This window comes from Eleutherodactylus coqui, chromosome 2 (assembly GCF_035609145.1).
Source record: "Eleutherodactylus coqui strain aEleCoq1 chromosome 2, aEleCoq1.hap1, whole genome shotgun sequence".
Taxonomy (NCBI): domain Eukaryota; kingdom Metazoa; phylum Chordata; class Amphibia; order Anura; family Eleutherodactylidae; genus Eleutherodactylus; species Eleutherodactylus coqui.
Window position 1 is genome coordinate 337,436,359 of NC_089838.1, and position 144,179 is coordinate 337,580,537.

Sequence of the window (144,179 nt, forward strand, 5' to 3'; positions counted from 1 at the left end):
AGCAGCGTAGAGCTATAGTGGAATACCAACTCCAACATGGGAGTCAGCCTCCTCAATTCTTTTCAGAAGAGTGGGCCTGGTTGGCAGACATCTGCCAGGTCCTTCGAAACTTTGAGCAGTCTACCCAGGTGGTGAGCGGCGATGCTGCAATCATTAGCGTCACCATTCCTCTGCTATGCATCTTGAGAAGTTCCCTGCAAACCAAAAAGGCAGCCGCTTTGCACTTGGAAACAGAGCCGGGGGAAGACAGTATGTCGCTGGATAGTCAGAGCACCCTCCTGTCTATATCTCAGCGCGTTCAGGAGGAGGAGCATGAGGAGGATGAGGAGGAGGGGGAAGAGACAGCTTGGCCCACTGCTGACGGTACCCATGCTGCTTGCCTGTCATCATTTCAGCGTGTATGGCCTGAGGAGGAGGAGGAGGAGGATCATCCTGAAAGTGATCTTCCTAGTGCGGACAGCCATGTGTTGCGTACAGGTACCCTGGCACACATGGCTGACTTCATGTTAGGATGCCTTTCTCGTGACCCTCGCGTTACACGCATTCTGGCCACTACGGATTACTGGGTGTACACACTGCTCGACCCACGCTATAAGGAGAACCTTCCCACTCTCATTCCCGAAGAGGAAAGGGGTTCGAGAGTGTTGCTATACCACAGGACCCTGGCGGACAAGCTGATGGTAAAATTCCCATCCGACAGCGCTAGTGGCAGAAGGCGCAGTTCCGAGCGCCAGGTACCAGGGGAGGTGCGTAGATCGAGCAGCATGTACAGCCCAGGCAGTGCAACAGTCTTTAAGGGCCTGGACAGCTTTATGGCTCCCCAGCAAGACTGTGTCACCACTCCCCAGTCAAGGCTGAGTCGGCGGGAGCACTGTAAAAGGATGGTGAGGGAGTACGTAGCCGATCGCACGACCGTCCTCCGTGACGCCTCTGCCACCTACAACTACTGGGTGTCGAAGCTGGACACGTGGCCTGAACTAGCGCTGTATGCCCTGGAGGTGCTTGCTTGTCCTGCGGCTAGCGTCTTGTCGGAAAGGGTGTTTAGTGCGGCTGGGGGAATCATCACAGATAAGCGTACCCGCCTGTCAGCCGACAGGCTAACACTCATCAAGTTGAACAAAGCCTGGATTTCCCCAGACTTCTCTTCTCCACCAGCGGACAGCAGCGATACGTAAGCAATACGTAGGCTGCACCCGCGGATGGAAGCTACGTTCTCTCTCACCATCCAAAACGGGGACATTTCTGCTTCATCAATCTGTGTCTAATATTCCTCCTCCTCCTCCTGCTCCTCCTCCTGAAACCTCACGTAATCACGCTGAACGGGCAATTTTTCTTAGGGCCACAAGGCTCACTCATCTAATTTTTCTAAACAATTTTTATATGTTTCAATGCTCTTAAAAGCGTTGAAACTTTAACTTGAACCAATTTTTCGTTAAACTGGGCTGCCTTCAGGCCTAGTTACCACTTAAGCCACATTAACCAAAGCGATTAATGGGTTTCACCTGCCATCTTGGTTGGGCATGGCCAATTTTTACTGAGGTACATTAGTACTGTTGGTACACCAATGTTTTGGGGCCCTCACCTACAGTGTAATCATAGCAATTTGTATGTTCTTCGCCTGCACTCATGGTACAGAAGTGTGTGTGGGGTTGGCCTACACTTTAGCTACATAAATGTAACTTGGGCCTTGGCTATACTGCAGCTACTGAAATGGAACTAAGACTGCGCTCTCACTATACTGCTGCTTCGGAATTGTTCCTGGGGCCTGTGTAGGCTGCTACTATTACTGAAATGGAACGAAGACTGCGCTCCCACTATACTGCTGCTTCGGAATTGTTACTGGGGCCTGTGTAGGCTGCTACTATTACTGAAATGGAACTAAGACTGTGCTCCCCCTATAATGCTGCTAGTGATATGTTAGTGGGGCCTGTCGCTAATGCTACGGCTGAAATGTTACTAATTCTGGGCTCTGCCTATACCGCTGCTAATGGTATGTCTCTGGGGTGTGGAAACAGAGGCTTCCCAAAGACATGATGGCGGCGAGGCCATTTCCCACCAACGCTGTTACTGTTAAGGTGCATATAACCACGGACACGTGGAGAGGACACGTAGTGCCTCCAAAACATCCCCCGCCACGGCCCACTTAATCCTGGCCAGTGGCCACATTCCGAAAACCAACTACATTAAACCGCGCTACCAGGTCCGCAGTCACCACCACATTACCACCAACGAGGTTACTGTTAAGGTACATATTACCAGTCAGACTGGGGCATGCAGTGTGGGCCGAAGCCCACCTGTATTAAGCACGACATTACTACCTCAGCTGTGTTGGGCAATGCAAAGGGATATTTGTATGTACCGCCGGTGGCTTCCTGGCACCCACCCATGCTGTGGGTCCACAGGGAATTATAAATGCATCTGTTTCCACTTGTAAAGAACCCCAGTCAGACTGGGGCATGCAGTGTGGGCCGAAGCCCACCTGCATTAAGCACGACATTACTACCTCAGCTGTGTTGGGCAATGCAATGGGATATTTTTATGTACCGCCGGTGGGTTCCAGGGAGCCACCCATGCTGTGGGTCCACAGGGAATTATAAATGCATCTGTTTCCACTTGTAAAGAACCCCAGTCAGACTGGGGCATGCAGTGTGGGCCGAAGCCCACCTGCATTAAGCACGACATTACTACCTCAGCTGTGTTGGGCAATGCAATGGGATATTTTTGTGTATCGCCGGTGGGTTCCAGGGAGCCACCAATGCTGTAGGTGCACACGGAGTTTAACCTACATGTGTCCACTTGTAAAGAACCCCAGTCTGACTGGGGCATGCAGTGTGGGCCGAAGCCCACCTGCATTAAGCACGACATTACTACCTCAGCTGTGTTGGGCAATGCAATGGGATATTTCTATGTACCACCGGTGGCTTCCTGGCACCCACCCATGCTGTGGGTCCACAGGGAATTATAAATGCATCTGTTTCCACTTGTAAAGAACCCCAGTCAGACTGGGGCATGCAGTGTGGGCCGAAGCCCACCTGCATTAAGCACGACATTACTACCTCAGCTGTGTTGGGCAATGCAATGGGATATTTTTATGTACCGCCGGTGGGTTCCAGGGAGCCACCCATGCTGTCGGTCGACAGGGACTTCACAATAGGGAGTTGTACCTGCCTGTGTCCATGAATTAAAAAGCCCGGTCTGACTGGGGCATGCAGAGACACCTTGACAGAATGAATAGTTTGTGGCACATAGGTTCCCCATTGCTATGCCCACGTGTGCAGCTCCTGATGGCGGTGGCACAGGATTCTATTTCTCATTGCTTCTGTACAGCATTGTGGGCTATCGCCCCGCCCCTTTTAAAGAGGTTCGCTGCCTAGCCGTGCCAACCTCTGCAGTGTGTGCCTGCGGTTCCTCCTCATGGCAGACGCACTTCTAAATAGACATGAGGGTGGTGTGGCATGAGGGCAGCTGAAGGCTGCGCAGGGACACTTTGGTGTGCGCTGTGGGGGGGAGGGGGGGCGGTTGGGCAGCATGTAAGCCAGGAGAAGTGGCAGTGGAGTGTCATGCAGGCAGTGATTGTGCTTTGTTGGAGGTAGTGTGGTGCTTAGCTAAGGTATGCATTGCTAATGAGGGCTTTTCAGAAGTAAAAGTTTTTGGCAGGGGGGGCCCCACTCTTGCTGCTATTGTGGCTTAATAGTGGGACCTGTGAACTTGAGATGCAGCCCAACATGTAGCCCCTCGCCTGCCCTATCCGTTGCTGTGTCGTTCCCATCACTTTCTTGAATTGCCCAGATTTTCACACAAGGAAACCTTAGCGAGCATTGGCGAAATACAAAAATGCTCGGGTCGCCCATTGACTTCAATGGGGTTCGTTACTCGAAACGAACCCTCGAGCATCGCGAAAAGTTTGTCCCGAGTAACGAGCACCCGAGCATTTTGGTGCTCGCTCATCTCTATTTGGTATATAAAATACTCCAGTGTTTCCAGGGGTACAATTGTCAAGGGTTTGGTTTGTTTTTGTTTGCGTTCTTTACTAGGTATGTCCAGGCGCCTATCGATGCCTCCATCGGTGGAGAGAGTTTTAGGGCATTTATATGATTTTTAGCCGTGGGAATGAGGCCCCGATAATTGTTGCCAGCAACAGATTTTTTTAAAGGTTTTTGTCTGTTGAGTAGAGATGAGCGAACGTACTCGTCCGAGCTTGATATTCGTGCGAATATTGGGGTGTTCGGAATGCTCGTTACTCGTAACGAGTACCACGCGGTGTTCCGGTTACTTTCAGTTTCCTCTCTGAGACGTTAGCGCGCTTTTCTGGCCAATTGAAAGACAGGGAAGGCATTACAACTTCCCCCTGTGACGTTCAAGCCCTATACCACCCCCCTGCTGTGAGTGGCTGGGGCGATCAGATGTCACCCGAGTATAAAAGTCGGCCCCTCCCGCGGCTCGCCACACATGCCTTGTGAGTTAGCTGAGGGACAGTGCTGTTCTATTGGAGTTGCTATAGGGAGAGTGTTTGTAGTGAGTGTAGGCTTCAAGAACCCCAACGGTCTTTCTTAGGGCCACATCTACGTGTGTGCAGGCTGCTGTTAGCAGTGGAGAAATTTTTTTTCTTCTCAAAATCGGCAGTGCAGAGCATTTCACCCGGCATTAGGGACAGAAGTGGTGCTTAGGCAGGGAGAGTGTTAGGAGTGTAGCCTTCAAGAACCTCAACGGTCCTTTCTAGGGCCACATTTAACTGTGTGGAGTACTGTGCAGGCTGCTGTTAGCTAGGTTGCTTTTTTTTTTTCTTCTCAAAATCAGCGGTGCAGAGCATTGCACCCTGCATTGATACTACAGGCACAGAATTGTGTAGGCAGGGCCACAACACAGTTATTAGTCATTGAATAGGCACAGTGGGCCTTTCCTTTTAAACAAAAGGGAAAAAAGTATATTTGCCCTGCCTCTGTCAGTCCTAAGGGCTCTGTGTACGTGTGTGCTGCGTGGAGAACGTAAAAAAATCAGACGCAACCAGCTATGGTTGAGTGCAGCCTTGCGCCAATTTCTTTCCTGCCTGGGAAATACCTGCTCTGCCACAGTTAATAACTCTGCAACAGTAAAGTTCTGTGACACTTTTGCAGGGCCGCAACACAGTTATATTAGTCATTGAATAGGCACAGTGGGCCTTTCCTTTAAAACAAAAGGGAAAAAATTATATTTGCCCTGCCTCTGACAGCCGTCAGGGCTCTGGGTACGTGTGTGCTGCGTGGAGAACGTAAAAAAATCACACGCAACCAGCTACGGTTGAGTGCAGCCTTGCGCCAATTTCTTTCCTGCCTGGGAAATACCTGCTCTGCCACAGTTAATAACTCTACAACAGTAAAGTTCTGTGACACTTTTGCAGGGCCGCAACACAGTTATATTAGTCATTGAATAGGCACAGTGGGCCTTTCCTTTAAAACAAAAGGGAAAAAATTATATTTGCCCTGCCTCTGACAGCCGTCAGGGCTCTGGGTACGTGTGTGCTGCGTGGAGAACGTAAAAAAATCAGACGCAACCAGCTACGGTTGAGTGCAGCCTTGCGCCAATTTCTTTCCTGCCTGGGAAATACCTGCTCTGCCACAGTTAATAACTCTGCAACAGTAAAGTTCTGTGACACTTTTGCAGGGCCGCAACACAGTTATATTAGTCATTGAATAGGCACAGTGGGCCTTTCCTTTAAAACAAAAGGGAAAAAAGTATATTTGCCCTGCCTCTGACAGCTGTCAGGGCTCTGGGAACGTGTGTGCTGCGTGGAGAACGTAAAAAAATCAGACGCAACCAGCTACGGTTGAGTGCAGCCTTGCGCCAATTTCTTTCCTGCCTGGGAAATACCTGCTCTGCCACAGTTAATAACTCTGCAACAGTAAAGTTCTGTGACACTTTTGCAGGGCCGCAACACAGTTATTAAACTTATTATTTATTCACTAGAGGCAGTGGGCCTTTCCTTTTAAACAAAAGGGAAAAAAGTATATTTGCCCTGCCTCTGACAGCTGTCAGGGCTCTGGGTACGTGTGTGCTGCGTGGAGAACGTAAAAAAATCAGACGCAACCAGCTACGGTTGAGTGCAGCCTTGCGCCAATTTCTTTCCTGCCTGGGAAATACCTGCTCTGCCACAGTTAATAACTCTGCAACAGTAAAGTTCTGTGACACTTTTGCAGGGCCGCAACACAGTTATTAAACTTATTATTCATTCACTAGAGGCAGTGGGCCTTTCCTTTTAAACAAAAGGGAAAAAAGTATATTTGCCCTGCCTCTGACAGCCGTCAGGGCTCTGGATACGTGTGTGCTGCGTGGAGAACGTAAAAAAATCAGACGCAACCAGCTACGGTTGAGTGCAGCCTTGCGCCAATTTCTTTCCTGCCTGGGAAATACCTGCTCTGCCACAGTTAATAACTCTGCAACAGTAAAGTTCTGTGACACTTTTGCAGGGCCGCAACACAGTTATTAAACTTATTATTCATTCACTAGAGGCAGTGGGCCTTTCCTTTTTAAAAAAAGTTAAAAAATTATATTTGGCCTGCAGGCTTGCGCCAATTTATTTCCTGCCTGTGAAATCAAATCACTGGTAATACAGCATGCTGAGGGGTAGGGGTAGGCCTAGAGGACGAGGACGCGGCCGAGGACGCGGAGGGCCAAGTGAGGGTGTGGGCACAGGCCGAGCTCCTGATCCAGGTGTGTCGCAGCCGACTGCTGCGCGATTAGGAGAGAGGCACGTTTCTGGCGTCCCCACATTCATCGCCCAATTAATGGGTCCACGCGGGAGACCTTTATTAGAAAATGAGCAGTGTGAGCAGGTCCTGTCCTGGATGGCAGAAAGTGCTTCGAGCAACCTATCGTCCAGCCACAGTTCTGCGCCGTCCACTGCTGCAAATCCGAATCCTCTGTCTGCTGCTCCTCCTTCCTCCCAGCCTCCTCACTCCACTACAATGACACATGCTCAGGAGCGGGAAGACTCCCAGGAACTGTTCTCGGGCCCCTGCTCAGATTGGGCAGCAGTGGTTCCTCTCCCACCAGAGGAGTTTATCGTCACTGATGCACAACCATTGGAAAGTTCCCGGGGTCCGGGGGATGAGGCTGGGGACTTCCGCCAACTGTCTCAAGAACTTTCTGTGGGTGAGGAGGACGATGACGATGAGACACAGTTGTCTTGCAGTGAGGTAGTAGTAAGGGCAGTAAGTCCGAGGGAGGAGCGCACAGAGGATTCGGAGGAAGAGCAGCAGGACGATGAGGTGACTGACCCCACCTGGTGTGCAACGCTTACACAGGACAGGTCTTCAGAGGGGGAGGCACGGGCAGCAGCAGGGCAGGTTGCAAGAGGCAGTGCGGTGGCCACAGGTAGAGGCAGGGCCAGACCGAATAATCCACCAACTGTTTCCCAAAGCGCACCCTCGCGCCATGCCACCCTGCAGAGGTCGAAGTGCTCTAAGGTCTGGCAGTTTTTCACAGAGACGCCTGACGACCAACGAACAGTGGTGTGCAACCTTTGTCACGCCAAGATCAGCCGGAGAGCCACCACCAACAGCCTCACCACCACCAGCATGCGCAGACATATGATGGCCAAGCACCCCACAAGGTGGGACGAAGGCCGTTCACCGCCTCCGGTTTGCACCGCTGCCTCTCCCCCTGTGCCCCAACCTGCCACTGAGATACAACCCCCCTCTCAGGACACAGGCACTACCGTCTCATGGCCTGCACCCACACCCTCACCTCCGCTGTCCTCGGCCCCATCCACCAGTGTAGTTCAGCGCACCGTCCAGCCGTCGCTAGCGCAACTGTTGGAGCGCAAGCGCAAGTACGCCGCCACGCACCCGCACGTTCAATCGTTAACCGTCCACATAGCCAAATTTATCAGCCTTGAGATGCTGCCGTATAGTTGTGGAAACGGAGGCTTTCAAAGCTATGAAGGCGGCGGCGGCCCCGCGCTACTCAGTTCCCAGTCGCCACTACTTTTCCCGATGTGCCGTCCCAGCCCTGCATGACCACGTCTCCCGCAACATTGTACTCGCCCTCACCAATGCGGTTAGTGGCAAGGTCCACTTAACTACGGACACGTGGACAAGCACAGGCGGGCAGGGCCACTACATCTCCCTGACGGCACATTGGGTGAATTTAGTGGAGGCTGGGACAGAGTCAGAGCCTGGGACCGCTCACGTCCTACCCACCCCCAGAATTGCGGGCCACAGCTCGGTGGTGGTATGTTCGGCGGTGTATGCTTCCTCCACTAAAGCACCCTCCTCCTCCTCCTCCTCCTCAACCCCTGTCTCGCAATCTAGATGTGTCAGCAGCAGCAGGACGTCGCCAGCAGTCGGTGTCGCGCAGCGTGGCAGCACAGCGGTGGGCAAGCGTCAGCAGGCCGTGCTGAAACTACTCAGCTTAGGAGATAGGAGGCACACGGCCCACGAACTGCTGCAGGGTCTGACAGAGCAGACCGACCGCTGGCTTGCGCCGCTGAGACTCCAACCGGGCATGGTCGTGTGTGACAACGGCCGTAACCTGGTGGCGGCTCTGCAGCTCGGCAGCCTCACGCACGTGCCATGCCTGGCCCACGTCTTTAATTTGGTGGTTCAGCGCTTTCTGAAAAGCTACCCACGCTTGTCAGACCTGCTCGTAAAGGTGTGCCGGCTCTGCGCTCATTTCCGCAAGTCCCACACGGACGCTGGCACCCTGCGCACCCTGCAACATCGCTTTAATCTGCCAGTGCACCGACTGCTGTGCGACGTGCCCACACGGTGGAACTCTACGCTCCACATGTTGGCCAGGCTCTATGAGCAGCGTAGAGCTATCGTGGAATACCAACTCCAACATGGGCGGCGCAGTGGGAGTCAGCCTCCTCAATTATTTTCAGAAGAGTGGGCCTGGTTGGCAGACATCTGCCAGGTCCTTGGAAACTTTGAGCAGTCTACCCAGGTGGTGAGCGGCGATGCTGCAATCATTAGCGTCACCATTCCTCTGCTATGCATCTTGAGAAGTTCCCTGCAAACCATAAAGGCAGCCGCTTTGCGCTCGGAAACGGAGGCGGGGGAAGACAGTATGTCGCTGGATAGTCAGAGCACCCTCCTGTCTATATCTCAGCGCATTCAGGAGGAGGAGGAGCATGAGGAGGATGAGGAGGAGGGGGAAGAGACAGCTTGGCCCACTGCTGACGGTGCCCCTGCTGCTTGCCTGTCATCCTTTCAGCGTGTATGGCCTGAGGAGGAGGAGGGGGAGGAGGAGGAGGAGGAGGATCCTGAAAGTGATCTTCCTAGATAAGACAGCCATGTGTTGCGTACGGGTACCCTGGCACACATGGCTGACTTCATGTTAGGATGCCTTTCTCGTGACCCTCGCGTTGCACGCATTCTGGCCACTACGGATTACTGGGTGTACACACTGCTCGACCCACGCTATAAGGAGAACCTTCCCACTCTCATTCCCGAAGAGGAAAGGGGTTCGAGAGTGTTGCTATACCACAGGACCCTGGCGGACAAGCTGATGGTAAAATTCCCATCCGACAGCGGTAGGGGCAGAAGGCGCAGTTCCGAGGGCCAGGTAGCAGGGGAGGTGCGGAGATCGAGCAGCATGTACAGCCCAGGCAGTGCAACAGTCTTTAAGGGCCTGGACAGCTTTATGGCTCCCCACCAAGACTGTGTCACCGCTCCCCAGTCAAGGCTGAGTCGGCGGGAGCACTGTAAAAGGATGGTGAGGGAGTACGTAGCGGATCGCACGACCGTCCTCGGTGACGCCTCTGCCACCTACAACTACTGGGTGTCGAAGCTGGACACGTGGCCTGAACTAGCGCTGTGTGCCCTGGAGGTGCTTGCTTGTCCTGCGGCTAGCGTCTTGTCGGAGAGGGTGTTTAGTGCGGCTGGGGGAATCATCACAGATAAGCGTACCCGCCTGTCAACCGACAGTGCCGACAGGCTAACACTCATCAAGATGAACAAAGCCTGGATTTCCCCAGACTTCTCTTCTCCACCAGCGGACAGCAGCGATACGTAAGCAATACGTAGGCTGCACCCGCGGATGGAAGCTACGTTCTCTCTCACCATCCAAAACCGGGACATTTCTGCTTCATCAATCTGTGTCTAATATTCCTCCTCCTCCTCCTCCTGCTCCTCCTCCTGAAACCTCACGTAATCACGCTGAACGGGCAATTTTTCTTAGGGCCACAAGGCTCACTCAAATAATTTTTCTGAACAATTTTTATAAGTTTCAATGCGCTTAAAAGCGTTGGAACTTTAACTTGAACCAATTTTTCGTTACACTGGGCTGCCTCCAGGCCTAGTTACCACTTAAGCCACATTAACCAAAGCGATTAATGGGTTTCACCTGCCATCTTGGTTGGGCATGGCCAATTTTTACTGAGGTACATTAGTACTGTTGGTTCACTAATTTTTTGGGGCCCTCACCTACAGTGTAATCATACCAATTTGTATGTTTTTCGCCTGCACTCATGGTACAGAAGTGTGTGTGGGGTTGGCCTACACTTTAGCTACATAAATGTAACTTGGGCCTTGGCTATACTGCAGCTACTGAAATGGAACTAAGACTGCGCTCCCACTATACTGCTGCTTCGGAATTGTTACTGGGGCCTGTCTTGAGTGCTACTATTGCTGACATGGAACGAAGACTGCGCTCCCGCTATACTGCTGCTTCGGAATTGTTACTGGGGCCTGTCTTGAGTGCTACTATTGCTGACATGGAACGAAGACTGCGCTCCCGCTATACTGCTGCTTCGGAATTGTTACTGGGGCCTGTCTTGAGTGCTACTATTGCTGACATGGAACGAAGACTGCGCTCCCGCTATACTGCTGCTTTGGAATTGTTACTGGGGCCTGTCTTGAGTGCTACTATTGCTGACATGGAACGAAGACTGCGCTCCTCCTATAATGCTGCTAGTGATATGTTAGTGGGGCCTGTCCTAATGCTACGGCTGAAATGTTACGAATTATGGGCTCTGCCTATACCGCTGCTAATGGTCCGCAGTCACCACCACATTACCACCAACGCGGTTACTGTTAAGGTGCATATAACCACGGACACGTGGAGAGGACACGTAGTGCCTCAAAAACATCCCCCTCCTCCTCCAACAGGGAAAACATTCTTGGCAAATGCCTTTGCATTGGTTCGTCTGGTGGCAGTCCAAGAATTTCACCTTTACCGACACTACAAGAGAGCCCCCCCACCATCCCCCCGCCACGGCCCACTTAATCCTGGCCACATTCCGAAAACCAACAAAATAAAACCGCGCTACTAGGTCCGCAGTCACCACCACATTACCACCAACGCGGTTACTGTTAAGGTGCATATAACCACGGACACGTGGAGAGGACACGTAGTGCCTCAAAAACATCCCCTCGCCACGGCCCACTTAATCCGGGCCACATTCCGAAAACCAACAAAATAAAACCGCGCTACTAGGTCCGCAGTCACCACCACATTACCACCAACGCGGTTACTGTTACGGTACATATTACCAGTCTGACTGGGGCATGCAGACACCTTTACAGAATGAATAGTGTGTGGCACATAGGTTCCCCATTGCTATGCCCACGTGTGCAGCTCCTGATGGCGGTGGCACAGGATTCTATTTCTCATTGCTTTTGTACAGCATTGTGGGCTATCGCCCCACCACTTTTAAAGAGGGTCGCTGCCTAGCCGTGCAAACCCCTCTGCAGTGTGTGCCTGCGGTTCCTCCTCATGGCAGACGCACTTATAAATAGACATGAGGGTGGTGTGGCATGAGGGCAGCTGAAGGCTGCGCAGGGACAGTTTGTTGTGCGCTGTGGACACTGCGTCGTGCGGGGGGGGGGGGGGGGGCAGCATGTAACCCAGGAGAAGTGGCAGCGGTGTGTCATCCAGGCAGTGATTGTGCTTTGTTGTAGCTAGTGTGGTGCTTAGCTAAGGTATGCCATGCTAATGAGGGCTTTTCAGAAGTAAAAGTTTTTGGGAGGGGGGGGGGGCCACTCTTGCCGCTATTGTGGCTTAATAGTGGGACCTGTGAACTTGAGATGCAGCCCAACACGTAGCCCCTCGCCTGCCCTATCCGTTGCTGTGTCGTTCCCATCACTTTCTTGAATTGCCCAGATTTTCACACATGAAAACCTTAGCGAGCATCGGCGAAATACAAAAATGCTCGGGTCGCCCATTGACTTCAATGGGATTTGTTATTCGAAACGAACCCTCGAGCATCGCGATAATTTCGTCCCGAATAACGAGCACCCGAGCATTTTGGTGCTCGCTCATCTCTACTGTTGAGTTCTACTTCTATCAAGGGCCAGTTACGTTTTGGGTTGTAACGCACCCAAGGTAACATAGGGCTCAACAGAGTGGATTTGTAGTAAGATTCTAGGTTGGGGAGACCTAAACCTCCCTGATGTCTGTTTAAGGATAGGGTAGATAGTGTTATTCTGGGTTTCTTGTTTTGCCAACTAAATTTGGAAAGTTGTCTCTGGAAACTGATTAAGATTTGTTTAGGGATACATAAGGGGAGTGTACGGAAGTAATGGAGGATTTTGGGTAAGATCAGCATTTTTTTTTTTAAACAAGGTGTTTTTTTATTGAGCATTTTCAAAATAATCATAGCATTACACTCTCATAAATGGCATATGGGTACAGATAAAGAAAATGTGCATCATCAACTTCAATGTAATAATTTTGTCTATCGTTTGGAAAGTAATAATTAAGTGCTTACAGATTACAATTGTTGTGTTTTAGCATATGCAAAATGAAAACTTGACGCAACTTTGTACAATTATGCCTACCAAACACGCAATGTTAACTAAATTTTGTACCACATGATTCGTAAATTTCAGTAATAAGATTTCAAATAGTAAGAGGTTATTGTAAACATGAGTTGTTGAGCCTAATAAAGTGTTAAGTTTTCTTTAAAACATTTTTTTTTTAATTCAAACTTTAAAACAAATTTTTTAATTCGAACTGCTGCCAGTACTTCCAAATATAATTAAATTTATGCAAACAGTTATTATTTGTTGCATGTATTTTTTCATAACAGTGATGATCTGCTATCATGTCCAATAAATCTTTGACAGTAGGGGGGGACGCCACTCTCCATTTTTTTTGCAATAATGTTTTTTGCCACTAGGAGAAAGTGGCAAATCCATTTCATTTTCTTTACAGGGATAGATTCACAGTCTAGGAGTAAAAGGGCCAGCTGTGGGGAGTGTGGCAATCTCACTCCAGTGATAGATTGTATGCTGTGAAATATCTCTCTCCAAAACGTCTGAATTTTAGGGCATACCCAAAACAAGTGGCAGAGTGACCCCTCGCCGCCACACCCTCTCCAGTATTCGCTATTGACATTCTGAAAGCATCTGGCTAGTTTCATAGGTGTATTATACCATCTGGAGATAACTTTGTGGTGGGTTTGAAGTAAGCTGGCTGAGAGGGTGGCTTTGTTCGCCCATGCAAAGGATTTCAACCATTGCGAAAGGTGGAAATTTTTTCCCAAATCTCGTTCCCAGTTTATCAAATGCATTTTTTTTTGTATTATTCATATTTCCAGATATGGTATCATATAATGTTCTGGTCAGTGAGATTTGAGAGGTACTGCATCTTTGGAGTAAGGTTTCCAGCTGTTTAGGGAGAGAACATCTCTCCAAGTGGGAACTATTGAGAAATGATGTAATTTTCATATAGGAATATGCTTCTGTATTTGGTAGGCTAAATTTTTCCTGCATTGAGCTAAAAGTGAGAGGTTTTCCCTTTTCAAAGAGGTCTGTCACAAACCTAATCCCCTTTTTGCTCCATTCTTTGGTATTTATATCCTGAATAAAGTACGAAAGGGTTTCTAGAGGGAGCTGTGTAGGTGAAGCTCTGGGAATGGATTTGTATTTGTATGCTAGAAAATTCCAGCAATGCAGAGTTATTTTCATTAAAGGAGAGAGATTTTGTGTTAGTAGTGGTGTGACAGTTTTTGGGTATAGGGTTCCCAGGATAGAGGCCGTGATAAGTGAACTTAACTTTCTGTTGTGGTTTCTGTATTTTTTTATATGTCCCCAGGAAGGGAGTTGGGATTCTGTCAGCCATGCGCCAGATTGGTTTATAATAATTGCTTGGTAATAAGTTAATAAGTTTGGGACTCCAAGACCTCCTTGTTTCCTGTGTAAATACAAAATTGACGCAGCTATTCTGGATTTTTTCTTATTCCAAATAAACTCTAGTAGTTGTTTTTGAAAATTGGCGATTGTGTTCTGAGGGATAGGGTAAGATAGCGTACGAAAAAAGTAGAGGATCTTTGGCAGAATCAGCATTTTATACAGCGTTATTCTGCCAAACCATGAGAATTCTCTTTTCGCTAGGTCTTCCAATTCTCCTTTAAGTGTGTTTAATAATGGATCTATATTAGACAATATAATCTTTGTCTTAGGTCGGCATATTTTGATCCCCAAATAAGGTATTTCTGTGTGCCATTGAAAAGGGAATTCTTTTTGAATGTCCAGTTTTAGTTTCCTTTCTACATTAATTCCAAGAATTTGTGACTTGTCCGAGTTCAGTTTATAGTAGGAGGCACCACTAAACTGTAATATGCACTCCTGCACGTTTCTCAGGGAGTTTAGGGGATCATTTAGAGATAAGAGGACATCATCGGCAAAAAGTCCAATTTTATGTTGCCGTAAACTAGTTGGTATTCCTCTAATTTTTGTGGCTATTCTAATTGACTCCGCCAAAGGTTCTATAATCATGACAAATAATAAGGGGGAAAGGGGGCACCCTTGACGGGTACCATTAGTTATATAGAAGGGGGAAGATAGGGCCCCGTCTACCAGTACCCTTGCGGATGGTTTCGCGTAAAGGGCTCGAACCGCTTGCAGGTAGTTGTTACCCACTCCAAATGCAGAGGACAGCAAATGCAAACCCCCAATGGACCCTATCGAACGCCTTCTCTGCATCCAGGGAAAGGAGGAGAGAAGGCGCCCGACTCGAGCCCATTATCTCCACCAGGTTTTGGGTTCTTCGTGCACCATCTGCTGCGTTTCTGCCCCTTGTAAACCCCACTTGATCGCTGTGTATTATTTCAGGCAAGACCTCCAGTAGTCTTAGAGCCAATACTTTTGAGTACATTTTTGTATCGGTGTTTAAAAGCGAAATAGGTCTGAAGTTTGCTGGAGATGTAGGGGCCTTGCCTGGTTTAGGTAGCGTTATTATTGTAGCTTGAAGCATTTCCTCAGGCATTGCTCCCTTTGTCATAGACTCATTAAATATAGAGGTTAAGTGTGGGCATAGAATAGGTGCAAAAAATTTGTAGTATTCATTGGACAGACCGTGTGGTCCCGGAGATTTGTGGTTTTTGGATATATTTATTGCTTTGTTTACTTCATTAATGGATATGGGTTTATTGAGGACTTCTTTTTGTGAGCCCACCGAGGGAAGGGACACACATTTCAGGAGTGGGTTGAGGGGTCATTGCGCAATCTTTCAAATTATACAAATTGGCATAAAAATGTTTAAATTGTTCCGCAATTTGCTGCGGGTGAGAGATTTGTATTGTGGGATTTTTTATACAGTTTATGTAAGGAATCTTAGCTTTTATTTGTCTTTTTTTTGCTATTTTGGTCATTAATTTTGAGGGTTTGTCAACATTGGTATAAAAGTTAGCTTTGGAATAAATGAGATTTCTATTGTAGATATCTAGTAACTCTTTCCTTAATTCTCTTCTCAGTGAAATCAATTCTGATTGGAGGTTGTTTTGAGAGGTTTCTTGCTCAATTCTTTCTTGTTTTTTGATTTTTTCCAGCAGGATGTTTATTTTAGCTTGTTTGTTTTTTCGTTCTTGTGTTTTTAATTTTATTAGAACCCCTCTGATTACTGCCTTGTGAGCATTCCAGAGAGTAAAATTATTTATATCTGGGCTCTTATTTAGGGCAAAATATTCTATCAACGCCTTTTTAATTTGTTCTTGGGCGCTGGGTGATTTAAGCAGGTTTATATTATTGCACCATATTCTAGCGGGGTTGAAAGGAGCATTAATATTGAGATTTATGCAGATGGGGGAGTTGTCAGACCACGTGGTTGTTCCTATAGTAGAATTTGTTATAGAAGTGAGGGTCCATCTATCTACTATAAATAGATCAATTCGAGAAAAGGTCTTATGTCTCGAGGAAAAGAAAGTGAACTCCTTTGAGGCGGCATTAAGGCATCTAAAAGTGTCGTAAAGACGTTCTCTATGGAGCCAAGGTTGTAAAACTGCAGCTGTTCTGTTATGTGCTGTGGAATCTAGTATTTTATTTGGGATAATATTGAAATCTCCACAAATAATTAATTTGCCTTTTTGGATCTTTTTGACTTTCTTTATTATTTTGTTTAAAAAGGATATTTGAGATCTGTTGGGGGCATAAATGTTGGCTAATGTAAATGGAGTTGCGTTAAGCATGCCCTGAAGAATGCTGTATCTTCCTTTCGGGTCAGTTATTTGTTCTTCTACGGAGAAGTGAAGGCCTTCTTTGAAAGCTATTAACACTCCCGCATGTTTTTTTTATTCTGAGCGCTGGCTGAGAAAATCTGGGGAAAATTTTGTTTGTAAATTTAGGACAGGTAAGTTCAGTAAAGTGAGTTTCTTGTAGGCATAATACGTCTGCATTACTCGTCCTTGCATCTTTCCAGATCATTGATCTTTTGAAAGGTGTATTTAGTCCTTTTACATTTTGTGAGTATATTTTAATGGACATGGTAAATTTTTGAGGAAAGCTTATTGTCAAATTTTAGTCTGGCAGCATAAGTAATAAACAAGACAATATGAATGTAACATATTAAACCAAATGTAGGTCTTCTCTTAAATGAAAGCCTGCGTGGATGACTACTGTAAGGTTCGTATAAGACCTGTAACATAAAACAGTCAAACTTTTGTAGAGAATCAGGTTTAACCTGGTGTATTTTGGGGGGCAAAAGTCCGCCTTGCAGGATAAGACCCTTCATTTACTCACGCATCCTGTAGACCCAGTCGGTCAGATCGACGATGGTTCATCCGGGGTTGAATTGTTCTTCTCTTGACGGAGTAGATGGTAATGTACGTCTGTTGGAAGAATTTTGGGTTCTTTGAGGTTTGGCCGCTTGTGGAGCGTCTTGGAGCGGAATGTCCCATTTTGCTAGGATTTTTTTTCCTGCTTCTGGGGATGATATGATGTGCATAGCATTATTCTTGTGGATCATAATTTTTGTCGGGAAACCCCATTTATACGGGATTTTGGCAGATCACAGAGCTGCGGTTACTTGCGAAAAGGTTTTTCGAGCTCGGATTGTGGATTGTGATAAATCCGTATATAGATTGATGTTAGCATATGGAGGCGGTAGAGGATGGATTCTCCTTGAGGCCATCATCAATTCTTCTTTTATATGAAAAAAGTGCAGTCTAGCAATCACGTCACGTGGGACAGAGTCTGGCAAAAAGCTCGGTTTTGCAAGCCTATGGACTCTGTCAACTATGCAGTCCTGGTCATTGGAGTTAGGAAGCATGGTTTTGATCAATTTAATAAGATACTGTTTTAGATCTGTGTGAGATACGTTCTCAGGAATGCCTCTGAGTTTAATGTTATTCCTCCTGCTCCTGTCTTCTAAGTTGGTCAACTTGCTTTTAATGAGTTCTACTTCTTCCTCTAATGAGTAATGAGCATCTATCAAATTATTGTGAGATGCTGTAACTTCGTTCATTTTGGTTTCTACATGGTCGGTACGGACTTCCAGCTTTTGTATGGAGCTATTTACTGTGGCAGAAAGAGCTTGGATGTCCCTCTGCAAGGATCCATGTAAGGCAAGCATCATGTTTTTGATGAAATCCTCCGATGCTGGGAGGCTGGAGAAAGGAACATTTTTAATTAGATCTTCCTCAAAAGGGAGTCGTTGGTGGCATGAATTAGATGTAGGAGAGAGACGGGGTCTCTGCTTTTCTGGACTTGTGGAGGGAGAGGAGGATGAAGATGGGGATTGAGGGCTGGTCGGCGCCATTTTAGGTGTTTCTGCCGCGCTATTGTAGAGCCTTTCAGCTCTGTCACTCACCCCCTTCTGCGAGAGATTTCCTGATCATCCTCCGCTCAGTATCTCCTCGGTGACAGCTTGTGCCTCTGCTTTTCTAGGAGAAGTTGCCGGGGATCATGATTCTTCTCTGCCTGCTCCGGGGCTCGTGCGCGGGACGGCGCCATCTTCACTGGCAGGCTGTGCTTGTGCCGAGCTGCGGGAGGAGAAAAAGTCTGACACTTTGTGTAGCGGTGTTTTCGCATTTCTCCTCTTCGGCATGATGTTCCCTGGAGTATAGGGAGCTTCTCCAATCAATTTGGCAGTGCTGGGATAGCTTTGAGTAGCTTTAGAAGGGTCTTGAAGACGGAGCCTGGCTCTACACGTCCGTCTCTAACTGCATCAGGCCTTGCCCCCCAAGATCAGCATTTTGTAGATAGAGACTCTACCCAGCCACAATAGCGGGTGTGAGAGTAGGTGATTGAGCTCCTTTTGAATATTTACCAGCAGTTGGGGAAAATGTGCCTGGATCAGGTTGGATGTAGGGAAGGAAAGGTATACCCCTAAGTAAGGGATGTTTTTTTCCTGCCACAGGAATGGGAATTCTGATTGTAGTTCTTTTCTTTGTTCACCACTAAGTTGTATACTTAAAATTTGAGATTTGTTAGAATTTAATTTATAATATGAGATTTTAGAAAATTCAGAGATTGTCTTTTGGATACACCTTAACGATTGGGAAGGGTTTGTCAAAATTAAGAGAACATCGTCTGCGAAGAAACTGATTTTGTGCTGCCTGCCTCCGGCTGGGATTCCGGTTATATTTGGGTTTGTTCTAATCAATTCAGCTAAGAGTTCCATTATCAGCGTGAATAATAACGGAGAGAGGGGGCACTCTTGCCGAGTGCCATTTGAAATGGGGAATGAATTGGAAAGTGAGCCGTCTACGAGAACTTTTGCTGAGGGATTGGTGTATAAGGCTCTAATTACGTTTAGGATATTACCCGTAAATCCAAATTTTTGAAGAGTGGCAAATGCGTAATTCCAATGCAGTTGGTCGAATGCTTTTTCAGCGTCCAAAGTGACCAGAACTGCTGGGGATTTTGTACATTCGAGCTTGTGGAGAAGATTTAGAATTCTCCTAGTCGAGTCTGGAGCTTGTCTCCCTTTTATGAAGCCCACTTGATCTGAGTGGATAATTTCAGGTAAAATATTGAGGATCCTCTGTGCTAGAGTTTTTGCATATATTTTAATATCACAGTTTAAGAGGGAGATAGGTCTGAAATTTGAAGGAGAGGTAGGTTCTTTACCAGGTTTGGGAATTGTCACTATTACCGCCTCCAGAGATTCTTTAGGGAAATATCTATCTGAGATTCCCTGGTTAAAAGCTTGGGTCATATGATGGGCCAATATTTTAGAAAATTGCTTACAGTACTCATTGGAAAAGCCATCAGGTCCTGGGGCCTTTTGAGATTTTGAGGTTTTGATAGTGTTTAGAATCTCTGAGAGGTGAATAGGGCTGTTGAGTGATTTCAATTGGGGTTCCGTTAAAGTGGGGAGTTTAATGTTTTTAAGAAGTTTTGGATATCTGTATCTGTATTGGTTGGATAGTGTCCTCATCGTCTTTCAAATTATAAAGTCCCTCATAATATTGACGGAAGGAGTCTATAATCCGAGAGGGATGGTGTATTTTAACCGATGGGTTGGCAGGGTCGAGGATAAATGGTATTTTGGCTTTTTGTATCTGTTTTTTGACTAGCTTAGCCATTAGTTTGGAAGGTTTATTATTGGACGCATAAAAGGAGGCTTTTGAAGAGATCATTTCTCTATCGTAACTATTATAGATGAGCGAGTATACTCGCTAAAGGCAATTGCTTGAGCGAGGATTGCCTTTAGCGAATATCTCCCCCGCTCGAGACTGCAGGTTCGGGTGCCGGCAGCGGGCACGCAGCTGCGGGGGAGAGCGGGGCGGAACGGAGGGGAGATCTCTCTCTCCCTCTCTCCCCCCCGCTCCCTCCTGCTGACAGCCGCTACTCACCGCTCCCCCGCGCCGGCACCCGAACCTGCAGTCTAGAGCGGGGGAGATACTCGCTAAAGGCAATGCTCGCTCGAGCAATTGCCTTTAGCGAGTATACTCGCTCATCTCTAGTAACTATCCATTAGTCTGTCCCTTAGTTCTTGTCTCAGGTTGAATAGTTCCGTATGGAGGGTCTCGGAGGGATTTGATAAAAGTTGTTTTTCATTTTTGGATATCTGAGTCAGGAGTTTGTTGATTGTTTGGGTTTTTTCCTTTTTATGTTGTGCTCCAATTTTAATGAGAACCCCTCTTATAACAGACTTGTGGGCATTCCATATTGTGAGCGAGGAGACATCTGGAGTGTCATTGTTTTTAAAATATTCTTCTAGAGCGGTTTGAATAGTAGAATTATATTTAGGTAGCTTTAAGGTCTCCCACCCACTAGCGTTTTTTTTCTCCGCTGTGCTGCGAGAGTAAGTGAAAACTCTCACAGAGCAGTGCGAGAAAATCGCTGCGATATAACTGCGACAGTCTTCTCATGGGGGCCAGCGGCAGCAGCGCTAGCCCCATTGAAAAGATAAAGAATATAGCGGACTTCTGCCACAGCTGTGACAGCTGTGACAGCTGTGGCAGGAGTTTCCTTCCCACGGGGACCGCGGGGATGAAGGAACTCTCTGTCACAGCTGTGACAGCTGTCACAGCTGTGGCAGAAGTCAGCGGCATGCTATCCCATTGCTTTCAATGGGATCAGCACTGCTGCTGATCCCATTGAAAGCAGTGGTATCTGACAAGCCCTGCAGAATGATTATCGGAGAAGGGCTTGAGATATAAGCCGTTCCCCGATAATCATAAAAAAGTTACTCACCTCTCCTGCTGTCAGCCGCGTCCTCCTCCGGCTGGCTCCCCGGAACTGTTACTGAGCTCTTTCAGCAGACGGGGATTTAAAAATCCCCGCCTCCTGAAAGGGCTGTGCGGATTGGCTAAGGGCTCAGCCAATAGCAGCTAGTGCTTAGCTATTAGCTGAGCGCTTAGCCAATGGCAGATAGCTCTTAGCTATTCATTCATGAATAGCAATATCTTATAATCATTCTGCGGGGCTTGTCTTATTTTCAGGGAAACATGGCATGTGCCTGTTAGTAGCAGCAGCAAACCAGGGTTTCCCATCCTCTCTAGTGAGCATGTTGTTCTGGAGAATACTACAGCCATTGTGGACTGCTTGGCTCAATCTTGGTCCTCTCAGGAGGATGACTCTAATGTTACTTTAATTCAGTGGTAACCATAGTGGTATTGGCAGCTATAAAGTTGGGTATGGTGAGGGAAGGGGAGCTCACATGACATCAGAACAGAATGAGTCTGAGAGAAGTGGCAGAAATAATGAAGACTATGATGATACGGTAATTTTAGACAAGATGTTGAAGCCAGGTGACAATGAGGTGTAGATGTTGTCACAGAAGAGTAGTGGCATCACTGGCCATGATAAAGACCTGAGCCAAAGTAGGCACTCAGCATCTGCAAAACATCCCAGGGGTAGGCTTGCTGGTATAATCAGCTCAGGAGCAGGTGAGAGTAACACTACTGCTTCAGATGTAGTCTCTAGTTGAAAGCCTGCCAGAGGAGGTGGAAGCTCGTATGGTGGTAATTAAATCTCTTTACAGTACTCTGACAAGTGGCAATTTTTTTGAATCTTCCTGGAGAAACAAAACATGACTGTACTGGATCTGCAAGCAGAAAACAACATGTCTACGCATCACAAATGTAAGAACTATGCGCATCGTAACATATGGCACTGGGCCAAACCACAGACTGGACCAGAGACTAAATCACTCCCAGAACTGGTCTTGTATGCATCAAAACACTTCTCTGCCATGAAGGTCAGCCACATTGGTTTTTTGCTGTGGGAAACTGGGAAGGCTTGTCCCTACAGAAAGAAGAACCAATTAGCACACCATCAGAGGTCTATTTATTATTTTAGAGACACAAGGACCAACTAACAAAATTTAAGGCTTTATTCAAAAAGGTAGCAGTGCTTTTATAAAAAAATATATATATACAAAAAGTACAAAAATGTTAGGGGACATATGATATATACACAAAACAGGTATGAACATAGAAGGGATAAAATAATATAAATAGCAGTTTTAAAAAATTGGATCAAATAACACCTGGTTGCAAGGAGCACTCAAAAAAAAAAGGACAGTCCCTTATCCAGCTTCTTGGTTGAGCAATATGTATCATATGTGCAAATAATTTTAGGCTTTTCAAAAAAAGCACCTAACAATCTTTCCCCGGCTGAGCTGATGCACAATTCAATATTTTGGCAATATTTCCACAGGAGGCTGTCCAGAAGGAAAATTATTTTATAACATAAATATATCTACAAATAGAAACCAAACATTGCATATAGAAAATTTTTAGTCTAGTGGGAATGCGATTCCACAAGTTCTGGAGATCACACAAAAATGTGAGTGAATGCATTGCGTAATGAAACAATAGTGGAGATGTTGTTCAATAGAGCCTCCTGTGTTGACGGGTAATTGTAGAATATGGATACAAAGAGCTGGAGCCATGCTAATTGCCACATCCTCAAAGTTAAAAAAACAGAGGTTGGGGTCAGAAAACCGCTATTCAGATGTAACAGGATGCCTAAGAGATTTTGATTGAGCTGCATTAGTGACAAGACACACACCTAAACACCTGTATTTAATTAACTCAGCTTTCCCAGGCATGAAAATAACACACCTGGGAACACTAGCTGTCCCCCCAAAATAGTAAATCTTCCGGTGACATACTTCATAAAAAGCTTTATGTCACAGACTGACAGGTGGACATTTGCATCCAGGATTTTCTGACATAAATTACAGTTCCATTATTTCTCCTCTCAACCCATTGTCCCTATGCTTCCTATTGACATCCTCCTCAGTTGGGACCTCTCCCTGCCTAGGTCTCCAATTGTGTGTAATCCAGCTGATCGGATTAATAATTTTTTACCTGAAATGTGTTTTCTAATACTTGCTGAAATTTTCATCCAGTTGTTTTTTGATTATTCAAATAATTTGTGGAGCATTGTGCCAAGCCAGCAGTTTTAGGTTTTTGCACTTGTTAGGGATATTCTAGGGACCCCTCAGTTGATATGTTGCTGATTTCCGAATTAGTAAAGTGTTTCAGGCCTGGAGAAGTCAATGTGACACAGCCTGACAGGTTGTATTCCAAAAGAAATCTAAAGTTTATTCTAAAAACATAGACCTTTTTGGAAAAAGAAAGGGAGTGGCTTTATGCCAAAGCTGTATACAAGTCATTTCTCACGGATAGAAAGTGTAGTCATGAGAAACAGACATTTGATTGAAAAACAGATAAAACAATACATTTTCTCACTAACCTTAAGACATAACAAATAGATATGCTAGTCTGAGAATCTGCTGCACTAGTGATGCTGGCTGCACACCTAGAAAATCCATATCTCAATTTGTAAGAGAAAATGGATCGAAAGGGCATGATATACTTAAAGGAAACACTAGTTACTTTGGAAAGAGAATTAATTTGAAGCTTAAAAGATGGCTGACTGGAAACAAGATGGACAGTTAAAACCGGGATCTTAACACACTAATCTACACATAATGATAGACATTATAATTCAATGGAAGAGGAAATGGAAATTATGAAAATGAAGCTTACCAACATTGAACCAAACACAACAAACTCCACTTCAGGGGTATACTTAAATCACTTGAAATGAGGAAATCAGGGAGTTCAGGGAGTTTGCTGTTCTTCCAGATACCAATAGTTAGTATTTGAATAAGCACACCATCTTTCAAAGTCCACGTCAATCCATACCTCCATTCCAAGAGATTTCATAGTTTGCATAATTTTTTTTCCCATTTGAAAGAGAAGTTAATAGAGGTTGCTAGATTTTCTCCTACAGTGCCTGATCACTTTAAGAATATATTGCTCTTTGCAGATCTTTTGACTGCAACCTTGGCACAAACAAGAACACTTTCACCCAGAACCAAACTTTTTTGGGAAGAATATATACTATACAAATAAGGTCTTTCAGTAAAACTCTTGATCGCTAAGAATTAGTTTGATTTCCTTGATTGCTCACCAAAGGATGGTCTCAAGTTATGCAAAGATGGGATCTAATTCCACAAAGGAGAATTTGGAGTCCGAGTGAAAAAAGGCTCTCCAACTATCCAAGAAGAACTGACAAAAGTCTTTTATGGTAAACATAGTCTTCAGTGGCAAAATATGCCTTTGGGCTCTTGTCTTAACTCATGGTTTTCTATAAGTGGTTCTTTATGTGCTTTATGAATTAGTACAACAATAGTACACATGGACTCTACACAATTTGTCGTCTCTAGCACGTGCATCTTTGGTTTTTTAAAGGACTTCCATTCTATGCATGGTAAGATCACCATTTGTATCTATCTTCTTGCCTTTGGCTCTCTGGATTATGAAGAATGAGTCACTCACTTTTCACGATTATTCCCTAAGCTATAATGTATCATTATTAATTCCCACATTTATGACTAAATATACTAGTGCCAGTGTACTTTGTAAACTTTGGTGGCTGCTTAGTTCTCTCATATTCTTTATGCAACTCTTCTCAAATCATTATTTATATTTGCTGAATAGTTTTTAGTGCTGTTTCAATTAATGCAAAAGTTATAAAAAGGGACCTATCACTGGATAGAATCAGTGTGGCTGGCTGTTTGGCTATCCAGTCTACTGACTCTATCCTCATTTTTTCCAGAATTGCCTTCCTTTACTTGGTAAGGCTCTTCTTAGATACTCCTTCTGGCACACTCAGTGCATCAATTGGCATTCTCCACTGCCTCCTTTTAGTGGCTCATATGAGTATGGAAAAAAATATGCAGATAGGGTCAGCAGGGCCACAAGTGCAGAGCCATTTAGCCTAATGTAGAAGAAAGAGCCCAGCTTATCCAAAAGTTTGCAAAAATATTTTAAAAACAAACAAAAACTTTTTTTTAGGAAATCATTAAAAAATTCCCTTTGAGTGTAGGAAAAATGACTAAAATATATACATGCAAAACTAATACTTGTTTGCAGTGTGGTCATCTTTTCTGTACTCAAAAGGAATCTTTTAACGATTTCCCAGTAAAGGTTTTTACTTTTAAAATATTTTTCCAAACTTTTCGATAAGCTGGATTTTTTCTACTACATTTTCTGTACACCTTTTGGTCGAACGTCTCTGTGTTTTGTCTATTCAGTTTGCTGGTAAGCTGAATTTTCTCTGGCCTTTTCTATGCAGTCCAACCCTGGATTAAGGCCTGAAAAATTATTGTGGAAAACAGACTAAGGTTTTTATTATAACTTTTTCCATGGTTTGTGGCATGATTATAAGTGTAAAACACAGGGAATATTAACAAGTTATTTCACAAACTTTCATTTCAGAGCTTTTTAGAAGTTGGTCAAAAACTTCCAAAAGATCCAATATATTCATCTTTCATAGACTCGTGGTTCTTAACCCCTTAAGGACCAAGCGTTGTTATTATATGGCGCTTGGTCCTGGGCTTTAATCTCCACTGACAGCAAAAGTATGGCACAGGATTAAAGCCTTTGCTCCTGTGATCAAGCAGGAGCAGGTTAGGTTCTTATCTGTTAGATTTTTAACCGCTTCTGCCTTCTCCTTTCCCAAGTACATAGCGCTCAATAAGCATTATGTACTAAAAAGTGAAAGCAGAAGTGTAACTTCTACTATGCGACCCAGTGATCACATCACCACCAGGTGCCACCCTGTTAAAGATGCGCTGCAGGGTCCTAGCAGATCCTGATCAGATCTGCTAGTGACTGTCACTACAGGGGAAATTTTTACCTGTAACTGGGGCTCCTATGAAGTGTGAAATAAAAATTTAAAAAAAGACAGACAATGTGAGCGACACACAGAGGACTTATATGATGTCATAGGTGACATAAATGTTTAAAAAAATAGTTACAAAAATAAGTTTGAAAAATACAGAATAAAATAAAAATATATACATAAAAAAGAAAATGACCCATAGCTGATGCCAGCCAAAACCATCACAGTATGTGTCCTATAATCCCAAACTATACATATTATATATAAAAGCATAAAACTTATACTGTATATGCCTAATGGTGGAATTTGATGATAACAAGCAAATTGTTATTTAACCTAAATTAACTTATAGTGTTAGTAATCTGAGATGGTGCAGGTGTATTTGTAGGTGAAACCTTAACAGATTCATTTATGAACAATTACCACATATAAAAGATTTAGTAAGTCTTTCCTGTACGGATTTTCTAATGTCTTTATTTCTCAGACTGTATATAAGGGGGTTGATCAAAGGAGTAAACACAGTATATAGCAGGGATAGGATTTTACTCCTGGAGAGAGTTTGACTTTTTTTGGGAATAAAATAAATGCTGAAAATAGTCCAGTAGAATATGGAGACCACAATGAGGTGGGAGCTACAGGTGGAGAAGGCTTTCTGTCTACCAGTGATGGATGGAATACTTAGGACTGTTATAATAATATAAGTATAAGACACTACAATGATTGCGGTTGGGATTATTATAATTGGAATGCCTAATACATAAATCTGCAAGTGGACACTGAAGGTTTCAGAGCATGCAAGTTCTAGTAAGGGGAGAAGGTCACAGAATAAATGGTCAATAATATTTGGTCCACAAAAGTTTAGCTTTGCTATAGTTATGGTGTAAAACAAAGTGATGGAAAACCCAGGCAACCAACAGATGATGGTCAATATCACACAACATGTATTTGTCATGATGGAAGTGTACCGGAGAGGATTACAGATGGCCACATATCTGTCATAAGACATCACTGTGAGAAGAAAACATTCAAATATTTCTGAGCTGCTAAGGAAATAAAGCTGAATCAGACAACCCGTAAAAGTAATCGTCCCTCCATTATTCATTTGCACATGAAGCATGTTGGGGACCATATCTGTGATCACCAAGATGTCACTGATGGACAGTTGTGAGATGAAGAAGTACATTGGAGTGTGGAGGGTCTTGCTGGTGGACACCAGGGTGATGATCAGGAGGTTCCCACATATTGTCCCACAGTAAACCACCAGGAAAAGAGAAAATAGCAAAATTCTTAAATTATGGCTCACTTGAAATCCTAAGAGGAAAAATTCTGTGACCGCAGTCAGATTGTTTGCCTACATACAGAAAAACTAGTAGTTAAAAGAACAGTAATAAACAAAAAGAAAGATTCATTTTCTCTTATTAATTAACAGCTAGAATTGAAGCTTCTAAATAGAAAGCTTCTAAAGTCCTTCTCTCGTGATTTTTTAAAAATTATAAATAGCTAGTGTGCCATTATAACCGCTGCCAATCTATTAGGTCTTATAGTTTTTCTATTTCAGACTGTGGTCTTACAGTAGAATTCAAAATATTTTATTGACTGTGATCTTTAATTGCATGCAGTAAATGTGGTTTAATCAAGACAGTGGTCCAAAAAGCTTAGAAAAAGATCATTGCCTTGTACAAACAAGGAAATTGATACAAATTGATAGGAAAGGCACTGAATGTTCCTAGAAATACAGCTGGCATCAGTTCACAAGTTCAAAGTTAAAAGAACACTGGCTATACTACCTGACATGGCAGAAAGAGGAAGCTATCACCAGCTGCCACCAGATTCCTGAAGACACAGGTGGTCAAAAACCCATGAGTGACTGTAAAGACCTGAAGCAATACTTTGGTGGCTTCTTTAAGTCTGGTCATGGGTGAATGGGACATTAGAATGGCTGTTCTCATCTCAGCTATGTTTGTCAGAGATAAGAATGCCTCTTTAATGTATAATAGCTGAAGCCCTGAAATCACAAACATGCTGCTGGTACAGTCATAATACATCAGTATAATAGATCACTGGAAGAGAATGACATGCACATATGGTATAATAAACTATGGTATCAAATCCATACTGTTGATTCTGATAGTGCTAATGCATCCATAGAATAAATATTAGGAAGCATACCATATGTACACATAGTAAGCACATATGGCAAATACTTAGAGAAAAGTGGTAAATTGGAATCTTGAATCTGAAAACCTAATGCTGGTATCTTAACGGAAGCTCAAGGAGGACACAAATCGTCTGCAGAGCAGAAGAGTGGTGTATGCCTGTATACATTTCATTCTGAAATTCCTGACATTGTTTGTTTTTTCTGGTCTTCCACCATGCACAACATTACATTTATTATATACTATAAACAGAACTTATCATGACTGATACATTTGATGATTCAATTTACAGCATTGCAGCACCTTGTAGCTAAATTATTATAACATGATAAATGTAAATGTTTTCTACATCTGTAAATACGTACATTTCTAGATTTCCTTGAAAAAGATGTGAATTGGATCAAAATGATGCACGTGAAATTATCTGTTAGTCTACTGTACATCTCAGAATGAAAACTACACAAGTCTGAGCATTAACCATTGAGTAACTGATGATTTTTTTGTATATAGTGGAATTACTGTCTGGTCCCGAAGGCTCAAAGTAAACCAGACCTCAACCAGTTAAGCTCCATAATTTAATTTTATTATACAAAACCTAAACAAAAAATCATATAAAACCACAAACTCAAAGCCCTCTGCCCGTCCTTCCCAAGAGAGGAAAAAAGGGAAAAAAAGAACCAGATCTAAATACTTTTAATACCTTAGAATTTCTGTAATGATAATCCATTGCTTGTCATTTACTTGAGGAAACTAAACCATTTGACTGCTCCATGGAACCTAAAAGAAAATCTACTTTGTCACTGAGTAAAGTATACTTTCAACTCTCTAAATTCAGCACACGGACTGTTTTATCAATTGCAAAAAAAGAGAAATAATACACCTTGATGCAACATATTTAGTAGCTCTAAATAAGTATGGTACATTTTTATATAACTCTAGTAAATGTATTTTATATATATATTCCTGACACTTTGTGCATAATCTTAAAATGATCCTCCACTCGGGAACTTAGTATTCATGTGCAAGTCAGTACATACAGGGGGTGATCATCTGCTATTTATTTTGCCTTCGATATTGCTCATTGGCTACTTTTTAGCTCATCACTATTACAACAAAGCTGTGATCTATAACTATAGTTTAGCTACAGTGCATAATCTGAAGTAGTCTAAGACACACCCCTGTGTCATCATAGGTACAGGCTGCGTCCTTAGCAGTTAGGGGATGTAAAAAGCTGAGCTAAAATGCAGTCAAAGACCAAGAGCTGAAAAAAGTATAAATAACTGGTGATAATCCTCAATAGGTTCCGATGTATATACCAATTTTGAGCTCTAGATTGGAGAGTTGCATTAAATAGACTTTAACATCTATTGCTTCAAAGGTTTACTCACAACACTTGCATCAGATATCCTTTAGCTCTCAAATGTATTTATTAAGTTCGGTTTCCTGCATTAATCTCAACTATATTCTGAAGAATCAGGGGAAATGATAAAAAATTTAGACAGCAGCTTCCCTAATACCTCTCATCATTAGCAAAAAACCTTCACCATCCTCTCACATCTGGAACAGAATGTCCATGACAATATATGAAATCCTAAAAGGCCCTACAATTATTAAAATAGAACAAAATGAACCTCTCACCCCTAACTACAAACCCAATTTCTTAGAAGCATTAAATCTTTATAAACTACTCACAAGATCTCATGATCTATAACACAATACATTATTAGATCCATTATGGTTCAAATCTATCTCTCGCCAAACCTTGCAAAAAATTAAACTCTAAGCTTCACAAAGGAGTGCTGCTAGACTCAGCCACACACAAACCATGGTTCTTAAGAGAATGGGGAAAATAATTAAACATTACCCTGTCTAAAGAAAATACAGACAAAATCCTAAGCAATTCTCATGGTTTTTCAAGATGAGTTTGCATTCAAGAAAATTAAGTTAAACTTTGAACGAGACTGTACGAAACACCACATTACTATTCAAATGGAACTTAACACCCTCTGATAGCTGTTGAAGATGTGGCCTTCAGGGGACACCGTCTTACGTATTTGGTGGAGTTCCAAGGCATAGTTCCATATTGGAAACCAATATTTTCCCAAATCAACAAAATTTGCTTGACCTCACTAAACTTGTCACCTGAGGAGGTATTACTGTGGCAACCTTCTAAAAACTTTATACCAAGAAAAAACACCCTGCCAACAATCTTACTATCCACAGCCAAGCTACTCACCCCTCTAATGTGGTAAAACAGTGAACCCCCTTCTCTAACCCAATGGGAAAATAAAATTCATCCAATATTCTACTTTGAGGAACTCATGTGCTTGGAAAACGGCACCAGAACTAAATTCCTAACAACATGGTCACCATCAATTAAATATAAAAAATAACGTATGGTTATACTAATACTAATCTGGGTAAACCATCTCCGCTTCACCGCAAACACACCTCCCTCATCCACTTAAAGCCTTACACAAAGTCATTAGAAATAAACCTCATAAATAATAAAATAGAAAGTCTCCAGACCAGGAACTCTTAAGAACCTGCCTAGACGACTCCGTCCTCCCACATCCCTATCCTATGATTTATAGGTTATCGTTTTATAGTTTTATGTTTTATGATAAAGTTAAAAGACATAAGCCGTTCAGGGTTAAAATACCTATAAGAATACTCCTAGGTGTTTAAACTGCATCATATTGTACATCCTGTGGGACCTGCATATCTTGATTACAAGCATACATATCTCCTGTACAGTTGAGTAATCGGCCTCGATATTTGTATGTCTTGTTACATACTTCTTAATAAAAAGAGATTGCCTAAGCAAAATATAGACAACATTCCAGTTTAAGTTATGATATTTATGTACAAAATGAAAGGCCAGGTGCCAGGTAACATAACTTTGGGGAGAGTTTTTGCCTTTTTCTCAGGAGTTTCTTTTGTTTTTGAAAATTGAGAAAAAAAGAAATAAATAATGAACAGCTTCATTTTGAGGGCATGGGATTTATTAAGTTGGTAAAAAATTTTCTTCACAGAATAAGAAGAGAAAATAAAGTATATAATTTAGTAAGAGTTAAAGGAAGACTTAAAGATGGTTGCCAGTTGTAAACATGTGATGACCTATCTGTAGAATAGGCCATCAATTACAGATTGGCAGAGGTCTACCACCCTGGACCCTTGCAGATCAGATGTACACCAGGCCAGTGTGCTCATGTACTAAGCTGATTTCTTCAGGAATAATTTAGCTCCATTTTCACTGCTATGGACTGACTTGGTAATACAGGCAAAATTCCAATTCACTACAATGTACAAATAGTACAGCACCTCCAAATAGGCGCTTGGTTTAAAAGGAAAGGGACTTATGTGGCACAAGCGGGGAAGTTCCTGGTGGAGGACTGACCCCCTAGCAAATGAAGTCCTGGTTTGCTTTGTAATAAATAACCTTACATCCCACGGAGCATCCATGGCTTGGAGTGCAGCAAGAGAAGAACCCACATCCAGTAGAATGTGGGTAAAGTGCAAAATGAAAAAAATAGAAAAAATTCTCTGTGCTCCCAAGGGTTCCAATTCACAAGTAGAGGATTACCATGGGATGGAATGGAAAGGGATAATTCTCTTCAATGGGAACTTTGCCCATAATACCAAGCCTGGCCACTACAGTGGGAATGAAACTGTCTATTTCCTGCAAAAATTAGTTCAATGTACAAGAACAATGGCCCAGTGAACAGCTGCTCAGCAAAGGTCCTGGTTGGCAGACCCTTGCTGATCAATAGAGATGAGCAAGCATACTCTCTAAGGCAAACTACTCGAGCGAGTCGTGCCTTATGCGAGTACCTGCCCGCTCGTCTCTAAAGATTCGGGTGCCGGCGGGGGGGGGGGGGGGGGGGGGAGCAGCAGGGGAGGGCGGGGAGGAATGGGGGGGGGGGAGATCTCTCTCTCACTCTATCCCCCCCGCTCACTCCCGCAACTCACCCATCTCCCCCGCTGGCACCCGAATTTTTAGAGACGAGCGGGCAGGTACTTGCATAAGAAACTACTCGCTTGAGTAGTTTGCCTTAGCGAGTATGCTCGCTCATCTCTACTGATCAGCCATTGATGACCTATTCTAAAGGTAGGCTAACAGTAGTTTACCACTGGACAATCCCTTTAACAAACATTGTTTTAGTTTCTTTAGTGCTGTTAGTACATCAAAGTTGTTTTATTTTCCCCATTGAAAGCATACCTTCACATTATATGACTTGTATACTGGATTTAGCACATTTACCCACTGCAGACAGCACCTTTAATTCTCAGTTCTCTCTGTGCTGGTGGCTGTAGACTGATAGCAGATTTTGCTGCCAAAGGGCTCAGTCAAGCTAGCATTTTTTTGCGCGCAACTATGTGCGGAAAAAAAGTGTGTCTATTAGAACCATTGGTTCCCTATGGCACTGGTCAGATATCTGTCTTTTACAGGCACAAAATATGCACATCTGCAAAAGATAGGACATCCATGCCTCCTATGCGCTGCAGCCAGCCCCTTGAAAGCAGTGAGCTGCAGGAAACCCCCTCAGTGATTTTCGGGGGAGGGCTTGAAATATAAGCCCTTCCCTGAAAATAAGCCAAAGCTGACAGAAAAAAATAAAAAAACCTAATACATCACCTAGTGCTCCGGCACAGCTTCTTTGTGCAGCTCCCCGGCAGTTCTCCTTCTGCATTCTGGTGGCTGGGGATTTAAAAATCCCCACCTCCATAAAGCACTGCCTCTGATTGGCTGTGCACTGTGACTAGTCAGAGGCCGCGCTCAGCAATTAATTGACAGCTAAGCATGGGCTTATTTTCGGGGAAGGGCTTATATTTCAAGCCGTTCCCTGAATATCACTGCGGGGGTTGACTTCATCCCATTACTTTCAAGGGGCAGGCTGCAGCGCCAGTCCCATTGAAAGCAATCCAATAGCATCGCGGTCCACTGACACAGCATCATGGTCCAGTGCCGCAGGGTGTCCTCTTATAGTTCTGTCACATTGTTCAGTGATGAGGGAACCTTCCTGGAGCAGCTGTGCTTCTGCAAGGGAACAAAGCATATGCACAGACCTTAGGTCACGCGCATTTTGTTCATCCGTGGAGCGCTCGTCTGACTGAACCCTAGCCTTGCAACGCACACACACACTTACACACACTTAAATAGCACTAACATGGAGGTTACTAAACAAGTACTGCATTCTAAGGCCTCGGTCACACAGGCGGTTTTCCGTGCGCCCTGCGCATGCGATCTGCGATCTTAGAGAACCATTGCTTTGCAATGGTATCGGACACATGAGCGCTTTTTATGCGCTCGTCCGATAAATTATGGAACAGAAATCGCAGATCGCACCTATCTGCGATCTGCGATTCCTGTTCTCTTCTCTATATGCGCTCAATGGGGCCGGCGGCATCAGCGCTGACCCCATTGACAACATATTGTAGACAAATCATTCTGCTCTGCCACAGCTGTTACAGCTGTGGCAGAGAAGAATGATGTTTGCCCATTGAATTCAATGGAGCCGGCAATACAGCCGACTCCATTGAAAGCAATGGGCTGCCGGCGATCACACGATGAATTTTCGGGAAGGGCTTAAAAATATAAGCCCTTCCCTGATATTCATCCAGAAATGTATAAAAACAAAAAATATATATATACACTCACCTGGTCCCGGCAGACGGAGTTCAGCCGCGGCCGTCCGACAGTTCTCCTGAACTGCTCTGAGTAGTATTCAGCAGCCGGGGATTTAAAATCCCCGCCTGCTGAATGAGCTGCCTCTGATTGGTCGCAGCCTCACCAATCAGAGGCTGCTCTCACTTACCCATTCATGAATTCATGAATGGGTGAGTGAGTGCTACCTCTGATTGGCTCAGCACAGGGACCAATCAGGGGCAGCTCTCAGCTGAATGACAAAAATCGTTGCGTCCTTAAGCCCAAAATAGGCCGTGTCCTTAAGGGGTTAAACTAGTCTGCTCCTTTGATTCTATTACCAGAAGATGCGCTGGTTGCCGAAGCTGTTGAGATTCCTGTTAATATCAGACTGATCACAGCATTGAGGTTGAGTCAGTAGTAAAGACCCTCAGACATGGCAAGGCTGCTTGTGCTGATAAGATCAGCCCAGAAATACTGAAGCTCCACAATCCAACCTTGATTAATGATCTCACCGGCATCTTCAATGCTTGCCGGACAAGTGACTGACAAGAGGAGTTATTTTACAGTTGCTAAAAAAGGCTGAACTTTGAAAGTGCAATAACTGGCATGGCAGCAGACTTCTATCTGACCCAGGCAGAGCGGCCGATGTTAAGGAAATATATAAAGAGCCAAGTTCAACTTATAGATCTCTATCAGTAATTGTGGGCTTCCTTTTTAAGGTTAAATTGTTAATAAAAAAACACGGCCTGAAGCCCATTATCGACTTTTCAATAAATATATATTTCAGACATTTTAAGTGAACTTTATCAATGATAATTCATCATCTGTTGACTAACAATGGTTTCCTTATAACACTTACCTCAGATATTCTTTGGTTCTCATAATTCATTTTGAAATCCAGTTTCCTGCATAAATCTCAATTCTGCGGTGAGGAAATGTATTGGGGGAAAATAATGTAAATCCTAGATATGGCAGCCACAGTGTGCGGCCATCAGGCACAAGAAAAGGAATGTAACAGATATTTATATACACACGCAGAAAGGAAGGGTGCCAGGGGTCTTGGGAGATTCCTTGCCTTTGTCTCTAGAGTCTCCTTTGTTTTAGCAAAATGAAAAAAATAAAAATAACTTGTAATTACCAACTTCATTGTGAGAATATGGCATCAATGAGTTTTATAAAGAGAGAAGCAAGGAAAAGTAAAGTGTGGAATAAAACATTGGATTATGGGAAGATTTAGAAACATTGTTCCAGTTTCTTTAGTGCTGTTGGGGCGCCCACACACTTGCGTTTTCTTTAATGCTGCGATATCGCTGCAATTTTTAACGCAAATGTCAATGGGACTTTCTAATGTTAAAAACAAAAATCGCACAGCACAAAGTTGCAATGCGTTTTTAACATTAGAAAGTCGCATTGACATTCACATAAAAAACCACAACGTTACCGCAGCGTTAAAAAGACGCAAGCGTGTGAGAGCCCTAAGGGCATGAAATTCCTTTTTATTTTCATTTAACCTTTTTATAACAAAACATATATATTTATATTTTCCTTTTTCTTATACATGTCTGACAAAGAAAATGATCAATATTAATGGCTTGTATGAAAACTACCTGCACTCTCCAGCGAATTGGAAGTGAAAAGCAATAATCTGGTCACATGGTGTAAGATTATAGAAAGCAAATAGGTTTATTTTAAAAAAAAGTTGTAGAGTAAAGGCCGGTAGCTAAAAAGATAAATGAGTTAGAAGTACAGCAGGTGCAAAAGAGTGCAATTGTTATGTTCATGTGGGCAACCAAGCACCGGGCCCACACAAACGTGACCCAGGAGACACGAGTTAGGGGACAACTGTCCCTATGCTACAGGGAAGATGATAAGGCCCTACCTACTATACAGGGCGATCACCTTAATAAAAGCAGCCCACTGGAACCTCTGCTATGCTTTCCTTGAAAGGGTGATACTCTCAAACTGGTGAAACAGATACATTAAATACACAAACTCGCTTACCGCACAACCTCGCACACTAAAGCAGATGGTAAAGCTGAATATAAAAGCGAGGGATCATGTCTTGCAGTCCCCACTCTAGAAAGACACTAAACAGGCAGCATAGGATAACATTCACACAGCAACACACTAGGGTTCACATGCCAGACACACAACCACATAGAACAGGGTAGTTCACTCCTCATGTCTAGCCACCTGCTCTGACATAAGAACTTGACACTGTTCACACCATATACACATAACAGGGCTATCCACACCTAATGTCTGGCCACCTGCCAAACACTGGACTAGCCCCTGTTCAAACACAAAACACTTTTACAGGCATGCAAAACCTACAAACCCAAAAGTGAAGGGAAACCAGCTTCCTCAGCTCAATCATTCCACACCTGTAAGGCTATGCTGCTAGAAACCTATGTAGCACAACAGATCCCAGTCAGCACAACCTAACAGTATTAAATCAAGTGATGCAATCATTGTATGCTTGTGGCCTAATCCACACACATTGCTATCCAGTATGCCAGAAAGTGTAAAAGCATCCACAGTGATCATTCTGGCTAATGCTTTCTTCTCCATCCCTTTGGATCCATGTTGCTACCACATATTAGCCTTCATCTTTAAAGTCAGCTTAGTTGGACTAAATTCCTGTAGGGACTAGGCAGTTGTCCCTCAAAGTTTTCTCAGACACTGCTCAGTAATTTAAAGAGGTGCCAATCAGCAGACAGGTGCATCCTTCTGTAATACATTGATGACCTTTTGCTAGCCTGTGAGGCACTTTGTAAAGAGCCAACTTACTATAGTTTCTCTATACAGTTGGATGTAAACCCTTTGCTTACAAGGTGCAGTATTGCCAGGAATGGGTTTCTTCCAAACCACAATTTTGTGAGTAAAAAAGTAGGGAGAAGTGGAGGTGAAACTTTTTAAAGAAGACATAACTCCCCCCTACTTTACCACTTCCAAACTGCAACAAGCCTTTCTCATTGTATTACCATAAAACAAACAGACGTGCATCAGATGTGCTAACACAGAGAAATAATGAGAAATAGAGACTCCTGGGCTATTACAGCTGACAACTGGACTATATAGCATATGCTTTTCCTCCTTGCCTTCAGGAGTGGCAGCCACTGCAATGATGCTTGAAAAGGTAGATGAGATTGTCCTGGGAAACCAGCTGATGGTTATGGATCCTCACTCTATACACAGAGTGCTGATATATACAACTATGAAGCATTGTGTACATCCTGATGCCTGAACCCACAGAAAATCTGGAATGTGAAAGTGCTCATGATTCCACCCAGATCACTGAAATGTTTTACATTCCTTTTCCACACATCTCAGAGGAAATTCAAGCCAATGCTGAGTTAACCTTCTTTGTGGATGTGTCTGTTCTCTACATTGACCATGGTACCTCTCACACAGTTCAAACATATAAAAGCCAGGATATGCACATGGAACTTGCTCAAATCAAAAAGTTAAAACTTTCTTGCTATTGGCCTAGCATTTCCAATGTGAGGTTTGAAGTGCATCATGTGACTTGTTCACTTGATGTGACTTGTTCACTTAAGCCATCACAAGTTTGCTCATCTCCCGTGGCTGTGAATTCCAAATTATTTCTTATCTTACAGTCTAAAGAAATCTAGCAGTAGCAGTCACTTAGCCGTATTGCTTGACCTATACATATTTTGCTAGGTTGTAGACACTTTTTGACTTTTCACATCTGAGCTATGTAGTTACATCCGGGTTAATGGAAAGAAAGTGCTTGGCAGCCATGTTTGATGGAGATGAAGAGGAAAGGTAATACATGTGTGCATCCAAATGAGACTTTAATTAGAATTGTGTTTCAATTTTCATGTTAGTATTCTTGTATTTATTGATGTTTAGCATGGTGACAGCTACGACTAAGGACAGTTGTGAGAAATGCGTCAGAGGACGCATAATATATTTGTACTCTGCCTTTAAAAGCTTTATTAAAGATGGAAGCTTTTATTCCTACCATCTGATGCGCTGGACTATTACGTATATGAGTATCTCTCACATAGCCTGTGCCATTGTTTATGACCAGACTGTAATGAAGGTGAGTCAATTACTTAGCCTTTGGCTAAGCCTGATGTGTTAGTAGCCTCTCAGAAGCCTGCAAGGAAAAGATGAAAACATTTATACTTATTCCGGTTATAGGTTTGTGGTGGCATACAATTTTTGCCACACATGGTGACACAGAGGGTCGAGAACTTCTGCAAGGAAACAAGTGGCAAATACCTTAATTATAAAGGAATTCAATGATGCTAGCCTGCCACCCACATAACTGGCCATAGTGAAATGCCTAGCTCACAAAAGAGCAGATGACCCCATGGGCAAGAAAAATACTTTTGCTCATGGAGTATCAGGGAGAACTGCATTCCCCCCACTGGACATTCCTCTTGTCTGCTTTTTACCCATTACTGGACCATAAACTTATGTTTATGAATAAGCCCTTAGGGTGGATTCACACAGAGGAGTGCGCGTCGACATTTTCAGGTTGACCCACACCACACAGAACACGGACACTTGTTCACACTTCTGCATGTACTATTCTCATGTGACAGTGTACTGACATTGCAATCAGGTGTTGCCGTTCAGTTGCCATGCATCCTGGGGGCTTCTGAAGACCTAGGGCTACCAACAAGCACTGGCCTTCAAGGCATGCCTGCGGCATATCTTGACAGACTGCCTGTCAGAACGCAGTTTATAATGCTATAACATTACATTATACTGTAGAAGCAATCAAACAATTGCAAACTTAGCAGTAAAGAAGAAATATGATTTAAAAAGTTTAAATGTATCATGAAAGTTGTTACAGTTGTGCAGTTGCATTTTTTTCCCCATCTCTCCCCACTCAGGGCTCAGTCACACGGACGTTTTGTTGCACAATTTTTTGTGCACATAACTGATGCACTCAAAAAATCGTGTGACCTAAGCAGAAAAAAACGCTGCTAGCAGCATCTATCCACCCAAAGGGCTCGGTCACACGGGCGTTTGTACGCTCAAAAAGAGCGCTGCCCGCTATCCTTTGCCACAGCTGTGCCACAGCTGTCACAGAGGAGCGCGATGTTATCCCATTGAACTCAATACACCCGGCTCCATTGAAAGCAATGGGCTGCTGGCAAGCGCTGTACTAATTTTCAGGGAAGGGATTCAAATACAGCCCTTCCCTGAAAACCATCCTAAAAAAGTGTAAAGCATAAAAAAAAAATCTATACTCACCTCTGCAGATGCCGGGGCTCAGCTTCGTCTAGCAGGCTCTTCACCTGAACTGCTTTTAGTAGTATTCAGCAGGCAGGGATTTAAAATCCCCGCCTGTTGAATGGGCTGTCTCTGATTGGCTGAGCATTGTGACCAATCAGAGGCTGCTCTCAGCTATTGAATGACAGCTGAAAGCTGCCTCTGATTGGCCCCAGCACTCAACCAATCAGAGGCAGCACTCACTCACCCATTCATGGGGCCACCGGCCCTATTGAGCGCACATACACAGAACACAATGATTTTCTGCAGAATGCAGTTACATGCGTTCTGCAAATCATTGTGTCCTGTAATTTTCACCGCATGCATTTGTGTACATGAAAAATTTGCACATGTGACTGTTCCATTGCAAAGCATTGGGTCTATATAGATGCGGATCACAAACGCAGCTGTCATACGGGCGTAAAAACACCCGTGTGACTGAGCCCTTAGGCATTTTTTAAAGTTTTCCGGTACATAATAAGGTACATTGAAAAATACAACTTATTCCACAAAAGACAAGCCCTCATGCAGCAATATCACCAGAAAAATAAAAAATATGATTTTTTTTTTAAGTGGGGAGGAAAAAATGAAAACCAGAAAACAAAAAAAGGTTGCAGCAGCCGGGGTAAATGTGGCCAAATGTATTGTTGTAGAGAGGCACAATTATGTGATGTCCTGTTTAACATCATAACATAAAGGCAAATACTTGAGCGAGCATCGCTCTTCTCGAGTATTTGCCTATTTGTCTGAGCACATGCAGGGGGCAGTGAGGGTGAGCGGGGGGGGGAGAGATCTCTCTCACTCCCTCGCCTGCTACCACTCACTCTCCCCCACTGGCCCCCCTCCCCGCATTTGCTCGGAAGAGTAGGCAGATACTCGAGGAGAGCGATGCTCGCTTGAGTATCTGCTTTTACCAAGTGTGCCCCCGCTCATGTCTAGTTATTATACTAAAATCAAAAAACGTTTGGTACCGTGTTAGCCAGTAGAGCAAAATGTGATTGTTCTCAGCAAGAAAAAACAAGTAATATTGTAGATATGATACCTTTTCATCGCTAACAAAAATGCATGATGTTACAGCAGTTTTTGAACCTTTCAGGGTTCTTCCTCTGGCATAATAAACTAGAGGCATGCATATATATACACTTACTTATGACAAGGCACAGACATGGGTGTGATTAATTAGCACTTAAAAAATATCTCAACAGGATGCATAGAGAAATAAATTAATACTTAAATGGTCCATCTGAGGTATGTGGGCTGATCAATCGAATGTACTTTTTGAAGTGTTTAGGATGGGACAGTTTCCATCCTAAACACATCAAAAAGTCCATTGTCTACAGTCAGGCCATCAGATACAACCACATCTGCTCCAACGCAACAGACAGAGAGGAACATCTATACCATCTTAAAAAGACATTTTTAAATCAGGGCTACCATCCCACCTCAATTGATGACCAAATCCCCAGAGCCACCAGCATACCAGAAATCAACTACTCCAATACACAGAGAAGGAAGAGAACGATTGTGTACCTCTAGTAGTGACCTACAATTCACAGTTGGAGGTACTAAGAAAAACCACAAAGAAAACCTATCATACCCTACACAAGGATGACCGTCTGAACATCATATTGCATTGCCCTCCACCACACAAAAAGGAACTGACAGACCTGCAGGCACATAACAGGACTATAAGATCCCAGAGACATTCACATGTTCCACGTCCAATGTTGTGTATCTGATCCGGTGCAGTAAATGTCCTGTTAGGGATCTTTATGTTGAAGAAATGGGACAAAAATTTAAAGTGAGGATAAGATCTCTTCGTCACACAATTAAAGAGAGAAAGACAGAATTGTCTGTGGCCAAGCACTTTTTTAGTCACGAACACAACATAGAACACATGAAAGTAATTATACCTAAAGGCAATTTCAAATCACAAAACCATAGAAGAATTTGGGAGTACAAATTTATAACAACTTTTGACACTTTCAACAGAGGGTTAAATTGTTCAAGAGGATTCATGCGTGACTGGAAAGTATGAGACATCTCTAGCACAGATAACACACAGGCCAGGTGACCCCCTAACACTAATTCAGGGACCATAAAACCTTTGCATCTTTATCAGTGGATTATTTAAGTATTTAATTATCTCTCTACTCACCCTGTTGTGATATTCTTTTGAGTGCAAATTAATCACACCCATGTCTGTGCCTTGTCATAAGCATGTGTGTGTGTGTCTGTGTGTATATATATATATATATATATATATATATATATATATATATATATATATTTATTTTTTTTTGGATCTGTTTCATTATGCCTGAGGCATCAGTCACACGGGCGCATCGGCACCCATACACCGGCGCCGATGCACCCGGGTGACTGCAGGAAGGAGACGGACGTACCTGCAGACGGCCGTCTCTCTGCAGCGCTGGAGGAAAGAACACATGACCGGCAATGAAGCCGGTCACATGTTCTTTCCTCCAGCGCTGCAGAGAGACGGCCGTCTGCAGGTACGTCCGTCTGCTGGTGTCAGTCACACGGGCGCATCGGCGCCAGTGTACGGGTGCCGATGCGCCCGTGTGACTGAGGCCTGAGGAAGAATCCTCTTTAGAAAGCTTGTTATAACATCATGTATTTTTGTAAGCCATTAAAAGTTATCATATCTACAAGATTACTTTTTTTCTCTTGCTGGGAACAATCACATCTTACTAAAATCTTTACTTTATTACAGTAATAAAGTACAGTCTAATGTGAATTACTATAGACACCTTATTACACTCCGTGTTTAATATACAATGTATTAGAATACTTGAGGAATGTTTTTGCCTTCACTATAATGAACGGACATGAAATTCTTCACATAAACTAAAACAAAGTTGCTTTGTCTTTACAGTAATAGAGCAAACAAGCAGAGCACTAATTATCAGCTGAGGGACAGATAACAGTCTTAATAGATTCTATGATTTTCTATGTGTAGCAGAACTGCTAAATTCATGTCTCCCTCGTGGGGACAGAACAGTCACAGGTTAGAGAAATCAGAAATATCAAATGTGATGCTGGGAAATCCCAGAAGTTTAATTAGACGGCAGAGAATTACATAGATAGAAACAATGTACAATGTTATAGTGTGATAGAGGGAAATAGTTACATCAGATCACACAGAGAATTTACTGTTAGATTGTATTACATTCTATTACATTGTGTTAATATGTTTTATTTACATGTTATTAATATCATCACTAAATAGATCCATAAATGCTAACAATGCATTGCTCAATATAAAGGTAAGAATCCCATCAGGCCTGTGGCTGAACGTTTAGATATCTCCAATTACTTTATTTTGTTTCCAATTATCACTAATGAACTGATGAAGTCATTTCTTTATTACAACTTTGTAATAAAACCATAGGGAGTATTCATGGAGCTCCGGAATGGAGAAAGAACGTCTGTGTGATTAACTGTTCACTGACTGAACTGAACATAAAACAATACTACTAATAATAATAGAGAGGCTAATTGTCCTTTGTAAAGAGGATGAACGAGGCTTGTCAACATAATAAACTTACCCTACAAACACATACAGACAATGTGAGAGTTCTCTTACAGAAACCAAGAGACATCCCTGCTACATAAAGCAGTAACTCCAGCAGACAGAAGCCGCACCACACTAAACTTACATCCCTGTAATGTAAACACATGAAAAAGACCAACGTCCTAAAGCAATCATGGGCTGAGAAGGAGCTCCATGGTAGGCATGCCATTGACCAAACTGCTGGCTGCCTCGTGGTAACTTCTTTGAGCAAACTGATTGCCATAAAGGATCGAGTCATAACACACAAAACCTACAGAAAACAAATCCTAACAGTCACCACACCTAGGCGGCCTGCACATGAACGGGTTGGAATCCGCATGCGAGAGCTTGTAGAGGGCGAGGGTGCAGCAAGAAGCACTTCTCCATAGCATGTAGTGAATGCTTTTGGCTGCAGATTCACGGTGCAGATGCCGACTGCAGATTCCCCAATGCAAATCCATTCTTGTGCAGGCGGCCTTACTCATAACATGAGCAAGTAAATGCCACTTGATGGCAGAAACCATACAACACATCACCTCCGGCTGCTCCCGTCACAGGCAGATTGTTTACAGACATAATCAGATAGCAAATCTAATCCACCAAGAGCTGGTAGACAAGTACAAATATCGAACCCTCATATCCCATCCTACAAATACACCCCACAGACATCCTAGCAGGCACACATTGTACTATGACAACCATAATCACAGACAACACAACGCACCACAACAGACCAGACCTCACAGTCACTGACTAACATAACACAACCACATCCATCATAGACATCCATCCGAAACACTCACGATATGCACAATACATACACTGAGAAAATCAATAAATGCACTGAACTGGTGCAGGAGGTGGGAACCAGTGGGGAACAGATGGCATACTTATCGTGACGGTCATCCTTCCTATCTCCGGGGTTGGAGCATATACACTACACAAAAGTCTAGAAACTTTACATCTAAACTCAAACATATTCCTATTACTGCAGAAACCTGCTGGACTAAATGCAGTCCAATAAAGTAGGCAAGACAGTAGGTTCAGGTGCAAAAGCTCTCTGCATCCATCAGGATGCCTCTTTAATCCTCATAATCATACAGAAAATTGTGACGTTTCGACCCTATGTCTTGGTCTTTGCCAAGCTAATTCACAATGACAGTGTATGCACTTAAATATACTCCTAAACCAATCACCAACAATAAAAGATAATTAAAAACTTAATACATGTGTGTGGTGTACTGATCTCAACACACCGTCCGACTCCATCACTTGGTGTCTGGCAACTGCCTCTACGCATGTGCTGAAATCAGCCCCTACTGACAGGTACATCCATTCCGCGCATGAGCGAGATCCGCCGCTCTTGCGTTACTCCGACGTCACACCATGACGTCCATCACCCGGACTTCACTCCGGCAGCTCTATGTACCCCGCACCCCTATTGCGCATGCATGAGAGAGGGGGAATTCTCGCATTACTAAAGTCACCGGTCCACGTCACCTGCTGCTAACACCATGCTTATCAGAGGCTATTCATTCAAGTGGATCATCACACCTTCAACTCTATATCCTAGCAACAGAGAACACCACTATTTAACCCTTAGCATGAATCTGTTTAACCTACCAGTTTTCTTACAGGAATCCATAATGAATTGCGGCTTGGTATGCAATCTACAACCTCAGCACAAATGTGCAAGTTTGAGCACTAATCCTGATCCTAAGGTGGAATAAAATATAAAAGTAGGGAAGCCCATCAAAAGCTCCCCACTCTGACCACATTGAACTTAATGCAGCATACCACCCACACATATTCTCAGGGAGAAGGTAATAGTGACATCCACATGTCAGTTATATCAATATATATAGTTATGTCAGTTATGTCAATCTTATCTATACGAGCCCATCCTACCCCTTCATTCTAAGTGCATGAAACCAGATATGCTATAAACCTAGAGTTTTGGCAAAGTCTGTATGTCCAACTTAATAACGTCATAGGGGCATTCCACAACATGAGCAGAAATAGCATGCTAAAGATATTTTATTGAATTCAAGGGAAAATCAGGTACAAAGAATTAAATTATTTTTTAATTTTTTAGCGTAAACTCTTCATATGCATTTTAATATCCTATAGAACGCCTGAGCTAGTGGTCACATGTCGGAACAGGGCATCCATGAAACGACATGATAAGGGTTACAAAACGCCAAGGCATCACCCACACTGTTCAAGTAGTGTGTAATACAAACAAAAAAACAAATATTAAAAAGTGGGATCAAAACATAGAAGCATATACAACAATAGGAATCACTGGAATGACAAGGTGTTGCATTCAAGGTTTGGACCAAGTGGGGCCAATGTATCAAGATTATAGATCCAACTTGCTTCTTTCCTCTTCAATAATTTGGCCCGATAGCCAACGCAAATATTTTCTGGGACATGATCTATTACTCTTTAGCTGACGAATGCTATGCCCAGCTGCCAAAAAATGTTTCGGAATTGGAAGCTCACCATTTTTTGTTCTAATGGTACACTTATGCTTAGTAATTCTTGAACAGATCTCTTGAATGGTCTCCCCCACATAATAGAGGCCACATGGGCACGATATTAAATACACAACAAAGGATGATTTACAAGTATACCTGTGTTTAATTTGAAAAATCTTACCCGTTCTTGGATGACTAAATGTCTTTCCTCGGCTCATGTTGCCACAACATGAGCAACTGAGGCAAGGGAAGTCCCCACTTTTGACTGGCCAAAGAACTCGTTTACTAGTGGGGCTAGCATCAGGTAGATATGATTGGACCAATTGGTCCTTAAGATTGCAGCCGCGGCAGTGGGACATTAAAGAAAAAATCTGAAATTTGGGAATATTCAAACAATTTTTTGATAATAGAGGCCAATAGCGTCTTATTATATTGGCAACCTGTCCATTGATGGGGATGTAGGTCGACACAAAAGGGATATGCGAGATGTCTGATTCTTGATCACGTGATAATAGATGGGCTCTTTCTGACATAGAGCCTACCAGACCCAAAGGCTATCCCCTTGCTACGAATTTGGAACACATTTGATTTCATCTGTCATCTACTCTGTCATTACTGACAATCCGCCGTACTCGTAAGAGTTGGCTCCAAGGTAAAGATTCAATTGTTCTCTTGGGATGAAAACTACTAAATGTCAGTAGGTTATTTTTGTCAGTAGTCTTAACGAAGATGTCTGTATCTAAGGTAGTATCCTTTTTAAAAACCAGCACATCCAAAAATTGTAATTCGATAGTCGACATAGACATGGTAAATGTGAGTTCAGGAAGAATCTCATTAAGTTTGTTATAAAAAAAATATCAATTCCTCATGTGAGCCCTCCCAAGTCATAAAAATATCATCAATATACCTCCACCATCCGCGTACATGTCGCCAGGATAGGGAGGTATAAATTCTGGTGTTCTCAATATGAATCATAAAGATGACCGCGTATGTCGGGGCCACGTTTGAGCCCATTGTGGTCCCGCATTGACGATAGAAGGTGGTAGCAAAAAGGAAGAAGTTGTTGGTCAAAATAAATTCTAACAATGACAAGATAAATTGCATAGCACTATTAGTCAGATCAGACCACAGCAGACATTCTCTCACCGCCTCCAACCCTTTATCATGAGCAATAATAGTATATAATCATACTACATCAAATAACACTAATACAGTGAGCTCACTGACTGTTACTTCCTTAATTTTGTTAAGGAAATCACTAGTATCATGTACGTACGACTTAGTGCACGTAGCGAACTCTCGTAAAATATGGTTAAACAACCGGGATATGTTGTTCCGACCGGAAATAATAGGTCTTCCGAGAGGGTTTTCTAGGTCCTTATGGATTTTTGGTAAGATATAGATTGTAGGTGTAATCGGATATAATACTAGTAGGTAATCTACAAATTGTAGGTCAATTCTGGCATTGTTAACTGCTTCATTAATCAGAAATTTCAATTGAGCCTGAAAACAGAGGGTGGGGTCATGTCTCAACCTTTCATTGGTGTTCACATCATCAAGTTGGTGTTGAATTTCGCCAATGTATTTGTTCCTATCCATAACAACAATGGCCTAAATACAGGTCACATCATGAGGAAGTTTCTAGATCTGGACACACAGACAACACACAGGTATAATTATTGCATTACTTTGGTTGTTCTGCCTTGACCATTGTCCGGCTTAGCACTTAGTACCGGTATTAACCGAGTTAAGCATTTAACACACCGTAATAATAATATTTCCTTCTTGACTATTTCATTTTATTTTTCTTTTCAATATGTTTTAATTAATTTTACTCTAATTGCAAAACGTTTAAAAAAAATCAATAGTGACAGTTACTAAATTCCAGAAACAACTCTCAAATTATGTCTGGGAAGGCAGGAAACCTAGGACCACCCTCTCAATATTGTCTCTCTGCCACACTCAGGGAGGAGCAGATGTGCCGAAACTAAAAGGTTACCGAGTAGAGATGAGCGAACGTACTCGTCCGAGCTTGATGCTCGCTCGAGTATTAGGGTACTCGAGATGCTCGTTACTCGAGACGAGCACCATGCGGTACTCGAGTCAATTCCATTTCCTTCCCTGCATGTTTTGCGCCATTTTCTGGCCAATAGACATGCAGGGAAGGCTTTACAACTTCCTTCTGTGACGTTTCAGCCCTATCCCACCCCCCTGCAGTGAGTGGCTGGCGAGATCAAGTGACCGCTGAGTATATAAAGCAGTCCCACCCACTGCTCACCTCAGACACACGCTGGCAGAGATTAGGGAGAGTGCTGCTCTGTTGCTATAGTTAGAGTGTTGGCGTCTTCAAGAACCCCAATGGTCCTTCTTAGGGCTACCTCTGACCGTGTGCATTACTGTTGTGGCAGCTGGGAGCAGTTTTGCCCTTTTTTTTTATCTTGGGCTATGCAGACTATTGAGTTCTCAGTCTGCAGCCAATTATACAGAGTATAAGGGCAGTACTGGTCAGGCAGGGACAGTGATAGTGTAGAACCCTGTCAACAAGTACCACAAAAAAGCTCCTCCTTAGTGCTACCTGTGACCGTGTGCATTACTGTTGTGGCCGCTGGGAGTTGTAGTGGCTCACTATTAACCAGCTAGGTCTTTCTGCAGCCCAGTGTATATTTTTTTCGGCCTACAGTGTGCGTTACATAACCGCTGTGACCCTCCAAGTGCAGGCCAATAATTGCCTAATTATTTACACCGCTCTGTGCGTCCCGTCAACTTTACGCACAGCGTACGGCCACAGCCACTGATAGAGGGAAAGACATATACACGCTATCTAGGCTGCTGTTTTTTTCAAAAAAATCTGAAAAAAAAACTCCTCCTTAGGGCTACCTGTGACCGTGTGCATTACTGTTGTAGTGGCGCACTATTAGTCAATTAGGCCTTTCTGCAGCCCAGCGTATATTTTTTTCGGCCCACAGTGTGCGTTACATAACCGCTATGACCCTTCAAGCGCAGGCCAATAATTGCCTAATTATTTACACCGCTCTGTGAGTCCCGTCAACTTCACACACAGCGTACTGCGACAGCCGCTGATAGAGGGAAAGACATATACACGCTATCTAGGCTGTTTGCTTTTTCAAAGAAATTTGAAAAAAAGCTCCTTCTTAGGGCTACTTGTGACCGTGTGCATTTTACTGCGTGGCCGCTGGGAGTTGTAGTGGCTCACTATTACCCAGCTAGGCCTTTTTGCAGCCCAGCGTATAATTTTTTGCGGACTGCAGTGTGCGTAACTACACTCTTATCCAACTAATTTTTCCTGCCTTCGCCGACGCTCATGGTATCCCGATGTTTCTGAGGTTGGCCTATACTATTACTACAGAAATTTTACTGGGGTCTGCCTTCTGCTACGAGAAAGTTACAGGGGTCTGCCTATACTGCTGCCACTTACATGTTACAGGGGTCTGCCTATACTGCTGCCACTTGAATGTTACAGGGGTCTGCCTATACTTCTGCTACAGAAATGTTATAGGGGTCTGCCCATACGGCTGCTACAGAAATGATAGTGGGGTCTGCCTATACTGCTGCTACATAACTGTTACTTGGGTCTGCCTATACTACTGACAAATAAATGTTACAGGGGTCTGCCTATACTGCTGCCACTTAAATGTTACAGGAGTCTGCCTATACTTCTGCTACAATTATGTAACTGGGGTCTGCCTATACTTCTGCCACGTAAATGTTACAGGGGGTTTGCGTATACTTCTGCTACAAAAATGGTACTGGGGTCTGTCTATACTTCTACTACAGTCATGTTTCAGGGGTCTGCCTATGCTTCTACTACATAAATGTTAAAGGGGTCTGCTTATACTGCTGCTACAGAAATGCTACAGGGGTCTGCCTATACTGCTGCTACAGAAATGTTATAGGGGTCTGCCTATACTTCTGCCACATAAATGTTACAGGGATCTGCCTATACTGCTGCCACTTAAATGTTACAGGAGTCTGCCTATACTTCTTCTGCAATTATGTTACTGGGCTCTGCGTATACTTCTGCCACGTAAATGTTACAGGGGTTCTGCGTATACTTCTGCTACAAAAATGGTACAGGGGTCTGCCTATGCTTCTGCTAAAGAAATGTTACAGGGGTCTGCTTATACTGCGGTGACAGACATGTTACTGGGGTCTGCCTTTAGTTCTACAGAAATGGTACTGGGGTCTGACTATACTGCTGCTACAAAAATGTTACAGGGGTCTGCCATGCTTCTGCTACATAAATGTTTCAGGGGTCTGCTTATACTGCTGCTACAGAAATGTTACAAGGGTCTGCCTATACTGCTGCTACAGAAACATTACTGGGGTCTGCCTATACTGTTACTACAGAAATGTTACTCGGCTCTGTCTATACTGTTACAACAGAAATATTACTGGGATCTGTCTGTACTGTTACTACTGAAATGTTACAAATACTGGGCTCTGCCTGTACTGCTGCTACTGAAATGTTACAGGGGTCTGCCAATACTGCTGCTACATAAATGTCACAGGGGTCTGCCTATACTGCTGCTAAAGAAATGTTACTGGGGTCTGCCTATACTGTTACTACAGAAATGTTACTGTGGTCTGCTATATTGTTACAACAGAAATGTTACTGGGGTCTGTCTATACTGTTACTACTGAAATGTTACAAATACTGGGCTCTGCCTGTACTGCTGCTACTGAAATGTTACAGGGGTCTGCATATTCTGCTGCTACATTAATGTCTCACGGGTCTGCTTATACTGCTGCTACAGAAATGTGACAGGGGTCTGCCTATACTGCTGCTACAGAAATGTTACTGTGGTCTGCCTATACTGTTACTACAGAATTGTTACTCGGCTCTGTCTATACTGTTACAACAGAAATGTTACTGGGGTCTGCCTATACTTCTGCTAATGAAATGTTACTGAGGTCTGTCTATACTGTTACTACAGAAATGTTACTGGGGTCTCCCTAGACTTCTGCAACATAACTGTTACTGGGGTCAGCTTATACCTTTGCTTCAGGAATATTACAGGGGTCTGTGTATACTGTGGGTGCACTAAGACTTCCCATCACGGTGTTCTACCTATCTGGCCCGAAACAAAAACCAGACTGACTAGGGCATGGCGTGTGGGTCGCAGCCAACATGTATTTCCTCTCACGTAACCTCAGCTATCCGGGCACTGCAATGGGATTTCTTTCTGTACCGTCTGTGTGTTCCTGCTAACCACCCATGCTGCGGGTGCACACAGACTTGCCATAGCAGAGTTGTACCTGCCTGGCACTTTAAAAAAAAACCTGAATGTCTAGGGCATGGCGTGTGGGCCGCAGCCAACATGTATTGCCTCTCACGTAACCTCAGCTATCTGGGGCACTGCAATGGGATTTCTTTCTGTACCGTATGTGTGTTCCTGCTAGCCACCCATGCTGCGGGTGCACACAGACTTGCCATAGTGGAGTTGTACCTGTCTGTTCCCAAAACACTGACAGACTTGAGTAGGGTGCAGAGTGCAGATGGCTTACCCCTTGCGTTGTCGATGAGGTATCCTCGAGAAATGTGTCATAGCAGCACTCCACACCGTATAACCACGATACTGGGAGGTGGAGAAGACAACAATGCGCACAGCTCACTCAAGGAGACAGATTCCCTTGGCTCCTCCAAATGTAGTCCATCAAATCCATATAAAGGAGCAGCACGAGAAGAGGAAAATTCTTAAAAATGCATCAGAAGATGCCACTTTATTGCCTCCAGATAAAACACGACGTTTCGGCCCATGCAAGTGCCTTTTTCAAGAGAACTAGGAGAAGCAATTTCCATGGAAAAATGGCTGAAAGCCATTAGACTGGCTATTCAGGCTTCTGGAGCTGCAAACCTAATAGAAACTCATATAAAATTAGTGACAAGATGGTACCTGACCCCATCCAAATTAGCGAGATGAGGGCTGGGTCAGAGTGATGCGTGCTCGAGAGACTGTGGGACAAGTGGAACTTTTCTGCATGTTTTCTGGTCCTGTCCCGCCCTAAAGGACATACTGGAATGAGTTTCTATCACTTATAAAGTGTATTCTGGGAGTGCGGGCCCCACACAACCAAAAATATACGTTGTTACTTCTGAATATGGAAGGCATCTCTTCGCATCAAAAAGAGCTGCTGGACCATATTGTAATTGCTGCAAAGCTCCTCATCACGAGACTCTGGAAATCACATAACCCACCAACAAAGACTGAATTGATTAGGCTTATATCAGAACACAGTTTATATGAAAAGATTTTAGCCATCTGTAACAATGCAATCTCAAAATACAATAATATGTGGAACCCATGGACTACCCATTTTCCTACAGGAATATTTTAACCCCCCTGTTTTACCTGTTAGCGCAAAATTCGCTATTTCAGATATTCTGTGTGTTTCAAATTAGATAACATGTGCAGGCCTGGAGAGCCTTTCAAAGACCACATGTCAGACATCATGTGTCCCAAAAGAGTCTGACTTTATTCACGCGCGTAAAGTTTAAATAAAATCTCAACACAGGAAGTGAAGTAATTTAGGAGACAGTTACATTATTTAGTGTGCTGTTAGGTCATTCTCAGAGGGAGGTGTTTGTGAGGTAGCTTGTGAGGTCATCCATCTGGGAGGAACTTCGGTGAGCACGCTCAGTTCATTCTTGAATTTGGTCTCATGAGAAGAATATCCTGTTTCTCCTCTCTGCTTGTCGAAGACAAAGACATTTATATTTCTAGACTATTTCTAGATAGGTTTCTGCCAGTTAGAACCAGTTTGACCAGTTCTTGGACACACAGCACTGCTCCTCCAATTCTTGTGGAGGTGGGGGGGGGGGGGCGATGTTCCCTTCCCCAAAGGATTTGACCATAGACAGAATACAGTATATTCACAGTTGACAACAGAAAATACATACAAAATGGTGAACCTATTGGAAATCTCCCACATACCCCTTACCCCCTCAGTTGCTCCCTTTTCCCACTAGTTCCTCTGTTTAAACTATATCTTATTGTAAAATATAAAAATAAGGATAATAATTATAAAACAGAATTGATGTAACCTGTGATTATTATATTATGCAAATCTCAATAAAAATTACATTATAAAAAAAAAATCAATGGGAGAACATTCAGTCAAGGAAAGGAAACTTACAATGAAGGTAAATCCAGAATCCAGTGCCAACGTATTGCATGCAGTAATATAAGTATATGGTTGTAGTTATATCTTTTGAAAAAAAATAGGGTTACATATGAGATCTCGCTGTTTCCTTTTGAAGTATCCATGAACACATGCAATATTGGGAATAGTAGCATAATCATATCTACTAGTATGTTTGCGTATACTTGTACCAACAAAAACCGCCAGTATATGGTTATAACTTGCCCCTGTACATACAAATATAGCTTGGAAACATTCAGATGAAGGAAAAAACTTCCACCTTCCAAAGATAAGACATGTGTGGCTACAATGCACACATTTAAGGTTCATGCTGCGAGAAAAGATAGGACCTGACTTATCTTTGGTTCGTGCTGCAATGGAGTTTCCATAGACTCCTATGGGAGCTGGATAACACGCAACATGCAGCTCCTGATCGTGTGAACAGGCTATTTCACTGTTAATTAAGCTCATATAATAAAGAGTATTTCTGGAGTATCCCTTTAACTACAAAAATGGCCTGGTCTTCAAAGAGTTAAAGGGGTTGTCTGGTTAAGGAAAGGAGCAGTATATACCTGTCCTCTCCCACAGGGATCCAGTGCTGTAGCCTCTGCGTGGTCCTGGTGTTTGTTGTTGATGGTGAGGTCATCGGAAGGCACTTGACTGCTGCAGCATCACAGCCTATTCTCCTGGGATCATCACATGATACCAGGAGTTCAGAAGAATGACAATGTAGCCTCACAGTCATGTGATTTCAAATGACATCAAAAGCAACACAAAACACTAGGACTAAGTCAGGTACAGTGCTAAATCTCTGCAACAAAAGACAGGTAAGTACAGCTATTTTTCTTATTTTACACAGTTAAAGCTAGAGAGATAATGCTCTGGAATGGTGTCCAGTACTGGGCAATTCCTTTAAGTTGTAATAGTTAGTCAAACAAGAGAATTGGCAGGGTATTATTCTCAAGAGGGAATTGGTGAATAGATTTTTTGCAATCTGAGGGTCGTGATTGCAGATACTTGTAGTTGCAATGAAACTGCACTGACTTTTATGAAATTGCAGATTGCAGGGTTACACGAAAATCTTTGGTCACATGACCCCTTTGTCATCATGTAGTCTTAGCCATAGGCTTACAAAACATCTGCATTCTCATCATTGACAACGTTTGGAATTTGGGATGATGTCATATAAAATACTTCTAACATCACATAGATTACTTAGGCTAACATGTGCCACAATATTTTTACTGTATATTGTATTTTGGGTTAAAAAAATATATTTCTGATCCCGATGAAGCCACTTGCTTCTTTTATGAGAGCTTGCTTGTTGTGTTGTAAGAAAATCTCCACTTTTTATGCTTGTTCATAAAATAGCAAACATAGTTGTTAAAGTTTAATATTGGCTGTCAATAGTTGACAATAGATGGAATGATGCTGCTATAAAAACAATAGGAAAGATTATTTAATCATAGAATCATAGAATGGTAGAGTTGGAAGGGACCTCCAGGGTCATCTGGTCCAACCCCCTGCTCAGTGCAGGATCATTAAATCGTCCCAATCATCATTCCATCTATTGCCAATTATTGACAGCCAATATTAAACTTTAACAACTATGTTTGCTATTTTATGAACAAACATAAAAAGTAGAGATTTCCTTACGACACAATAAGCAAACTCCCATAAAAGAAGCAAAAGATCTGCTTCTGGTCAAGCTGGATCTGACATAAGCTTCAGTTGGATTTTGAGCTCTGGCTTAATAAGATACCTCAAGGGCCTGACTATCACTAAGGCTTTCTCCTCCGCCTCACTTTTCTCCCCTTTCCTTTCTTCTTTTCCTTTTTCCACTCCCCTTTCCTCACCCAATGTCGGCCCTTTTATTACCTTTCCCGTCAACCAATCCTGAGCTAACGGAATATACACCACCCACAGACACAAGTTAGAAAATGCCAACACCGGACAATGACGTGTAAATGACCTGGCTAGGCCAATGCACATAAATTTGCCACATGTAACAATACACACAATCAGACAAATATACACCACATGAGATCAGTCACATAGGTGCTGTGGGGGTCGCTACTTCGGGCCACTACACTTGTGTGCAAGTATAGTACTAAGCAGCCGTCCCCCTCAATATATGGAAGGTGTAGGAGTGGTTGCTCATGAGTGCCTTGCGCCTGTGCAATAGCTCCTCCATATAGTAGTTTGGCTGCCTGCATGTTGGGGATGCGTTGCTTCTACTTGCCCTCTTTTATTTGTACATTTGGTAAGTATATGGCTACTTTCAGTGATTTCTCTGATAATTCAACAAATTAACTGGCAGTTCTTTGGAAGAGCACAGAAAAGATAACTTGATATGAACATGGGTTGTTCCAAGTGGCAAATGCAGTCAAAGATATTTGGTCATCTCTATCTAGATGTGTTTGAATATTGCTTCATTTACAGCTTTTTTAATGTCTTTATTTCTCAGACTGTATATGATGGGGTTGATGAAAGGATTAAATACAGTATATAGCAGTGATAGGACTTTACTGATGGTCATTGATTGTCCTCTTGTCGGGATAACATAAACACTAAACAGAGTCCAGTAGAATATGGAGACCACAATGAGGTGGGAGCTACAGGTGGAGAAGGCTTTCTGTCTACTGATATTAGATGAAATCTTTAAGATGGTAGATATAATTTGAACATAAGACAATGTAATTATTAAACTTGGGACTAAAACTAACGGGATGCTTAATATGAAGTTTTCTAGTTGCACAATGTAAATACCAGAACAGGCAATTTCTAGTAAGGGAATAAGATCACAAAAGAAATGGTCAATTATATTTTGTCTGCAAAAGGTTAAAGTTGATGGTCTGTAGGTGAGTGAAATGGAAAAGGCCAGAAACCAACAAAAGGCAGCCAATATTACACAAAAGGATCTAGTCATTTTAGATGTATAATGGAGGGGATCACAGATGGCCACATATCTGTCATAAGACATCACTGTGAGAAGGAGACACTCAGATGCTTCAGAGACAAGGAAGAAGTAAAGCTGAGTCATACAGCCAATAAACGAAATGGCACCCCCATCCTTTAGTAGAATGTGGAGCGTCTTGGGGGAAATATCTGAAGTCAACAAGAGGTCACTGATGGACAGTTGTGAGATGAAGAAGTACATTGGCGTGTGGAGGTTCTTGTTGATGGACACCAGGGTGATGATCAGGAGATTCCCAAATATTGTGGCGCCAAAAAAAACTAAGAGAAAACAGAAAAGGGAAATTCTCACATAGTGGCTGCCTTGAAATCCTGTAAGGAAGAAGTCTGTCATTGTAGTAAGATTATTCTCCTGCAAGAAAACCAACAAAAGAGATCAAATCAATTTATACCATTCTCTATGTCATTATTTCTGACTGGGTGGCAATGTATTTTTTGCTGCTGCTGTTATTTTATATAATTGGACACTTTCTCAAAAAGTGAAGTCATTATAGGGGTTATATTGCTGGAAGCAGACAGTTCAATTCCCACTATAGTGGCCATTCTTGGTATTGCAGGCTTGAAATGAATGGGAACTTTGCTGCAATATCAAGCCTGGCTATTGTAGTGAGAATGCATCTGTCTGCTTCCTGCAGAAACAAACTCAGTGCACTAGACCAAAAAAGATGATCCCACATAGCGGAACCCAGCTGATCTACAATTTATTACTTAACCAGAATATAGACAATCAATAATTTATAACTGGATAGTCCTTTTAAATATAAGGGGGAGACGCAAAACACAACAGGACAAAAAAGATTATTCTAAGACAGATAATAAACAAGTAAAAATATTGAAATAACACAAGTAAGGAGTCTAGAGGGTTGTTTGGATTTCTCTGCACCTATATAACTATACTTACATACATTTGTAGTTCTCATCCTTCTACATCAGCCATTCTGTGCTTAAAGAGGATTTTGATTTCCTTGTAATAATTTTCCATACCTCAATTAGAACTATTTCTGGAGGTGCCCGATTACAGAGTCACATATTCTTACAGGTTTTTCCGTGTGTGACGTGCTACATAAAAACACAATGCAGGGACCTGACATATAACATGGATTACAAAGGGTGCCCGTATTTATACACAATATGAAGGGAAAAGGCAAGATTAAGTAGCGAAGAGACTGAGACTTTGTTTAGAGTTAGCTAGTACTTTGGTCCATTGAGAAATCTACAAACAAATTTAACAGGGCTCCAAGGAATCCAAGAAGCAGCATAAGTTCACATTAAAACTTTGTCTATTAAGATAGACTCTACCAATATCCAACTAAACATTCTGAAAAAAAGAATGCTTTTGATTTATAGTTTATAATTAAAAAGTCAATATAGATATATGTGTTGACAAAAGTATTGAGACACACATAGGAAATTAAATTACATTTTATTGACATTTCAGTGTTGAACCACCTTTGGCTTCAATGACTGCAATATCCCTCCTAGACATGCTTTTCACAATATTCCTCGACAAGAGCTTCAGACAGTGATGCTGGGGATGATGAGCGTGTTAGGCGTGCATGGATACAGAGTGCTTGTTCATTCCAAAGATGCTCAATGAAATTGAGATACAGACTTTTGATTGAAGTTTGCAGATGTTCTGCTCCTCAATACTGCATGCTTTATGACATGGTTCATGGTCATGTTGGTAGAGACAAGGAACTGTACCAAAGTATTTTCACAGTGTAGATCATTCCACATTGTCTGGAATGGTTCTGTACCCATTGGCGTGGAGGGTGGACTTCACTATAACCAATATCCCTAGTCCTTTCCAGGAGAAACAACCCCACACCATAACAGACCCTCCTCCAAACTTCACTGTTGGGATGATGCAGTTGTGTAGAACCCACTCTCCAGGCAACTGCCACATCCATGTGCGGTCATCTGATTGGAAGATAGTGTTCTGTGATTCCTCTGTCTAAAATACTTGCTTTCATTCATTTACAGTCTAAGTATGATGCTCTATGCACCATTGTTGTCACCTCTGTGCATTCACTGCTGTGATGTTGGGCTTGTGTGCAGTTTGTCCATGATAATCCTTGTCATAGAGTTCCCTACTGATGGTTCTTGTGCAAATAGAAAATGCACAGGCCTGTGAAACCTCCTGAGTGAGTATTTTGCCAGATGATTTGTGGGATGTATTCACAGCTCGTACAAGGCTTCATTGTCCACATTCTCCCTGAATATGACTGCACTGCACACACACCAGATGTGTTCCATTACAATACAATTTAAACTCACTACCCTCATCCACAAAGCCCTCCACAGCACTGCCCCACCCTACATTGCTTCCCTCAACTCAATCCACCAGCCAACCCGTGCCCTCTGCTCTGCTAACGAAATCAGACTGAGTGCCCCTTTAATTCGAACCTCTCATTCCCGCCTCCAAGACTTCTCAAGATCAGCACCTATCCTCTGGATCGTGCTACCAAAAAAATATCCGGGCAATCACTGACACACTAAACTTCAGGCATGCTCTAGTAATGCACCTCTTCAGGGAGGCATACCATATCCCCTAAACCAAACCCCTCGGTACTCTGCCTGATAACATACTCCCATTCCCACAGACTGCAATCCCTTCTAGCCATAATCAACCGGCACCTGCAGTCATCCCGATTCCACCACTATACGGCCTGACAATTGTCTGTGTGTATAGCATCCCTCACTCTCAACCTCGCCATACCATGCACATCTCCAGCCCCTTTACCTTCTGTATCACCCCACTATTTGTAGTATGTAAGCTCGTTAGAACAGGACCCTCACTTCTACTGTTTCCACCATTGTCTTGTTTTATTTCCCCTGTATTGTAAGCGCTGCGGAATATGTTGGCGCTATATAAAGATTATTATTATTCCATTTGCAAATAACATAGCTAGCAGTGCACTTTGGATGGTTCAAAACTAGAGATGAGAGAGCACCAAAATGCTTGAGTGCTCGTTACTCGAGTCGAACTTTCAGTGATGCTCGAGAGTTCATTTCGAGTAACGAACCCCATTGAAGTCAATGGGCGACCCGAGCATTTTTGTATATGACTGGTGCTCCGCTAAGGTTTTCATTTGTGAAAATCTTAGCAAATCACCAAAGTCATGTAAAAAACACAGAAATAGATAGGGCAGGCGAGGAGCAACATGCAGGGCTGCATTTCGGGCTCCGAGGTCTCACTATTAAGCCACAATAGTGGCAAGAGTGAGACCCCCCCCCCCCCCCGCACTGTCAGCATAAAGATCATTCTCCTCTGCCACAGCTGTAACAGCTGTGGCAGAGAAGAACGATGTTAGCCCATTGAATTCAATGGAGCTGGCAATATAGCCGACTCCATTGAAAGCAATGGGCTGCCGGGGAGCGCGGGATGAATTTTCGGGAAGGGCTTAAAACTATAAGCCCTTACCTGAAAATCATCCTAAAATGTGTAAAAAGAAAAAAAAAATGTATACTCACCTTTACACTGCAGCCGGAGTTCAGCCGCGTCTGGCCGGCAGATCTCCTGAACTGCTTTCTGTAGTATTCAGCAGGTGGGGATTTAAAATCCCCGCCTGCTGAATGAGCTGCCTCTGATTGGTCACAGCCTCACCAATCAGAGGCAGCACTCACTCACCCATTCATGAATTCATGAATGGGTGAGTGAGTGCTGCCTCTGATTGGCTCAGTGCTGGGACCAATCAGGGGCAGCTCTCAGCTGAATGACAGCTGAGAGCTGCCTCTGATTGGTCCCTGCACTGAGCCAATCAGAGGCAGCACTCACTCACCCATTCATGAATTCATGAATGGGTGAGTGAGAGCTGCCTCTGATTGGCTCAGAGCAGGGACCAATCAGAGGCAGCTCATTCAGCAAGCGGGGATTTTAAATCCCCGGCTGCTGAATACTACTCACAGCAGTTCAGGAGAACTGCCGGCCAGACGCGGCTGAACTCCGTCTGCTGGGACGAGGTAAGTATATTTTTTTTTTTTTACTTTTTACACATTTCTGGATGAATTTCAGGGAAGGGCTTATATTTTTAAGCCCTTCCCGAAAATTCATCCCGCGCTTGCCGGCAGCCCACTGCTTTCAATGGAGCTGGCTGTATTGCCGGCTCCATTGAATTCAATGGCCAGTGTTCGTTTAATCGAGACGAGCACCGCGTGGTGCTCGTCTCGAGTAACGAGCATCTCGAGCACCCTAATACTCGAACGAGCATCAAGCTCGGTCGAGAATGCTCGCTCATCTCTAATCAAAACCACTGCAGTGCCCGATTCTGATTGGTTGCTCTGGTGACACCCGATCACTATACTCCATTGTAGGTCTGTCAATTCTAAACCTTTAAGTGGGTTAATGAATGATCTCTTTTATGTACAAGACATTGTCAATAGCTGGACCCTGCAAGAGTAGGAATAATGATGAGTTGAGGCGCTATCTAAGCAAAGTGAGTTTCAAACCTAATGTGTATCAAAAAGATGAAAGCAAAGGTAAGAAAAATGAGTGGACATGATCTCAGCTGATTGAGTTTTGCAAAAATAGGCACAAATCTAGAATGGGCTTGTAGGTCACCCGGACCAAGATATTGGCACTCCAAGGTTCAAGCTAGTATTGTCAACATCGATATTTTGTCCAGGTGATAACTAAAAAGCCATAAATGTATGTAGTCCAATTAAATTGATGAGGCAATTATTGCGAGTGCTTCTTCAACATTCCACAAAAAGATACAAAATATCAGGAAGTGAGGTTGTACCACACAACAAAGTTTTATTCCAAAAAAAGCACATAACATGTTTTAATGCTGGATGTATGTCTTTATCAAGTTCCCTTGATAGTCGGCACTTGATAAAGATTCCAGTTAGAGATGACCGAGCACGCTCGTCCGAGCTTGATGCTCGGACGAGTATTATGGTACTCGAGATGCTCGTTACTCGAGAAGAACACCACGCGGTACTCGGGTCAATTGCATTTCCTTCCCCACATGTTTAGCACCATTTTCTGGCCAATAGACATGCAGGGAAGGCAATACCACTTCCTGCTGAGACGTGCCAGCCCTCTCTCCCCCCCCTCCCCCCCCCACAGTAGTGAGTGGCTGGGCCAATCAGGTGACCGCCGAGTACTTAAACTGGTCCCGCCCGCGGCTCGCCTCAGATGCATGCTGGCAATGATTAGGGAAAGTGCTGCTGCTAATATAGGGAAAGTGTTAGAGTAGCATCCTGTCATCAAGAACCCCAACGGTCCCTCTTAGGGCTACTCTTCATAGTTTGCATTACTGTTGTGGCTGGCTGGGAGCAGTAGTGCACCAATTTATTTTTTTTCATCTCGGGCTGTGCAGGCCACTTCAGCCAAACTGTTCTGTGTGTGCAGTGCATAAGGCAGAGTGTAGGGACACAGCTTCTTATATAGGGAAAGTTATACACTACAGTCCTACTGTCGTGGATTTCCTTTTGCGTCCAACGACTTACTCAATTCGGAATGTTTACACCCTTCCATATTAATTCTGAATTGATTATATGCGCATAAGATTTCACACTGACACAGGTTCAGCATGTATAATCTTCCTCAATTCTGCTTTAATGTTGGGTGCACAGCCTCTTTTAAAAGAGTTTAACATATCTGCCCATCTGGGCAGGTCAAAGATTACATAGATACAACGTATTGTTTAATTATTGGATAAGCATCTTGCAATTCTCCCATCCTCCGGTCATCTGTGATTGGCCATCAGGTGATGAACGAGATGAGTGGGTTGTCTTGGACCCACGTGTGGTTCCTTCGATATGATTGGATATTACAGCTTGAACTATTAATTGCACAAACCCCCCGTGTTATTTGCATAAGTTTCCAGTAAAACTGCTTGGGTTATTATTGTGGTAGCTTTTTTCAGACTGCGGTTATCTATGTCTGATTTCTACGTCTTCTAAATTTACAAAACAGATGGAATATGTAAGGTGTTTACACTATATATTATCTTGTCAGCGTTTTGAGAACAGAAGTTTCATTAAGGAAGTAGATACATTGGATACATGTAAGAAGGCATATCTATATTTGTAACAGTAATGGAAAAGTACTGGCATTTAGTATACAGAATAAAAACAGGTTCATTGTCCACTACAAAGGTCCACAGTATAGGCCCAAAATATAGATATATTGGGTTTCCACTACAGAGCCCCCTTGAAACTATCTGTTTCACTAAACTCACACTACGTGTCCCTACTTTGTCCCATCCCGATCCCCCACCACTGACCCTAGACCTGCATTGTGTTGTAGACTGGAGCTACAGCTGCCATGGGGGTATAGGATGGTTCAACATCATCATATTCTGGATCCATAATGACGACGTTTGCGCTGACAGTGGGTTTTTTGTTGGACATCATAGTGAGTCAGGTGGACCAGGCAGTCATCAGGGTCGGAATACACTGTATGCAACAACAAACAGAAATTAGGATGACTATAAAGGTGACAAATATAATTAATAACTTCTTTATCAGGATAAACTCTAGTGTAGAATGTTTTGAAAACTCAGTAGAGTGGCAGTCTTTCACAACTGTCGCTTAGGCTGTAAATGCCCCTCCGATACCTAGCTGTGGGTTCATGGCAATCGGGTCTTTGGTACATGTGGAGGTCTAGGCTATCACCTGGGATCTCGAGGCATTAGGTTAGGAGAGGTGCGGCTTTTACTATTTCAGGTAAACACTGCATAACTTGTGTAGAACCTGCCTTCTTGACACTACCTCGATTCATCCACAAAGAGTGCAAAATTAGGGCTATCTAATGCCTGATCAACATGACTGAACCTTTGTCTCATTAGTAAGTGCATGATCATATCTATCAGTCTGGAAGGACAAACTACAAAGGGATTATTCCCACTTCCCTTTTCCAGAGGCGGCAAGGTAACAGGACCAGGGGCGTTGTTAACACTGGCATGTTGCGTGGCATGAGCAGAGTGCACTGCAGATAAAATAAAGCAAAATCTTAGCGAAAACCTATCACAGTGTTCTAAATACACAATGTTTTAAAACTTATTTTTTCTATTCTGCTGTTAGGTATGTACCTTACTGAGGAAACAGACTAAGGTTAGCTCTTTTTAGTTAGTGCGGTCAGCTTCTTAATGGCAACTGCGTCTTTACCTGCGGGTCACGTGTTGTCTGGAATGTAGGTACAAGTCAACCCTATCATTTTACAGACACTCCCCTTTTTGGCTAAAATCGTACCTAGTGCCATTCTATTTTGAAAAGTCATAGTCGAGGTGGGTCCTATTGATCGACTAGTCCCTATAAGGCATCTCTAGTATAATTTATAAATCGCTGCTAATCATAATAAACATAATTAATCCAGTCAACATTTTATTTACTATTATGATCAGAAAAATGGACTCGAATCTAGCTTTAACGTGGTCTCTAAGTTTTAAAAAACTCGTCAGGTACCCCCCTTGGCTGTCCTATGACGTCAATGTACATGTGTAGGTCAAAACTACCACCAGGAGCCTCTCTTCTCACTCTAGTGTGCTGTTACAATACTAGTAGTATGCATAGGTACGCACGGCGTGGGACTCCCTGGTCTTCACCCACACCAATGTCCCTCCTGGAGATAGCCCTGATGGTGGACACGTCCAGGCCGCCTACACTGACCCTACACTACCTAGTGACAAGACTGGAAAGAACCGCCGTACCTATGCATAAAACAAGGATAGACCAACATGACAGGATAACTACAGAACACAGCAGAGTTGGATCAAGATAGAGTAACTATTGGGGGTAACCTCATTATTCTCAATGCTGTCTGACAGGATGTGGAGGAGCATAAGGGCTTTACTAAGGCACACTCCCCTGTCCAATTACCTTCCAGACATGATCTCACATTATTTCACCTATGAAGTGTGTACCTTCGTTTACCTCATTCACTTCCGGTACCCTGTATCTGCAGATTACCTCATTCATGAGCTTCTGTGTGGTTACCTGCTCATTTACCTTAGTATCAGGGTGGGCCTCCAACCTGAAAAAGACTCGAGCAACAACAAGCACATATTCATACTCCCCAACAGGTGTGAGCTGAATGTGGGCAAATTGGCAATCTCTGAAATGGGTAGAGTGGTCAAGGCAAGTGTTATATGGCCACCTTACTTCTGTCCTGACTCGCACATGGCAAAGATCATGCAAACTGGACAAATGATGCAGCAGCTACAGAGGACCCAGGTGTCACCCATTCTTGTTCAGTGTCGACGTCATTGCTGCTTTTGATTCTGTGTACCAGTTGGGCCATCATGGGGGGCAGGGACCTCTGTAGGCAAGTTCTGCTGATTGTTCGCCATACGCCGTCCTGTTCTGTTGCTCCCGTCTTTTAGCCCATTTTGCTTTCCTTCCTCGTTGGCTTGTAACTGTAAAATCCTTGACATATCAATGTCCAAAGCTTTGTCAATGTCCAACGTTTTATCAATGTCCAAAGTTTTTACCACTGACTCATGCTGTCAGTATCTTTTCTTCTTTCTTTCACGGCTTGAGGGCCGCTGCCTTTACTGTGCTGTCGGCGAGGGTGTTGTCTCTCGCTTCTCCATTGTAGAAATCGGTGTGAATTCTCCATTGCCAGGTAGTAGTAGTAGGGTTTCCATGAGACTCTGCACCGCTGCACCATTCTTAATTGGCTGTCCTACTGAGATAACAAGCTGTATGGCCTTCCATATTGGGCCATAATCATGAGCTATGCCAAATGCATACCAGGAGTCAGTGTAAAGAGTTGCCGTCTTACCTTCTACCACTCTACACGCCTCAGTGAGGGCCTTCGGTTCCGCTTCTTGCACTGAGACATGCGGAGGCAGAGCTTCTGCGTTTAGGACATCTTGTTGTGTGACCTCTGCATATCTGGTTTGGAGTCATCAATCCTCACTCTGGTACCATCTACAAAAGAAAACTCAAAATATGCATCATTAACAATGGATTCTAATAACAGTTTTTGTCAGAATCTTGTGGCACAGAATTTTAAAAATTTTTAAAAAATAGCTGATCTGCCATACTCAGATCACCTATGCCTCCCCTCCCCCGTTTGAACCGGAATACCTGATTAAAAGAAGAGTAGCCGGGTTCAAGGTAGTACAACATCGGAAAGAAATATTGGGGGAGGCATGGAAAGAGCACATTGTAGCCGGGTCTAATAGGCCAGAGATAAGTGCTTGGGTTGCACTTGCATGAGTATGTTCTGGATGTCATTTGGGGTGTGGACCACTAGGGGGTAGTCCAATACCAACTTAGAAGATTTGTCAGCAATTGCCTGTACTGCTGCCACCGCACAAACACATGAGGGAGCTCCTCGAGTCACTGGATCCAACCTCATGGAGTAGTATCTCAGTGGCCGTGGTTGTCCTCCGTGCTTTTGTGTCAATACTGTCGTATGGGCGGCAGTATAAAACAAGGCCCAGAAAGGTGTGGAATTTGGCAACGGATGTATGTACAGGTATGGCCTGGCCAGGAGAACAACCTTTCTTGCAGAACTTGGTTAGTCTTTGGAGGCCTCCAGGCCTTACAGCTTCTGCAAGGGAAATTAACAGTGAAATTGTGGCCGGTTGGCAGTATTTCCAAAGCATCAGCACACAGCACCTAACATGCGTGGCTGACCCTTTACCCCTTTTTTTTTTTTTTCTCCAAGGGGATACTGTTTGACCCAGGGGTGTGTATCTGGGTCTCGTATATATTATCATGGTGGGTACATTCAATTTCCCTATGCCTGTCTTGTGGGTGTCAGGAACCGTGGAAAGCTGAGTTTCCGCAGCGGCTATCAGTGCCAAAAACAGAGACATGCCTTCCATCTGGGCAGCCTTATTTAAAACGTGATATTCTTTAAGAGAATTCATTATTAAAGGGATTGTCCCGCGCCGAAACGTTTTTTTTTTTTTTTCAATAGCCCCCCGTTCGGCGCGAGACAAACCCGATGCAGGGGTTAAAAAAGAAAACGGGATAGTGCTTACCTGAATCCCCGCGCTCCGGTGACTTCTTACTTACCTGGTGAAGATGGCCGCCGGGATCTTCTCCCTCGGTGGACCGCAGGTCTTCTGTGCGGTCCATTGCCGATTCCAGCCTCCTGATTGGCTGGAATCGGCACGTGACAGGGCGGAGCTACAAGGAGCCGCTCTCCGACACGAGCTGCCCCATTCAGAAAAGAAGAAGACCGGACTGCGCAAGCGCGTCTAATCCGGCGATTAGATGCTGAAAATTAGACGGCACCATGGAGACGAGGACGCTAGCAACGGAACAGGTAAGTGAATAACTTCTGATAACTTCTGTATGGCTCATAATTAATGCACAATGTACATTACAAAGTGCATTAATATGGCCATACAGAAGTGTATAACCCCACTTGCTTTCGCGGGACAACCCCTTTAATTTAATCTGATCCTGCCGGCAATGTCTCATCAATTTTGAGACAGGAGAAAAAAGCAAAACCTTTTTTCTGGCTATCTATGATTCTTACCCCCTCCTTGGACCCATTACGTATTCTTGCATCATCTAGCTCCACCCCTCTGAGTGTGGCTGTATACCTACTTTAAAGATAAAGTCTTATGCATCACACAATTTACATTTTACAAATTACGGGTCAACCTGCCCTGTCCCTCCTGTGAATACCAGGCCTTATCGTTACCTGCTTGTTTCCCATTCTTCGGCTTCTCTGCTTAACTTACTTCCTTTACACCTTACTCCCTGTAATTTATTTTAACTTCTATATTGTCTGCGAATGTACCTTACTGGTGCTGGGACTGCAGCACCAGTAACTTCCTCTTTTTACAATCTCTCTCTTCCTCCCGTAACAGCCCCTCCCACAGAATGGAAAGGCACAGAAACAGGATAATAAGGGAGAACATGGCTAATTTACTTTTACAACAGTTTTTGTCCCAGACTCGTTCCTGGTCGTCCTTCCGGCGACCGGGCAGATGCAGTCTTAGATGCCGGGCATCTCCATCTGATTGGTAATGTACTGCAATTCATAGATGTATTTTCTTGTGGGCATGGTGGTATGCAGTTTGTTACAGTTTGTAACTTTGTATTCTTAAGAGCCCCCTCAGGATGTGAGTGGCATATAACTCCTTACATTTGTATGAAGGACGTATAACAAAGATTAGATTACATAACAAGACATACGAACAGTAGTTGTTATTTGTCACAGCACATGAATTTGCTTTTTTCCTCTATCGCTTGGGTCTAATCCACCTGCTCTAACAATTTAGTACATCACTGACCCCCATCTGTTTTTAAAGACAGTATAACTCATTGTATTCCTTTATTTTATTAAACAACAAAGTTATTCCTTACATTCAGCGTTACAGCGCTTCCCCCTAGAAAATGAGGAAGTAACTGAAAATAAGCAGCCTTTCTCACTAAAAGAAAACACAGTTAACCCCTTGTATACATTCACTTACGGGCACAAGCCTATTCTTTCAGCGTTTAACAATTCAACAGCAACACAGTTTAGCAGTCTGCCTTTATTAGAAGGGATCCAATAATGCACACGTATCCTATAAAGTCCAAACCCACAACGCGCCGCTGCGTACAGTGCATTAATCTTGGTTATAACCCAGCCAATGCGTTCTCATTGCTAACACTCCCTACTTACAGGACTGCTACAAATTCTATATGACAGACAAACAGACTATTTCTATATAAACAACTCAGCAGGATTAGCTCTACACAACAGACAAGCACACTAACTTTATATAAAGCACAGGTAGGACGTTTTGAGCACGCAGAAAGATTGCTTGATTAATCAATGATACCTTGACTCTCCACCCCTTCCCCACTTTTTCTGGAGGGGGTAAGAATTGGCCTTGGTACAATGTTTGCTGCCTTCCAATTTCAATCATGGCAGCCAGATTCATGATTATAGAAGTCTCCTAAGACGCCGGACACAGTATGTCCCGCCCTAGGGTCTCTAGCATTTCTGTCGCTACACAGTTTATTAATTTACCCTCAGACAGAGGGATCTACTCATGAACGTTCAAACGATAAACTAATATTTGTGGACACACACAAATAGACAGAGCACCAGTACGGCTGGCTTAGTCTCACTGCCCCTCGGGATACGTGTCTGGCAGCTCCCTTCTCCCGGACCCTGCAAACAGGCCTAGCAGGAGCGGAAATCCCATATCAGACTTTTCTCTGGCAGTCTCTCCCTTTCCTGGGCCCTCCAAACAGGCCTCAGGACTGCTGAGTCTCTGCGACAGGCCACCTGGACGGCTCCCTCCTCCCTCAGGAGTGGAAACACCCCGTACAGGCCCTCCCCTAGAGGCAGCTATTGATGTCACCAATTAACTAGTACTCTCAAGACAACAGGCATGCAAACATTCCTTTTATATCTTATGACAGGCTCTTATAGAGTGATCAAGACCTAAAAATACCTGTCATGCGGATCCAAATTGATCGGCCTTGACACGGCACATAGGCAAGCTTGGAGTCAGCCACACAGGTATAGATAATTAATTTATCTTACCGTGTTCTAATGATTTGTTGGGCCCGCAAAGTCCAAGGTTGCCTATGTCCGTGTCTTCTGTCCAAGCTCTTTGGAACCTATTGATCAATCCCCGTACGGGCCACCAGCTGTCATGGATTTCCTTTTGCGTCCAACGACTTACTCAATTCTGAATGTTTACACCCTTCCATATTAATTCTGAATTGAGTATATGCGCATAAGAAGATTTCACACTGACACAGGTTCAGCATGTATAAGCTTCCTCAATTCTGCTTTAATGTTGGGCGCACAACCTCTTTTAAAAGAGTTTAACATATCTGCCCATCTGGGCAGGTCAAAGATTACATAGATACAACGTATTGTTTAATTATTGGATAAGCATCTTGCAATTCTTCCATCCTCCGGTCATCTGTGATTGGCCATCAGGTGATGAACGAGATGAGTGGGTTGTCTTGGACCCACGTGTGGTTCCTTCGATATGATTGGATATTACAGCTTGAACTATTAATTGCACAAACCTCCCGTGTTATTTGCATAAGTTTCCAGTAAAACTGCTTGGGTTATTATTATGGTAGCTTTTTTCAGACTGCGGTTATCTATGTCTGATTTCTACGTCTTCTAAATTTACAAAACAGATGGAATATGTAAGGTGTTTACACTATATATTATCTTGTCAGCGTTTTGAGAACAGAAGTTTCATTAAGGAAGTAGATACATTGGATACATGTAAGAAGGCATATCTATATTTGTAACAGTAATGGAAAAGTACTGGCATTTAGTATACAGAATAAAAACAGGTTCATTGTCCACTACAAAGGTCCACAGTATAGGCCTAACAGTCATTCTTAGGGCTACATCTGACCGTGTGCATTATAGTTGTGGCTGGCTGGGAGCAGTAGTGCATCAATTTTTGTATTACGCATCTGGGCCTGTTCCCAGCCTTTCAGTAATTCCATTCTCAGCCTGCAGTGCCGTACAACCAGCTCTCACCGTGAAACTGCACTCTAACATTTCCTAGCCTACTGCAAACGACTTCAGTTATACCGTTCTGTGTCTGCAGTGCATTAGACAGAGGTCTCACTGCTAAACAGAGCGTCTCACGATACCCTTTCCTTTGTGGGGTTGAGATAGCCGCAGTTACTAGCACTATCCACTGGCTTTAGAGTCTTCTCCCACTCTATACGGCCTCTATTCTTAATCCGCCATGATGAAGAGTAGGTGTAAGGGTCGAGGACGCGGGCATCCAAATGAGGGTGTGGGCACAGGCCGAGTTCCAGGGCATGGTGGATCACAGCCGGCTGCTGCGGGATTAAAAGAGAGACAAGTTTCTGGGCTACCCAGCTTCATATCACAATTTACGGGTTCGCGTTGTAGGCCTTTATTACAAACAGAGCAGTGTGAGCAGGTCCTGTCGTGGATGGCAGAAAACGCGTCCAGCAATGTATCGACCACCCAGTCTTCTACGCAGTCCACTACTCCCGGCCTAGAGACTGCAACTCTGAATCCTCTGGCTGCTGCTCCTCCTTCCTCCCAGCCTCCTCACTCCATGAAAATGACATATCCTGAGCAGGCAGACTCCCAGGAACTGTTCTCAGTCTCTGCCATGAGTGGGGAAAAATGCTTCCGCTCTCACTGGAGGAGTTTGTCGTGACCGATGCCCAATTTTTGGAAAGTTCCCGGAGTCTGGCTGATGAGGCTGGGGACTTCCAGCAACTGTCTCAAGAGCTTTTTGTGGATGAGGATGATAAGACACAGTTGTCTGTCAGTGAGGTAGTAGTAAGGGCAGTAAGTCCGAGGGAGGAGCGCACAGAGTATTCGGAGGAAGAGCAGCTGGACGATGAGGTGACTGACCCCACCTGGTTTGCTAAGCCTACTGAGGACAGCGTTTCAGAGGGGGAGGCAAGTGCAGCAGCAGGATAGGTTGGAAGAGGTAGTGGAGTGGCCAGGGGTAGAGGAAGGCCAGAGTAAAGAATCCCCCAACTGTATCCCAAAGCACCCCCTTGCGGCAAGCCTCTGTGCAGAGGGCTAAGTGTTCAAAGGTGTGGAAGCTTTTTAGTGAGAGCGCGTACAACCGAAGAACAGTGATGTGCAACCTGTTTCGCACCAAGATCAGCTGCGGAGTCACCACTACCAGCCTCACCACCACCAGCATGCGCAGGCATATGATGGCCAAGCACCCCACAAGTTGGGACAAAGGCCATTCACCACCTCCGGGTCACACCACTGCCTCTTCCCCTGTGCCCCAACCTGCCACTCAGATCCAACCCCCCTCTCAGGACACAGGCACGAGCGCCTCCCGGCCTGCACCCACACCTTCACCTCCGCCGTCCTTTACTCCATCCAGCAATGTCTCTCACTGCAGCGTTCAGCTGTCGCTAACACAAGCATTGGAGCGAAAGCTCAAATACACCGCCACCCACCCGCATGCACAAGCTTTAAACGTACACATTGCCAAATTAATCAGCCTGGAGATGCTGCCGTACAGGCTTATGGAAACGGAGGCTTTCAAAAACATGCTGGCCGCGGCGGTCCTGCGCTACTCGGTCCCCAGTCGCCACTATTTTTTCCGGTGTGCCGTCCCAGCCCTACACCAACACGTCTCCCGCAACATAAATCGTGCCCTCACCAACACGGTTACTGGGACCACGGACATGTGAACAAGTACTGGCAGGCAGGGCCACTATATTTCCCTGACGGCACATTGGGTGAACTTGGTAGAGGCTGGGACCGAGTCAGAGCCTGGGACCGCTCACGTCCTACTCACACCCAGAATAGCGGGTCCTACATCGGTGCTGGTATCCAAAACCTCCCCCTCCTTCTCCTCTGCCACATCTATCTCTCAAATAAGAAGTGTGAGCATTCCGCCAGCAGTAGGTAGCGAGCGGCAGCACAGCGGTGGGCCAGCGTCAGCAAACCATGCTGAAACTAATCAGCTTAGTTGACAAGAGGCACATGGCCCCATAGCTGCTGCAGGGTCTGAAAGAGCAGACCGACCTCTGGCTTTCGTCGCTGAGCTTACAACCGGGCATGGTCATGTGTGACAGCGGCCGTAACCTGGTGGCGGCTCTGCAGCTCGGCAGCCTCACACGCGTGCCATGCCTGGCCCATGTCTTCAATCTGGTGGTTCAGCGGTTTCTAAAACACTACCCTCAGTTGTCTGACCTGCTCGGCAAGGTGCGCCGCGTCTGCGCACATTTCTGCAAGTCCACCACGGATGCTGCCACCCTGAGGACCCTGAAACGTCGGTTTAATCTGCCAGAGCACCGACTGCTGTGCGACGTGCCCACACGGTGGAATTCTACGCTGCACATATTGGCCAGGCTGTACGAGCAGCGTAGAGCAATAGTGGAATACCAGCTGCAACATAGGCGGCGGGGTGGTAGTCAGCCTCCGCAATTCTTTACTGAGGAGTGGGCATGGATGGCAGACAACTGCCTGGTCCACGGAAACTTTGAGAAGTCTACCCAGATGGTGAGCGGCAATGCGGCAATCATTAGCATTACCATTCTGCTGCTATGCCTGCTGAGAAGTTTGCTGTTAAGCATAAAGGCTGACGGTTTGCGTTTGGAACAGGAGACGGAGGATGACAGTATGTTGCTTGATAACACAGCGTGTTTTGAAGGGGGAGGAGCAGGAGGAGGAGGGGGAAGAGACAGCTGGCCACACTGCAGAGGGTACCAATGCTGCTTGCCTCTCATCTGTTCAGCGTGTATGGGCTGAAGAGGAGCAGGAGGATCCTGAAAGTCATCTTCCCAGTGAGGACAGCGATATGTTACGTGCTGGGACCCTGGCACACCTTGCTGATTTTATGTTAGACTGCATTTCCCGTGACCCTCGCGTTAGACGCATTCTGGTCAACATGGATTACTTACTTTCCTCTTCACTCTCATTCCCGAAGAGGAAATGGGTACGAGAGTGATGCAATACCACAGGGCCCTGGTGGAAAAAGTGATTCTAAAGTTCTCATCTGACAGCGCTAGTGGCAGAAGACGCAGTTCAGAGGGCCAAGTAGCAGGGAAGGAGCGGGGATCAGGCAGCATGTCCAGCGCAGGCATGGGAACACTCTCCAAGGCCTTTGCCAGTTTTATGGCTCCGCAGTCAGGGCTAAGTCGGAGGGAGCACTGTAAAAAGATAATGTGGGAGTACGTAGCTGATCATACCACCGTCCTCCGTGATGCCTCTGCTCCATGCAACTATTGGGTGTCAAAGCTGGACACATGGCACGAACTTGCGCTGTACGTCCTGGAGGTGCTGGCCTGCCCTGCCGCTAGCGTCTTGTCAGAGAGGGTGTTTAGTGCAGCTGGGGGAATCATCACGGATAAGCATACCCGCCTGTCACCTGCCAGTACTGACATGCTTACACTCATAAAGATGAACAAAGGCTGGATTTGCCCAGACTACTCTTCTCCACCGGCGGAATGCAGCGGAACCTAATGATTCTTTTAGCTGCAACAGGAGAAAAATCCATCCTCTATCACCACGAAAATGGGTGAATTAGCATTGTCAATCACTCTAGGATATTATTACTCCTCCTAATCCTCCTCCTACTCCTCCTCCTAAAACATCATGTCATCACGCTGAACTGCCAATTTTTCTGCAGCCCAAAAGGCTCTGTTTTAAAAGTTTTTACAATGTTTTAAAGTTTCAAAAGTATTGATACTTTAACAGACACCAATTTTTTCAACAGGGCTGCCTCCAGGCTCTGTTACAAATTAAGCAACAGCGAGCTGTATCTTTAAAAAATGTTTATGGGTTTCACATGCCCTCGCGGTTGAGCAATTTTTTAGGGATGCACTTATACTCTTGGTACACCAACTTTTTGTGGCCCTCGCCTATACTGGTATCCAACTAATTTTTCCGTCCTTCACCTACACTCTTGGAAGCCATATATTTTCCGGGACTGGCCTACACTCTTGCTACAGAAATGTTACTGGGGTCCGCCTATACTCTTGCTACAGAAATGTTACTGGGGTCCGCCTATGCAGTTTCTAATGAATGGTTTGAGGGGTTCACCTATACTTTTGCTACAGAAATGTTACTGCGGTTCGCCTATACTCTTGCTACGGAAATGTTGCTTGGGGTCCGCCTATACTTTTGCTAGAGAAATGGTATTGGGGCTTGCCTATACCTTTTCTACTGAATGGTTTGATGGATTCACCTATACTCTTGCTACGGAAATGTTACTGGGGTCTGCCTATACTTTTGCTAGAGAAATGTTACTGGGGTCCGCCTATACCCTTGGTATAGAAATGTTACTGGGGTCTGCCTATGCTCTTGCTATAGAAATGTTTCTGGGGTCTGTTTATACTCTTGCTACAGAAATGTTACTGGGGTCCGCCTATACTCTTGCTATAAAAAATTTTACAGTGGTCTGCCTATACTTTTGCTACAGAAATGTTACTCGGGTCCGCCTATGCAGTTTCTACTGAATGATTTGAGGGGTTCACCTATACTTTTGCTACAGAAATGTTATTGGGGTCCGCCTATGCAGTTTCTACTGAATGCTTTGAGGGGTTCGCCTATACTTTTGCTACAGAAATGTTACAGGGGTCCGCCTATACTCTTGCTACAGAAATTATTCAGGAGTCTGCCTATACTTTTGCTACAGAAATGTTACTGGCGTCCGTCTATGCAGTTTCTATGGAACGGTTTATGAGGTTCGCCTATACTTTTGCTGCAGAAATGTTACTGGGGTCTGCCTATGCTGTGGGAGCACAAAGACTTCCCATCATGGTGTTTTACCTATTTGTTACAAATACACTGACTGACTTGGGCAGAAATGTGGGCCAAGGCCGAGGTCCTTGGCGGGGTGAAACTATGCCATGGTTGGGCACTTTGATTTCTTCCTGTGTAATACCATCTTTGTGCACCGACAGCATAGGCGAGCCCAAGGAACTCAAGGTTTTCCCATTGCGATGTTGAGCTATCTGACACCTACACAGAATGAATTGTGTAGGGACACATGGATTTCCCATTGCTCTGTAACTCACAGCACCTTGGGTCACACAAGGTGGAGGCTGATACCAATCCTGACCCAGGGCCCGCTCATGTGCTTCCCACACAGAGTATTGCTGCATTGTGGAGATGTGTAGAAGTGCTGGCACCTGAGTCCCCTTTATGCCCGCGTTTGCGGTCCTGACAATTTTGTGACGGAGGTGGCACTGGATTGGAATGATGATCGTATATCAATTTATCATCAATTCTCAACAGCATTGTGGGCTATCACACTTTCAAAGAGGGTAGCTACCTGGCCCTGCTAACCCTCTGCAGTGTGTGCCTCCGGTTGCTCCTCATCCTGTACGCACTTATAAATAGACATTAGGGTGGTGTGGCTATGAAGCGAGCGTGTGGCATGAGGGCAGCTAAACGCTGCGCAGGGAAAATTTTTTGTGTGCTGAGGATGCAGGGTCATGGGGGGGTTGGACAGCAATGCCAACATGTAACCCAGGAGAAGAGGCAGCGGTGTCACCCGCAGGCAGTGATTGTCAATGGTTGCAGGTAGTGTGGTGCTTAGCTAAAATGTGCCAGTGCATGTGCCTTGGTAATAAGGGTTTGTTCCAAGCAAATTGTTAGGGGGGTGATGCCAGACTCTTGCCCCATTTTGGCTTAATAGTGGCACCTGGAAGCCTCAAATGCAGCCATGCATGCTGCCCCTGTCCTTCCCTATCCGTTTCTTTGGTGTTTCCATGACTTTCTGATGTTTTCTGGTGTTTGACAAGTCATCAGCTATGCGGAGCATCGGTCCCATACAATAATGCTCGAGTCGCCCATTGACTTCAATGGGGTTCGTTACTTGAAACGAGCTTTCGAGCATTACGAAAAGTTTGACTCGAGCAACGAGCAGCCGAGCATTTTGGTGCCTGCTCATCTCTATTCATCAACTTTTTCATCAAAAGTCTTGTACCGTTCCAAAGTCGTGGTGGATTGATGTTTCCCAGGAGAATGATAGGCACGTCAATTTTCAATGTTAAAATGTGCTGTGGCATACCTGGAAAATCAACTGAATTCAAGAATGCCGTTGGGTAATTGACAACTTTGTTTTGCAATGTGATAAATTGTGTAGATCTGTCGATTGCCATCTTCCCATTCCCAATATCCAGCAATTGTTTTGCAAAACGTTCGGCGGATGCATCATTTTGGAGTTGAACACACATTTTGGTTTTCAAAGTCAATTTCTTTACATGTCGCCATAGAACTGATGATTTGAGGCATGCATTAAGTTCATCAGCGGGTGTTGAACGTGGTATAACTGGCAGAGTTTCTCCAAAATGATCAGACTATAAAATAAGTGCTCCAACAAAGGGCTGTCTATTTCCCCTCAAATCTTGCAGTGTACGATCAAGCGCTTCCACCGCTCTTTTGTGAGCCATTGTACATTCATCCAATATGATAATTTAAAATGTTTGGAGAACTTTGCCGACATGCGAGCCACGTATCGTAGGATAGATGTACCATGCCAGAAACCTTCGCTGGAGTGCACTCAACAACTTCCCAAAGTTTCATTGCGTTCGGATGAATGTTGTAGTAATGTATAAAGGACAAACAGACAGACAGACATACATTTGTTTTTATATATATACATAATCCTTCTTATGAGCTCAAAGTTTTTTTTTTGCATATAGTTCTTTGTCCTGTATCACAAAACTCCATTAGAGCCTTTTGGTTTCTCTGCGGTCCTCCATTTGCCACTTTTGGATGCTCCACCAAGCTTAAGAGGAATAACCCCTGCATGCCAGGGTGTGAAACTTGGTCCATTTTAACCCAGGTGTTCACACCAAGTGAGTCCTTTCTTCACTTATTTGGGAAATCACTATTTCTAAGACATTTTTCCCTTGTGAAGCACTTTCCAATTTCAAATGTTCAAGGATGTCTTTAGCAAGAAGAAAGCTGATCAGTTGCCACTAGAGATGAGCGAGCATACTCGCTAAGGGCAATTGCTCGATTGAGCATTGCCCTCAGCGAGTACCTGCCTGCTCGGTGGCAAAGATTTGGCTGCCAGCGGCGGGCGGGAAGCGGCATGGGAGAGCGGGGAGGAACGGAGGGGAGATCTCTCTTTCCCTCTTTCCCCCCAGCTCCCCCCTACTCATGGCCGCAACTCATCTGTCACCGGCGCCGGCAGCCGAACCTTTTCTTCCGAGCGGGGAGATACTCGCTAAGGACAATACCCGATCAAATAATTGTCCTTAGCGAGTATGCTCGCTCATCTCTAGTTGCCACCTTATCAGCCATATGATTATCCTATGGAGCTGTTTCCTACAGCTTGTATTCCGTTTGGACGTATCTACAACCTCTTAGAACCACAGTTAAAAATCCTTCGGGAACATTTGGATGAAAATCTAAGTGAAGGCCTTCATCTGGCCCTCTTTCTTTCTGGTGGGAGCGCCCATTTTCTTTGTTGAAAAGAAAGATCCTACTTTTCGACCATGCATTGGTTATTGGGAACTAAACAAAATTACTATTAAGCATCGCTATTCACTTCTGTTAATCCCAGAATTGCTGGAGCGGCTTTGGGAAGCTAAAGTCTTTACTAAACTGGACCTCAGAGGAGCATATAATCTGGTACAGATCCACCCTGGAGATGAATGAAAAACGGCTTTCAGAACTAGATATGGACACTTCAAATTTCTAGTGATGCCGTTCGGTCTCTGAAATGCTCCGGCTACCTTCCAGTGCTTTATCAATGATGATTTTAAGACCTGTTGGATCAATTCATAGTGGCATATCTTAACAACACCCTCATATTATCTGACAATTTGGAGGGACATCACAGGCATGTTTGGATAGTCTTGGAACGACTCCAGAAGAATAACCTCTACATAAAACTAGAGAAGTGTGAGTTTAAACAGACCCAAATGCAATTCCTGGGATTATCTCTACACAAGGCTTAAGTATGGACCAGCAAGAGTAAAGCCATCCTGGATTGGCTCATTCGAAGAAATTTGAAGGAGGTACAGTCCCTGATTGGTTTTGCAAACTTCTACAGAAGATTTATCAAGGACTTCTCAAACGTCATCTCTACCATTACCTCGCTCTTAAAGAAAGCACACATGTTTTCCTGGTCCCTGGAGGCACAAGCTATTCTGTCCTCTGTTTGTTAATAATAAGTCCAAAGTGGCCCTTCCTCTAATTGGCTCCCGTACAATTTGGGTAGTTATCTTTGAAAAAACGTATTGCCCTTGTGAAATTTGCAGGTTTCATCTTCCCATACTATATGCAGATTATTAAACTCCTCCATAATAATTACTTCATTGTGTTTTGACACCTTTTCTATTTGTCTTAGAAATAAGTTTTCAGATTCTTCTGCTATTTTTGGTTGTCTGTAGAAAACCCCTATCAGGATTTTGTAAGTCTTCCCTCACTCTATTTCTACCGCAGATATTCCATGTTTTCATCTCCTACACCTGCATCTTCTCATAGCCTGGGCATTAGGTGGGCTTTAACATACAAACATACCCCTCCGCCTTTCTGGTTCCCATGGTCTCTTCTGAAGAGATTGTAACCCTGTAGAGTCACCACCCAAACACACTTGTCATCAAGCCATGTTTCCGTTATTCCTACTATATCATAATTTTCTTCAGACATTCTTACTTTAAGCTCACCCACTTTACCGGTTAAGCTTCTTGCATTCGTTACCATACAATTTATATGGTTGCTACTATTTGTATTCATTATGCTACTTATGGTCCTATTAGTTGTTCTATCAGTTTTAACTGTACTTACCCCCCCACCTGCCACTCAACCCCCATTTCCATTACTTGTTCCCAAGTCACTGTCTTCACCGTCTTATCCTCTTCTTGGTTCCACCTCCAGTCCTTAGCTTAAACAACCTTCTAGTCATCTTCTGCCCCAGCACAACCCTCCCCATAGAGACGCAGCCCATCCCTATGGTAGAGCCTGTAGCCGACAGCAAAGTCAGCCCAGTTCTCCAGGAACCCAAACCCCTCTTGCTTACATCAATTCTGGAGCCGCTTATTTACTTCCATGATCTCCAGCTGCCTTTCTGGTGTGGCTTGTGGTACAGGTAGTATTTCTGAGATAATTACCTTGAAGGTCCTCACCCTGAACTTAGATCCTTGGTCCCTAAAATCGTTTTTGAGGGTTCTCTATTGACCTCTGACTTTGTCATTGGTGCTAATGTGTACCATGACCACTGGATCCTCACCAGCCTCTCAGTAATCTGTCAACCCAATCGCCACGTCTGTCCCAGTGAGTGCCTGCTCAGTGAGCAGCAAACTCCTTTTCATGGTGCCAATGTTTCTCAGTGTTCCCAGCCGCTCATTTAGATCCAGGATCTGGGTTTCCAAAATCTATGACATGTATGGATCTTGTGCAACAGTATCAAAGTCTCTTATACTGAAATTCCAAACTATGCCACGTGCTTTTTACAAACACTTCTCCCAAACATACCTGCTCAAGAAATAAAAATGGATAGAGCCCACAGACTGCCACGTCCAAAATTTCTTAAAGAAGACACACCCAGAGACATCATAGTGCGCATTCATTATTACTGCATCAAAGAGGCCCTTATGAACGTTGCCAGAAAAACAATCCCCTTGCCGAGCCCATACTCTGATATACGCCTCTTCATCGACTTCTCACAAGCAACTCTGTAAGCAAGACGAGGTTTTGCTGGAGTGACTGTGGCTTTGAGGAAAGCAAATGTCCCCTACCATTGGCGGTTTCCCACAAAGCTGATAGCCAACAGAGATAATGTGCATAATATTTTCCAAAATCCAGAAATAGCAGCGAACGCCCTGAAAACATGGGATATTTCAATACAAGAAGTCTCCTACTCTCATAGGAATGCTGGCTCTCGGAGACAACAACAAAATGAAGATCATACCACTTCCTCCCCGAAATAATTTGTTATTTCTCTTCTCTGATGATTAAGAGACATTACTCGATGGAGTGCCTGCCTGTCATAGCTGGACTTCTCACCCCCAAGGAGTATGGAAGCACTGTCTTGTCCTGTCCCCTCTGGGACAAAAATTGTTTTTTTCCTCCATAACCTAACTTTTGAGTCTACTCATCCCTTGTCTGAAGGGTTTAAGTTAGAGGAGCTTGTTGTTTTGTTTTTCTGTTGTTTTATTTCTACAGGCATCAAAGATCTTTGTGTCCTCATACACCCTAGGAGCCATTCACAAAGACCAGAGAGATGGCCATAGGAATCCTATCGTTAAATGTTAACGGTCTGAATTCTCCATTTAAGAGGCACTCAACTTGGAGAGAGGCGATATCCCAAAAGGCTGACGTAGTATGTATACAAAAGACCCACTTGTTGGAAACAGACACTAAGAGAATGTTTCATAGGTCCTTTCCACACTCTATCTTTGCATGTGCACAAAGTAAAAAACACATAGGAGTAATGATAACATTCAGGGAAAACACCCCATTTACCATAGATAAACAAATATGCGACCCCAAGGGGCGTTATATAATTTTGGTGGGATCCCTAAAAAACAAAGAAATAACTCTAGTCAATACATATGTCCCGAACACACAACAAAGAAACTTCCTAAATAAACTTGCAAAAAAGGTAAACCGAGTGGCAAAGGGCCCGGTGGTAATATGTGGGGACTTTAACCTAATACCTAATAATAACCTAGACACTACCAATCAAAGGATAAGAGGAAGTGCTACTCTTGGAGAGTGGTTGCACAGAAACGCCCTGTATAAATGCTACCGCAAAGAGTACTCATACTACTCACCAAGACATAGATCGTTCTCGCAAATTGATCTGTGCCTAATGGAGAGAGGCCTCCTAACGTTGGTAACTAAGGTGGAAATAGGTGTCGCCACATGGTCGGATCACGCTCTGGTTATAACAACATTAAATTTTGAGGGGAACCGTCATCCAAACAAAACATGGAGAAACAATAGATACCTGATGGGCTTACCAATCTATAAAAAAGAAATACAAAAAGCCCTACTAGAGTACTTCAAATTTAACGCGACCCCGACATAGACCCTATGTGCCTTTGGAATGCCCACAAAGCATTTATGAGAGGTATTCTCATCAAATTAGGAACAAAATACAAAAAAGAAAAAACAAAAAAATCAGACGATATTCTATCTCAAATACGTACTAAAGAGTTAGAACTTCATCATTCCCCCTCAATAAGACTTCATGATGAGCTATACAAACTGAGACTGGAGCTGCACAAAATATTGATGGGAGATTTTGATAGGGAGGTGAACGCCCAACGGGCAAACATCTACACATCACTTAACAGGCCTTCTAAGTGGACGGCTAATTTAATTAAAAAGAGAAATATTAAAGCTAACATACCTTACATTTGGAACTCACAGGATAAAAAACATAAAATAACACACCCGATGCAAATTGCTGATACTTTCCATTTCTATTACAGTAACTTATACAACTTAAAAAATGAGACGCAAATAACACAACCAACAAGTGTCTCCATTCAGAAATTTTTGCGGAAAGTAAACCTACCATCTTTAGATCCCTCTCAGGCCAATTCACTCGATGTTCCGATGACAGTCCCTGAAATAGTAGAAATGATTACATCTTTAAAACATCATAAAGCCTCGGGACCTGACGGGTACTCTGCGGAATATTACAAAGACTTTGTGGCAACACTCTTGCCGTACATAACCGACATGTTTAACACAGCAATGCATAGGGGTACTTTTCCAAAAGAGATGCTTCAAGCCACAATTGTGGTTCTGCCCAAACCTGGGAAAGAACCAAATGTCCCAGTAAACTTAAGGCCAATATCGTTGCTAAATACTGACGTAAAAATATACACTAAGACACTCGCCCGTAGACTGTTGAATACTCTACCAGGAATAATACACTCAGATCAAATAGGCTTTGTTAGGGGTAGGCAGGCCTCGGATGGCACACGTAAAATCTTAAATCTATTACACTCAGTGGAAATCTCGAAGACACCAACAATTATGCTGGCCTTAGATGCCGAAAAGGCATTCAATAGAGTACATTGGGGCTACGCTTTCGAAACACTGAGGAAATTTGGATTTGGAGAAGATCTCATTGGTGCCATCCGGGCCCTGTACTCACTCCCTTCTGCTAGGGTGCTGGTGGACGGGACGCTGTCGGACCCTCTGTTGATAACAAATGGCACAAGGCAGGGGTGCCCGTTGTCCCAGACACTATATGTATTGACGGTGGAACCATCGGCAGAACTGATAAGATCAACGGCGACTGTAAGAGGGGTTCCGGTGAATTTTCGACAGTACAAAATAAACCTCTTTGCAGACGACATAATCTTAACATTGTCCCAGCCTCTAGAGTCATTGAGATCGGCATGTGAGGTTCTGAAACACTTCAGTGCAGTCTCCCTATACAAGTTGAATGTCGACAAGTCACTGGTTCTCGGTGTGAATGTCCCGGGGAGTCGAGGTTGCAATTCGAAGAGAATTCCCTTCCAAGTGGGAAAAAAGAAGCATTCCATATCTGAGAATAGCTTTGACATCTAACATTAAAGACATAGAACACGAAAATTTTCCAAAACTATTAAAATCTGTCCAGGAGGAGATTGATCAACTTACTAAATTAAATCTAACATGGTTGGAAGGATCATGTCCTATAAGATGAAAATCCTACCAAATATCTTGTATTACTTCAGGGTCCTTCCAATCCCAATCTCTAACTCCACCCTTGCAAATTTACAGAAACAAATGAATAACTATATCTGGGGCAGGAAAAAGCCACGTCTGACGCTATCAATATTAGCACTACACTGAAAAAACGGGGGCGCAGATGTTCCTAATTTAAAAATGTATCACAGGGCCATCTTACTAAATCAGACCAAACAGATGAGGGACTTCTCAAAAATAGCGGCTTTGTCTGGAGATACAGGGAAACCCAATCTGCCTATCAAGCTTTTGAACCTCCTTTTGCCAGACCTAGAAATGAGATCGTGGAAGGTAAGAGGAGTGAAGTATGTGGGAGACCTCTTGCTGCAAGGGGGCATCAGACCCTTTGCTGACTTACAAAACAAATTCAATCTACCCCACAACAAAATTTTTAAATATCTTAGAATTAGCTCATTCCTATCAAGGTCTCCTATCCACGAATTACAATTTCCCATAGCCCTAATAAGCAAAATAGTCTCTAAACCTATTGTAAACAAATCAGAAACTAGATCCTTTTTATGACCGAAAACATAACCCCCCCAAAAAAGCGTATATGATAAGCTGGGAAATTGAACTAAAGGAAAAGATACTGATAGAGGCCTGGGCGGGGGCATTTAGATCAATATCAAAATCTACTAAAGGGTTGGGCATCTTGGAATCTCAAACAAAACTACAGTTAAGATGGTATTTTGCCCCTTCACTGATTATTAATAGGTTAAGCATCGGAGACAACGATGTTCGGGGGTCCCGTACGCCTCCCCCCCCCCCCGCGGTGAGATCGGGGGAGCAGTGCAGGTGTCATGGCAGCCGGCGGCCTAATGAAAGGCCCCAGGGCTGCCTTAACAGACTGTCAAGCTATCCACACAGGGTGGCTTGATAGACTGCCTGTAAAAAAGCAGTATGACGTAATGCTATAGCATTACGTCATACTGCAAGAGCGATCAAAGCATCGCATCTTCAAGTCCCCCAGGGGGACTTCAAAGTAATGTAAAAAAAAATGTATAAAGTTTTTTTTATTTGAAAAAAAAAAAAGTTGTAAAAGTTTAAATCACCCCCCTTTTGCCATATCTATTATTAAAAAATCTAAATAATAAATTAAAAATCTGTGTTTGGTATCGCCGCGTCCGTAAAAGTCCGAACTATCAAAGTAGTGCATTATTTTTCCCACACGGTGAACGTCGTCCAAAAAAAAAAATTAAAAACACCAGAAATGCACTTTTTTAGTTACCCTGTCTCCCAGAAAAAACGCAATAAAAAGCGATCAAAAAGTCGTATGTATTCCAAAATGGTACTATCAGAAACTACAGGACATCCCGCAAAAAATGAGACCTTGCTCAACTACATTGACGGAAAAATAAAAAAGTTATCGCGCACACAAAATGACGGCAGAAAATAATTGAAAAAAAATTTAATGTCTTTGAAAAAAAAAGAGGAGTATAGTAAAAAAAAAACTATACAAGTTTGGTATCGTAGTAATCATACCGACCCATAGAATAAAGTTATCATGTCGTTTTTGTTGCCGTTTGTGCGCCGTAGAAGCAAGATGTACTAAAAATGGCGAAATGTCGTTTTTTTTTTCATTTTACTCCACTTAGAATTTTTTAAAAGTTTTTCAGTACATTATATGGTACTTTAAATAGCACCATTGAAAAATACAACTCGTCCCGCAAAAAACAAGCCCTCATACAGCGACGTTGATGGATAAATAAAGGAGTTACGATTTTTTAAAGGGGGGAGGAAAAAACGAAAATGGAAAAAGAAAAATGGCCGCGTCATTAAGGGGTTAGTGACTGCCAAAACAATAATTGCAAAATATTGGAAAGGTCCAACTCCCCCGGACATAGAGGAGTTCAAGAACCGTATGGCAGAACAATATTCTTATGAAAAATGGCTGTCGATTCGCAATGATGCTTTAAGCCAATTCAATGAGGCTTGGGGTGTGTGGGGTAAAAATCCAAAATGTGTAATATAAAGATTTGACGCATAGATGCCAAGTTAATTGGTTGTTGTACCTTGTTTATTGTTATATTTTGAAAATACCATACAGTATAAAAGAAAATTTACAGATTAAGATGAAAGCAGTTACCATTAGCACACATAGGCTGAATATACAAAACTTGTCATGTGTAATAAAATTCAATGAGTATAACATGCATAATTTCTATATGAAGGTACCTTTAATGTTGTTATGTATAACACTGCTTTAACTTCAATAAAAATTGAATGAAGTAAAAAAAATAATAAATGACTTGTTCATTGCTGCTCACACATATTTATAAATATTCATACTAAATATTTTATTGTTATACATTGCTGTACTCATCGTTCTGAGAAGCTAATCTTATATGATTCTACTGTGCCTGCGAGAAATCTGTTAGGTAATTAAGATGTTAAATTCTTTATCATGCATATTCAAAATTGAGTTTAGTTTTATGAACTGATGGTAATCAATGAATTATAATAAATTCGAATCATTGTAATTGAGGCATGTGCCTCTATAAAAACCGCTACCTGTTGATAAAAAAGAGAGAGATAACTTCTTGTGGTGGAGGTTATTTTCGAGCCTGGTCTATATACTTCTAACTGAATTTGGCAAAACTGAAAAAATTCCAGGACCCATTGCTCACTTGCAGAGCCATCAAGGTGCTAAAACAAAAGAATGCCCCCCACAAGTGACCCCAATTTGAAATATAGACACCATTTATCTAGGTGTGTCCTGAGCATTCTAATATTTCTTTGCAAAAAAAATATTATAAAGCAGGTGAAATAAATAAATAAATAAATATAAATATATATATATATATATATTTATTGTCCTTACATTTTTATTAGAGATGAGCGAACGTACTCGGTAAAGCACTACTCGTCCGAGTAATGTGCTTTATCCGAGTACTTCCCCGCTCGTCCTGAAAGATTCGGGGAGCGCCGCTGCTGACAGGTGAGTTGCGGCGGGGAGCAGGGGAGAGCAGGCGGGAGAGAAGGAGAGAGAGATCTCCCCTCCGTTCCTCCCCGCTCTCCCCTGCAGCTCCCCGCTCCGCGGCGCTCCCCGAATCTTTCAGGACGAGCGGGGAGGTACTCGGATAAAGCACATTACTCGGACGAGTAGTGCTTTACCGAGTACGTTCGCTCATCTCTAATTTTTATGAATGAGTTGCAGTCACGTTAGAATTTAAGATATAGTAACAGTGGAATGCAGGCTTTCCGCTCCATGTGACTTTATATTGGAACTCACATTGCGTTCCATGGTATCATGTGACCTGTGTTCCTTTGTCAGTTGACTATCTCCTCCTCTAATGATGCCATATGCTAATCAGCTTGGCGTCCAGCGTGTCCTTCATTAGTGAGTGCGTTACATGTGTTATATATTTATTAGTCATATTGTGTCATTTTGTATTGCTTGCAAAAGACACTAGTTGTTATACACCGAAACGCGTTGCAATAAAGTATGGTATAGTCCTATATACCTATTCTTGACTTCCCCGAACCCAGGGAGCGTGGAGTCAACTTTTTTCTGTTTTGAATCCCACTGTGATAACAAGACACTAGGCCTACTATGGAGGGAGCACCCAATGGATTTCGAGGCACAACTGATTAAATTCCAGATCACATTGCATACTTATGAAGAAAAAACAATAAAAAAAATGGACTCCCTAAAAATAACCACCCTACGCCTTCTGGCATTCAATAAATCTTAGATAAAAGTAGTAATGTAAAACTGTGTGGTATGTCTCAAAACACAGATAATTGCAGTGGTCTAGTTGGGATGGACACATGGGGCAATTAAACTGTCTATCTCTCCTCCTCCTATACTTGCTGCAAACCTTACACTTTTTTGAGGGGTATTTCTTGACCTCAGTAGCAGGGATGAGTGTAAAAAGTGGTGCTCTATGAGCCTTCATACCTCATCAGACTCGCGTGCTTGCTGAGGTGCGGTGGTCTCAAACAAAAGGTGCTCAACATGCTGATCCTGGAACTGCAAGAAAGTGAGACTTCTCTGGGACTTTTTGTAAATTATGTAGACATTATAGGTAGCGATTTGAATAATGGCCGTATGTGGAATTCACTTGCAGAGTCCCACAGCAGATTCCAGCTGTGAGCCTGGCTGTGGCTCTGTGCATGGCTGTATAATGTACTGTGCATAACTGCGTACTCATGCACAGTACACCTTTTTTGTTTGTTTAGATTTCCCATGCTGTTGCCTAATTGCATATGGGCTGCGGGTATATTCGTGACCATGGAGCACAATGGGCTCTATGTTGTGGATATCCGCTGTAAAATATATCATGCTGGATTGTATTTTCCAAGAGTGGACTATGTAATTCTGATCCGTTAATGTGAGCGGAATTGTGTATTCCAATGCATTTGATTGATCTGCATATTACCAAAGATGAAACACTTGCAAAATCCACAATTCCTATCCGTTTGCGTGAGACCAGCCTAAGGTGGATTTTTGAGCATGTGTCTGTCATTTTACCAGTGCATGCCTGCGAAGACGTTGTGGAAAACCTCGAGAAGAAGATCACATCTGGGTTCAAATGTGGCGGTGTGGGAGATGACCGATAGGTTCCCTATTTTGTATGTATTTTCTGTATTTTTGTCAACTGTGAAGATGCTATGTTGTGTTTCTGGTCTGAATCTCTGGGGGAAGGGAACATCGCCCCCTCCCCCCCCCACCACCACCACCACCACAAGAACTGAAGGAGCAGTGGTAAACTGGTCAAACTATCTAGGTCAAAAACCTATCTAGGAATGTCTTTGTTTTAGACAAGCAGAGAGGAGAAACAAGATGTTCTTCTCATGAGACCAAATTCAAGAATGAACTAAGGTGCTCACCGAAGTTCCTCCCAGAGAGGTAATGGTACAAAAACCACTATTTTCCTCCTGAGACACTCAGTTACTCAGGAAATAGAGGTGATGGCGCTCGCTGAAATATGTAACCTGACTGCAGGTAAGACTGTTAATGTCTGCACCGACTTAAGGTACACATTTGGAATCGTACATGATTTCACATCTTATGGGGCACAGTGGAAGTTTCATGGGGTCCTTGAGTAAGCCAATCCAGAATGCAGAAGCAGTGTTTTTGTTCTACAAGGTTTTAGCTCTTTCCGCACAGGTGACTTATCATCAAAGTCCAGGCTTATGTCAAAGAGACAACCACTGAGGCTGGAAGGAACCAGAGAGCAGGCATCGCAGCAGCCTGACTTCCCTTGAATGAGGTAACGGCTGGTAACCTGCTTGCACCTGGAACAGGTGTAGATATTTCTCTGTTGCTTGAATTGCAGGAACAGGCCTCAAAACGAAGAAAAAGGAGGAGTGGAAAAGCAAGCGGAATGCTACAGGGGTCTGGCAGAAAGGTAAAAGCCTGTGCCTCCCCTGCACGCTGTACTCCATGATGTCACACCTGATCCAAGAGCTAACCAATTCATCCAAGGAGGTAATGTGTGGTATAGTGTCTTCTGCTTGGCTTACCCCAGGGTTCAACACTGCTGCGCGAGAAAGATTGCACATAAGTGCAAAAAAGTACACCAGCGCTACTTACAGAGTGGGTACTATTTGCCAATAGCACCCACCATCATCAGCAGCTCTCCGGACCTAGCCCCCCTGGATTGGCACAAGGATTTCCCACCACCCATCTATATATATACTGGAGTATATATAAAATCACTATAGGCTCGCTTGGATCTGGAGGTGATAGTGAGGCCATTGTAAGTCCTCACTCATCACCGGGTAAGTCACATACATCTACTGGTTTACTTACCCTTCTCATTTTACTTTATTGGTTTTTGGCTGAAGCGCCCTCCTAATCTCCTTTATCTTCAACACTGCTGCGATAGGGTTTGTACAGGGATGCATTATATGCACCCGTTACAAACCAGGCCAATTGGTCCAGGTACCTTCTCGGTGCGAGCCAGACTATCTGTTTCAGTGACTCCAGAATAATAGTATACAGCTACCACAGGTTGTTGGTTTGTATAGACCTCTTTTCATGTTAGTTGGAGGCGTGGCTTGAGAAATAAAAATAATTTTTAACACGCCAAGAATATGACCAAATAAATTGTTTTATGAAAGTAATTTTGAATATTTGGATACACCAGAAGTAATAATAAATAATGGAGGTAAACATTTTAATAGTCATCTACTAGGTTAGAACCACGCCTAATTGTAAGACTAAGTTGAGTCCCTATGAAGGTTGTGCTTGGGATGGCTGCTGTAATAGGCCTATGCTTATTCCAGGCCAAAAAGGAGGGCCTCGCCTCCCACCTGAGTGCCTTATATCAGTAGTTATATTAACTGTCACCCATAAATGTGTATTCTCCTTGTTTCCAGATCAAGAGTTGCATAGTTTGCTTTCAGGTGGTTGGTTTGTCCTAAAAAGACGCAAGGAAGGACTTGGAATCAAGATACAGAGAACCCTTTCAAGTGCTGTTAATCACAACAACCTCAGTGAAACTTGAAGAAAAGCAAATTTGGGTTCATTATTAGAGATGAGCGAACGCGTTCGTCCGAGCTTGATATTCGTGCGAATATTAGGGTGTTCGGGATGTTCGTTATTCGTAACGAACACCATGCGGTGTTCTGGTTACTTTCACTTCCTTCCCTGAGACGTTAGCGCGCTTTTCTGGCCAATTGAAAGACAGGGAAGGCATTACAACTTCCCCCTGTGACGTTCAAGCCCTATACCACCCCCCTGCTGTGAGTGGCTGGGGAGATCAGATGTCACCTGAGTATAAAAATCGGCCCCTCCCGCGGCTCGCCACAGATGCCTTGTGACTTAGCTGAGGGAAAGTACTATCGTGCTGGAGCTGCTGTAGGGAGAGCGTTAGGAGTTAGTGTAGGCTTCAAGAACCCCAAAGGTCCTTCTTAGGGCCACATCTACCTGTGTGCAGGCTGCTGCTAGCAGTGTTTTTTTTTTTTCTCAAAATCGGCAGTGCAGAGCATTGCACCCGGCATTAGGGACAGAAGTGGTGCTTAGGCAGGGAGAGTGTTAGGAGTGAGTGTAGCCTTCAAGAACCTCAACGGTCCTTTCTAGGGCCACATTTAACTGTGTGGAGTACTGTGCAGGCTGCTGTTAGCTGTGTTGCTTTTTTTTTTTTTTCTCAAAATCGGCGGTGCAGAGCATTGCACCCGGCATTAGGGACAGAAGTGGTGCTTAGGCAGGGAGAGTGTTAGGAGTGAGTGTAGCCTTCAAGAACCTCAACGGTCCTTTCTAGGGCCAAATTTAACCGTGTGCAGTACTGTGCTGGCTGCTGTTAGCAGTGTTGCATTTTTTTTTTCTTCTAAAAATCGTCTGTGCAGAGCATTGCACCCTCCATTGATACTACAGGGACAGAATTGTGTAGGCAGGGCCACAACACAGTTATTGTTCATTGAATATACGCAGTGGGGCCTTCCCTTTGCAAAAAAGCGAAAAAATTATATTTGGCCTGCCTGTGTCAGTCCTAAGGTCTCCGTGTACGTGTGTGCTGCGTGGAGAACGTACAAAAATCAGACGCAACCAGCTACGGTTTACTGCAGGCTTGCGCCATTGTCTTTCCTGACTGGCAAATACCTGCTCTGCCAGAGTTAATAACTCTGCTACACTAAAGTTGTGTGACACTTTTTCAGGGCCACACCACAGTTATTAAACGTATTGTTCATTGAATATACGCAGTGGGGCCTTCCCTTTGCAAAAAAGCGAAAAAATTATATTTGGCCTGCCTGTGTCAGTCCTAAGGTCTCCGTGTACGTGTGTGCTGCGTGGAGAACGTACAAAAATCAGACGCAACCAGCTACGGTTGAGTGCAGCCTTGCGCCAATTTCTTTCCTGCCTGGGAAATCAAATCACTGGTAATACAGCATGCTGAGGGGTAGGGGTAGGCCTAGAGGATGTGGACGTGGCCGAGGACGCGGAGGGCCAAGTGAGGGTGTGGGCACAGGCCGAGCCAGTGCGGTGGCCAGGGGTAGAGGCAGGGCCAGACCGAATAATCCACCAACTGTTTCCCAAAGCGCCCCCTCGCGCCATGCCACCCTGCACAGGTCAAGGTGCTCTACGGTGTGGCAGTTTTTCACAGAGACGCCTGACGACCGACGAACAGTGGTGTGCAACCTTTGTCGCGCCAAGATCAGCTGGGGAGGCACCACCAACAGCATGCGCAGGCATATGATGGCCAAGCACCCCACAAGGTGGGACGATGCCCGTTCACCGCCTCCGGTTTGCACCACTGCCTCTCACCCTGTGCCCCAACCTGCCACTGAGATCCAACCCCCCTCTGAGGACACAGGCACTACCGTCTCCTGGCCTGCACCCACACCCTCACCTCCGCTGTCCTCGGCCCCATCCAGCAATGTCTCTCAGCGCAGCGTCCAGACGTCGCTAGTGCCACAGTTTGAGCGCAAGCGCAAGTACGACGCCACGCACCCGCACGCTCAAGCGTTAAACGTGCACATTGCAAAATTGATCAGCCTAGAGATGCTGCCATATAGGCTTGTGGAAACGGAGGCTTTCAAAAGCATGATGGCGGCGGCTGCCCCGCGCTACTCGGTTCCCAGTCGCCACTACTTTTCCCGATGTGCCGTCCCAGCCCTGCATGACCACGTCTCCCGCAACATTGTACGCACCCTCACCAACGCGGTTACTGCCAAGGTCCACTTAACAACGGACACGTGGACAAGCACAGGCGGGCAGGGCCACTATATCTCCCTGACGGCACATTGGGTGAATTTAGTGGAGGCTGGGACAGAGTCAGAGCCTGGGACCGCTCACGTCCTACCCACCCCCAGAATTGCGGGCCACAGCTCGGTGGTGGTATCTGCGGCGGTGTATGCTTCCTCCACTAAAGCACCTTTCTCCTCCTCCAACGCAACCTCTGTCTCGCAATCAAGATGTGTCAGCAGCACGTCGCCAGCAGTCGGTGTCACGCGGCGTGGCAGCACAGCGGTGGGCAAGCGTCAGCAGGCCGTGCTGAAACTACTCAGCTTAGGAGAGAAGAGGCACACGGCCCACGAACTGCTGCAGGGTCTGACAGAGCAGACCGACCACTGGCTTGCGCCGCTGAGCCTCCAACTGGGTGTGGTCGTGTGTGACAACGGCCGTAACCTGGTGGCGGCTCTGCAGCTCGGCAGCCTCATGCACGTGCCATGCCTGGCCCATGTCTTTAATTTGGTGGTTCAGCGCTTTCTGAAAAGCTACCCCCACTTGTCATACCTGCTCCGAAAGGTGCGCCAGCTCTGCGCACATTTCCGCAAATCCCACACGCACGCTGCCACCCTGCGGACACTGCAACATAGGTTTAATCTGCCAGTGCACCGACTGCTGTGCGACGTGCCCACACAGTGGAACTCTACGCTCCACATGTTGGCCAGACTCTATGAGCAGCGTAGAGCTATAGTGGAATACCAACTCCAACTTGCGCGGCGCAGTGGGAGTCAGCCTCCTCAATTATTTACAGAAGAGTGGCCCAGGTTGGCAGCCATCTGCCAGGTCCTTGGAAAATTTGAGGAGTCTACCCAGGTGGTGAGCGGCGATGCTGCAATCATTAGCGTCACCATTCCTCTGCTTTGCATCTTGAGAAGTTCCCTGCAAAGCATAAAGGCAGATGCTTTGCGCTAGGAAACAGAGCCGGGGGAAGACAGTATGTCGCTGGATAGTCAGAGCACCCTCCTGTCTATATCTCAGCGCGTTTAGGAGGAGGAGGAGGAGCATGAGGAGGATGAGGAGGAGGGGGAAGAGACAGCTTGGCCCACTGCTGACGGTACCCATGCTGCTTGCCTGTCATCCTTTCAGCCTGTATGGCCTGAGGAGGAGGAAGAGGAGGAGGAGGAGGATCCTGAAAGTGATCTTCCTAGTGAAGACAGCCATGTGTTGCGTACAGGTACCCTGGCACACATGGCTGACTTCATGTTAGGATGCCTTTCTCGTGACCCTCGCGTTACACGCATTCTGGCCACTACGGATTACTGGGTGTACACACTGCTCGATCCACGGTATAAGGAGAGCCTTTCCACTCTCATACCCGAAGAGGAAAGAGGTTCGAGAGTGATGCTATACCACAGGACCCTGGTGGACAAACTGATGGTAAAATTCCCATCCGACAGCGGTAGTGGCCGAAGGCGCAGTTCCGAGGGCCAGGTAGCAGGGGAGGCGCAGAGATCAGGCAGCATGTACAGCACAGGCAGAGGAACACTCTCTAAGGCCCCGGACAGCTTTATGGCTCCCCAGCAAGACTGTGTCACCGCTCCCTAGTCAAGGTTGAGTCAGCGGGAGCACTGTAGAAGGATGGTGAGGGTGTACGCAGCCGATCGCACGACCGTCCTCGGTGACGCCTCTGCCCCCTACAGCTACTGGGTGTCGAAGCTAGACACGTGGCCTGAACTCGCGCTGTATGCCCTGGAGGTGCTTGCTTGTCCTGTGGCTAGCGTCTTGTCAGAGAGGGTGTTTAGTGCGGCTGGGGGAATCATCACAGATAAGCGTACCCGCCTGTCAACCGACAGTGCCGACAGGCTTACACTCATCAAGATGAACAAAGCCTGGATTTCCCCAGACTTCTCTTCTCCACCAGCGGACAGCAGCGATACCTAAACAATACGTAGGCTGCACCCGCGGATGGTAGCATTGTTCTCTATCACCATCAAAAACCTGGACCTTTTAGCTTCATCAATCTGTGTATAATATTCATCCTCCTCCTCCTGCTCCTCCTCCTGAAACCTGACGTAATCACGCCGAACGGGCAATTTTTCTTAGGCCCACAAGGCTCAGTCATATAATTTTTGTAAACAATTTTTATACATTTCAATGCTCATTAAAGCGTTGAAACTTTCACCTGAACCAATTTTTATTTTAACTGGGCTGCCTCCAGGCCTAGTTACAAATTAAGCCACATTAACCAAAGCGATTAATGGGTTTCACCTGCCCTCTTGGTTGGGCATGGGCAATTTTTCTGACGTACATTAGTACTTTTGGTACACCAATTATTTGGGGCCCTCGCCTACAGTGTAATCCAATTAATTTTTTGCCCACCTGCATTAAAGCTGACATTACATCAGCTGTGTTGGGCACTGCAATGGGATATATTTATGTACCGCTGGTGGGTTCCAGGGAGCCACCCATGCTGTGGGTGCACGCGGAGTTCCCATTGCGGAGTTGTACCTGCCTGTGACTATTTATAAAAAAACGCGGTCTGACTGGGGCATGCAGACACCTTGACAGAATGAATAGTGTGTGGCACATAGGTTCCCCATTGCTATGCCCACGTGTGCAGCTCCTGATGGAGGTGGCACAGGATTGGATTTCTCATTGCTTCTGTACAGCATTGTGGGCTATCGCCCCGCCCCTTTTAAAGAGGGTCGCTGCCTAGCCGTGCCAACCCTCTGCAGTGTGTGCCTGCGGTTCCTCCTCATGGCAGATGCACTTATAAATAGACATGAGTGTGGCGTGGCATGAGGGCAGCTGAAGGCTGCGCAGGGACAGTTTGGTGTGCACTGTGGACATTGGGTCGTGCAGGGGGGGGGGGGTGTTGGGCAGCATGTAACCCAGGAGAAGTGGCAACGGAGTGTCATGCAGGCAGTGGTTGTGCTTTGTTGGAGGTAGTGTGGTGCTTAGCTAAGGTATGCATTGCTAATGAGGGCTTTTCAGAAGTAAAAGTTGTTGGGGGGGGGGGGGCACTCTTGCCGGTATTGTGGCTTAATAGTGGGACCTGGGAACTTGAGATGCAGCCCAACATGTAGCCCCTCGCCTGCCCTATCCGTTGCTGTGTCGTTCCCATCACTTTCTTGAATTGCCCAGATTTTCACAAATGAAAACCTTAGCGAGCATCAGCGATATACAAAAATACTCGGGTCGCCCATTGACTTCAATGGGGTTCGTTACTCGAAACGAACCCTCGAGGATCGTGATAATTTCGTCCCGAGTAACGAGCACTCGAGCATTTTGGTGCTCGCTCATCTCTAATCTTAATATACACCAGTTATGCCAACTGTCAAATGCAGCATATGTAACTGGGAAAAAATACTGAGTGCCACATGTGTACACCTCGAGAATGAACAGTATTGCTGACTGCTCACCTGTGGGTGCTGTGTCTTACAGTGTAGTGAGCGTTCTCAATGCTATGAGCGTCTGCCAACTACAATCTACAGATCTGTGGTATCAAGGAGAGATGTAAGAGTTTCTGTCCGGCATGCTCCCGGCAATCCAGACCATGGAAGTATCAATATCTCTTCCCCGGCTTCAGGGTGTGTTTATCTATATAAGAAATGTCATCAGAAGGTATTGCCTGACAGCACTAGCTTAACTATAGCGGATGTGACCCAGGGGCCTTCTCCATATAGGCCATATTATGAAAAAAGCATTATAGTTAGGGGCCCTGTTACAGGTTTTACATTGGAGCCCAGGAGCTTCAAGTTACGCATTTGTGTTAAGGGGTTAAGAGAAGTTGGGGGGTCCCAAGATAAACTTTTGTACCCGGAGCCATGAGCCTTAAGCTACACCCTGCCTGATGGAGCTATCAGTCTAAAGCAGAGAAATGTGTTGCCTGCAGCTGTTACCAATAAAGATATTGATACTTATCTGGTCATCGGACAGAAACTCCTTTATCTCCCCTAAATGCAGGAAAACTATTTCAGCTCAGCTTTATCTATGTTTGAATATTGCTTCAGTTACAGCTTTTTTAATGTCTTTATTTCTCAGACTGTATATAATGGGGTTGATGAAAGGAGTAAATACAGTATATAGCAGTGATAGGACTTTACTGATGCTCGAGGATTGTCCTTTTCTTGGGATTATATAAACACTGAATAGACTACAGTAGAATATGGAGACCACAATGAGGTGGGAGCTGCAGGTGGAGAAGGCTTTATGTCTACTGATATTAGATGGAATCATTAAGATGGTAGATATAATGTGAACATAACATGTTATGATTATTATGATTGGGATTACAAGTACTGGAATGCCTAGTAAGGAATTCTGAAGTTGCACAACAAAAGTATCTGAACAAGCAATTTCTAACAAGGGAATAAGATCACAGAAGAAATGGTCAATGACATTTGGTCCACAAAAGGTTAAAGTCGATGGCCTGTAGGTGTCTATGAGTGCAATTAAAAAGCCCAAAAACCAACAAACAGCCACCCATTTCAGACACAAAAACATTGTTATGGTAGAGGCATAATGGAGGGGATCACAAATGGCCACATATCTGTCATATGACATCACTGTGAGGAGGAGACATTCAGATGCTTCCGAGACACAGAAGAAATAAAACTGAGTGATACATCCAATAAAAGTAATGGTCCCTCCATTATTCAGTAGAATGTGGAGCATGTTAGGGACAATATCTGTGGTCAACAAGATGTCACTGATGGACAGTTGGGAGATGAAGAAGTACATTGGGGTGTGGAGGTTCTTGCTGGTGGACACCAGGGTGATGATCAGCAGGTTTCCATATATTGTGGTAATAAAAACTACAAAGAGAAAGCAGAACAGGAGATTTCTTACATAGTAGTCGCCTTGAAATCCTGTAAGGAAAAAGTCAATTACGGCAGTCAGGTTGTTCTCCTGCAAGAAAAGGAATATGGAATTAAAGACCATGACAACAATATAGAGTGTAGTCAAAAACTGGTCCAGCGCTATCTCTGACTGCTGAGTGGTATAGTATGGCACACGGGTCCTCAGAACATGTATATCAATCTTTTACTGTGGCCCCTGTAAAAGATAAAGAGTGAAACCAAATTGCGAAGTTGAAGACTAGCAGGTGAGAAGTGGACATCCGCCCTTTCCATCTCTCTAAGTCCTGTGGGACCACTGTTATGACTAAAGTAAAGATTGCAAACTCAAAGTAGCCGCCTTCTACAATAGATGCATGGAGCCATCGTTGGACCTGTGTTCATTCCAGGGACTCTTAGTGTGGACCAGTACATGAATCTCCTGTAGATGATGGTGGATGACTTCCTCGTTAATCTGCCCCTATAATAGCAGAAGAAAATGCCCAAAGATAGAACATGCTGTAATCATTTGCCTCACACAACGTCACACAAAACCTGTGCAGGTGTATCGCTTGTGTAAATAAGCCCTAACACATAGGTATTGCAGCTTTTACTTGCAGTACCCCCTTCTGTATCATAACCCAGTATCTCCTTTCAATTACTAGAACTGATAGAAGGACATGCATTGTGTATTCCTCGGGGCTTCTGCACACAAGCGTAATGTATAAACGCTCACGAGAGTGTGACATGATTGCCCTCTTAATGGAGTGCTATCATGTGCTCTTATGAGCGTTTCTGCGCTGCTTACTGTACGTTTCTGTACAGCTGGCTCAGTAGCCTAGATAGGCGCCCAGTATTATCAATTAATACTGTGAAAATGTACAGTTACAGCACGATTTTGTGCCACACAACACACACACAACATCACCCATGTGAAGGAGCTTTTAGTCTTGGAAGATTCCTTACAGAAATTTCTGCAAGTGTCATTCAGATAAGCGTATGTGGAAATACGCTCGCCAATACGGAGGGTATTTGCCCATGAACTAGTGAAAAGGGTTTTTTCTTTACCATTTAAACTTTGAGCTTTTAAAATTGGAAAAAATATAATGAAGAAATATATGACAAGACTAGAGATGAGCGAGCGTACTCGGAAAAGCACTACTCGCTCGAGTAATTTGCTTTATCCGAGTATTGCTGTGCTCGTCCCTGAAGATTCGGGTGCCGGCACGGAGCGGGGAGCTGTAGGGGAGAGCGGGGAGGAACGGAGGGGAGATCTTTCTCTCCCTCTCTCCCGCCCGCTCTCCCCTGCTCCCCGCTGCGACTCACCTGTCAGCCGCAGCGGCACCCGAATCTTCAAGGACGAGCACAGCGATACTCGGATAAAGCACATTACTCGAGCGAGTAGTGCTTTTCCGAGTACGCTCGCTCATCTCTAGACAAGACCTATCTTTTCTCCAAAGTCTAAAAACAATACAGGTACTTGCAATACACTTTGTCACCTGCTGGGCTCACAGCCAGAATCCACAGCAGGCCTCTCGCATGCAGAATCCAACCCGATTGCATGAGCCCAGTCTAAAATCATGACAAATGGTATCTAACTAAAAAAGATAAAATAAAAGCACAGCCAGCTAAAAAAATTTTTTTATATATATATACTGTTTAGAGAGATCAGCTCATTTGCTTCCTCTCATTTTGTCCATTTAACACAAAATTGCTTCCTGAGGACTCAGAAAGTAGTCCGTGAAGATGACCCTAACTTGGAGAGCAGATGCTGTTGGTCTGCGATGCAGCCTGGGGTCATCCCTGAGAGATGTAGGTGGAGCCTCTTCTATATTCCAACCAGCGGTGTTGTCCTGGCAAAAAGTGTGCAGGCTCTAATTACGGCAAACACGTTGTCCGGTTCCAGCTGCAGTGCGCTAAGGAAAACTCTCCACTGATTTGTGAGAATCCCAAAGGCACACTCCATGAAATGCTGGCAAGGGTGATTCATTAAATAAACACCCACTCTCTGGTGTCCATGTGCCTTTGAGCAAAGCAATACAGGACATGAGTTGTCAGCCCAAATCCCTCATCCTCCACAATGACAAATTGGGCAGGTGCACTTGAAGGGCCAGGAAGGCTCTGGTGGTTCTGACACCAACAGCTTGTTGGCCAAAAGTTGCTGCCTCATTCTGGAAGCCCTAAAAATGCAAGTATCCACAGAGCTTCCATCAGCCTCGATATCCACAAGCACAAATCGATAGTTGCTCTCAGCAACAGCCAACAGCACTACCAAAAATTACTGCTTATAATTGAAGTACTGGGACCCTAAGTTTGGCGTGGATGTTTGCCGTTCGATGCCCCAATGCAGTTCAGAAACTGCACCAATTCCAGGAATCCCTAGGCGATTCCCAACCAATCTAGACGGGAGGGTAGAGTCATCACAAAAGGACATCGCAATTCTTGCTGATGATTCCAGAAATAGTGGACTGGCACAAACAAAACTCAAAATGCAGTAATGTATTTGAATTTCTCAGTGACCAGGAACTTGCATAAAGAACGGAACAGAACCATAGCAGCGTGCAAAAACACAGACACCTCACCAAAAAAGAACTTCCCTAAAAGATAAAACCTGACCTCAGGGTGACCAGGAGTCTTTCCTCTGCTGATATAACCAAAGCATGTTGGTGATGGTGTGTGTAATTCCAGACCGAACCTCCTTCAAAAGTTTATCAAACTGCAAGACGCCTCAAATCTGCATACAGGGTATGGAAATGCCCCTTGTGCGCATACTGCGAGACCAGAGGATGAACCCCAAACTGTTGATTCCTTCTCCTAATAAGAACCTCTGCCATCTCACGTGACTGCACAAATCTGCCCAATAGTGACCGAGGCAAAAGAACATCCTCATCATCAGACAACATGTCTCCAGCCTCAGCTACTCTCTCACCAACCCAAAAAGTACCAGATATTGTCACGCCGCACATGTTCAATATTTATTGGTGATTACCGGGGTGGGGTCAATGATGACAGCATGACGTATTGTTAGCGTGTTTTTATCCGCTTGCAAATTCGCAGCTATTGCACATGAAAACTAGAGAAATATACAGCGGTACGCGCATAGAAAAGGCTCCTTCACTGCGCAGGAGTGAACGGTTTTGCACTTATGTTCATCTGAAGGAGCCCTTACACTAAAAGGGAAGTTAATGAGAATTTGCTAGTCTCTTTCACATGTTGCAGAATTTTTCTGCTGTGGATATGCAAGAACATTGAGGGATCCCGTGGATTGCCAATCTGCAGCATGTCTATTTATGTTGCAGAAACTGCACAGAAATGCAGAGGATTGTTTCTATAGAGATTAATGGAGAAGATAAAATCTGAGCAAAAATAGTAATGTTTCTTATTTGCCACTTTTCTATTGCAGAAACACATCAAATCTGATTGAAAATCCACGCTTGTGGATGTTTATTAATATAGTTTGCCAGTGTGCGCTCAGAGCAGGAACTACGGAATCATAAAACGCAACACATTCTGCAGCCGAAAATCTGCACATAAAAATGCATTTACATATACAAAATCTACAAAATAAGGGTTTCTTCACACGGGCGTATGTGCAATATGCTCACCGCTATGGAGAGTAGTTGCACACGAACAAGGAGAAAATCTTTTTTTTCTACTGTTCAGACTCTCCGCTATTGCGCACAAGTTTAGAAAACAGCAAGAAGGTCGGTCCTGCCCTATCTTTCTCTCATGTAGTATTAAAGGGTGAGCATACTGCTAGTAAAAACAAAGCCATTGAAATAAATGGTTTTCTTTTGTCCAATCATGCAGCTGTGATCAACAAGACCGCAAAACGGGGACAAAATCCCACCCATCTGTTTAATTCCCGTTACTCAGACGTCTTGTGTGAAGGCAGTCAAATAGACATGCTGCAGATTTCAAAAACAGTTTTCAAATGTGATACTTTTCAGCATCAGAATAAATCTGTGATGTAAGGAGGTTTGCTAAGTCTCACTCACCCTTTACTGTAAACTCTGGCATTTCTGCAGCACTTACTGCCTGGGTGAAGGCAGCCTTATAATTCAGAGGTCCAGGAACAGGAGATCCGATGAGAAGGAGAAAGTTGTGTTACAACTGTTCATATCCTGAGCCGGGGACTCCTGGATTCATCTCCTTCCCACACACTGCTCTTATTTATTGTTCTTTCTACAATATCTTATAGAAATAAGAGAAATATTCCTCTGACTCTTTACTATTTTCCCAGTAGAAGTCCAGTACTTACATCTGGAGACATCATGCTCCTGCAGAAACAGTAAGACAAGAGAAAATAAATGTTCTAAATGTTCCCTGAAGTCAGACTCAGTTCCGTTCTTAGAAAAATTCCCGGAAGTATCTTGTCTCCATGCTAGACAGAGTTTCCGAGGGTGGACAGGTTGCATAGATGATGTCTGGTAATATTGCACACGGATATGATGTATAACATGAAGATGACTCCCTGTATATATACACAGCATGACGTCTGGGGACTGTGGACTACTACTATGGGATTTCATTATGTTGTTACCATTTCTATCTCTTATGTTCTAGTCCATTGTGTAATCTAAAATTGGAAATACATCTATCTACAGTTGCAAAAGAGGAAACAAAACTTTTAGAATTACTTGGATCTTTGTATTAAAGAGCTATTCCCATCTTGCCTTTTCATGGCTGAGGTGTGAAAACCCAATGTTCTGCCCCAACCAATTTTCAGAAATTGTCTCTGCAAAGTCCTTGTTGCAGTATCTCAGTGTTGAGGTCAGGTATTGAGTCTCCAATGCCAGCAGTGGCTCTTGCAGATGAATACAGTCATTGAAGGCACCAAAATCCATCAATCTCAACAGTAAAATGATTCCCCAGAACTCAGAAGCTCTCTGCCACATGCTTCCTGACATATCTCTTCAGGCCGGATACTGTCCAACTGAAAGCCATGCCAAAGTCCCCAAGAGAGCACCCAACTGATAACCACAGCTCAATTCCAACCCATTTTGTCTGGACTCCTCCTAGGAAACCAGGTAATAAAAATACACTAGTAAGCTAGAAGACCTTCAATGATGTAACTCCCACTGTGACCCACCACAGCCAATAAATAGAGTATTTTACATTACGGGGAAATTTGCAAACAATATTGATATAGGACTAATGGAGGTCAGCATTACACAACAAACACTAATGAAACAACATACTAGCTATCGCCCTGACAGGTGTGTGAGTGGATATTTATCAATATTTTCCACCATTGCAACTGTCCTCATACCATTGTGACCTATCTGCATCCTGCTGGGAGTTGATGTTATTACCTACCTTTGTATCATTTAGTTTGGTCCTTTTCTGTGACGTAATTTTCTTTAATTACATCTAATTACAAAATGGAAAAAGTAAAAATTTGATCCTTATAATTAAATTTTCTCAATCCATTCAAATTATCAGTCCCCTCTATCAGTCCTCAATCTATCTTGACCCCATTTACTTTGTTTCACTGTTAAAATCAAAGTCTCTGGAACAATTTCTCTATTAAAGGAACCAGAATTTTTTTTGGGGGGGATTCTTCTTATTAATTGTTTGCTGACCTGAGTCATACACTTACGGCACTGGCAGATGGTAATTAACATGAAGTGCTGGTATTATACAAGGTGGGGATGGTACAAGCTTGGGCACAAAGCCCAAACCAATAACAGTCACTGTCAAATGTAACATACATCTGACATTATTAAAGCTCCAATCCCTGGTGCAATCAAGTAAGTTCTTCTCATTAGTCCATTAACAAGCAGTTAATGTAGTATTAAAGGGTGAGCATACTGCTAGTAAAAACAAAGCCATTGAAATAAATGGTTTTCTTTTGTCCAATCATGCAGCTGTGATCAACAAGACCGCAAAACGGGGAGAAAATCCTACCCATCTGTTTAATTCCCGTTACTCAGACGTCTTGTGTGAAGGCAGTTAAATAGACATGCTGCAGATTTCAAAGACAGTTTTCAAATGTGATACTTTTCAGCAGCAGAATAAATCTGTGATGTAAGGAAGTTTGCTTAAATGTAACATACATCTGACATTATTAAAGCTCCAATCCCTGGTGCAATCAAGTAAGTTCTTCTCATTAGTCCATTAACAAGCAGAAGTATATGTAAAAAGATATTTGCAATGAGGCTAAAACATGCCTCACTTGTAATAATTATAATTTGTCATAAGTCATTTATTATCATTGGTTATGAAAACTAAACAAGAACAGTTGTCAGGCAGACTTCTCTCAGGCCGAGTAGAACTATTTCTGTTGGGCTTCAAAAAACAAAAGGTATAGACCATAAGATAAAGCTGTTTCTTGGAGACTGGTTATGCTGACACAGACCCTCAGTCCTGTTTTCTTATCTCTTAAAGGGGTAACTAGGCCTGGGGAAGGGCGGCCGGAGAGGGAGCAAAGGGTCCTTCATTGTAAGGCAGAGAGAGAATTTCTAGTTTAGCAGGAGAGGTGTATTAACTAGACATGAGCGAGCACCAAAATGCTTGGGTGCTCGTTGCTCGAGTCGAGCTTTTCGTAATGCTCGAGAGTTCACTTCGAGTAACGAACCCCATTGAAGTCAATGGGAGACTTGAGTGTTTTTCAAGGTGACCCATGCTCCGCATAGGGGAGGTTGTGTGAATCACCTGAAAACATCAGAAAGTGAATGAAACACCACAGAAACGGATAGAGAACCAAAGGGGCAACATGCATAGATGCATCTGAGGCTCCCAGGTCGCACTATTAAGCCAAATCAGGGGCAAGAGCCTGGTAGTCACGCCCGTAAAAATTTAGTTGGGCCAGACCATAATCAGCAAGGCTCACGTGCTGGCACATCTTAGCTAAGTATCACACTAGGTGCAATGAAGGACAATCAGCGACGTGTATATTTATAAGTGAGTATTGGATGAGGAGGAACTGGAGACACACACTGCAGAGGGTTGAAATTGTGGGCGATATCCCACTGTGCTGATGAGAATTGATGATAAATTAATGTATGATCAGAAGTGCAATCCCATGCCACCTCCGACACAATATTGTCTGGGGCCAGAACCATGGCCCAAAAGGGGGGGAATCTGATGCCAGTACTTCTACCCATCTCCACAATTCAGCAATGCATTCTAAAACCAAAGATTGGTTTGAAGAAGGAGGTGTTGCAAAAGTTGCCACCACAGATATACAGTGAACCTGTTAAAGTAGCATTAAACCAGTTATGCTTCCTTTGAACGCTGCAATCCAGTATCTCAGATCACTGTGGTCAAACGAGAGCTAATACATGCCGACCAGTGCTGACCCCCAGGGATGCGTACGTTTATCCGACTCAAACCAAACCGGCTGTTTACCGCTCAGGGTATTTTATGTCTGCGTAAAGCCAAAAATAGACAGTGTACAATGAGTTCTGTCTTGCTATACATTGCTGATCAGAATTCCAATGCCCATTCCACCTCCATCACATTATTGTGGCTATAAAGCAGACTCAGATGCCAGCACTTCTAACCATCTGCACAATTCAACAATGCATTCTAAAAAAAAAGATTTGTTTTAAGCAGAAGGTGTCACAAAAGCTGCCACCACAGGTATACAGTGAAACTGTCAATGTCTCATGAAATCAGTTACGCTTCCTTTGATCACTGCAAGGACTGAATAAACTGTGAATACATTTTAGTGGCCTAAGCAAGACAATTCATTTCGTCTAGGTGTCAGATAGCTGGACACTGCGCTGGGATACATTTGTGGACTCTGTGGGCGTATGATGCTGGAAGCAGCAGGTTTGCTGAACTGTAGTGGTGAACCTTTTCAAAATTGGGGGCGAGAACATGGGGGCGTCCCTCAAAAAAAAAATTTTGACAGAGACTGGAGGCAGCCCTGGTAAAAAAAATGTTTTTAAAGAGCCTATGGGGCCCTCCGAAGAATTGTCTGTTTAGCATGCTGTTATGCTGGTTTAGGAGGAGGATCAGAGAAGGATAGACCAAGCTACTTTTATCAACAGGACACACACACTTGGGCCTATTATACAGATGCTTTCAGCAAAAAACAAATAAAAGAATAAAAAATTAGAGGAGTTCTGTTAGTTCTTATATAATCTGTGTACACCAGTAGCAGTATACTGTATAGAACCGGTAGCAGTATGGAGTATACAGCTGGGATGCATGTGAATGCTTTGTGCGCACTACTGGTCCCAGGCAGCCAAACTGATAATGCACAAAAGTAGAGTTGTAGTCCTAAAAAGGGGTGTTGGGTTCCAATTATGCCATTCCCATGCCACCTCCATCACAAAATTTCATGAGCCACAAACGTGACCCAAAAGGGGACTCAGGTGCCAGTACTTCTACACAACTCCACAATTCAACAACCCATTGTATAACAAAACATTTTTTTACCCAGAGTGCAGGTGAAAGCCTGAAACATTTGTTTCCGAAGAGTAAAGGCGAACCCTTGAAAGATTTGTGTACCAAGAGCGTAGGCAAACCCCGGAAACATTTGTGTACCAAGAGTAAAGGCGAACCCCTCAAACATTTGTGTTCCAAGAGTGTAGGTGAACCCCTGAAAAATTTGTTTACTAAGAGTATAGGCGAAGCGCAGAAAAATGTGTACCAAGAGCATAGGTGTACCCCTGAAAAATGTGTTTACCCAGAGTGCAGGTGAAACTCAGATTTTTTTTTTTAAATACAGCTCATACTTAATTTGCTAACAGAGCCTGGAGACAGTTCTCAGAAAAAAAAACTTTATACAGAGCCTTTTGGCTCTCTGAAGAATTGGTTGTTTAACGTGCTGACATGCGGTTTCGGAGTAGGGGGAGGAGGAGGAAGATCAGAGAAGTATAGACCAAGCTACTTCTCCCCTTTTGGGGGGTGATAGAGGGTGCATGGTTCTCCTGTTCCAGCTTAAAGAATCTTAATGTTACGCTGCTTTCCACCAGTGGAGAAGAGAAATCTGGGGAAATCCAGGCTTTGTTCATCTTAATAAGTGTAAGCCTGTCGACGCTGTTGGTTGACAGGTGGATACGCTTATCCATGGTAATCCCCCCAGCAGCACTATACACCCTCTCTGATAACACGCTAGCGGCTGGGCAGGCCAGCACCTTCAAGGCGTACTGCGCAAGTTCATGCCACATGTCCAGCTTTGACACAATAGTTGTATGGAGCAGAGGGTTCACGCAGGATGTTGGTATGGTCAGCTATGTACTCCCCCACCATCTTTTTAAACTGTTCCCTTCCTATAAAGCCTAGACTGGACAGTGGCGGCACAGTCTGTCTGGGGAACCATTGAACTGCCAAAGGCCTTGGAGAGTGTTCCCTTGCCTGCGCTGGACATGCTGCCTCTTCCCCGCATCTCCCCTGCTAGTTGGCCCACTGAACGACATCCTCTACCGCTAGCATTGTCTGATGGGAGCTTTAGTATCAGTTTGTCCACCAGGGCCCTGTGGTATTGCATCAGTCTTGTACTCCTTTCCTCTTCGGGATTGAGAGTGGAAAGGTTCGCCTTATACCGTGGGTCGAGAAGGGTGAATACACAGTAATCCGTGTTCGACAGAATGTGTCTAACTTGAGGGTCACAGGAAAGGCAGCTTAACATGAAGTCAGCCGGGAACGGACACCATCTTAGGGGCTCCAGGCTGGAGGAGACTTTCTGAGGCAATTTCTCTATCCTGAGAGCACCCCTGGAGCTGAGAACCACACCACTGACACCACCGGAGCAGGAGCTGCAAAACGAGACTTCCCACAGGTCTCTAGCCGGAGTTGCAGAATCGGGGCTTATCTCGCCGGGCGCATCCCTGGGCTAAAGTTGAGAGCACAGCCGACCGGAAGTGGGGGCCGGCCACAGATGACTGCAGTGAGCTCCTACCGGGAGGCGGCTGAAGAAGAAGCACAGCTGCAGGAGAGAGAGGGCCAGCTGAGGAGGTGGTGGTGCCGGAGGGGAGGTGAGAGAACCCTGGATCTGCATGCAGGCACTGGGAGGGCAGAGGCTGTCACAGACTGAGGGGTGAGGCAGAAGAGGTGGGGAGCTCCATCTGGACTGAGGGCCTCTGTTGGGAGTGCTGCCCAGGAGGCTCCTGAGGCTAGAGAGGGGGCCATCCTTTACTTTCTGGGACTGCCAGTTATTGCAAGCAGCAAGTCACACACATACAAGCTGCAGAGCAGAGATGCAGCAGAGCTGGGATTGTTGAAAGCCTGTGCAGCTCATCAGACATCACAAGACAACACTGGGGCTATAATCTGTGGACCAGAGAGAAAAGCACAAGCTCACATTTGCAGCCTTTTCTTTGATTCACAACCCACAAAGTCTGCTTGACTTGCATCTACCCATTGACTCCTGACCTGCTCTCTATTGATACCTAGTGGTGGTGTGGTGCCAGTTCACTGGCATCACTGCGTTATGACTATTCCTCAACAGTTATGTACTAACCATTAAACTACATGTGAACTCCCCCTGCGATACGTTATAAGCTCGAGCTGACGGATATCTCCGACTGTACCCCTCCGGCGAGATGGCACCCATTAAACAAAATAAAATAGCCAACAAGCTGCAACAGTATGCCCTACCCAGCGGCTCGGCGGACACCTGAGCTAATGAGCCCTGCAGCCCACAAGGCACATCCCCTGTGGGAGCTGCTCCGGTTTTACCTGCTGTGTGCGCCCAAACCATTGCTAATGTGTTGAAAGCAATCACAGAGTCCCGCTCTGCCCTCACCAAGAAAATCGATGCCCTGCAATCAGACTTTAGTCTGCTGAGAGCGGATGTTCAAATGCTGCTGGAACGCACAACCGAGATTGAGACCAGAGTATCTGACCTTGAAGACATCACTACACCACTCTCGGACCGGGTGCAAACTCTAAGCACCAGTTTTGCAGCGCAGCAGAAGAAAATTGATGACATGGGGAACCGGTTGCGTAGGTGTAATCTCAGGTTCGTGGGACTACCGGAGGGAGCAGAGGGCAAAAATCCCTGCGATTTCTTGGAATCACTCCTCAAACAGGCATACGGTCCAGATTCCCTTTTGCCTCTGTTTTGTGTGGAAAGAGCCCACGTATTCCATCTAAAGTCCCGCCGCCTGGAGGACCCCCTCGTACCTTCATAGCTAAGCTGCTCAACTATAGAGACAGGGACAAAGTCTTGGCGCTTAAGCGCATGAAAGATCCGCTGAGGGTCGGGGGGCAAACAGTCCATGTCTTCCCAGACTTTTCCTTGGAGGTGCAGCAGAGACAACAAAAGTTCGCACAGGCAAAGAAAACTCTGCGCACTAAACAGCTTGTCTACGCCATGTTATACCCTGCTAGTCTAAAAGTGATCAAGGACAATCGCTCCCATTTCTTCGAGTGTCCAGGAGATGTCCTAAATTGGCTCGAGCAAAATTGAATCCTGTTTGTGAGACATTACAAAATTGATGCCGTGGCTGGCCTACTCTTTCTTCTATGTGGCAACAACTGAGGGAGACTCCTCTCCTCTTCCCTACCGCTCCCTGCCCTTTTCTCGTTTGCTTTCCCCTTTTTTGCTTCCTTTTCGCCTCCTCTCCCCTACCCACCTCCTTAGCCTCTTGGGCCAGCCACTTATGATACAATCGTTTTTGGTATAGGATGTGGATTGTTAATTATGCTATTTCTCTCCTCTGACTTTCCCGACGATCTGGTAAGGTTACTATCTGTGGCCCTTCCCTGGTGGACCCCAACTTGTGGCCAATGGCCTAAGGGGGCTCCCCCCTAGGGCAACCAGCCCACATATCAATAGCCCATATTATAGCTGGTTATATGCGAGCTGTGGTGATACAGCCGACACCTATACAATTGTGTCTCACACTCCTTCTCAGGGGGACCATATGACTATATTTGTTCTCTCTGTCTTAAGTTTCTCTGTTGGTTTGCTGGGGCAGCCTAACGCCCCTCACAAAGTTTTGTATTCTGGGATCCAAACCTGTCCCAAGTTTGGGGGGATGGGTAGGGTGGGAAGGGGTTTTTGTTATGGTTCATACATCTAAGATAATTATTCTGCTTTATTGCACTGTTTTTTTGGCGCAACTCTTCTTTTGGTGTTATGTGGGTTTCCTGCGCAAACAATGTCCAACTCTATAGCAATGGCTAGTACGCATCTCAAGCTGACTCCTGGAATGTTAGGGGTTTGAATTCCAAATTTAAGAGAGCTTTAGCTTTCAACTTGCTAAAAGTCCATTCTCCCCACATCATACTATTCCAGGAGACACATTTACAGGGCTCAAAGATACTGGCTCTTAAGAGGGCCAATATAGGCTCTGTGTATCATGCTACTTATTCCAACTATGCCAGAGGAGTCAGTGTCCTGGTAGCTAAATCAGCCCAATTTGTACTCCGACAAATCCACATTGATCCTGGGGGTCAGTTTCTGATCCTTCAGGGCACCTTTCATTGCCAGCTCCTCACAATAATCAATATCTATCTGCCGCCCCCCGCTGATGTTAAAATCCTCTCTGACGTGATGGCCCGGGTGGTTTTGCTCGAACCTGCTCCAATAATATTTATGGGGGACTTTAATCTTATTGTGGACCCGGTGCGGGATCGTTTCCCTCCAGCTGCCTCGGTATCAACCAGATTGTCCACATGGGCTGACTCCTACCTGCTGCAGGAAATATGGCGCCTGCGACACCTGCATGACACTGCCTAATCATGTCACTCCCTAACACATAATGCCTTTTCCCGCATCGACCTGTGTTTTGGCTCCCGGACTGTCTTCCTATGGTGCGGGATATTTCCTATCTGCCCAGGGGCATATCGGACCATTGCCCACTCCAGTTGGTCCTCGACCTTTGGTGTGGAGGGCTCTTGCCCTTTGTGGAGACTCAGCCCCCTATGGCTAGCGCAGGGAGAGGTACATGAGTACGATGAGCAGGAAGCAGGGATATATTGGGAGGTCAATGAGGGCACTGCCTCAGAGCTGACTGTGTGGGATGCCTTTAAGGCTTTTACTAGGGGGTCTTTCACATCCGCCATTGCTGAGTATAAAAGGTCTCTGCAGGCTGCCCGATTGGACCTTGTTGCAGTGGAGGCCAGGCACATAGCAGATCCTTCCCCAGAGGCCTATCTGCACTTAAATAACCTATGACGGGAATACAAGTTACTACTCTCTGAGTATACCAAAAAGAAGCTTCTTTACACTCGTCACCAGGTCTTTGACCAGGGAGAAAAGAACGGTCATCTGTTGGCCTATTTAGCAAGGGAGGATCAGACATTGCCGCCAATCACGGTGGTGCGCGATGCTTCGGGGGTCCTGGTGGATAATCCAAAATTGATCAATCTAACGTTTGCCCACTTCTATAGCAATCTTTATACTTCCAAACTTAGCTGCTCGGATGAACAGCTAACAACTTACCTTGGTGATATCCCCTTCCCAGCACTGAGCCAGAGTAGTGAGACTTATTTGGATGGGGATTTGAATAAAGAGGAGGTAATGGATGCTATCAAGTCACTCCCCAATAGGAAATCGCCAGGGTTGAATTGACTCCCTGGGAAATGGTATAAAAAGAATGCATATTTCCTAGCTCCCCGGCTTCTAACACTATATAACTTTATCCTGCGAGATGGTGCCCTGCCCGACACCATGCGCAAGGCCATAATTGTCATGATTCCTAAAGCTGGAAAAGACTCTGCAGATTGCGGTTCCTATAGGCCCATCTTGCTTCTTAACAAAGACGTTAACATTTTGGCAAAAATACTGGCGACACGCCTAAATTCCGTTCTTAATGAGATTATACATGCTGACCAGTCTGGTTTCATGCCTGGCAAGGGTACAGACATGAATCTGAGACGGCTTTTTTTGAACACCTGACATATGGGCACTCTAACGGTGGGAAACGCACCCTGATATTTATAGACCAGGCAAAGGCCTTCGATGCAACGGTTTGGATTTGGGCCAGTATTTATTAGATGGGTAAAGATCCTATATGATTCCCCAGTAGCCAGTGTTAAAACCAATGTACATATTTCAGCCCAGTTTCCCCTCGGTAGAGGCACACGGCAGGTTGCCCACTGTCCCCTGCCCTGTTTGCCCTTGCTATAGAACCCCTTGCAATTTGTGTCCAGACCTCACGGTAATAAAGGGATTTAAACTTCACAACTATGAAGAGCGCATAGCATTATACGCTGATGACACCCTCCTCTTCCTCCAGGATCCGGAGTCCTCGCTTGACTCTGCACTCACCATTTTTGACACATTTGGCCTGCATTCTGATATTCGAGTCAACTGGGACAAAGCCCTCTTGGTGGTGATGGACTCTGCAGCGGCTGAGCTCCCTTTGCCTTCTCCACTGAGCTGGACAACTCAGACAACCTACTTGGGTATAAGAGTGTCGGTGGGGGTTTCTACCTTCTTCAACCTTAATTTAGCTCCCCTCCTGAAATGGGCTGAGGAAATGGCGACATTCTGGTGGGCAGGGTCAATTTGATAAAGATGAAGCTACTACCAAAATTTTTGTATGTCCTGCATAACTCCCCTGTCCTGGTCCCAACCAGATTCTTCGCCATGCTTTGTGGGACTGTACTGCGTATCCTGTGGAGGGGCTCCACCCCCAGGATTAAATTGAGACCCTCTGCCTTCCAGTGAGCTGGGGAGGATTAGCCTTACCCCACTTTTACTACTACTACCTGGCCAGCCAGCTGGTGTATGCTGGGTGGTGGCTGACTTCATCGGATTACAATCTGGTGGTTGGACTGGAGCGCAGGGTGGTGGACCCCGCCCTGGGATTGAGGGGTCTGCTGATGCGTGGCCACTCTTCTTCTATTGCCCCCTTACCTGACCCATGCTGGTAACACTTAAAATATGGCACAAGACCTTGCGGCTGACCCCTGTAGGGGAGATGACATGGTCCCCACATACTCCTCTGTGGCATAATCCACACCTGCCAAACTTGCAGCGCTTTACAGAGTCTGCATTTTGGAGAGCTCGTGGTATTAATGTACTATCTGACATAGTCACTGAGGGCACCTTCTGCACTTTCCTTCAGCTGTAGATAATCTACAACCTGCCTGAGCATTCCTATTTCAGATATTACCAGCTACGATATGTGATCAGGGCTCAGTTTCAGGGCCTGTCCATACCGCTGTCCCTGACTTGACTGGAGGGTTTGGCACAGATGTGCAACATAGTAAGACCATTGTTCAGTTTCTATGCCCACTTGGTGCAGTGTCTTGCCCCATTAAGAGAAAGAGCCACCCAGAAATGGATCATTGACATTTCTGATCTGTTGGAGGAGGAGGGTGAAGGCATAATGGCGAGCTCTGGTCCCCCCTTGATTAGTGCTAGAGAAAGGCTCATCCAGGTAAAGTTCCTACACTGTATATACTACACCCCATCCAGGCTACATGTAATGGGTCTACTCCCCTCGGCGACCTGCCACCGATGCTTAATTGCTGATTGGACCATCATGCACATGTTTTGGGACTGCGGTGTCATGCGAGGCTACTGGGGGGACGTCCTCATATTTATGGAATCTCACCTGGGGGCCCCGAGGATCATGCACCCTGGGGTGTGCCTCTTTGGGCTTCTTGAAGACCTACTGGTGGCAGCGGCAACCCGCACCTTATATAAACTACTGTTTTTTATGCTAAAAAGGTGATTTTGTTGAATTGGAGGCACCCTGGTTGGCCGACCAGGAACGCATGGATCCAGGTGGTGAACTCTGTGCTTCCAAAGTACAAACTGACTTATATGGCGAGGGGGTGTCCTGAGAAGTTTGACAAAATTTGGGGGGGCTGGGTGAATTGTTCTGCAGCGGCAGTAGAGATACCTGTCTAGATACTAGGAAGGGATAGAGTCTGGGACACCCGCTTGAATCGATCTACTGTTTAGGCTACTCCTTTGTTTTTTTCTTTAAGAGTCACGCAGGTTTGTTGTTTAAGGGATTAAGGGGGGAGAGATAATTTTTTTTTGGGGGGGGGGGGTTCTCTCTAATTTTCTTATGCCCCTTTGTTTGCTTTGTCCAGGGGGGGGGGGGGGGGTTTCTCCTGTTTTCTGTTTCTTTTCTCTTCTTTTCTTTCTTTTTCTCTTGTTTTTTTGGGGCTCCGATGCTTGGAGCCCTACCTGGTTTGAGTTTGTTCCATTATGGCTAGTTGATAAAAAAAATGTGAAATGTTTTATGAGAAATACACACAAATATGTGAGACACTCAGTGCTTTCACTTTTGTCCCCATTTTTTTTCTCTCAATTATCATATACTGGAAAAAGGGGAAGTGTGAGATTAGCGCTCCAATAAGGGGTGGAGAGAATGGCAGTATACTAAAAAAAAAAAGAACTCAGATAGAACACACCCCAGACGTAACTGGACCCTACAGGGAAGATCACGGTTCGTCTTTTAGTCCTGGATGGCGGGTGGTATCATAGATGGATCCAAATTACTGGTCAAAGAGACATCCCAGGGAGGGAGAGAATCACAGGGTAACTCTAGGCAAAGAGTGTATACCAGAGGCAGCAGAAAGCAATAAAGAACAGGCAAAAAACACCCCAGTGCTCCAGTAAGCGGATATGAGGAAACAGCAAGAAAAGTGACTTACTTCATAGGGGTGTCAGGAAATGACACCCCTAAGATCCTGGTTGGCTTGTAGAAATGAAATGGTGTCCGTGTAGTTCCAAAGAGACAATGTTTATTCGGGATATACAACGCGTTTCAGCGTTTCAGTATATACAATAGCCTTTATGAAGCATACAAGAACTGTAAAAAAGCGGGGTATATTTATATGTGACAAACAAAAGAAGGTACCTGATAGAAGGAGGTGTCAGAAACGGCTTGTAAGTAACCACCCCTTCCGGGTCATGTGTGGGGTCACGTGGATAATGTCAGGGGGGGGGGGGGGGCGGAGTCACACATAGAAATATGGAAACAGTGGGAAGTATTGAATAACATAAAACACGAAAGGGCAAAATGGTTTGTGCTCAATTATATTGCTAAAGCATTCCACAGGCTGAATGACAGGGGGACGCTATATTCTGAGTATGACAGCAAGAGAGCTAGTAAGCAGAGTATCATAGTGACATAAAAGTGTCACATGGCGTAAGTAGCGTCACATGACTAATCATGTGTTGAGCGTCCGGACGTGATGACGTCGGAGCGTAGAAGCGTGATGGCGTGGAAGGTATCTCCTGATTGACGGAACAGGCACTATATGATAACCTTAAGAGCGTAGAACGTAGAAGCGGACAGACGTCACGTGACTGAATAGCTTGTGAGCGTAGGGGCGTCACGTGGCTAATCATGTGTTGTGCGCCCGGACGTGGTGACGTCAAAGTGTAAAATGTGAGATGTAGCTTGGGAGCGTAGATACGTGGCGCTCTACTTATCCCACAGCAGCAGGCACAGTTTCACCACACCCAGGACTTTGGCCTCTGCCCACAGCCTCATTCGGATGCCCACGTCCTCGACCACGAACCTTACCCCTAGTCTTCATCATGTTGGATAATGCACTTGGACAAAATGCTACGCAAAATGCGAGTTATTCTGCGTACACTTATAGGTCAAAATAGACACAATAAACAGTGTATACTGTTAGATAGCGTAAATTGGCAGCGCCCTGACACGGGTATATACCGTACGCTTTTTAGCAGGCCCAAAAATAATTTAAAGTGTGTATACTGTTGTTAGATAGAGGAGATTGACAGCAGGCAGACACATGTATATACCATACACTATCACCAGGCCCAAATAACATTTTAACAGTGTATACTGTTGTTAGATAGCGGAGATTGGCAGCAACCAGACACGTGTATATACTATATGCTTTCAGCAGGACCCCCCAAAAAATGAAACAGTGTATACTGTTGTTAAATTGTGTAGATTCATAGCACCCAGATACATGTATATACCGTACGCTTTCAACAGACCCAAAGGAAATTTAAACTGTGTATACTGTGGTTAAACATTGTGGATAGACAGGACCTACACATGGGTATATAGCATATGCTTTGAGCTCCCCCCCCCCCCCAAAAAAAAAGAAAAATGATAGGAGTTTTGGTATTTCCTACCTAGTCTGTGTACACCACTAGCAGTATACTGCATAAAACCGGTAACAGAATGCCTTATACAGCCGGGATGCTTGAGAATAAAATTTGTGCGCACTACTGCTCCCAGCCAGCCAAACTGCTGATGCACACAATGAGAGGACTTGTAGTCCTAGAAAGGACTGTTGGGTTCTTGGAGCAAGGATCCCTGCCTAACTGCAACCTGTACCCTACACTTTCCCTGTAGCAGCAGCTCTATCCCTTAGCTCATCCAACATGCATGTGAGGCGAGCCTCAGGTGACCAGAGTTTTAATACACAGAGGTCACCTGATCAGCCCAGCCAGTCACTACTATAGACATGCACAGGGTTGGCACATCACAACAGGAAGTGGTAACGTCTTCCCTGCATGTTTATTGGCTAAAAAATGGCGCTAAACATGCGGGGAGGGGACATGAAATTTTCTTGAGCACCGCGTGGTGCTTGGCTCGAGTAACGAGTACATCGAGTATGCTAATGCTCAAACGAGCATCAAGCTGGGTCGAGCATGCTCGCTCATCTCTAATAAAGAGCAAAAAAGGATGTATTTTTAGCAAGAGATTAAAGGGGTTTTCCAGGCAGCACTCACTGTCAGCCCTGGGATACATCAGGGTTGGAGCTTAAGATGCTGATCTGACCCCTGTGTAATGGCCAGTGCTAGCAGGCTGTGATCTCATTGAAATCAATGATATCTGTACCTGCAGTTACAAGCACTGGCCACTACACAAAGGTTCAGAGCAGCGCCTTTCTCTTTCACTTAGACACAATGGCGCTAGAACTGGTCATCTGTGGCTATAGCCAGTCTGTGCTAAGGAACAGTGAGTTGTGCATTCAGACACATTAGTTGGAGTATTCACGTTGTATTCAGCTGCAATTTGTTTGATTATCACCTGTTGGTCATAACAAATCCTGACATCCTTCTCTGACCCCTTTTGGTGATGAGTTGTTTCCATCCACAGAATCCCTTTTTGGGAGATGATTTCCTTAATCACACTAGGTATGCTCTCTGCACTGTTACATGAGAAAACTCCACAGAGGGGGAAGTGAGTCCCCGGTTAGTCTTGCACCGATGACCAGGTTTTGTAGGAAGCTGCTTAGATTGCCCGATTGTGTGGGTTCACAATTAAACTGATTCACAGAAAACTTTTCAGATGATTTTGTACTGCACTTTGGAGCCACGAGGGGAATTTCGATAAATAGACGTACCAATCATTAGAGGAATCAAATCTTTAATAATTCAGTGTTTTTACACCTTGATAAAGTAGATAATTCAATGTATTACCTTTCAGTTTCATGGAAAACTGCAGAAAACATATCTTGATATACACGAGTTGTGCCAACTAGCAAATGCAGTAAAAGTAACTGGAAAAAAATACTGAGTGCCACATGTGTACACCTAGACAAGGAACAGAATTGCTCACCTGTGGGTGCCGAGCCTCACAGTGTAGTCAACATTGACAATGCTATGAGCAGCTGCCAACTCGAATCAACAGATCTGTGGTTTCAAGGACAGATGTAGGAGTTTCTGTCCGGCATGCTCCTAGCAATCCAGACCATGAAAGTATCAATATCTCTGACCCGGCATCAGGGTGTGTTTATCTACATATGAAATGTCACCGGGTTCAGAAGGTATGATGGAGCTATCAGTCTCAGGGAGAGAAATTTTTGGCCTGCAACTGTAACCAATAAATATATGGTATACTTATCTGGTCTGGATCCCTGGGAGCTCACCGGAGAGAAACTCCTATATCAATCCTAAATGCAGGAAAACAATTTCAGCTCGGCTTTATCTATGTTTGAATATTGCTTCATTTACAGCTTTTTTAATGTCTTTATTTCTCAGACTGTATATAATGGGGTTGATGAAAGGAGTAAACACAGTATATAGCAGTGATAGGACTTTACTGATGGTCGATGATTGTCCTCTTCTTGGGATTATATAAACACTGAACAGAGTCCAGTAGAATATGGAGACCACAATGAGGTGGGAGCTACAGGTGGAGAAGGCTTTATGTCTACTGATATTAGATGGAATCATTAAGATGGTAGATATAATGTGAACATAACATGCTATGATTATTATGATTGGGATTATAAGTACTGGAATGCCTAGTAAGGAATTTTGAAGTTGCACAGCAAATGTATCTGAACAAGCAATCTCTAACAAGGGAATAGGATCACAGAAGAAATGGTCAATGACATTTGGTCCACAAAAGGTTAAAGTTGATGGTCTGTAGATGTCTATGAGTGAAATTAGAAATCCCAGAAACCAACAAACAGCCACCAATTTCAGACAAAAGAACCTTGTTATGATGGAGGCATAATGAAGGGGGTTACAGATGGCCACATATCTGTCATAAGACATTAATGTGAGAAGAAAACATTCAGATATTTCCGAGACACAGAAGAAATAAAACTGAGAGAAGCATCCAATAAAAGTAATGGTCCCCCCATTATTTAGTAGGATGTGGAGCATGTTAGGGACAATATCTGTGGTTAGCAAGATGTCACTGATGGACAGTTGTGAGATGAAGAAGTACATTGGAGTGTGGAGGGTCCTGCTGGTGGACACCAGAGTAATGATCAGCAGGTTTCCACATATTGTGGTAGTAAAAACTACAAAGAGAAAGCAGAACAGGAGATTTCTTACATAACAGTTGCCTTGAAATCCTGTAAGGAAAAAGTCAATGATGGCAGTCAAATTGTTCTCCTGCAAGAAAACCAACAAAAAAGATTGAGCGCAAACTCAAACATCAGATGGGGACCACTTTATCTCACAGAACACAGTATGTAGTCTGTCAGCATTAACCGCACAAACCCACAGATTATTATATCATATACATTTTCATTTTTATTCAACACAGTTTACAAATGAGAAAAAACATTTAAAAATTCACAACCTTGTGGCATCAATTGTATTGTTGTCCTGTCTGCAGAATATCTCCTAATAAAGGAATGTGGGATCAAAGACTATGACAATAATATAGGGTGTCGTCAAAAAGTTGTCCAGTGGGGGCATGATCAGGAAGAGTAGCTGAATGGACGCACGTTAACAGAGCTCTCTTGCCAACCTGCGCAACTACTAAAGAATCAACATTAAATCCAACTTTAAAAAGTTATCCCCTTCCCTGGGAGATTTCCTGCTTCTTACAGCGTGCCTATGAGGGCTCCTGCACATTTGCCTTTTTCTTGCGTGTTTTTTTACGTGATATCGCTGTTTTTTTTTCACACAATTGTCAATGGGACTTTTTAATGTTAAAAATGCATCACACAAAAATTGCAAAGCAGCAACTTGTGCTGCATTTTTAACATTAGAAAGTCCCATTGACAATTGCGTGAAAAAAACCCTGTGATATCGAGTGAAAAAAACGTGCAAGAAAAACGCAACTGTGCAGGAGCCCTTAGGGCAAAAAAGACTTCTCCTGAGAAACTAACTGATGTTAACATATCACGAAGCAGTGGAGAGAAGTTTGAAGAAGGCTGCCCTGGGTCCCTTTACTGCACATGTGGGACAGAATAGGCAAACCCATTGTCATCACATGCAAGAAGCGATGAAGGCAGCAGCTGTGGACTGGATTCCCCTGAATCCTCTCCAAGATGGAACAACTCTCTTTATGCTACATCACCAGCTGTTCCCCTGGCTGTAGCCACCACTGTGAGCGCTGTTAACTGATCGGACCGGCATACAGCTCCCCATATGATGGCTCTCCTGCTGTTCCTCCTGCAGGACCTTTCGTTCTGTGAAGATCCAGGTTCTATTCTCCATCTTGTCTTTTTGCAACCATTGCTATGAACTCTTGCAACTTCTCTTGGCAAGCTGAGATAGGATTTCCTGGGCTTACAGCCAAGGATACTAATACAGTAGTTCTCATAAGATATATGTTGTTTATGGTTTCCTGTTTTTACTACAAGTTTCTGTTATCTGTTGAAATGTAGTCTGTTAGCTTTGCATGAAATTGCTTACATGAGTGAATAGTTTCACAAGACGTCTTATGTACAGCATTGGCATTGATTCAAGTATACACCCATCTGCTTTCTATAAGAGTTTCTGTCCTGTCTCAATAAAATAAAACCCTTTGACTACAGCACTATGTGTGTTTCATTATTTTCTCCAGGCCTGATACTCTACCTGATTTGGAACTCGGCAGCATATCTTCAGGGGTCCCTTGAATAACCTTAACAAAACCTGGCACCCAACGTGGGGCTCTAGGCAACAGAAGAATGACCACTGTACCATGATCCTCAGACAGTGAATGGGAAGGAGCGTCCAGATCCACAGACTGTAAACAGCCCTGTAGGTTAAGACATTATCTTGCCACATTGATGTTTTTCTTGGCTGATCTTTCTCCCATCTGAGGTCAGGTGTGCATGCCTCCTTGTAAGTCCTCAAGTCCATAAGAACCCAGATGCTAATATGCTGCTCGGGTGGGAAAATATTTGCTTGGTCATTGGTGTTTGTTTGTATGTACTGTTCCTAGTCTGGGTATTGTGGAAGGTAGCACAACAAGACAGAAAAGGCAGCAATGAGCCATAGAACCCTCTCACTGATCTCTAAGGGCTTTTACTCACTGGCATATTTTTTGTATATATACTTTATTTTTCAATAATAAGAAAAGGGGGAGGGTTACAATCAAAAATGAGGAAAATCGGTGGATAATCACAAAATAAAACAATCGTATACATTAAAAGGAACAGTGACAGCTAGGTTGAACATGTGATAAAGAACAGCAAAAAAAAATAATGTAAGGAATAGTCACTAGGATGGGGTCACTAGATAAGAGAAACAAACGAAGGCTCAGTAATTAGGGGGCAGCAACAACTTGTGGGAGTGGGTCATAGTCTCCATGTGTGAAGGAGAGCCAGGCTTTCCAGCGATCTGCAAACTTCTCTAAGTTTCCCACCCATCTAGCTCTGACTCTCTCAAAGGAGCAGATAATGTTCACCTCTTTATACCATTCCAAGATGGAGGGGACTGTATTGTCTCTCCAGTATCTGGGAATTAGTATCTTAGCCGCATTTATGAGAAGCAGGAAAATGGGTTTGTATTCAGTTTGAAGGCCTGGAGCATTCAGGTTTAAAAGAATGATCTTGGGGGCAGAGCCTGGACGCCAAGTGTGATGGCCACTTGAGAGAAGCGCTCCTCCAACCAGGCACCCACAGAGACCCCTAGCAGTGGCTAACCTACAGAAGAATGGGCAAGCTCATGAAAGAAAAGAGCACTGACCTCCAGGGCACACCCCGACCAGCAAAAGGGCAAGTAGACATGCAGCGATTCTTCAGGGATCGGTCCGCCCGGTCCCCGCGTCCACCCTCCAAGATGGCACCGGCGCGAGAGCTCGCCCCTGCTCTCAGCAAGGGAGAGGAAGAGGAGACGTGCTCTGAAGGAGAGGAGGGGGAGACAGTCTCTAAAAGCTTTATGAGAGACTTGAACTCCCATGCTCTGCGCCCTATAAGTGCTGATTTAGCAGAGATCAAGGAGGATTTCAGACAGCTGGGCCACAGAGTGGAAGACCTCAAGACCACATCTGCAGCCATTACCACCCAATCTTTACAATTAGAGAAAGCCTTAAAGGAGCAGCACGCTCATCTCAACAGAGCCCTCCTAATGCAGGAGGATCTCGAAAATAGGAATCGGCGCAACAATGTGCGCATCAAAGGTCTGCCCGAATCCTACACAGGTGAGTGTCTTCCTAAAATCGCTAAAGAAATCTTTGAATTACTATTAGGGGCGGACAGAGCTGCCTCTATATGTATTGAAATAATCCACAGGGTGCTCAGACCCCTGCCTAATGCGTCAGACCCTCCTAGAGACATAATTTGTAAAGAACTTGCCTTCCGTGATGCTGCTGCCCTATTGAGAGCTACAAGAACCCACAGGGATCTGAGCTACGCTGAGACCCCGATACAGATCTTTCAGGACTTAGCCCCCTCTACTTTGACAAAGCGTCGCATCCTACGTCCACTCTAGAGGTACTTAAATCTATGGAAATAAAATACACATGGCTATTCCCGTTTGGAATGAGCTTCTCCCATAAGGGCAAAAAAATTAATATCCGCACAACCGAAGATTTGCAGAACCTATGGAAAGTCCTGGAGATCGACCTCATTGAGCTCCCAAGCTGGCAACCACTTCCGGATCCACCTCAATTCCACCAGATGGAGATCCCAGGAAGATGGCTAGTAGCGGGCAACTTCAAATCCCCTAAGGGGAAGAAGAAAAAGCCAAGGGACGATACGACTTGAGAGACTACTTATGGGTCTCCATAACCCTGTATGAGACTCTGGTCCGTGTTCGGTCCTTGGAAGGATCCTTTTTCCAACCACGGCCAACAAGGCTTAAAGGAACCTGACCTCCAACTTGAACCTTTAACCTGGGAGATGTGAGATGCGAGGGCAACAGATTGTAGCTGATCCCCTTCCCTTTGTTATGTCGCTGGATTCCATTTTACTGTTTGCTCCTTATTAGGTTTCCAGGCATTAGTGCTATGCCCGATCTAAGTTTAAAGTTCCGTTAATGTTAACTGCTATAGTTCTTTATACTCTGGGCGGCTTGCCCAGCAATCCTTTTACTACAGGGGCCATGAGGGTGCCTGCTTGACCAGGCTGTGACAAATACTCTGATCTCTCGCTAGGGTCTGTGACTCTGCGGGACTTCAGTAGCCCGCCTATCTGTGAGCTGGAGGCTTGGGGTCACGCAGATACCCCTTTCGCCCGCTTAAAATTTACTGTTTAAATTTACTAGCAAAGTTATACCATGCAATTTATTACATATATTTTACTGCTATTTTGATCCTTTGTGTCTTGTTTCCTAACCCCCCCTGCTTTCCTTTCCCTCCCATTCCTCTTGTCTTCCTCCACTGCCCATTACCCTTCCTTAATTTCAGGTGCTCAGAGTAACGGCGGTCTTAAAACCTTGAGTCAACTAGTGATACAATTGCTTACCCATCTCACTCGCCTACTCTCTCTTACCGTAGCACAGGACCTTTACTATGGTTGGACTTCATCTCACATCCTTTAACATCAGAGGACTCAACTCCCCCTTCAAGAGGCATAACCTAGCCCTTCTTCTCCAAAGGTATGATACTAAAATCCTCTTCCTTCAGAAAACCCATTTTAAGGGAATCAAATTCTTCCCCCTTCCAGGTAAACATTTTCCCCAGGCCTTCCACAGCACTCACCCCTTGTCGGCCTCAAAGGGGGGTTTTATTCTCTTTCACCAAACAATAAATTTCGTAGAAGAGGCCCAGTATAAGGACGACGAGGGTAGAGTCCTTTACATAAGAGGTACAATAAATAACGTTAAAATGACCCTTGCAAACATATACGCCCCTAACGTGGACCAGATCCCATGGCTACTACAACAATTGGAAGTCTTAAAACACTTCGCGGTCGGGCAGATAGTGATGGCAGGCAATTTTAACGTCACATTCAATCCTACCCTGGACTCCTCCGGTCGCTCTCAAATCTCTCAAACAATACTAAGAAAACATGGTAGAAGCCTACAAGAACTGGGATTAGTGGACACCTGGCGTTCTCTACATCCCTCTACCAGGGACTACTCCTATTTCTCCTCGGTGCATTTCATGTTCCAAAGACTGGATTATGTCTTGGTCTCCTCTGACCTCCTCCCGTCCCTAATCCGGGCAGAGATTGGCTCAATGACAATCTCTGACCATGCCCTGGTTCACGTGACCCTACGGGCACCACACCCGCCTTCCCGAGAGTGGAGGTGGTCTCTCAATGCGTCACTTCTGGACTCAATTGAAGAGAGGAAGCAATTATCTAAATCTTTAATCGCTAATCAAAAAAGCCCGTGCGAAAAACCATATCAGCTCCATAAAATCCCCTTCTGGAGGGACTTTCACCTTGTCCACCGAGATAGCAAGGGAGTTTCAGAGCTACTACTCGGGCCTGTACAACCTAAAAAGCTCCTCCACGCCCAATTCCCTTGTCAATTCCTCATCTCCAATAGACAACTTCCTACGCCATCTTAACATCCCTAAAATGAATCCTTTGGAGTCTTTGACACTGACTTCACAGGTCACTCAGTCGGAGATCGAGGAGCTGATAGCTTCATGCCCCCCTAACAAAAGTCCAGGCCCAGATGGCCTATCTATTCAGTATTATAAATCCTTCCTTCCCATACTAAAACCAAAACTAATAGAGCTTTTTAACAGCTTGATGGGGGGGGGGGGGATCCCTGCCGAGACAGTCCCAGGAAGCCCACATTACCCTGATTCATAAAGACAACAAGGATCCGGAATTATGTGGAAGTTATTGACCAATATCTTTAATAAATTTAGATATGAAACTCTAGGCCAAGCTCTTAGCAAAAAGATTAGAGCCTTTTATGTCATCACTGACTGATAGAGAACAGGCAGGCTTTATTAGGGGAAGGGAGGGGAGAGATAACTGCCTCAGATTGCTCCATGCGGCACGCTACGCGCAGCGCCATAGGATACCCTTAGCCCTAGTAGGCACTGATGCAGAAAAGGCTTTTGAGAGGGTTGATTGGCGCTACATGGAAAGAGTCCTGCACTACTTTAACTTCCCGATGGAGTTCATCAGAGCGGTCTTCTCCCTCTATACATGCCCCTATGCAAGGCTTAAAGCTAATGATACTCTCTCTCCTCCCTTCGACATAAGAAATGGCTCTCGGCAGGGATGCCCCCTATCACCATCCCTCTTTATATTTGCCCTGGAGCCATTACTTCTAAAGGTCAGGCAGGACCCTGGAATCAGAGGCTTACACTTTAGCGGTCATTCGCTCTCTGTAGCAGCATTTGCTGACGATATCGTCTTCCCTTTAACAGACCCTCAAAAGAGCCTACCTAGACTCATTGAGGTGCTTGAGGAATTCGGTTTAGCCTCTAACTTCAAGATCAACTATGCAAAATCGACTGTTCTGAACATTTCAATTCCGAAGGCCCAGACTGACGCATTGAGAGCCAACTCGCCATTTGCCTGGTCGACCTCCTCAATGGAATATATATGAGTTAAATTAACTCAACCAGTGGAAGATCTATATAGTGCAAACTTTACTCCCCTACTGAGCCAGGTCAAACACCTCCCAAAAAATATGATATACCATTTGTGTCATGGTTTGGTAGAAAAAACATCATTAGATCATACATTCTACCTATTGTTCTATATAAAATTATAATGCTTCCTATCCACTTACCGGCTAGCATTTTTAAGACACTGCACACTGCCTTTACGGGATTTGTGTGGAGGCAGAGGACGCCAAGATTGGCATACAGTTTGATGACCAGGAGGAGCTCCGAGGGAGGCATTGACATCCCAAACCTATATGATTTTTATCGCGCCTCACAACTACACTATTGGGTAGACCTAACCAAAACACATAGTGACAACTTACTGACCACTCTAGTGGAAAGCTATAATAATGACTATCTGACCGAAGACCTTTGGCTTCCCTCAAAGAACCGATATAAAGCCAAGACCTACAACCCACTGCTTAGGGGCCCGTGTGGAGTTTGGGACGAGCTCAGAGCTGACTTGGCACCCTCTCCCTCCCCTATACTCCCACTGCGCTCTATCAATAAAGCACTTGGTCTGCCCCTAGACCCGAGCTCATCCTCGGTGTGGAGAAAGTTCACGCCGCATACGTTGTCCAACTTATACTCACTTGCCCACCTCCCTCCTAAGGCTATCTTACATAGGCTACTACCAACCGAAAACCTCTCCTTCCTACAGCAGGCACAAATATTGGGCGTGCTTAAGGAATTTCTCAAAACACACAAATCCACCAGACCACAAACCCCATTCGAGAAGGCCCTGGTTGAAAATAAACCATCCCTCAGGAAAATCTCCTTCTTACGCAAGAATTTTGTAACACCTCCCCTTCCCTACAAGCCAGCATACCTTACCTCCTGGGAGAAGGAACTGGGTATCTCGCTATCGTCAAGTGAGGTTAGGCTGATCCTAAGCACTTCCTTTGGCCTATCTCCCTGCATTCTCGCACAAGAAGCACATTATAAATTGCTAGACAGGTGGTACCGGACCCCTCAATGGCTATTCGACCATAACCTCACCCCCCAAGGAACCTGCTGGAGATGTAAAAGCCACTTGGGTTCATGCCTACATCTCTGGTGGACATGTCCGACTCTGTCCCCTTCTGGAAGGAAGTGGAAAAAATAATGCAAAAAATCTCACCAAATCTGTCCATCTCACCAGAACTGGTTTTCCTTTGGAAGCCTTCCAAACACTTCCACCTCCGGAGAAACAAAATGATAGCTATGATATTAGATGCAGCCAAGTCTCTAATCCCATCTCTCTGGCAACAAAGTACTGCCCCCACCCTGAGGCAATGGAGAGAGAGAGTAGATAATCTCTACAGTTTAGAAGAATTATATAGTTGGTCCATAAATACCCATGACAAATTCAGCGTAATTTGGTCCCCCTGGCGTGCGGTGAGGACCTCGGCGGTCTGGGGCGTGTGAGACTGGCTCCACACCAAGAAGCACCTCATTCCCATTTCTTACCCTTTCCCTCCCCTCCTAACACCTCCCCCACTCCCCCCCCCCCATTGTTAACCTAATTCCCTTACCCCGTGTTGTGTCTAACTAAGTTGATGGTTGTTTTTCCCTAGCTAGTGGTGCTCGATCTCTACCTTCACGATCTGACTTGATCTATACCTGGTACCCCCATGTGAGAAGCCTTCCCTAGCTGCAGACCCTTAATCTTGTTACTAATCAAAGCCTTTGAGACGCAGTGTAGCCCTTCTGGTATATTCATGTCATGCCCCTGTCACGTGTGATCCCGAGCACCAACCTTTGCCTTTGTACTCTTATGTCTGTCTGTATATTCGCAAAATTCAAATAAAACTTGATTTAAAAAAAAAAAAAAAATGATCTCAGGCGTAAGGATGACGTTAGATTTGAGGATAAACAAAAATCCGTTAGGAAAAAATTCTGCACTACCCAGATGGTGCAGCTGCACCAAGAGAGATAATGATCCAAAAAAAGAGAGACAAGGGAAATAGAGCGACACTTACTCGGGAGGAGGGGGTATGATGGACAGATGCCCCCTCCTAAAAGTGTTGGCTCCTGTGTTGTGAAAGGATATCCAAATACCACCAGAGTATATACAGATGGTCCTTTATTCCAATAATAAATATGGGCAGTACAGACAACGCATTTCAGTGCTCACAGATGGCACCTTTCTCAAGCCAACATTAAAATACAGTACAACAATCATATATATATAATAAAATAATTGTTACAGAATCAGTCTGGAGCATTCAGCCGCACCACTGTAGTCGGCGGAGAGGTGTTCAGGAGCGCCATCATGGTAGGCGGGGACTTAAGCGTAGTCCTATTCTGTCATCCCGGTGATCACCTGACTATTACCTCCTGCCCAGGCACACCTCTCACAGCGTGTACTGAAGATGGAATGCACGATGCGCTCCACTTCATCTCTGTGAGATGCACATTGCGTTCCAGGAAACCCAAATGGACGGAAGTCCTTAAGGTAAACAGGCTGTCACATCAGAGGATGTGCTGTGTTATAAAAATACTCTTTCCTTTTTAATTAAAGAATACACTAAACAATGTTATCTTCAATAAAAACACATTTAAATGAAACTTGTTTCTCAAACAAAAAAATCTCTCTTGTGGGGTAGTATACCAAAGATATAAGCTCGATTTGAGGATAAGACCTAGTAACTTCTGGACCTCCTCCCAAAAAGGTTGTAGAAGTGGACATGAAAACCAGATGTGAGAGTACGATCCAATACCAACTGAGCATCACCAACATAGTGGGGAGTAATCCGGGTCTATTTTGTTAAGTAGGACTGGGCTCTTATACCATCTGGAGACGACTTTATAATTTAATTCTTGGAACCTAGTAGAGTAAGAGGATGAGTGAGACTTAGATATAATATCCCTTGGCTCATCTGTGGTAAAGGTGGTGTTTCACTCACATTACCAACGGGAGATACAAGAGGGTTGCAGTTCATTCTGTGTCAAGGCCCTATAGATTTTAGAGATAGGACTCTTGACAGGTGGGAGGCTCCAGAATAATTTGTGGAATAGTAAGTTTTAGTTTGTGCCTATAATATCTAGAGAATGCAGCACGGCTGAGTCCCTAATGACGTGTAAATCTTCGCTAATGAGTAGAGCATCCCCTAGGTGATTTAGAAACTGTAAATCCTGGGGCACTGACTTGTCCTTAAAGGGGTTGTCCCGCGGCAGCAAGTGGGTCTATACACTTCTGTATGGCCATATTAATGCACTTTGTAATGTACATTGTGCATTAATTATGAGCAATACAGAAGTTATCAAAAGTTATTCACTTACCTGTTCCGTTGCTGGCGTCCTCGTCTCCATGGTTGCCGTCTAATTTTCGCCGTCTAATGGCCAAATTAGCCGCGCTTGTGCAGTCCGGGTCTTCTGCTTTCTCAATGGGGCTCCGTGTAGCTCCGTGTAGCTCCGCCCCGTCACGTGCCGATTCCAGCCAATCAGGAGGCTGGAATCGGCAATGGACCGCACAGAAGCCCTGCGGTCCACCGAGGGAGAAGATGCCGGCGGCCATCTTCACCGGGTAAGTAAGAAGTCACCGGAGCGCGGGGATTGAGGTAAGCGCTGTCCGGTGTTCTTTTTTAACCCCTGCATCGGGGTTGTCTCGCGCCGAAAGGGGGGGGGGTTGAAAAAAAACAAAAACCCGTTTCGGCGCGGGACAACCCCTTTAATGAGGCACCCACACTGTAATGTCTTTAAATGGGTGTCCCTCATAATTTTCTGTTTGAGCGCTCTGAATTTGTTAGTTATTAGTGCGAGGACTGGGGTATAGCTGCTAATCTGGGGTACTAGATTATGCTTCTTGTGCCTAGGGTTAGTAGGGTGAAAGGATTTTGAATCTCCTTCAATTTAACTTTAATATATGGGGTGAACCAGAGTAATAATTTCTGATCTTTGTTTAGTGAGAGAAGTTCCACGTCCACCCAAAGTTTAAGACTTGTTTTACGGGTCAGGTCCACCATGTGGTTCAGATGTGAAGCAATCCAATACAGTTTAAAATTCGGGGGCCCTATTCTGCCACATCTTTTTATTTTTACAAGGGTTGCATGATTAACCCTATGTCCCTTTCCCTGCCATATGAACTTTACTATAAGGCTTTTAAGTTTAGCAAAGAAAATCTGTGGGATTTTTATTGAAAGCGTTTGGAGTACATACAGTATTTTTGGCAGATAGATCATTTTGATTAGGTTCTTTCTGACAAACTAGGAAATTTGCAGAGAGCTCCAGAAAACTAGATCCTTCTCCATCGTCTCAAGTAGTGGCACAAAATTTAAATTGCACAGATCCGCAGTGTTCCAGGATAACCTTGCCCCTAGCTATGTGATTTGTTTGCTTGAATTTTTAAATGGCAAGATTTTTGATATTTCTGACCAGGAATCATTGATGTTTATATTTAGTAATTCCAACTTTGAGAGATTTAATTTAAAATTGGAAAACTGACCAAAGTTTTTGAACTCCTGGAGAATATGAGGTATTGCAGTTTCTGGAACAGTAAGGAAAAATAGCATGTAGTCTGCATATGAGGCCATTTTGTGTTCCCTGGAGCCACATTTCATACCCAGAATTTTATTGTTTTGTCAGATTTTTTTCCAGAAAGGTTTCTGTAGTTAAAATAAATATTAGGGGGGGCAGAGGGCAGCCTTGTCTGGTTCCATTACTAATTCGGACTGTAGGGGAAAGATCAGAGTTAATTTTGATTCTAGCCGAAGAGAAAGAATACAAGGCCATGATCTTGTCAATGAATATTTCTCGGAAGCCAAATTTTGTAAGGGACATTCGTAAAAATATCCAGTCAACTCTATCAAAAGCCTTTTGGCATCTGTAGTGAGAAGGGCTAGTGGAGATTTGTTATGATGAGCTAAATGTATCAGGTTAAGTAATTTTAAGGTGTCATCTGTCGCTTCTCTATTGATCAGAGTTGATCGATTCAGGCATGATCACTTTTATTCTGTTAGCCAAGACTTTAGCATACATTTTGATATCATTATTGATTAGAGATATGGGTCTATAACTACTACATAGCGAGGAGTCCTTTCGTTCTTTGGCGATTAGTGTAATATGTGTCATCAAAGGACTTTTCTCATTCTGGGCTGACTGTATACATTCCTTCACCTTCTGAGGGGAGATTGGTTTAAGGATGGGTTGTATTTGGCTTATAGATACATTAGGAAGTTTGACCGCATCTAGAAAGTCACATATTTTTTGCTGTTTAATTGATATAGACTCTATGGGGATTTTGAATGTTATATAAGTCAGAATAGAACGCATGAAAAATATTTAAGATCTCTGATGTTTTGTGATGTATCACATAATTTTTATCTTTTATTTTAGGAATGAATAGGTTCAATGAGAGAAGCGATCTCTCTCTCTTTTTCCTTCTTTTTTCTTGCGCCAAATTTAATAAAAAGGGCTCTTATTACCACCTTATGAGCCTCCCAAAGGGTCTTGGGGGTTGCAAGGCACCCGCACATTCTCCTCAAAGTAGTGCTGCAAGCCTCTTTGTATATATTCAATGTGCTCTTTACTCTTTAGTAGGTTATCATTAGAGATGAGTGAGCACCTCAGCCAATCACAATTAGCTCTTTCAGCCGACAGGGATTTTAAATCATCGCCTGCTGATAGATCAGGATAACAGAGCCAGGGACAGTGCGGATAAGATGTGGCTGACCCCGGCAGCTGAAGGGAGGTGAGTGTTAATTTTTTTTTTTTACAATATTTTTCATGGTTTTACAGGGAAGGCCTTTAAATATAAGCCCTTCCCTGTAAAACCATGAAAAATATTGTAAAAACAACAAAACAAATCAGCTGCCGGGGCTCAGCCGCATCTTATCCACGCTGTCCCCTGCTCTGTACCACTGCTGATCAATCAGCACCCGGGGATTTAAAATCCCCGCCTGCTGAAAGAGCAGATTGTGATTGGCTAAGGCGCTCAGCCAATCACAATCAGCTCTTTTAGCAGGCAGGGATTTTAAATCCCCGTGTGCTGATAGATCAGCCCCGGCAGCTGAAGGCAGGTGTCAATTTTTTTTTTTTACACTATTTTTCATGGTTTTACAGGGAAAAACCATCAGCTGACACGCTCAGCCAATCACAATCAGCTCTTTCAGCAGGCAGGGATTTTAAATCCCGCCTGCTGATAGATCAGGACTACAGAGATGGGGACAGCGCGGAGAAGATGCGGCTGAGCCCTGGCAGCTTAAGGGTGGTGAGTATCAATTTTTTTAAATTTTTACACTATTTTTTTTTGTTTTTTTTAAGGGAAGGGCTTATATTAAAGCCCTTCCCTGAAATCCATTGATGGGTGCCGGCAGCAGGATCTTGAAATTAAAAGATTCCTCTACTGCATCTGTCACAGATGGGGCAGATGTAACAGCTGGGAATTCTTTTTACTAGCGGGGATGAAATAAACATCTGCCACATGCAGCGGACACGGCAGCGACGGAGGGTACTTATTTTTTTACACTAAAATTATTGTTTTTCAGGGAAGGGCTTATACGTAAAGCACTTCCATGAAAAACAATTGTTTTCAATGGAGCTGCCAGCAGCAGCCGCGGCTCCATTGAAAACAGGTGGGGAGGAGAGCGACAAAATTTTCTCCAGCACTGCATGGTGCTTGGCTCGCCTAACAAGTACCTTGAGCATGCTAATGCTCGAACGAGCATCAAGCTCGGAAGAGCATGCTCACTAATTTCTAGTTATCATTCAATAGCCACTTGGACATGGATCTCCTTTTAGGGGATAACGTTTTGGTGATTGAGTCTAAAAGAGACTGCCTAACCTAGAAGTAATCTATTCTCGAATATTTCTTATGAACCGGGGAGTAGAAGGAGAAGTCCTTTAAGTCTGGATTGAGAACCCTCCAAGGGCATACCATATGAAGATCAGCCAACAATTTTTTTTTTATTTTAGAGAATGGGACCGCTTAGGAGCCATTAGATGTATCCAGAGTGGGGCAGAGCAGCACGTTGAAATCCCTGCCCATAATAAGACCCCCCCCCCCAGAGAATTCTTGCAAGTGTTTAGTGACTATAGTGAAAAAGGAGTCTTGGTGGGAGTTAGTAGCATACAAATTAGCTAAGGTAAATGCTCTATCACCAATTGAGCCCTTGACAAAGATAAATCTGCCCTCCGGATCAGCTAAAACATTTAATGTTTGGAAAGGAACTCTTTTATGTAAAACAATAGCTAACCCTGTATGTCTTTTCAAAGGAGTGGTGGCATTGAACCAATTAGTGAAAAATTAGTTTTTAGTGAGAGGGGTATAGTTTTTCTTAAAATGGGTTTCTTGAAGGAATAATATCCACATGCTGTGTCTCTAGATATTGTAGTATTTGGGACCTTTTTTGTGGAATGTTAATACATTTTATATTAAAAGAGGCTAGGTGCATATCAGCCATAGATAAAATGACAGGGAATGTTTTTTGAGCAAATACTATCAGCAGAGCTGTCAGGGAAATTCAGAACACAAAAATAAACAAGACAAACATAATTATAGCAGCTGGTCTTTGTTAGACCAGTAACAAAAGAACATATTATAACCTTTTGCTGCTGGACCGGATTTGGGGGCAAAGTCCTATCTGGAACGAGATTATCGAGCAGGAATTAAAGGGGTTACAGGGACGTAAAGAAGCATGGGGGGTTCGCGATTCCCAATGTAGTCTGTAAATTCTGTAAATAAAAAGATTAAAGGAAAACAGAAGCAAATAAACTCAAGCCAAAAAAGCAAGCAAACAGTGAGACCGGAAGGAAGAGGAGATGCCACAAAATGCCATCTAGTTGGGTATAAGGTATTGTCATTAGGAAGTCCTTTTCCGGGGGGTTCACTACGCTCATATCTTGGGTGCGAGATTTCTTAGCTTTGCACTGTGTCATTGATGACCAGTTCTCGCAGGATGGGAGAGTAGGCAGGTTCAGGAGAGCTTCAGCAGTAGGCCAATCCGGTATCTGGACGTGGCTCAGGTCCAGTTCGGATAAGACATGGGGGAGATCCTCAGGGGTTCTGATGGTCCATGTCCTGTTTGCTACATATATTGCCAAGCCAAAAGGCAACAACCATTTATAGATTATATCTTTGTTTCTTAAAGCTTTGGTAAGAGGTTGAAGTTATCTTCTCAGGTAAAGAGTCAATTTGGATAGATCTTGGAATATCATAAGCTCCTTGATGGCATAATCTTTTTTGCTAGTCTAGCTTTGTATAGGATTAGAGATGAACGAGCACCAAAATGCTCGGGTGCTCGTTACTCGAGTCGAACTTTCCGCGATGCTCGAGAGTTCGTTTCGAGTAATGCACCCCATTGAAGTCAATGGGCGACTCAAGCATTTTTGTATATGACCGATGCTCTGCTTAGGTTTTCACTTGTGAAAATCTGGAAAACCTACGAAAGTGATGGAAACGCCACAGAAACGGATTGGGCAGGGGTGGGGCAGCATGCAGAGCTGCATCTCAGGCTCCCAAGTCTCACTATTAAGCCACAATAGCGGCAAGAGTCTGCCCCCCCCCCAACAATTTTTACTTCAAACAAACCCTCATTAGCAAGGCACACCTTAGCTAAGCACTACACTACCTCAAACCAAGCACAATCACTGCCTGCGGGTCATACTGCTGCCTCTTCTCCTGGGTTACATGCTGTCCAACCCCCCGCACGACCCAGCATCCACAGCGCACACAAAAGTGTCCCTGCGCAGCCTTCAGCTGCCCTCATGCCACACGCTCGCTTCATAGCCACACCACCCTCATGTCTATTTCCAAGTGCGTCTGCCATGAGGAGGAACTGAAAGCACACACTGCAGAGGGTTGGCAGGGCCAGGTAGTGACCTTCTGTAAAAGGAGCAGTTTTGCACATTTTTTTTTTATATCGGGCTGTGCAGGCCACTACAGCTATAGCGTTCTCAGGCTGCAATCTGTAATACAGAGTATAGGGAAAGTGCTGCTGAGAAAGGGAAAGTGGTAGTGTAGTGTAGGATCCTGTCTCCAAGAACCCCAACGGTCCTTTTTAGGGCTACCTCTGACCATCTGAATTTTACAGTATCTGATGGGAGTTGTAGTCCATCAGTATTGCACAATTAGGCCTGTGTGCAGCCTTTCGTATAACTTTTTTCTGGCTGCAGTTTGCATTATAATACCAATCTCAGCGACAAAGTGTACGCAAACAATTCCATAATTATTTACACCGGTCTGTGTCCGCAGTGAATTTGAGATGCGCAGCGTACGGCCAACACAGCCACTTATAAAGGGAATGTAATATACACACTATACAGCCTGTATTCATTTTTTTTTTCAAAACCCTTCTTAGGGCTACCTCTGACCATCTGAATTTTACAGGGTGTCTGGTGGGAGTTGTAGTGCTTCAGTATTACACACCTAGGCCTGTTTGCAGCCTTCCGTATAATTTTTTTCTGCCTGGAGTTTGCTTTACAATACCGCTCTCAGTGAGAAAGTGTACGCAAACAATTCCATAATTATTTACACCGGTCTGTGTCTGCAGTGAATTTGAGACGCACAGCGTACGGCCAACGCAGCCAATTATAGAGGGAATGTGATACGCACACTATACAGCCTGTATTAAAAAAAAAAAAACCTTCTTAGGGCTACCTCTGACTGAGTGAATTTTGGTGGGAGTTGTAATCCATCAGTATTGCACAGCTAGGCCTGTTTGCAGCCTTCCGTATAATTTTTTTCAGCCTGGAGTTTGCCTTACAATACCGCTCTCAGCGAGAAAGTGTATGCACATAATTTCAAGATTAAACCTTTATTGCAAACTGAGCAGTGTGAGCTGGTCCTGTCGTAGATGGCAGAAAATGCATCCAGCAATGTATCGTGCACCCAGTCTTCTACACAATCCACTGCTAAAACTCTGAATCCTCTGGCTGCTGGTCCACCTTCCTCACAGCCACCTCACTTCCTAAAAATGACATCATCTGAGCAGGCAGACTCCCAGGAACTGTTCTCGGGTCCCTGCCATGACTGGGAAAACCTGATTCCTCTTTCACCTGAGGAGTTTGTCGTGATCGATGCCCAACCTTTGGAAAGTTCCCGGGGTCCGGCTGAGGAGGCAGGACACTTCTGCCATGTGTCTCCAGAGCTATTAGTGGGTGAGGAGGATGATAATGATGAGACACAGTTGTCTATCAGTGCGGTAGTAGTAAGGGCAGTCAGTCCAAGGGAGAAGCGCACAGAGGATTCGGAGGAAGAGCAGCTGGACGATGAGGTGACTGACCCTACCCTGGTTTGCTAAGCCTACTGATTACAGGTCTTCAGAGGGGGAGGCAAGTGCAGCAGCAGGACAGGTTGAAAGAGGCAGTGGGGTGGCCAAGGGTAGAGGCAGGGCCAGAGCGAATAATCCCCCAACTGTTTCCCAAAGCATCCCCTCACACCAAGCCACCGTGCAGAGGCGTAGGTGTTCAAAGGTGTGGATGTTTTTCAGTGAGAGCGCGGACGACCGCCGAACAGTGGTGTGCAACTTGTGTCGCACCAAGATCAGCCAGGGAGCCACCACTACCAGCCTCACCACCACCAGCATGCGCAGGCATATGATAGCCAAGCACCACACAAGGTGGGACGAAGACCGTTCACCACCGGCGGGTCACACCACTGCCTCTTCCCCTGTGCCCACACCTGCTACACAGATCCAACCCCCCTCTCAGGACACAGGCACGAGCGCCTCCTGGCCTGCACCCACACCCTCACCTCCGCTGTCCTCGACCCCATCTAGCAATGTCTCTCAGCGCAGCGTTCAACTGTCGCTAACAGAATCGTTGGAGCGAAAGCGCAAATACGCCGCCACGCACCCACGTGCTCAAGCTTTAAACGTGCACATTGCCAAATTAATCAGCCTGGAGATGCTGCCATACAGGCTTGTTTTTGACGGTGTGCCGTGCCCGCCCTGCACGACCATGTCTCCCATAGCATTGAACGCGCCCTCACCAACGTGGTTACTGGCAAGGTCCACTTAACAACAGACACATGGACAAGTACAGGCGGGCAGGGCCACCATATGTCCCTGACGGCAAATTGGGTAAATTTAGTGGAGGCAGGGACCTAGTCAGATCCTGGGACCGCTCACGTCCTACTCACCCCCAGAATAGTGGGTCCCAGCTAGGTGCTGGTATCTGCGGCGGTTTATGCAACCTCAACTAAACCCTCCCCCTCCTCCTCCTCCTGCTCCTACGCAACCTCTACCTCGCAATTAAAATGTGTCAGCAGCACGTCGCCAGCAGTTGGTTTTGCGCGGCCCGGCAGCACAGCGGTGGGCAATCGTAAGCAAGCCGTGCTGAAACTAATCAGCTTAGGAGAGAGGCACATGGCGCACGAACTGTTGCATGGTCTGACAGAGCAGACCGACCACTGGCTTTCATCGCTGAGCCTCCAACCGGGCATGGCCGTGTGTGACAACGGCCGTAACCAGGTGGTGGCTCTGCAGCTCGGCAGCCTCACGCACGTGCCATGCCTGGCCCACATCTTTAATTTGGTGGTTCAGCGGTTTCTGAAAAACTACCCTCACTTGTCAGACCTCCTCAGCAAGGTGCACCGGGTCTCCGCACATTTCCGCAAGTCCACCATGGACGCTGCCACCCTGCGCACCCTGTAACATCGGTTTATTCTGCCAGTGCACCGACTGCTGTGCGACGTGCCCACACGGTGGAACTCTACGCTGCACATGTTGACCAGGCTGTATGAGCAGCATAGAGCAATAGGGGAATACCAACTCCAACATGGGCGTCAAAGTGGGAGTCAGCCTCCTCAATTCTTTACCGAGGAGTGGGCCTGGATGGCAGAAATCTGCCAGGTGCTTGGAAACTTTGAGGAGTCTACCCACATGGTGAGCGGCGATGCTGCAATTATTAGCATCACCATTCCTCTGCTATGCCTGTTGAGAAGTTCCCTGCAAAGCATAAATTGATGCTTTGCGGTCGGAACAGGAGACGGGGAAAGAAAGTATGTCGCTTGATAGTCAGACCACCCTCATGTCTATATCTCAGCGCGTTTTGGAGGAGGAGGAGGGGGAGGAACCTGAGGAGGAGGGGGAAGAGACAGCTGGGCCCACTGTAGAGGGTACCCCTGCTGCTTGCCTCTCATCTGTTCAGCGTGTATGGGCTGTGGAGGAGGAGGATCCTGAAAGGAGGACAGCCATGTGTTGCGTACTGGTACCCTGGCACACATGGCTGACTTCATGTTAGGCTGCCTTTCTCGTGGCCCTCGCGTTAGACGCATTCTGGCCACTACAGATTACTGGGTGTAGACCCTGCTCGACCCACGGTATAAGGAGAACCTTTCCACTCTCATTCCCAAAGAGAAAAGGGGTTCGAGAGTGATGCAATACCACAGAGCCCTGGTGAACAAACTGATAGTAAACTTCCCATCTGAAAGCGCTAGTGGCAGAAGGCGTAGTTCCGAGGGCCAAGTAGCAGGGGAGGCGCGGAGATCAGGCAGCATGTTCAGCGCAGGCAGGGGAACACTCTCCAGGGCTTTTGCCAGCTTTATGGCTCCCCAGCAAGACTGTGTCACCACTTCCCAGTAAAGGCTGAGTCGGAGGGAGCACTGTAAAAAGATGGTGAGGGCGTACATAGCCGATCGTACCACTATCCTCCGTGATGCCTCTGCTCCGTACAACTACTGGGTGTCAAACCTGGACACGTGGCACGAACTTGCGCTGTTTGCCCTGGAGATGCTTGCTTGCCCTGCCGCTAGCGTCTTGTCAGAGAGGGTGTTTAGTGTAGCTGGGGGAATCATCACGGATAAGCGTACCCGCCTGTGAACTGCCAGTGCTGACATGCTTACACTCATAAAGATGAACAAAGCCTGGATTTCCCCAGACTTCTCTTCTCCACCGGCGGAGAGCAGCGGAACCTAATGATTCTTTTCGCTGCAACCGGAGAAAAAAGCATTCTCTATCACCGGAAAAAAAGGGGGAATTAGCTTTGTCAATCACTTTCGGATATTATTACTCTACCTACTCCTCCTCCTAAAACAGCATGTCATCACGCTGAACTGCCAATTTTTCTGCGGCCCAAAAGTCCGTCAGGAGCTGCAAACATGGGCATGAGTTACATAGCAATGGGGAATCCATGTGCCCACAAAGTATTCATTTTGTCTAGGTGTCGCATGGCTCAATCAACACTGCAAGGGGAAAGCCATCTGCACTCTGCCCCCCACCCAAGTCAGTCAGTGTCTTTGTGCCAGATAGGTCAAACACCGCGATGGGAACTAAGTGTGCACCAACAGCATAGGTGGGTCCTAGGCAACCCAAGACATGAACAATAAATAAATCAGAGCGGCCAAATTGGCAGACTTGCACCACGCCGACGACATAGGCCTTGGCCCACGGCTTCAGCAATCGTAGGCAGGAAGCGGACTTTCACTGCACCCAGGACATAGGCCTCTGCACAAACCCTCAGCAATCGCGGGCCTACTGCGGATTCCAATGCTAGCGTAGCTGTGAACGTCTCATTAGCGCTGTATTGCTCCTCTTGTTTGTCCCAATGCAGTGCCCCAGATAGCTGAGCTAACGTGAGATAAAGTACAGGTTGGCTTTGGCCCACACTCCATGCCCTAGTCAGTCTAGCCTTTTTTCATAGTCACAGGCAGTTACAACTCCGCTCTGGGAAGTCTGTGTGGACCCACAGCATGGGTCCCAGAAAGCCACCGACGGTACATTAATAAATCCCATTGCAGTCCCCCGGATAGCTGAGGTAACGTTAGATAAAGTACAGGTGGGCTTCAGACTGGGTTTTTTTAAATAAAGAAGACACAGGCAGGTACAACTCCCCAAGGGAAGTCTGTGTAGAGTGGACCCACAGCATAGGTGGGTCCCAGGAAGCCACCGACGGTACATTAATAAATCCCATTGCAGTCCCCCGGATAGCTGAGGTAACGTAGTAACATAGTTCGTTAGGCTGAATGAAGACAATGTCCATCTAGTCCAGCCTGTCTATCCTCCTGTGTTGATCCAGAGGAAGGCAAAAAACCCCAAGGGCAGAAGCCAGATTGCTCCTTTTGTGGAAAAAATTCATTCCCGACTCCCTAATGGCAATCAGACTGTTCCCTGGATCAACCCCTAATAGTTCCTACCTGCCTGTATACCCGGATTAACAATTAACCTAAGATTTATATCCTATAATGTCCCTTTTTAAACTCCTCTGTGGATTTTGCCATCACCACTTCCTTTGGCAGAGAGTTCCACAGTCTATCTGCTCTTACAGTAAAGAATCCCCTTCTATGTTGGTGATGAAACCTACTTTCCTCTAATCGTAACGGATGTCCTCTTGTTACCGTCGTGGTCCTGGGTGTAAACAGATCGCGGGAGAGATCCTTGTATTGTCCCCTCATGTATTTATACATAGTTATTTGATCACCACTTAGCCGTCCTTTTTCTAGAGTAAATAATCCCAATTTTGATAGCCTCTCTGGGTATTCCAGTCCCTTCATTCCATGTATTAGTTTAGTTGCCCTTCTTTGAACCCCCTCCAGCACTGTAACATCTTTCCTGAGCACCGGTGACCAGAACTGTATGCAGTATTCCATGTGAGGCCTGACCAGTTCCTTATATAATGGAAGGATAATGTTCTCATCCTTCGCCCCTATACCTCTTTTAATGCACCCCAAGACTTTATTTGCCTTTGCAGCAGCTGACTGGCATTGGTTACTCCAGTTTAGTCTACTATCCACTAATACCCCCAGATCCTTTTCCATATGACTTTTCCCCAGCGGTACCCCATTAAGTGAATATTTGTGACATCCGTTTCTCCTGCCCATGTGCATAGTCTTACATTTTTCAACATTGAACTTCATTTGCCATTTTTCTGCCCAAGCCCCCAGCTTATCCAGGTCCGTTTGTAGTCGTACATTGTCCTCCGGTGCATAAATTATATTGTATAATTTTTTGTCATCTGCAAATATTGATATTTTGCTGTGCAGCCCCTCTATCAGGTCGTTGATAAAATGTTGAACAGAGTGGGACCTTATACCGAACCCTGTGGCACCCCGCTAGTGAATGTGGTCCAATCAAAGTACGAACCATTTATTACCACCCTCTGCTTTCTATCATTGAGCCAATTTTTTACCCACTTACACACGTTTTCGCCCAGTCCGAGCTGCCTCATTTTGTATATTAGCCTATTATGTGGCATGGTGTCAAAGGCTTTAGAGAAGTCCAGATATATGAGATCAATAGACTCTCCCAGGTCCAGCTTAGAGCTTACTTCATCATAGAAACTAATCAGATTTGTCTGACATGAGCGACCCTTCATGAATCCATGCTGGTGAGGAGTTATTCCCTTGTTCTCCTTGAGGTACTCATCGATGGCGTCTCTCAGAATCCCCTCAAAAGTTTTTCCCAATACTGAAGTGAGACTTACTGGCCTGTAGTTACCAGGCTCACTTTTGCTCCCTTTTTTGTAAATTGGAACCACGTTGGCAATGCGCCAATCCAATGGTACTACACCGGTCTTGATAGTGTCTAGAAATATTAGATATAGCGGCCTAGCTATCTCGTCACTTAGTTCCCTTAGTATCCTTGGGTGTAATCCATCTGGGCCCCGCGATTTATCGATTTTAGTCTTCTTTAGTCGCTTCCGCACCTCCTCCTGCGTTAGGTATGAGATATTTTGTGATTGGTTCATTTTATTCCCCTGCATCTCGTGTGGCATTTCCTTTTCGTTTGTGAATACACTTGAGAAGAAACTGTTTAGTAGATTTGCCTTCCCTCCGTCATCTTCAATGATCTCTCCTGCATTATTTTTTAAAGGGCCAGTGCTCTCCCTGCAAATCCTTTTGCTGTTAATATAGTTGAAAAATAACTTTGGGTTGTTTTTGCTCTCTTTGGCGATCAGTCTTTCTGCTTCCTCCTTGGCAGTTTTGAACTTATCTTTGCATATTTTGTTTTTTCCCTGTACGATTTTAGCGGTTCTTCGCTGCCTTGTTGCTTTAGTAGTTTGAACACTTTCTTTTTTTAATTTATTGCCTCCCTTACCGTCTTGTCGAGCCACATTGGTTTCCTTTTAGTTGAGTTTCTTTTATTTTTAAAGGGAATGAACTGCTCACATGAGGTGATTAGGATCCTTTTAAACGTTTCCCATTTGTCCTCTGTACTGATATTTTTGAGGGTGTTGTCCCAATTAATGTTACCGATAGTAGTTCTAAGCTGATCAAATTTGGCTTTACTAAAGTTTAGTTTCTTTGTCGTTCCCTGATAAGGCTTTCTATTGAATGACAGCTGGAAATTGATTATATTGTGGTCACTGTTTCCCAAGTGCCCCTCAACCTGTACCCCCTTTATACGTTCCGGTTTGTTAGTTAGTACTAGGTCCATAGTGGCCCTCCCTCTTGTTGGTTCCTGCACAAGTTGGTTCAGGTAATTATCTTTAATTACTCTCAAGAACTTATCACCCCTGTGAGATTTGCAGGTTTCGTTCTCCCATGTTATACCTGGATAATTAGTCCCCCATGATTATTACTTTATTGCTGTTTGACACCTCTTCTATCTGCCTTAGTAGTTAGTTTTCAGTTTCTTCTGTTGCTTTTGGTGGTCTATAGAAGACCCCTATCAGGATTTTGTTATTTTTTCCTCCCTGTATTTCTACCCACAGAGATTCCACTTGTTCTTCTCCTACCCCGATATCCTCCCGTATCCTCGGCTTCAAGTTCGATTTGACGTACAGACATACCCCTCCCCCTTTATGGTTCCTTCAGTCCCTTCTGAAGAGATTGTACCCCTGCAAATTCACCGCCCAATCGCACTTATCATCCAGCTATGTTTCCGTAATTCCGACTATATCATAATTTTCATCAGTCATTCTCGCTTCAAGCTCACCCACTTTACCAATCAGACTTCTTGCATTCGTGGTCATACAATTTATATAGTTTTTTTTGTTTTTTAAATTTGTTTTGTTGCTATTCGTACTTATGGGTGATCTATCAGTTCTAACTGTACTAACCCCACCCCCTGCTCGACCCCCATTCCCTCTGCTTGGACCCGGGTCGCTAGTTACACTGGCTACCCCACTATTTCTCATTTTACCCTACCTCCAGCCCCTAGTTTAAACACTCTTCCTGCCTTCTAGCCATCGTATCCCCCAGCACAGCTGCACCCTCCCCATTAAGATGCAGCCCGTCCCTACGGTAGAGCCTGTAGCCGACAGCAAAGTCAGCCCAGTTCTCCAGGAACCCAAATCCCTCCTTCTTACATCAACTCCGAAGCCACTTGTTTACCTCCCTAAGATCCTGCTGCCTTTCTAGTGTGGCTTTAGGTACAGGTAGTATTTCCGAGAAAACTACCCTGGAGGTCCTCGCCCTGAGCTTGGACCCTAGGTCCCTGAAATCATTTTTGAGGGCCCTCCATTGACCTCTAACTTGTTCATTGGTGCCAACGTGCACCACGACCGCTGCATCCTCTCCCGCCCCTCCCAGTAATCTGTCAATCCGATCCGTGATGTGTCGAACTCAAGTGCCAGGAAGACAACACACTGTTCGACGATCCCGGACTTTAGGGCAGATTGCCCTATCTATCCCCCTTATAATTGAGTCCCACACCACTAGAACCTGTCTAGCCTGCCCTGCACTCCCCGTCCCCATCTCACTGGAGCAGTCATCCCCCTGGCGTTCAGAGGGCATGTCGTGCTGCAGCGGTGCTGGCTCTGTAATGGCATCGCCCTCATCTGCTAACGTTGCAGACATGTTGGGTTGTGCCAGTTCAAGACCAGCCTCCCTGGATCTATTCCCTCTACTCCTCCTTCTATCTGTCACCCAGCTTCTTGCCTGCTCCCCCTGCTCTTCCGTACCACCATCCGCCCCCGCCTGTACCCCAGCGAGTGTCTGCTCAGTTAGCAGCAAACTCCTTTCCATGTTGTCAATGGCTCTGTGTTGCCAGTTGCTCATTTAGATCCAGAATTTGGGCTTCCAAATGTGCAACGTGCACGCATCTTGCGCAGCAGTATGCACCCTCCCGGCGGCCCCTCACTCTGCCGTCCTGTCTCAGCTGCTCTGCTGCCCTGCTCTGGTCCCCTCCGCTGCTGCTGGTGCTGGACTCCTGGTGGCCTCTTGGCGCCGGCTACTGCTCTGCTCCGCTCCGGACTCACCTTATTGCCCCCGCACCTGCTTCGGCGCCGGTATCGGCTCCTGCGCTGCTCCGATGTCCCCTTCAGCCCCCCGCTCTTGCCTCTGTCTTGGCGCGCTGCTCCTGGCGTCTGAGCAGGTAACGTCAGATAAAGTACAGGTGGGCTTCAGACTGGTTTTTTTTTATAAATAGACACAGGCAGGTACAACTCCCCAAGGGAAGTCTGTGTGGAGTGGACCCACAGCAAGGGTGGCTCCCAGGAACCCACCGATGGTACATAAATAAAGCCCATTGCAGTGCCCCGGATAGCAGAGCTAACGTCAGATAAAATACAGGTGGGTTTTGGCCCACACTGCATGCCCCAGTCAGACTGGGTTTTTTTATAAATACACACAGGCAGGTACAACTCCCGTATGTGAATTGCGTGTGCACCCACAGCATGGGTGGGTCCCAGGAAGCCACCAGCGGTACATAAATAAATCCCATTGCAGTGCCCCGGACAGCAGAGCTAACATCAGATAAAAAACAGGTGGGCTTTGGCCCACACTGCATGCCCCAGTCAGACTGGGTTTTTTTATAAACAGACACAGACAGGTACAACTCCGCAATGGGAATTCCGTGTGCACCCACAGCATGGGTGGCTCTCTTGAACCCACCGGCGGTACATAAATAAATCACATTGCAGTGCCTGCACAGCTGAGCTAACGTCAGATAAAATGCAGGTGGGCTTCGACCCACACTGCATGCCCTAGTCAGTCTGGGTTTTTTGTTTTTTGGGGGCCATGTACGTTGAACACAGCGATGGGAACACTTAGTGCACCCATAGTATGCACAGACCCCTGTAATACTCCTGTAGCAAATGTATAAGCTGACCCCACTAACAGTTATGTTGCAGAAGTCTAGGGAGACCCTATTAACACTTCTGTAGTAACAGTATAGACGGACCCCAGTAACATTTCAATAGCTGCAGTATAGGCAGAGCCCAGTATCAGTTACTTTTCAGTAGTAACAGTATCAACAGACCCCTGTAACATTTCTGTAACAGCAGTATAGGCAGAGCCTAGTATTAGTGGGATTTCAGTAGTAACAGTATAGACAGATAGACAACACCTATGTGGAAAAGCTAGTATTTTCTGAGACAAGAAAGGGGCATTTGATTGCAATGAAAAGAATATTCAAGGTACTGAAAGTCTGCACTCCTCCTCATCTCAAGCTGAAATATGGAAAGGCTTCATTCATATGGTTTCTGTTGTCCATTTCAAACTGTTAGCAAATAGCAATCCAAGTTTCCGGCTACTACCACGCATCTTTCTTAGGAATTACCAAAGATGATCACAAGTAAAAGCCTCATCATCGGTCAGTCCAAAATCATTCAGGGAGTATGGGCGTTCTCAGCTGGCCTGCTTCCACCAAGGATTGGTGCTTGCTGCTACTCTGTCCCTTGCCCTGCAGGGATGCAGTGTTCTATAGTCACCTGTATTCTGACCTCAGCTGTACGCTTATCTTTGGACTTAGCAGTACCAACAAGTTGGAAGCCACCATTGATCTACCAGTCGGCTGAAAGCTTTAGCTAGGGATAACGGACTAGTACCGCGGTTTTATTTAGTTGGTTTTCGGAATGTGGCCAGGATTAAGTTGTGGAGTCTGGACCTAGTAGCGTGGTTTTATTTAGTTGGTTTTGGGAATGTGGCCAGGATTAAGTTGGGGAGTGTGGACCTAGTAGCGCGGCTTTATTTAGTTGGTTTTCGGAATGGGGCGAGGATTAAGTGGGACGTGGCGGGGGTGGTGGTGGGGGGCTTTCTTATTGTGTCGTTTTAGGTGAAATTCTTGGACCGCTGCCAGACGGACCACTGCAAAAGCATTTGCCAAGAATGTTTTCATTGTTGGAGGAGGACGAGGGGGATGTTTTTGAGGCAGTACGTTCCTGTCCACGTGTCCGTGGTTATATGCACCTTCCCAGTAACCGCGTTGGTGAAAAATTGTCGCGACTGTGGACCTAGTAGCGTGGCCTCGTCGCCATCATGTCTTTGGAAAGGCTCCGTTTCCCCAAGCCTGTAACATTGCAGTAGCAGCAGTATAGGCAGAGCCCAGAATTAGTGACATTACAGTGATAAGAGTATAGACAGACCACAGTCACATTTCTGTCGCGGCAGTATAGGCAGAGCCCATAACATTGCAGTTGCAGCAGTATAGGCAGAGCCCAGTATTAGTACCATTTCAGTGGTAACAGTATAGACAGACCCCAGTAACATTTCCGTAGCAGCAGTATAGGCAGAGCAGCACATTAACATTTCCGTTGCAGCAGTATAGGGAGAGCCCAGTATTTGTAACATTTCAGTAGCAGCAGTATAGACAGGCCCCAGTAACATTTCCGTTGAAGCGGTATAGGCAGAGCCCAGTATTAGTAACATTTCAATAATAGCAGGATAGACAGGCCCCAGTAACATTTCCGTAGCAGCAGTATAGGGAGAGCCCAGTATTAGTAACATTTCAGTAGCAGCAGTATAGACAGGCCCCAGTAACATTTCCGTAGAAGCGGTATGGGCAGAGCCCAGTATTAGTAACATTTCAATAATAGCAGGATAGACAGGCCCCAGTAACATTTCCATAGCAGCAGTATAGGCAGGGCAGCACATTAAGATTTCCGTAGCAGCAGTGTAGGGAGAGCACAGTATTAGTAACATTTCAGTAGTAGCAGTATAGACAGACCCCAGTAACATTTCAGTAGCAGCAGTATGGGCAGAGCCCAGTATTAGTTACATTTCAGTAGTAGCAGTATAGACAGGCCCCAGTAACATTTCTGTAGAAGCAGTATGGGCAGAGCCCAGTATTAGTAACATTTCAGTAGTAGCAGTATAGACAGACCCCAGTAACATTTCCGTAGCAGCAGTATAGACAGAGGCCAGTATTAGTAACATTACAGTAGTAACAGTATACACAAACCAAGGTAACATTTCAGGAGCAGAAGTATCCACCGAAGTTACATTTTTGTTGGAGGGCAGGTGAAACCCATTACTCACTGAGCTTACTGTGGCTTAATTTGTAACTAGGCCTGGAGGCAGCTCAGTTAACATAAAAATTGGTTCAGGTGGAAGTTTCAATGCTTTAATGAGAATTGAAATGTATAAATATTGTTTACAAAAGTTATATGAGCCTTTTGGGCCACCGAAAAATTGCCCGTTTGGGGTGATTACGTGAGGTTTCAGGAGGAGCAGAAGGAGGAGGACGAATATAATACACAGATTGACAAAGGTAAAGGTCCCCATTTTTTACGGTGATAGAGAACAATGCTTGCATCCGCGGTTGCAGCAAAAAATAATCTTTAGGTACCGCTGCTGTCCGCTTGTGGAGAAGAGAAGTCTGGGGAAATCCAGGCTTTGTTCATGAGTGTAAGCCTGTCGGCACTGTCAGTTGACAGGCAGGAATGCTTATCCGTGATGATTCCCCCAGCTGCACTAAACACCCTCTCTGACAAGACGCTAGCGACAGGGCAAGCAAGCACCTCCAGGGCATATAGCGCAAGTTCGTGCCACGTGTCCAGCTTTGACACTCAGTAGTTGTACGGAGCAGAGGCGTCACGGAGGACGGTCGTACGATCGGCTACGTACTCCCTCACCATCCTTTTACAGTGCTCCCTCCGACTTAGCCTTGACTGGGGAGTGGTGACACTGTATTGCTGGGAAGCCATAAAGCTGGCAAAGGCCTTAGAGAGTGTTCCCCTGCCTGCGCTGAACATGCTGCCTGATCTCTGCGCCTCCCCTGCTACTTGGCCCTCGGAACTGCGCCTTCTACCACTAGCGCTGTCGGATGGGAAGTTTACCATCAGTTTGTCAACCAGGGCCCTGTGGTATTGCATCACTCTCAAACCCTTTTCCTCTTTGGGAATGAGAGTGGAAAGGTTCTCCTTATACCGTGGGTCGAGCAGTGTGTACACCCAGTAATCCATAGTGGCCAGAATGCGTCTAACGCGAGGGTCATGAGAAAGGCATCCTAACATGAAGTCAGCCATGTGTGCCAGGGTACCTGTATGCAACACATGGCTGTCCTCACTAGGAAGATCACTTTCAGGATCCTCCTCCTCCTCCATAGGCCATACACGCTGAATGGATGAGAGGCAAGCAGCATGGGTACCCTCTGCTGTGGGCCCAGCTGTCTCTTCCCCCTCCTCCTCCTCAGGCTCCTCCCCTCCTCCTCCTCAACGCGCTGAGATATAGACATGAGGGTGCTCTGATTATCCAGCGACATACTGTCTTCCCGCGCCTCCATTTCCGACCGCAAAGCGTCAGCCTTTATGCTTTGCAGGGAACTTCTCAACAGGCATAGCAGAGGAATGGTGACGCTAATGATTAAAGCATCGCTCAAAGTTTCCAAGGACCTGGCAGATATCTGCCATCCAGGCCCACTCCTTTGTAAAGAATTGAGAAGGCTGACTCCCACTACGCCGCCCACGTTGGAGTTGGTATTCCACTATAGCTCTACGCTGCTCATACAGCCTGGCCAAGATGTGCAGCGTACAGTTCCACCATGTGGG

General features: G+C 44.7%; 3 protein-coding genes across 3 annotated transcripts; all 3 read right to left on the reverse strand.

Moving 5' to 3' along the window:
• Window positions 1-26,199: 26,199 nt before the first annotated feature.
• LOC136610431 (olfactory receptor 1500-like) lies at window positions 26,200-34,485 on the reverse strand. Its single transcript, XM_066589659.1, has 2 exons — window positions 34,456-34,485; window positions 26,200-27,141 (listed from the first exon to the last, which is right to left on the reverse strand). The coding sequence occupies exons 1-2, from the start codon at window positions 34,483-34,485 to the stop codon at window positions 26,200-26,202; spliced, it is 972 nt and encodes a 323-aa protein (XP_066445756.1).
• Window positions 34,486-37,689: 3,204 nt separating this feature from the next.
• On the reverse strand, window positions 37,690-99,452 carry LOC136610432 (olfactory receptor 10A2-like). The gene is made up of 5 exons (XM_066589661.1): window positions 99,231-99,452; window positions 93,734-94,627; window positions 79,934-79,984; window positions 55,051-55,392; window positions 37,690-37,722 (listed from the first exon to the last, which is right to left on the reverse strand). The coding sequence occupies exons 1-5, from the start codon at window positions 99,450-99,452 to the stop codon at window positions 37,690-37,692; spliced, it is 1,542 nt and encodes a 513-aa protein (XP_066445758.1).
• A 14,891-nt stretch (window positions 99,453-114,343) lies between these two features.
• LOC136610433 (olfactory receptor 10A7-like) lies at window positions 114,344-116,323 on the reverse strand. Its single transcript, XM_066589662.1, has 2 exons — window positions 116,237-116,323; window positions 114,344-115,267 (listed from the first exon to the last, which is right to left on the reverse strand). Exons 1-2 carry the CDS (start codon window positions 116,321-116,323, stop codon window positions 114,344-114,346), a joined length of 1,011 nt encoding a protein of 336 aa, XP_066445759.1.
• Between the last annotated feature and the right edge of the window lie 27,856 nt (window positions 116,324-144,179).

Coding starts and splice junctions, on each gene's coding strand:
- LOC136610431 (XM_066589659.1), bottom strand. CDS start 34,485: ATGAATTATGAGAACCAAAGAATATCTGAG. Junction 27,142..34,455: donor AGAACCAAAGAATATCTGAG/GTAAGTGTTATA, acceptor TTCTGTATGTAG/GCAAACAATCTGACTGCGGT.
- LOC136610432 (XM_066589661.1), bottom strand. CDS start 99,452: ATGTGGCAGAGAGCTTCTGAGTTCTGGGGAATCATTTTACTGTTGAGA. Junction 94,628..99,230: donor CACACCTCAGCCATGAAAAG/GCAAGATGGGAA, acceptor CTTTTCTTGCAG/GAGAACAACCTGACTGCCGT. Junction 55,393..79,933: donor CTGAGAGGGATCTAAAGATG/GTAGGTTTACTT, acceptor GTTTTCTTGCAG/GAGAATAATCTTACTACAAT.
- LOC136610433 (XM_066589662.1), bottom strand. CDS start 116,323: ATGGAGAATAGAACCTGGATCTTCACAGAACGAAAGGTCCTGCAGGAG. Junction 115,268..116,236: donor ATATGGGGAGCTGTATGCCG/GTCCGATCAGTT, acceptor GTTTTCTTGCAG/GAGAACAATTTGACTGCCAT.